This window comes from Schistocerca gregaria, chromosome 5 (assembly GCF_023897955.1).
Source record: "Schistocerca gregaria isolate iqSchGreg1 chromosome 5, iqSchGreg1.2, whole genome shotgun sequence".
NCBI lineage: Eukaryota > Metazoa > Arthropoda > Insecta > Orthoptera > Acrididae > Schistocerca > Schistocerca gregaria.
The window spans coordinates 405,328,500-405,472,678 of NC_064924.1; the positions used below are offsets into that span (position 1 = coordinate 405,328,500).

General features: G+C 41.9%; 1 protein-coding gene, 2 long non-coding RNA genes and 1 other non-coding gene across 4 annotated transcripts in view; 3 read left to right on the plus strand and 1 right to left on the minus strand.

Moving 5' to 3' along the window:
- The first annotated feature begins 31,285 nt into the window (after window positions 1–31,285).
- Window positions 31,286–84,419, plus strand: LOC126273359 (uncharacterized). Its single transcript, XM_049976907.1, has 4 exons — window positions 31,286–31,387; window positions 53,202–53,277; window positions 74,997–75,179; window positions 84,213–84,419. Exons 1-4 carry the CDS (start codon window positions 31,286–31,288, stop codon window positions 84,302–84,304), a joined length of 453 nt encoding a protein of 150 aa, XP_049832864.1. The 3' UTR covers window positions 84,305–84,419.
- On the plus strand, window positions 74,050–74,124 carry Trnaw-cca (transfer RNA tryptophan (anticodon CCA)). The gene has a single exon. It is a non-coding gene; the product is annotated as a tRNA-Trp (tRNA).
- A 31,600-nt stretch (window positions 84,420–116,019) lies between the features above and the next one.
- On the plus strand, window positions 116,020–128,142 carry LOC126273146 (uncharacterized). Its single transcript, XR_007549309.1, has 3 exons — window positions 116,020–116,121; window positions 126,863–127,027; window positions 128,003–128,142. It is a non-coding gene; the product is annotated as an uncharacterized LOC126273146 (long non-coding RNA).
- A 15,976-nt stretch (window positions 128,143–144,118) lies between these two features.
- The window catches only part of LOC126273051 (uncharacterized), a 9,144-nt gene continuing 9,083 nt past the window's right edge, over window positions 144,119–144,179 (minus strand). Inside the window, exon 3 of the long non-coding RNA XR_007549298.1 lies at window positions 144,119–144,179. This exon is cut by the window's right edge and continues 86 nt beyond it. This is a non-coding gene — a long non-coding RNA (uncharacterized LOC126273051).

Sequence of the window (144,179 nt, forward strand, 5' to 3'; positions counted from 1 at the left end):
AATTGTGACTTTCTTGGACGTCAGTGTTTAGACCTGGATGAAGAAGTGTTGGGAACAGCTGACGGAGTGAACTAATCCAATGGCTTCAGGCCTTGTCGCACGCCCAGTACCTCGCTGACAATACACTGCTACCGGAAATTTGACTAAATAGTAAAATGGACCTTAGGAACCCAACAGCTACCAATATAAGGGGCCATTAAAAAAGTTTCCGTTAGAAGGCCGTACTGTCCAGAATCGGTATCCCAATCAGACATAACAGCAGTGAGCACTGAGGCAATCGTTCCACCGGTGCAACGAGTTGAAGAAACCCGTTTGGGAAAACGTGTCCTGCAGCGCGAAGAAGTCTGTAACTGTCTGCTGCCTAATCTCGTCCGACAGGAATCATCAGCTCTCCAACGCCGTATTTGAGGAACAGACGGCATGATAATTGCATGGAGAGAAATCAAGGCTATAGGACGCGTGCTCGGAAGTCTCACATTTGAGTTGTCGTGACTTCTGCGTTACGGCATTTGCGATATAGGGACATGCGTTATCATAAAGCTGCAGCACTGAACTTTACGCGCCATTCCACAACGGTGGTTTTCGACACACATGCTGCCCATACTCATTCTTCATTCTCCGATGGATAGATAACGATGTTTGTCCTTCGGCAGCCAGGAAAAAGAGTTACAGCACTTCGGTCCGGTTTGGACGCATTTGGTAATAACGTCTCCATAGTTCACGTTTCCTCGTTTAGCATACGCTAGTCGGAAAGTCACGAATGGCACATGAATCCCATGTAGATGTTTATACACCCACATTGGAGGCACGCTATATGACGTATACGGTGCAACAATGCCCTCAAATGGAAACTTTTGGATCACGCCTTACGCGGTTTATTAAAGGTTTAAGCATACTTTCACCTTAGCCAGGACTGTGTAACCTTTGCTCTGGCGTTGGTTCTCTCTGAACTGTAGCACAGCTACTGTGGCCTGTAGGCTTCTTTGAGTGAAACGTTTGGAGTCTGTCGAGTCTGGGGCCCAAGTATGGGCGCGAAGTGTGTGGTCACGTTAAAGGCATGAAAGTGCAGATAACACAGTCATTTAAAAGGGTGAGACGAAAAGATACCACGAGTAGTTTACGCTAAATGTATCTTACGTTGATTTTTACATATTACTGGAATTGTGATTCCCACAGTGTGCGTGTAAGAGCTAGAAATTATAATGACTGATATTTTTGAATAAAGTTCAGTATCACGAAACTTGAACTGTTATTATTCAGAACGTTGCTGTCACTAATATCATACATACTGCTAATGACGAAGAACTATGGTCACATTGTTTAAGAGCATACACTCATTGTTACAAGCAAATACGACCAATGCAACGTAACTGAGCTCTGTTGCTAACTGAACAGTCAGACTGCTGAAAATTAATTAAACTGTGCTAATTTACTAGCAAAGAACGTGCAATTGGTGAATGTTTAAGCACCATACAACCAATGAATTCCTATTGTCCGCTAGCGCTGGTGCAGTTCAAAGAGAACCAGTGGTGAAAGAAAGAGTACATTAACCTATCTAAGGTGGGTGTATACCTGCAAATGTAAATAAATTGTAGAATTCTGCCATTGGTAGAGCTGAAGAGGATCAAATGTGATACAGTTGAGTTACGAAAAGTGCGACTGCGCTCTCCCTGTAAGAGTATTTGAGTGTTAACTTTTTTCACTGTTGCTACTGTACCTCCCATCCCAGTTCCTTCCGCCACTGGCTGCCCACTTTCACTCTCATATTTCATTTTGTTACTAAAAAAGTTAAAGTCATCCCATTCATATAAAAGGACTTGTTTATTCAGGTATCTTTTAAAACGGGATCCCATACACAAAATGACTTTACGCAGTGGGCATAATGAGCTCTGACCTGTGTCCTCCACGGGGGCCCATGGGATGGGAAATAATTCGAGTACTCGTCATCCGACTAGCAAGAGAAATAATGCTATCACAGTTATATTGCGTGAGAAGCATTATCATCCTAACATGCTGGTCGGTCTTTAATTGTTGTATGATGCAGAGAAGACTAACCTAATACACTGCCAGAAAAAAATGCAATATCTTCAAGGACAAGGTCAGTTTATTGTCAACTGCTCATTGTAGGAGTACGAGGTGCGACAATAAAGTAATGAGACTGATGTTTTAGTCAAGTATGTTGTCTCCTTCAAAGTAGTTCCCTTCTGATTGCACACACTTTTTCCAGCGCTTCTGCCATTGATGGTAACATTTCTGGAACTCCTATTTTTTTAATATACTGTAAGACCCTCGTCACAAATTTTTGGACATCTTGTTTGATTTGAAAATGGTGTCCTTTGACTACCATTTTAACTCTTGGAAATTGAAAAAAGTCGTACGGAGCGATATCTGGTGAGGCTGTGGTGGTACTGAAATTTGTTTTGAGGTGAAACATTGGTGTACTGGCAGAGCAATACGAGATGGCGCTTTATCGTGATGCAGAATCCAATTATCAGCAATGCTGGCACGGACACGAAGAACTCTTTTACGAAACCTTTCTAAAATTTCTTTGTAGTAATATTGGTTAACTGTTTGTCCAGGAGGCACCGACAATTCCCTTGGAATGAAAGAAGCACACAAGCATGCATTTCACTTTTGACTTTGACATGCAAACTTTCGTTGGTCTGGGTGATGCCTCTGAGCACCATTGCGAACTTTGGCGTTTTGTCTCTGAATCGTACTGAGAAAACCAACTTTTATCACTAGTAATAACACGGCTCAACAATTCTAGATTGATTACCGTTTGCTCTAACAGATCGGCTGCCACATTTTTATGTGTTTCTCGCCGTTGTGGTGCGAGATTTTTGGGTACCATTTTTGCACTAATCTTTCTCATACCAAGATCTGCAGTTATTATTAGACGAACACTTTCTCGATTGATGTTTAGTTCTGCAATCATTTTCACGTATAATCTTCGATCAGAGCGTACAAGTTCACGCAACGTGGCCCAGTTGACATCCGTCCGTTAGGTTGATTGTCGTCCACTGTGGCCTTCATCTTCAACATTCGTTCTGCCTTCACTAAACATTTTATGCCAACGAAAACCTTGAGCTCTTGACATAACCTCCTCTCCAAAACCCTTCTGAAGCTTACCGTAAGTTGTCGTCGCGTTTTCACCCAATTTAACGCAAAAAGAAATGGTACACCGTTGCGCAATATTATGCGGTTCCATTTACATGACGAGAGACACAAACACCCGTTAATTTACTACAGCAATACACACCATTGAGCAGTTGCATCAATGTGCCACTTGAGCTATAAGCAGCTTATAGACCAAGGTCAAAGGTATTGTCCCTACATAAGCCCGCAGGGTTGCCACATCTTGCGAAGAAAATCAATCTCATTACTTTATTGTCGCACCTCGTATATGATAACAAATTAACACCAAACGAAACAGATATATCACTGTAAAGTGTGTCCACACAATCGCATCATTACACAATGTGTGTCCCTCTGATGGCAACAGAGCCGTCTATTCTCGGTTGAAAACGGTCATAAAGATGTCGACTGACATACTACGATAGACTGCACAAAGTACATTGCCCCTTTTGCTGCAGTTCGGCAGTAGTTCTTTCATTCCTGGAGAATGAGTAAGTTCCCACTCCATCATGTCCCACACGCCTTCAACTGGCGAGAAATCTGATGTTCTTACCAGCCCGGACAGATCTTGTACAAAGAGAAGAGCGCGTTGCATTGCAGCAGCTGTATGTGGATGGGTACTGTCCTGCTGGAATAGCGCTTCACCTTCTTGCCACAGAAGTGACAGAAGCAAGGAGATAACAGTGTGTAGAATGAAACGGGCACTGATTATTTTACCCTGCAGGAAACCTAAATGCGACCGCGAGCTATAACTGATGGCCCTGATACCATGAAACTTTGGATGGAACCTGTGTGCCGTGGCCGAACGCACTCCATATTATACATCTCAACAGGTGTAGGCCATACACATGTACATCCATCTCTCGCATACAGGCAGAAACTACTCTCATCACTGAAGACATCAAAGTACCATTCCAATCTCCAGTCAACTGTCTCACAAGAGCAGACATGCTCGGCCGTGTGCTCGAGTCAGCGATAGCCTGGTCAGAGGCCCACGTCAGTTAATCCTGCTGCGAGGAAACGGTTCCCAATGGTCGCTGATGACGCAGCAGGTGCAACATATGCCCAGATTTCGTACCTGTAAAATGCTCGTTCAACCACTGTTGCTCGCATGACGTGCATCTGTACTACGCAAACGGTCAGCACCTGGTCAATAGGCGCAGAAATGTTCCCCAGAAAGCAGCGCCAGTACTCCGATACATTGTGCCCAACATGTGCAGCACTCCATCGATACATCAATCCAGCTTACCACAAGCTCACAATACGATGCCATTCGAATGGCTGAAGCTATTCAAGAGGAGAGTGTACTCGTTGGTGGAGCATTGCTGTACTCTATAATCAATGTTTCAAACGCACTAAACTGTATCCTCAGCACAGTTACTGCCTTCAAAATCAAAACAGACGGGGCACAGACAAGTCTACTGAGAGCCATCTGATCGCCTGTGACAGTGACAGATAAATCACTAACAATACAACCGATCATTAGGCCGGTATTACACTATCAAATTTTTTTGTCAAAGTTGATATGTCAGATATTTACGTCAAAAAGTTAGATGGTGTAATACAGCACTTTGTCAAAGTTCGTTAGTCGTCAAATAAATTTGATCAAATCTAGGGCCTCGCTGTAGATTTAATCGTAAAAGACACTTGTCTTCTGTTTACTGCAATGTGACATGTTACCACTTGGAGCGCTAGCATCGCTGCAGTGTTCTGCATCTGTAGTGTGTTTATAAACATGGCCGGTAAATGCAATTGGTGTGTACCGACAACTACAAGATTAATAGAGATGCATGAAGCTGATGAGGCGCTTTACAGCTTGAGGCACCTTGAATAAAAAAATAGATTAAGAAGATTGGAGACCTAACTTACCCTAATCTGACCTAACCTCATTCCTGTAGCAAGGAATCGGAGTGTTACAGTGAGCCCGTCTTCTGCAGATGCACACTTCACTGAGCAAATTACTGAAATGTATGCTCATCCATTCTTAAGTAATTTATGTACGACTTGACGTTCTCCACTACAAGCTCACGTAACAAGTTTTGTTGAATGCTTTTATCGTCTCGTCGTACAACACACTGCTTCACACAGGTACGTTTCCTCTCTTCCACATGTGCACACAGTACAATTGTGGTACATGCAACTGCTGCAGTTAATAACAAGTTGTTGTTGTCAGCCATCTTGAACTTCAACGCGTTCTGGCTTCCCGCGCCCGGGTTCCCGGGTTCGATTCCCGGCAGGGTCAGGGATTTTCTCTGCCTCGTGATGACTGGGTGTTATGTGATGTCCTTAGTTAGGTTTAAGCAGTTCTAAGTTCTAGGGGACTGATGACTATAGATGTTAAGTCCCATAGTGCTCAGAGCCATTTGAACAATTTTTGAACTTCAACGAAAAATATGATGACAGTGTAATACCCCTTTTTAGCTCACTAATTAGTTTCATTCTTTCGTTTCCATATTAAATAAATGCGTTAACTTGACACGTAAAATCAACCACCACCACTTGGCAATTAGATCTACATCTGTGAATTGCAGGAAGATTGGCTTCTTAAATACTTCTGTGCGTACTGTATTTAGTCATATCTCGCTCCGCAGTCGCTACGAGAGCGATAAGCAGGGAAGTGTATGCTGTTCTGTTCTGCGACGGTATAGTTGAGATGCTGGCGATTATGGCAGCTCAGCTGAAAGTTCTATACTGGAATGGCTTTATTCTGATACTATCCTTAATGGACCACTGTCTATAGGGCTCCAAAGATCTGAGTCAGTACTACTGTCTGAAATAGGCACTATAACCAAGACGTCGACCTTTTTGAGATCATTACACACAGATCTGTACGACACGATCGTCACCAGCACAACATTTTAAAAAAAATTACCTGGTATACAATTTTATATATAATTACAGGACTGTACGACATATAGTTCCGCAGATGTGCTGTCATGAGCACTAAGCCGCGTGAAAAAGTAGTTTTTACTCAAACTACACTCCGTCAGTATTCGATAATGAGGGCACTTAGCGACTTCCATCAAACTTTAAACATAAATTCAAAGCTTTGCAATTTTTTCCCTGATATTCTTAACGTCATATATTTAACACACTAACTCTTAAACGTTTGAAGTTGTTTTGTACACGGGATCTCGATTGTTTAAAGAATCGGAGAGGTGTTTACTTGATCTGATACTCCTGCATCCAACAACAGTTGACCCATATCTCTACCATGAGAATGACATAATAATAAATGTTTTATTTCTCTTTAACAACTTCCCCAAATTCTTATTTAACGTTTGTTGTACCTTGTGTACACCCACATCTACTGAAGGCTCATCCGTTTGCACCTGAAGCAACTCGTCAGATTTATTTTTCACATTAACCATAAAGTTGTCTGAATGAGTTATAAGGCATTTCCCTCTATTACCGTTGCCATTTCTCACCTCTATTCACCCTCTTCTCTTCGTTGCCTATATCTTTTCTTGTTTTGTCTAATTCAGCCTGGAGGGTACCAATCGTCTCTTCCACTATGTTTCCACCGCTTCTGTTCGTGCTATGTATCAATTAAAGGATCTCTTTTACTTCTCCCACATCCATGGCATAGAGTCACTCATAACGGAAAAAAGTTATGGTAAATATCGCAGCAACCACCACAAAAAACCCAGACTTAGTGATCCTTATGTCGAAAAACTTTTCATTCTTAGTACAAATCAATGATTTAGTGAGAATAAGTTAACACATTAACGAATAAACAAGCACACTAATTTACAAAAACTTGATTTATTGAGAATAAGTCATTAATAATTTACAAAAACAGTATCCGTGCAAACTGTATGAATTAAGACATTTAAAAGCCACGTTTCCTCACGGAAATGTGTTCTGTGTAATAACGAGCGAAAGCCTATTAAATTACGCTGGAATAAAAAAACCATGCAGTCAGTTTACTGGATCAAACCTGTAAACAAAATTACACCTAGATGCCATCTTAATGATTTTTTTTTACGAATAACACCTAAGAAATTAAGGCTTTCAATAGAACCCTTAAAACAGACATCATTAAAGTGGTTTCTGTTTACTCACTACAATTTTAGTTTTTACAAGTCGACAAAAACACGTCTCCCCTGGCGTAGGCAGGTCTCTCAACGGGATCCTACAATATGTTCCTGTTTCACAGGGCTGTAAAATTTTTGTTCTTTATAATTACAACTAGTTGAACCTCCATCGCAGAGCATTAGAAACACACATTTAGTGATCAAATAAGACAATACATCGTTAAAGGCATCGGATGGGGACATTAATATCATCTACGTCACTGTTATTTTTTCACAGATGGTTTAATTTGAAAATTATACATTCCTCTGGCGATATTCCTAGAATAATGTCGTAGAATAATGATGTCGAACCAATCATTTACAGTTAAATTCACAAACTAAATTTTTATGTTTCGAGGCACGTTGTTCATTTATAAATTAGTAGAAACAAAAGCAAAATGTAGCTTGATGATAGCGTTGAGTACGTTATCCTTTCATACAACATGTTTAACATCTTTACTAATAAAAAAACTATCGATGGGCTATGAAGAGAAACATTTACAGTTTTCTTTCAAAGCTACGTCCCAAGCATTGTACTTTACTCGGTAATGGTAAACAATCCCACTCCCCGTACTATTTATCACTTTCTACACGAAAGTAAACTTAACAAACACTAGCTGAGATTTTTTTGCTTAATATTGTGATTATGGACATTATTATTAGTTGATTTCATTGATGGAAGAAAATCCGACGCAACTTTAGACCTGGCGAAATCCAAACACAGACTCAGTTGAAAGAAAACCCAAGAGAAACAGACTACTTTAAAAATAACGACTGTCAAAAAGTATTAAAAGGTAGATTTATGATCAACGTGAGGGAGACCAGCGTAACTTTGCTTAATAGAATTGTTTATTTGTTGTGAAGTAAACGTGGATTGGACTGGTTGCCTATCTTAAACTTGGGGTGTGTGTTGTTTTCCTGAACAATGCAAGTAGAATAATTATGAAACGCTATCTGACAAAGTGTCACTAAAATATCTCAAACTATATAACTGTATTTGAACTAACAGTCACCAGAATAACAATGAAATTGTACATTAAATAAACTATACTGTGAAAATATGTACTGTGTAGTCAGTGAACATTGCTGTAATGCATGACGTCAATGCAGGTGACTTGCAGTTCCAAAGCACGAAGCTAAGGGAATACAAATGCAGCACAAAATCGTAGTTTGAAAGAATAAATAGCCAAAATGATTCATTCAAAATGCCCTGTGATTTTACGCTAGCAAACTGATTAATGATAATTCCAAACATCAAATAATACACGCACAAACATAAATTTCACAAATGTAATAACTGTCTGCATATGAAATGGAATCTGAACACACGTTACCGAATCTGAAACCGATAATCATTTTTAAATGGAACACCTAACTGTGAATGGTCTTATTATCTTTACTATAATGTAACTAGACCTAACAAGTTGTGATTCTTGAGTTTCTCCCGGCGTATTTGATAATCAAAATATCCACGGGTGTACTGCTGGTCTATAGTGTCCAACGGGCACAATATTTCGGCGATCAAACATGTCGCCATCATCAGGTGAACTGACGGACTGAGCTCCTGTGAACGCGCCGGCACGGAGATCCGTACGCTATGGCTGCTCAGGAGGAACTGGGTTCGGTCGCGGCGGCGGCCGATTTAAATACCCTCCACCCGCGGCGCGCTCCCTCCGCTGTCCGCGCCCCATGCCACGGTCGCGCGGTGGAACAGATTGCGACGGCGTCTGAGATGACGTCGGTGTGATGGCTCTGTCCGCCGTGGTCGTCACAACTATGCGTTTGCTCGATTTACTCTTGATTAACCCAATCGCTGGTTCCCAAGCCTTGCTAAGATTATAGCCACAGTCACGGTTTATGAGGTCGTAATTGGTGCGAATTTCGATGGCTCTCTAACAACGCTGTCCCAGTATCTCGACGTCTGTACCAGAATCCTCGTGCGGTCATACTCCATAGCGTGATTTTCCGACAAACAATGTTCAGCGACCGCCGACTTGCTCGGATACAGCAGTCGAGTGTGCCTCTGGTGTTCACGGCATCGATCCTCGACGGTACGCATCGTCTGACCAATATATGACTTGCCACATTGACACGGAATCTGGTACACGCCGGCCTTCCTCAAACCGAGGTCATCTTTGGCGCTCCCCACCAGTGCACGAGTTTTATTCGGAGGACAAAACACAGTTCCGACCCGGCGTTTCTTCAGAATGCGGGCGATTTTCCCCGAGAGTGCGCCTGTGTATGGAATGAATGCAGTGCCTACTTCCTCCCTCGAGACTTCATCCATCTCAACAGGTTGTGATGCAGTGGTTGGGCGGAGAGCACGTTGGATCTGCCACTCTGAGTACCCATTTTTTCGAAATACGGTTCTCAGATGTTCCAATTCCTGGGGTAGACTCTCTGTGTCAGAGATAGTGCGCGCCCTATGTACTAGAGTTTTAAGTACCCCATTCCTCTGTGAAGGGTGGTGGCAGCTGTCTGCGTGCAAATACAGATCAGTGTGTGTTGTCTTTCGATACACCCCATGACCTAGGGTGCCGTCAGCCCTTCTCCTGACCAAGACGTCAAGGAAAGGTAATTTACCCTCCATTTCAGTCTCCATAGTGAATTTGATGTTACGGTGTATGGAGTTTAGATGTGTAAGGAAGTCAAGGAGTTTATCCATACCATGTGGCCAGATGACAAACGTGTCGTCCACGTAACGGAAAAAGCAAGTAGGTTTCCATTCGGATGACGACAGGGCTTCCTCCTCGAAGTTCTCCATGTACAAATTCGCTACCACCGGTGAGAGTGGGCTACCCATGGCGACTCCTTCCGTTTGTTCGTAGTATTCTCCATTAAAAAGAAAATACGTGGAAGTCAAGACATGCCTAAAAAGTCCAGTGGTATTCTCATCAAACCTCTGACCAATCAACTCTAGCGACTCTCGCAGGGGTACCCTCGTAAACAAGGAAACGACGTCAAAACTCACCATGATATCTGACACCTCAACCACCTGTGTGTGCTCTGTGAGTTCGAGTATCGTCCATCAATACGAAGTTCGGGCCCATAGCACCTCGCAACAACCACTCACCAGATCCCAAGATCTCCTCCCGGTACCTAACAGCAGTTAAATCTTGGTAATACACCCGAACAGTTTCATGAAGTGATGTTCGTGTGCCACACCATTAGGGATCCTGCCCACCCGGTAGGCCGTGCGTTCTAACGCACGGCTTTCCGGGCGGGAAGGAGCGCCGGTCCCCGGCACAAATCCGCCCGGCGGATTTGTGTCATGGTCCGGTGAGCTGGCCAGTCAGTGGATGGTTTTTAGGCGGTTTTCCATCTGCCTCGGCAAATGCGAGCTGGTTCCCCTTATTCCACCTCAGCTACACTATGTCGGCAATTGCTGGGCAAACAACTTCTCCACGTACGCCTACACCACCATTACCCTACCACGCAAACATAGGGGTTACACTCGCTGGGGTGAGACATTCCCTGGAAGGTCCACCGGGGGCCGAACTGCACAATAACCCTGGGTTCGGTGTGGGGCGGTGGAAGGGTGAAGTGGACTGCGGTAGTCGTCGTGGGATTGTGGACCACCGCTGCTGCGGCGGTGACGGAGCCTCTCTGTCGTTTCTAGGTCCTGGGTTAACATAAAATAACATAACATTAGGGACCCTTCTCGATATCGGTCTATTTCCACAATGTTTGGGCCCCGAAGTCATGTCCCACGTGCTCTTCAGATGTGAATCCATCGAGAATCACTCTCCAGACAAAATCGGGACCCATGTGTCAAAATAACATGGTCCCACTGTCCGACCATCCAGGTGACATGTTGAAGGCTCCACTCTAGACGTTCACTTCTGAAAAGACACGCCATATCTAAACAGACAGCAGAACTCCAACAATAAAGGCTACTCTGCTGAAACATTCTGTACACCGTTTTACTCGATACAACACGTACAACTGATGCTGCGTGGTCAGATCCTGATTTCAGTGCGGGACTAAGGCAGTACCGTCGTTCCCTTATAGCCAAATAACGGCACACTCCTTCTGATGTCACACGTGGTCGGTCCTGTCCTGGTTTTCAGGGTATATTTCGGTCTCTATAAACTATCGCCTCATTCGAGAAACAATAAAACAATTCACATTATGCCACCGGACGACATCACTTTGTGACTTTTCTGCTTCCATTCTTTGTAGGTCCTTCCACAGCAGAGAGTCTGTAGGCCTCTTCTCTATGCCATACTGCAGCGTCTGTGGCTGTGTACACAGCAGTTGTGGGTGTGGGACTACCCTGCCAACACTACCCCGTTAGATAGGTGCCTTGACGTAGTTTCTGGGGTAGTTGTGCGTTGACCCAAATGCAATCTTCCGTGCAGTACACGATTGTAACTACGTCTGCTGACAGTTGGTATGATTATATCGAGAATTAGACACAAGACGAGAAAATAGCAGTTTGTTCCTTTAATTTTGGACACCAGAGCAATTGCTGACATAACAAAGAAGTGATAAATCTATACCTCCTGAGTACAAGCCATGTGAATAGTTAACATTTTCTTGAATCATGTAGAGAACACAATATTCAACAACACTATAAAACAAGGAGAGTACAAAATAATCTACTGGTAGCGATATGTGGCTGACATAATCTGTCTTGCAGCTGAAACATAAAAAAGGATAGAAGAGCTACACATTAATATCAACACATTACACCCACCAATCCACTTCACAACAGAAATAGAAGAAAAGAAATAAAACAAGAAACTAAATTTCTTGGTTCTTACAATCACAAGTAACAACCACCAACATGAATTCTCCATCTACAGAAAACCCACATTCACAAGCACTGTTATTCAAAGTTCATCTAACCATGAAACTGTCCATGAATATGCCAGTTTAACACACATGCTCCACAGGATAAACAGAACTTGTCTTAAACCAGAAAACTACACACAGGAGCTAAATACAATCAAACAAATTGCTGTTGAAAACGACTACAAAACAGACATCAAGAACAAACTCAACAACAAGATAAAAATGAAACATAAAAATAGCGTTCATCCTCTCAAGAGCACAACCACAGGATCTGAAACCCAGAGGTAGAACACACAGACAACACAATAGACCACACCCCATCAGGAAGAAGAGAGAGATGGTACACACTAACAGACAATAACAAAATATTACATGCAATTACAAACACCTAGAAAAAGCAAGGGATCCCAATAACATTCAGAACAACACAGTTCAAAAAAGGCTAAGACCAGACAAAAAAAACTCAAACTAATGCAGCAATGCTGGAATATGTATTAACTCACATGCACTCTTGTCAGGCTCAGTACAGAGGACAAACAAGCAGAAATTTCCGAACAACGTACACAGAGCACATAAGAGTTCTAAAGAGTGACAGCACACATTCAACTTTCGCAGAACACCTAATGAACTGAAACCATAACACCACTAATATTGAAAGCGATCTACATATTCTGAAACAGCGCAACAGTATATAGCGACAACTAACAATAGATGAAAATTACTACATACAAAAGGCTAAGTGGAAGAAAAAATGTAACAAACGAAAACACAACACTTTGCAACAACACACTCTTTACCGCTCTGAGAGAACTGACCAAGAACAAGGAACAGAAAGCACATACACGCAAAAAAACCACTTCCCCATCACACACAGAGACATAAATAAGGAACAGAGGTCGTAGTAACTCCCGCAACAGTTTTCGTAGCCTCCTCGCAACATACGATACATTTCTCGCGACACTCGCGAACAGCAAGATGGCGTAATGTTCTGGTTGATAAACGAAGTGCGAAAGTTTTGTTTTTTTGTGTGCAGAATCTGCTACATGCCATCCAACGGACGTGAGTACATCAATAACTAAGTAACAGTCCAGTACATTCCAAAACCGTATACCACAACATTGCCGCAACCGCAAGTGTATAACGCTGACGTACGTAAGTTCACCTTCTAGGATTTGTTTACTAACAGACGCTCACACAGTTGCGGATAACATGGTGTACGCTGAGAAAAAACCGCAACAGAAAAAGCACAGAAAATATGCCTCAAACAGAGATAATAATTCTTAAAAACATGTGACAACATACAATAAATAAGGTAGTATGAAAGTAGCCGTAGGAAACTATATTTCTAAAAACCAACAGTAAAAATGTAATAATGTGTTATTGTGTTTGTATAACTATGCTACTTTCTGCATGTTTTAGATTTAAAGAATCTACTGATGATAGTGATATTAGTCGACGAAACTAGTTTGGAGAATATATAAGTAAACAAACAACAAAGTGATTTGCATCAAGCAAACTCACAATCCCCATATTGTTGTGCTCCCTTATTGTTGTTTGTTTAACCACGTCTCAATAATGAATTACCTGACCCATACCAATTAAGAAAAGTCTTACTAAAACTTTCTGTTATCCAAACATATCATAAACTAGGTGCAAGCAAATAGTGCTGCAGTAACATACCTGGAAATCTTCACTTCTCAAATTAGTCTTTACCATATTATATTTCGCCTATATATTTATCTCCGTATTCTGAAAAATATTTCCAGACCATTCAGAAGCACGACCAACACCCGACTCGTTCACTAGTTTCTCTTTGAATATTACTGCAACGACAACGCTTCTAAGAACCTAAGAAGACATTGCTTGTACTCTTAACCTCTATGGCGTAAAATGCTGGCTATTGTAAACCTCTGTTTGAGAAATATCCAGTCTATGCATCTAAAGAAATCTTACACACCAGAATGAAAAGTAATCTCGAGGCATTATGCCTCTTTCTTTCATTTTTCCCTGTCATTTTTTTTCTGTGAATGTGAGCGACACTGACAGAAATGAAAAGTGTTACACCACGAACACCATAACCGAACTTTACTAATCTGACGCTTTTATTTTATTTATTTATCTTTATTGATGATTCGTCACCTAGCTAACTCTATAGATCAATTTATATATTAAATTTTTAAGGTTTTATATAAAAAACACATACATTTTTGCGTTATTTCTTACAATATCTAATATACAGAGTGTTTCATAACCATGCTACAGGCTTCTGATTGTTGTAGCGAGGACTTAGCACATGAACTCATGTCCGAAAACTTACCTTTTCGATGTAAAATAAGTTTCACGATCGGACCGCTTCACGGTAAGCACCCAGCGGACACACTAAGTTCTGAACGTTACGATCTACAGGAGCCCATGACATGTGTAATGTTCCGGGTAATTTTCATCGAGTTTTCTTCTACATTATGAAAGACATGCTATTTAAAGTCGCCGTGAAGAAACACAGTCAACCCTCCTAGTAGCGACCGTAGGCTACCAGTTTCTCGCAGCCAGACAGGCGAAACATGTATGGTGATGCCATAATTACAGCACGGGCAGACGATGGCGTCCGCTTCTCTGACTGTGTACCTGAAGATTTGATAGCGATCCGATCTGCAGTTGCGGAACAGTGCGTGATCTTTTGGATACGTTGCATTGCTTTCGTATCTGCCAGGTAGTGACAGTTTAGTACTGTCCATGCTTTTTCGAGTTTTAATTCGTTTCGTATGTTCTGTGATTTAAAACTTACGTTCTTACTGAACGTGAAGTGTTAAAATTTATTGTTAACTTCTGCCAGCCCGATGTAAACGTGACGTTTTCCAAATAATTATTAGGTCATTCTCACAAAATGGACTCTTCCTAAATTCTGAGTGAACACTCTGTACTCCGTTCTGCACGACAAACAGAGTCATACGAACACCTGGTGCAGCACATAACCAGCACATAACCAGCAGCACTAGAGTGAAAATTACCTTCATTATCGCTACTAAAGCTGTCAGCTGCTCAGAAAGGCGTTCAATAAGAAGCAACATATATCATTGGCCATTTGCCAAAAACAAAAGTTTCTGGGTGTAGTTGTCTAAGCAGGACTGAAAAAATAACTTGTGCGTTAATGTTAACAGTAATCAAGTATACCTCAATATAATTTGATGAAAGAGTCATTTAAATGTTGATCGGAACATGTAACTAACTAACTAACTAATTTCAGATCTATTTTATATGAAAACGCTACATTTCCAGACACGGGTTTCTTCTCAAAACCCTATCTACTAAGTCCCCTCTACAACCTGTAGCAGCGAGTAATAGGAATTTTGAATCACCTTTTAGACCTATACCGGTGACCTTCCTACATGACGTCTGCGACCGTTCTGGCAGTGTGCGTGCCTATGCACTTGTTCCTTCTAAGAACTAACTATGAGCGAGCTGTTGTTGTTTTCCGATGCAGCTATCTATTAAAATTACACTCCACCTAATATTACATAAAATACTAATAATAATAAGGGAGGACTAATAACAATGAAAGTGAGACAGCTATTGGAAAGAAGAACAGAAAGGAGAAAGGAAGAAGGAAAGAGACTTGTAATAATTTACTTGTAATAGTTAACAACAGTATGTGGAAGAGGAGACATGGACTATGACAGCTATTGAACAATATTATGCAATTTCAGTGACTACGGTAGTCCGTGTTTAGATTCCACACTAACTTGTAGAAGCCTCGAGCTCCGAAAGCTAGTAACCGGCTTATTACTTCACAGTCCAACAGAATGTTGTTAGGTACATACAAGACTCCATCGCCACAGTTCTGTTGCTCTTTTCCCTGGATTCTGTTCTATCAGGTATTGGACAAGGTAAGTAGCTGACCAAGCGTGAACAATTTGGAGCCACTCCCTGACATTCGGCAAGAAGTAATACGCCCACCCTCCAGCGGCAGAAGATTCCTATCTCTCCTGCCAAAAACGCGTTCAACATCTTCCGATGGACACGTGATTAGCAGGATTCTCAAATATCTGTCCGGATCAAGCCTTCACGACATTTCGGCAAACAGACTCGATGTCATCTTCATACGGATCTTCATGACTGTTGTTATGCTCTGGTCAGCGTCTTATATACGTTGGCCATTAGCCCTCCACCATACTTCTGTTGCTGTCGGCGCAGGTTCCTCGCTGTCGGAGAAGAGAGGAGAGGAGTGGCCATGGTGAACTGCCGATTACTGCCCCCACTGTCAGTACTATCGAAGGCCTGATCAGACCTCTCTCTACTGAAATGCATTGCTTTTTCTCTGCTCAGCGCAGGGATCCACGCCTGTCTCAGTTCTAGGCCGCTGTCTTCCTTAACTAGACCATCACGGACACTAATTTCAGTGGTCTCTTTCATCACATAGTTCCATAAAGAGGACTGTTACCTAAGAATCTGGGATTTTTTTGTAATCTGTAGCATGTGCAGTTTTTATATTATGGATAGCCACGGCTGATTTGGTGAGTTGGCGCAATTCATTTTGGCGTCTATATTCACGCCACCTCTAGACTTCGGTTCAGAAAACTTCCCCAATCTGTTCCTTCTAAAACCAGCAGTGGATTTGGTTGATCGCCAGTTTGCATATGCATACATCATCCTTTACTGAAACTCAAGGGCCGGCCGGGGTGACCGAGCAATTCTAGGCGCTACAGTCCGGAACCGCGTGACCGTTACGGTCGCAGGTTCGAATCCTGCCTCGGTCATGGATGTTTATGATGTCCTTAGGTTAGTTAGATTTAAGTAGTTCTAAGTTCTAGGGTACTGATGACCTTAGCAGTTAAGTCCCATAGTGCTTAGAGCCATTTGAACCATTTGAATCTCAAGGCAGCAGGGTTCCGAAATGGCAAGGAATTTCAGAAACCCCTAGTTTACGAAGCTATTCTTCATCCTTTACTGAACCTTGTAATGCCAATGTCTTATACACATTTGGCATTTGTCGCTGCAGGCTTGTGCTGACTTCACTCTATTGGTTTGTTATTCTGTTTTTCTTCCTGCTATTGGCTAGGTACAACCTGTCAAGACACGTGCCTAATCTGCTTGTTGCTGTTCCCATTACTTCCAGGTGATTCAGCTGAACTGAAAGGCTATCTTGGCTGCAGACGGATTGCGCCTTGTGAACAAGTTTACGTAACACGCCTTTACGGTGGGCCTTATGGTGACTACTGGAGACGTTTAGATACAGAAGAGTATGTGTGAGTTTTCCGTAAACACTGCGTTCCAGCTTGCCATCTGGTTTTCGTTTCACAAGAACTTCAAGAAACTGGAGGACACCTTCCTATTCTACCCCCATGGTAAGTGGTATATTGGGATAGAGCGAACCGATGTGACTGAGAATTCCACCTACTGTGTTCCACAGAGTTAGGTCCATCTGCGACCAAGGCAACCTGAGGTAGGTTGAGATGGGTCGAGGTCTCGAGTCGTCATGCGTCGTTTACCGCTGACAACAGGCCGCAGACATCAGAGACTTGTATGGCAGAGAGGTAGAGTCCAGTGAGACATTGGGTGGCATTCTGTAGTGTTCAGTAAAACAAGGATGGAAAATAATCCCAACACCAGGAAATAATTAACGTAGAGTAATGAAATTTCTGGAATATATTTGTATAGGTAACATATTTAACGGAAACGTTGCACGATCACAGGTTAGTGTAATCGCGAGAAAAGCCATTGTATACGTGAAATGCTGATACATTAATAACAGATGGAAGAGGCAGAATGTTGAATGCGTGCATGTATATGTGCATGCATTACGTTGTGCAGTTGCCGGATGTCACTTTGTGGGATGGAGTTGCATGCCTATAGCACATAATCGGTCACTAGTGGGATAGTTAATGTTGGTTGTGGATGAAATTAGAGTTGTCGTCCTTCATATATGTGCTCCATTGGAGACAGATCTGGTGATCTAACAGGACAAGGCAACATGTCAACACACTGTAGCGCATGTTGGGTTACAACAGCGGTATGCGGTCTGGGGTTATCTTGCTGGAAAACACCCCTGGAATGCTGTTCATTGATGGTAGCAGACTAACGTAAACATTTGCTGTGAGGGTGGTAGGATATCCACGATTGTGCTCCTGCTGTCATACAAAAACGAACCCCATACCATAGCTCCAGGTGGACGTCCAGTGTGTCTAGGCTGGTTGGTTGGTTGGCTGCAGGCACTCGTCTCGCCTCCTCCTAACCAACACACGGCCATAATTGGCACAGAAGCAGAACCAGCTTTCATCAGAAAACGCAATGACCTCTCGCTTAACGCCCCTGAAGTCGTAAATGGTGGTGGTTTGGGGTCAGTGGAATGCACCCTACATAGCGTTTGGCACGGAACCGTCTTTGAAGTAACCGATTTGTAGCATTTTGTCGTGTCACTGTGGTGTCAACTGCTGCTCGAATTGCTACTTCAGTCGCATCACGATGCGCCATACGCCAAACACAACCGTCTTCCCTCTCGGTAGAGCCACGTGGTAATACGGAGTTCGTCTTCTTGAGACCAAACATTGCAGCCAGCAGTCACATACAGCGGCTACAAAGTATTTCTGCAGTATGGTAGAAGAAACAACCAGCTTCTGTAGTCCTACTACATGACCTCACTTAAACTCAGTGAGTTGTTGATAATGGCGTCTTCGTCGTCTTAAAGGTATTCTTGACTAACATCAACTCACTACGCATAATCTCAAAGATAATTAATGCTCACTACCTTTACAGCGCGTATTTCAGGCAAACCTGATTTGTATTCTCATAGTGGCGCTATTAGCGGCTCACTCCTGCATCTACATATACGTGGATACTCTGCAAATCACATTCAAGTGCCTAGCAGAGAGTTTATCGAACCACCTTCATAATTCTCTCTTATTCCAATCTCGTATAGCGCACGGAAAGAATGAACACTTGTATCCATCCGTACGAGCTCTGATTCCCCTTATTTTATCTTGGTGATAGTTCCTCAATATGTGGGTCGGTGTCATCAAAATATTTTCGCATTCGGGGGAGGTAGTTGTGACTGGAATTTCGTGAGAAGATTCCGTCGCAACGAGAAACGCCTTTCTTTTATTGATTTCCAGCCCAAATTCTGTATCTCTCCCATATTTCGCGATAGTAAAAGACGTGCTGCCTTTCTTTGAACTTTTTCGATGTACTCCGTCAGTCCTATCTGGTAAGGATCCCACACCGCGCAGCAGTATTCTAAAAGAGAACGGACAAGCGTAGTGCAGGCAGTCTCCTTAGTAGGTCGGTTACATTTTCTAAGTGTCTTGCCAATAAAACGCAGTCTTTGGTTAGCCTTCCCCACAACATTTTCTATGTCTTCCTTCCAGTTTAAGTTGTTCGAAATTGTAATACCTAGGTATTTAGTTGAATTTACGGCTTTTAGATTAGACTGATCGTGTAACCGAAGTTCGTTTTAGCACTCATGTGGATGACCTAACACTTTTCGTTATTTGGAGTCAACTGCCACTTTTCACACCATTCGGATATCTTTTCTAAATCGTTTTGCAGTTTGTTTTGGTCTTCTGATGACTTTATTAGTCGATAAACGACAGCGTCATCTGAAAACAACCGAAGACGGCTGCTCAGATTGCCTCCAAAATCGTTTGTGTAGACAAGGAACAGCAAAGGGCCTATAACATTACCTTGCGGAACGCCAGAAATCACTTCTGTTTTACTCTATCACTTTCCGTCAGTTACTACGAACTGCGACCTCTCTGACAGGAAATCACAAATCCAGTGACATAACTGAGACGATATCCCATAAGCACGCAATTTCACTACGAGCCGCTTGTGTGGCTCAGTGTAAAAAGCCTTCCGGAAATCCAGAAATACGGAATCGGCCTGAAATCCCTTGTCAACAGCACTCAACACTTCATGTGAATAAAGAGCCAGTAGTGTTTCACAGGAACGATGTTTTCAAAACCCATGTTGACTGTGTGTCAATAGACCGTTTCCTTCTAGGTAATCCATAATGTTCTTATGTACTTGTGCGACTGGCGTAAAATTTGAATAGACGTCATGTTTAAGATGTAGAAACACCCTACCATCTTTCGCTTAGCTCACACAACTCTAACGAGGTAATGGGATTTTTTGGCGTTAATGTAAGTCTCGCTTCCGTTTGTTACGGCCACATCGACGTCAACGAGTCTGTAGATGACCTGGTCAAATGTCACAGCAAGTAGTGATTCTGTGACATACATACATCTGACTCCCGAAAGCATGGTGTGGGGAGCTATTGGATATGACTGGTTTGGTAGCTTTTTAAAGGGAGGATGAATGCTACCCAGCATGTGGCAAGAACGATAGGTCCTGTAATCTCAAATTCCATAACTACTGTATCAGATACCAAACTTCAACAGGGTAATTCAAGACACATCATTGCAGTTTACATTCTAAACCTCTTCGGGAATGCACAGATCCTTGAATGGCCTGCCAAGTCCCTTGATTTGTCCTCCATAAAATGTGTTTGGGATATGATGGAAAAATGATGCTTCCATTTCAGCCTACACCACCATCAATCTCCATGGATTGACACAGCGTGGAAAGCAATTCTTAGAGATGATATTCAGAAGGAGTTTGTTTCCAGGCTACGATGAAGACAAGAATATATTTCTCTCCATGGGGATCACACCTCATACTGACATTGATGTGGAAGTCAGTTCGGAATAGAATGAAACCTGAAACATTTAACATTTTTTAAGTGATGAGATTCGCCCCAAAATTTAATGAATATAGGCCTGGTACTTTCCATTTGCGTCAAATCTAACTTCCGTTTAACACTTAAATTTATAAGTAATGTTAATAATTTCCCCTTTTCAGAAAAATTGTACTTGTCGTATCCAGACTGGTTTTTATATCTAGATTGTTTGATTCGGGCAGTGCCACTCAAGTTGCTTCCGAAATAAGAAAATTTATGAGTTAGTTACAGCCTCACGTTTCCTAATCTGATCCTCCTTTGGTCAGCTGACTTAATTCAGGACTGCATTATCCTTTTTATACTGTTATTGGTGTTAATCTTATAACCAATTATCGAGATACACTCTATTCTTTTTAACTGATCTTTCAAGTTGTTTCGTGTCTCCGACAGTTACAGTGTCGTCAGGAAGCTTTAAAGTATTTATTTCCTCTCACTTAACCTTAATTCCTTTTATTCATAAAATATTTAATTATTTTCCTACTGTCAACAAGCGATACGTCTCTAAACTAAATGAAACATCTGATTGGAACTCTCATCAGAAAATTCGTTATTTAAACATCCTTGCTTCTAAAGATCAATCAGATTTGTTGTACAATGAAATAGGAATTTAAAAAATTGAAAACTTAAGAATATTAAAAATAAAAAGATGCTTTAAAGACTATAATATGAACGCAAAATTTAATGAAATGAAGAAAGTTTAGTATTTGCTGTACAAATACTTTCTTCCACAACTTTTAATTCTTTGGTTTCCTCGACATTCTTTTCTACCACTAATAAGTGTAACACTGTAGATAATCGCTGTCATTTATTTCCTTCTCATTTAAACAGAGTTATTCGTTGTTTTGGTGAGCGTCCAATGCTTTTTGGAGCATTTGTTACTTTATTCATTTACTTGAAAAATTTATTGATTTTATTTTAAATCAGCTCAAATAGAGTCAAGAATTATAATTAATACTCTAGTGGGTAAGTATTGTGCCTAAGACTTGTGACTAAAGATTATGTAAATTACACGCTATTTCTCATTCGCTCTAAATATACAGACTCTGAAATGTCAGGTAAAAACAAGGAACGTCTATTGAATTTCTGAAATATTACTCCAGTGAATAGGCATTTATGCCCTTATGTCTTAAAAAGAAATTAGATTAATTTTCTTACACAATATACCAGGGTTAAAATTAAAAACTATGAATACTTTGACAAAGTAATGTCTGCCTAAATGTACTCGAACTTCTACAGGAGCAGTAAAGGGCAATAACTACAGCACTGGTTAATTTCAAGTTCTGCTGCCTGGTTTTTTATATATTTTTTCTTTTTATTTCATCAGTACAATTGAGGAGGTTGCTAGTCTCTCTGTCTTTCAGAGAAGCATGGATGTTTTAGACCTTCTTCCTACTTTTCCAATCATAATTAGGGAAGTCAGACTGAATTCCTAATGAACACAGCAGTTGTTAACTGTTGGGTCTGTGAAGTGCAAATGTTTAACAATGTGATTGATTATTTATAATTCTCTTCATTTTCATCTACTATAAGATGTTGGTTTTGGGCACGACCGCTTATATATATATATATATATATATATGTGTGTGTGTGTGTGTGTGTGTGTGTGTGTCTGCGGGCGGTGTGTGTGTGTTACACCGTTAATTTTACTCAGCAGAAAGCTCCGTAACGCCATGTCATCCTTAGACACTTACCCACCAAAATTCCAGAAATTTGTTATTCATGAAATCTCTCAGACGTTTCCAAACTTAACAGAATAACGGAAACTCGAGTACTAGACCAGGAATACTGTGAAGCTTTACGGGGCTAGACATAACACAGTGATCATTCGAGATTAGGACTATAGAACTAAAGCTTACCAGGACGTGTACGCTAGAAAAGAATATATGTTTCCAGCGCTATCTTCAATATGTCCAGAAGCAGGTATGTTCGTTTCGCAACGGCGCGGATAATTTTAATTGAAGCCTCTAATACTTTAGCGGCTCCAAATGTCAAATCCGAAGCGTAAAAATCTACCGGCAGTAATTCCTGGGTTTGTTAGCGATATTTTGCGAGTACACGGAAACGACATTTCGTTTTAATTCTTGCACCATTTTTCTGTATTTTACTGAAATATCTGTGCAACAGCCCAAATATCAACCATCCCGTGTGGAAATGCGCCGCTCTTCGTTGGATCTTCTTCTGACACTCCTACCTAGTAAGGATCGCGGATACTCAAGACCCGACCGAACGAGCGCCTTATAAGCCCCTCCCTCCGTGGATGAGCTACATCTCCTTAATATTCTTCCTTGAAACTGAGTATGGCATCTGCTTTCCCCACTACTTGTTTTATGTAGTCACTCCACTGAAGGTTGTTCTGGATAGTTACTCCTAGGTATTTTACGTCTGATGCTGTTTCCAGCGGTTTGTCAACAATAGTTTAGTTACACAGCAGTGGATATCTTTTCCTTTGTATGCACAATAGGTTACATTTATTTACGTTCATGGTTAACTGCCAGATCCTGCACGATTGATCAATTTTCTGGTGGTCATTCTGCGAATGTTAACTATCATCTGGCGGTTCTATTTTGTTCATCTACGAACAGCCTTAAAGAGCATTTGCATATACACTACTGGCCATTAAAATTGCGTCACCAAGAAGAAATGCATATGAGAAACGGTTATTCATTGAACAAATATATTATACTAGAACTGACATGTGATTACATTTTCACGCAATTTGGGTGCATAGATCCTGAGAAATCAGTACCCAGAACAACCACCTCTGGCCGAAATAAAGGCCTTGATACGCCTGGGCATTGAGTCAAACAGAGCTTGCATGGAGTGTACAGGTACAGCTGCCCACGCAGCTTCAACACGATATCACAGTACATCAAGAGTTGTGACTGGCGTATGGTGACGAGCCAGTTGTTCGGCCACCATTGACCAGACGTTTTCAATTCGTGAGAGGTCTGGAGAATTTGCTGGCCAGGAGAGTAGTCGAACATTTTCTGTATCCAGAAAAGCCCGTACAGGACCAGCAAAATGCGGTCGTGCATTATCCTGCTGAAATGTAGGGTTTCGCAGGAATCGAGTGAAGAGTAGAGCCACGGGTCGTAACACATCTGAAATGTAACGTCCACTGTTCAAAGTGCCGTCAATGGGAACAACAGGTAACCGAGACGTGTAACCAACGGCACCTCATACCATCACGCCGGGTCATACGCCAGGATGTCGATGAGGAATACTAACTTCCAATGTGCGTTCACCGCGATGTCGCCAAACACGGATGCGACCATCATGATGCTGTAAACAGAACATGGATCCATCCGAAAAAATGACGTTTTGCCATTCGTGCACCCAGGTTCGTCGTTGTGTACACAATCGCAGACGCTCCTACCTGTGTGTCTGTGATGCAGCGTCAAGGATAACCGTAGCCATGGTCTCCGAGCTGATAGTCCATGCTGCTGCAAACGTCGTCGAACTGTTCGTGCAGATGGTTATTGTCTTGCAAACGTCCCCATCTGTTGACTCGGGGATCGAGACATGGCTGCACGTTCCGTTACAGCCACGCGGATAAGATGCCTGTCATCTCGACTGCTAATGATACGAGGCCGTTGGTATCAAGCACGGCGTTCCGTATTATCCTCCTGAAGCCACCGATTCCATATTCTGCTAACAGTCATTGGATCTCGACCATCACGAGCAGCAATGTCGCGATACGATAAACCGCAATTGTGATAGGCTACAATCCGACCTTTATCAATGTCGGAAACGCGATGGTACGCATTTCTATTCCTTACACGAGGCATCGCAACAACGTTTCACCAGGAAACGCCGGTCAACTGCTGATTGTGTATGAGGAATCGGTTGGAATCTTTCCTCATGTCAGCACGTTGTAGGTGACGCCACCGGCCCCAACCTTGTGTGAATGCTTTGAAAAGCTAATCATTTGCATATCACAGCATCTTCTTCCTGTCGGTTAAATTTCGCGTTGTTGTTGTTGTTGTTGTTGTCTTCAGTCCTGAGACTGGTTTGATGCAGCTCTCCATGCTACTCTATCCTGTGCAAGCTTCTTCATCTCCCAGTACCTACTGCAACCTACATCCTTCTGAATCTGCTTAGTGTACTCATCTCTCGGTCTCCCTCTACGATTTTTACCCTCCACGCTGCCCTCAAATGCTAAATTTGTGATCCCTTGATGCCTCAAAACATGTCCTACCAACCGATCCCTTCTTCTAGTCAAGTTGTGCCACAAACTTCTCTTCTCCCCAATCCTATTCAGTACCTCCTCATTAGTTACGTGATCTATCCACCTTATCTTTAGTATTCTTCTGTAGCACCAGATTTCGAAAGCTTCTATTCTCTTCTTGTCCAAACTAGTTATCGTCCATGTTTCACTTCCATACATGGCTACACTCCAAACAAATACTTTCAGAAACGACTTCCTGATACATGAATCTATATTCGATGTTAACAAATTTCTCTTCTAAATTTCGCGTTTGTAGCACGTTATCTTCGTGGTGTAGCAATTTTAATGGCCAGTAGTGTTTTAGAAACAGTGTCGGTCCTATCACATTTCCTTACCTTTACACCTGTCGATTTTGTTCCGTAAGAGCGACGTGTTGAGCTGTGTCTGCAAAGAATTCTTGAATCCACTTGCAAATCTGCTCCGATACTCGATAAGCTCAGATTTTTATCACTAAACTATAGTGAGGGGCGGCGTCAAAAGCCTTCTCGAGGTCAAGCGCCGGTATCTATGGCACTGTGGACTCAAATGAGGAACAAGGGAGCTGAGTTGTGTTTGTTTGCAGAATCCATGTTGATTTTTACAGAAGAGAGTTTCATTATTCAAAAACGTCATTTTTCTTGAGTATAAAACGTGTTCCATAATTCTCCAGCGGATTGACGTCAACGGTATAGGTCTACAACTGTGTGCATCTGTCCGACGGCCCTTCCTAAGAACGGGAGTGACCTGTGCTTCCTTCCAGTTGCTGGATACTGTAACACCTACAACACCTCTCGGTGTTAATAAACCAAAATAGCTCCCAAATTAGCTCCCATGCCCTCGAAATATAAATTCAGAAAATGTCCCAAGCTCCTCCACAAGCAGTAATTTACGACATAGAAATAAGAGACAAATAGATGGAAATCTATAGTAGAAAAATAATAGAAAAAGAAAAGTAGTTTAATTATAAATTTTGGAAGCATGGGAGGGGGGAAAACGAAAGAAATGGTTAAATTATTAGTTATTCTTATATATGAGAAAATCAATATTATAGTCACAGAACATAGGTCTTGACCACCAAAGGTAGCGTTTACTAAAGTATAAATAGACATACAGTGCAATTATGATACTCCAGTCTCTATCCTCTAGTCTGTTCGAAGTCAATTAGGACTTACAGATTTATGAAGCATCAATAGGAGCTTTATTAAACCAGGGCGAAAGAATAAATCGCGACGAGATTGCTTTTGGGGAGCATTAATTTCAGATCAGAATTAGAACTTTTGTCATATTAGAGGAATGGGGAGGTGATCAATAATCTCTCTGACTTTAATGTCACTTCGTGTGAAGATTTAAATGTTTTACGGAATTAACGATTTTTGGACAGATTCGGACTTTGTATTGTGACAGTGGAAAAGCTTTACTTCCCGCGACTAGTAATCATAGTTCGTGACAGTTTATGGATATTAAACGGGAACAATCTTTTTATCGAAAGCGACAGAACATTGTTTAGTATCTCTGATATTGACAGGATTCCAGATTAGATGCTTATTCAAAGAACCCCTTTGAATGCGATCGTGTGAATGAACTGATTATAATTATTGTTAAATAAAATAACGTGTTAATATGAAACTGACTATTCGTCTTGAACTTTACTTCGATTTAGGTTCATAAATAATTAGGTTACGTGCTTTTCAGCAAGAATAAACTGCAGACTGGTAACTGAAACAAGTGAACGAAAATCTATTGAAAACACTAGTATTAATTTACTTATGGTTTTTTCCTTCAGAACTGGGGTTAATTAAGAACTAGCCGGGATAAAACAAAAGCCCTCAATACCAGTCAATGTATAGAGAAATTAACATTAACGGAAGTCGATATAGAAAAAAGGGTCGCTACAATACCCTTCGTTGCTCAAGCTACACTCCTGGAAATTGAAATAAGAACACCGTGAATTCATTGTCCCACGAAGGGGAAACTTTATTGACACATTCCTGGGGTCAGATATATCACATGATCACACTGACAGAACCACAGGCACATAGACACAGGCAACACAGCATGCACAATGTCGGCACTAGTACAGTGTATATCCACCTTTCGCAGCAATGCAGGCTGCTATTCTCCCATGGAGACGATCGTAGAGATGATGGATGTAGTCCTGTGGAACGGCTTGCCATGCCATTTTCACCTGGCGCCTCAGCTGGACCAGCATTCGTGCTGGGCGTGCAGACCGCGTGAGACGACGCTTCATCCAGTCCCAAACATGCTCAATGGGGGGCAGATCCGGTGATCTTGCTGGCCAGGGTAGTTGACTTACACCTTCTAGAGCACGTTGGGTGGCACGCGATACATGCGGACGTGCATTGTCCTGTTGGAACAGCAAGTTTCCTTGCCGGTCTAGGAATGGTAGAACGATGGGTTCCATGACGGTTTGGATGTACCGTGCACTATTCAGTGTCCCCTCGACGATCACCAGAGGTGTACGGCCAGTGTAGGAGATCGCTCCCCACACCATGATGCCGGGTGTTGGCCCTGTGTGCCTCGGTCGTATGCAGTCCTGATTGTGGCGCTCACCTGCAAGGCGCCAAACACGCATACGACCATCATTGGCACCAAAGTAGAAGCGACTCTCATCGCTGAAGACGACACGTCTCCATTCGTCCCTCCATTCACACCTGTCGCGACACCACTGGAGGCGGGCTGCACGATGTTGGGGCGTGAGCGGAAGACGGCCTAACGGTGTGCGGGGCCGTAGCCCAGCTTCATGGAGACGGTTGCGAATGGTCCTCGCCGATACCCCAGGAGCAACAGTGTCCCTAATTTGCTAGGAAGTGGCGGTGCGGTCCCCTAAGGCACTGCGTAGGATCCTACGGTCTTGGCGTGCATCCGTGCGTCGCTGCGGTCCGGTCCCAGGTCGACGGGCACGTGCACCTTCCGCCGACCACTGGCGACAACATCGATGTACTGTGGAGACCTCACGCCCCACGTTCGGCGGTACGTCCACCCGGCCTCCCGCATGCCCACTATACGCCCTCGCTCAAAGTCCGTCAACTGCACATACGGTTCACGTCCACGCTGTTGTGGCATGCTACCAGTGTTAAAGACTGCGATGGAGCTCCGTATGCCACGGCAAACTGGCTGACACTGACGGCGGCGGTGCACAAATGCTGCGCAGCTAGCGCCATTCGACGGCCAACACCGCGGTTCCTGGTGTGTCCGCTGTGCCGTGCGTGTGATCATTGCTTGTACAGACCTCTCGCAGTGTCCGGAGCAAGTATGGTGGGTCTGACACACCGGTGTCAATGTGTTCTTTTTTCTATTTCCAGGAGTGTATATACGGTAAATTACCAGAGACACAAATTCATTCGCATAATCTTTGTAGAGTCTTATTTGTATCTCATCTGGTCCAGATACCTTTCCACTGCTAAGCGATTGTAGTCATTTCTCTAGTCCACGATCGGTTATCTCAGTATCTTCCATTTAGACGCTCGTTCGACGATGCAAAGCTTGGACCGTGTTACGATGTTCCGTGGTGAAACAATTTCGGAAGACCGAATTCAGTATTTCGGCCTTCTGTCTGTTGTCGTCCGTTTCCGTGCTATATGATCACTGGGTGAATGAATACAAAATAGTTCCTTTTTACAGAAGCTAAACCGTGCAACAGTAACATCTAACCTCGAGTGATTGCGAAGAGCAACATACTCGCTTGAACACTCGCAAACTGATTATTATGCTTCAGACATGGTTGACAGGAACAAATTAAAAATTATTCAAAGACATTGAAAATACATGCGACTGAGGTGCAACTTTTATCAGAAATAACGTCATGTACGATGACCAGGAAAACACAGCGCCTAATTCAATAGACGAGTTCAAATAGCTCTAAGCTCTATGGGACTTAACATCTGAGGTCATCAGTCCCCTAGACTTATAATTACTTAAACCTAACTAACCTAAGGACATCGCACACATTCACGTCCGAGACAGGATTCGAACCGGTGACCACAGCAGCAGCGTGGTTCCGGACTGAAGCGCCTAGAACCTCTTGACCACAGCGACCAACAGCGCGTAATTACTCAAATGAGATATCACTGCTAGGTACTTATGGCCACATGCTCCGCAAACAAGGTCAAGTGGTTACCCACGCATATCTCTCGTAAATTAATTAAACTGGATCACTGACATTGACATTGACATTGACTGACGTTCTTGAAACTGTGTGCTATGAGATTCTCCCACACAACTAACACTTGATATATATATATATATATATATATATATATATATATATATATATATATATATATATATATATATATATGTTCCATAAGGACTTTTTTTTCACAGACGCGGTTGCTGCACGGCTGCAAACGCCAGTTAGTAAAATGCGGGAAGGGTTCTGATTATTCGTTATGGAAAGAACTCGTCCTAATGTTCTACAGAAAGCTACTAGTATCAGAGATCGGGAGACGCTTTCATTCGCGAGTGAGAAAAAAACTATTAGATTCCTGTGGCAAAAGCGGGCAGAATCGATACTACAGCACAGACGACTACTCAACAAAACCTTTCCGCCCATCTCCAGTAGATTTCGGACACATAAGTTCACAGACATTAAGTAATCAGAGATTATCAGGAGAAAAGTCGAAAAGGAAGTTGGTTTATACATGAAATAGGGGAAAAAGGAAGTTGGTCGATACACGAAATAAATATCAATCCACACGCTGTGTATTCCCTTCATGAGAAATGAGGACACAGAAAAAATCTTCTGTGGTAGTTATATATGAAAATCAATTAATATGAATAAATCAGTGTTGAATATCAGCTTCTGCTGCCTCGTGAAGCGGAGTTGGGGTTTCAGTTCCTTAACGGGGTATGTATTGCATATTAAATATGCCGAAACAGTATGTGCGCTCAGTCTGCAATATTCTAAAGCATGCATGATAATCGTAAACTTTAGTGGCAAAGTATATACAAAAACCAATCACATTAAGTCTTTATGGAGGATTGTCTAGAGCATCCGAAATCCAACACAGCCTTAATGCAAGCAACTTGCGTTTTCTTAAAAGTAGGTGATGTGGTTACTCGATGAATCCTAGAAACACGTCAGCCAGTTTATTTGTGCAATCTGGGAACAGGGTGAGACTGAGTTTAGCTTAAGAATCATCTGTTAGCATTACATATACGGACTTGGCCATCTGCATAAGGTGCTTTTTGATTTAAACGTTCTATTTCTGACAAACTTATGCATAATGTGCTACATTATACCCACTAATACGACAACTCGGCATAAAGTTCCAGCTCACAATGAACGCGTTTTGTAACAAGAATTTTTGAAGACGAGAAGAATGACCGTAAAACTTTTAGAAAGCGATTGTCGAAAATAAATAAGTATTTATGTCATCATTGGCACAGAATAGTTTTTGCCGTATAATAATGAGGAAGAACAAAGTGGTCATAAAGTGAGTACCAGGTCAAAATTAAGAATAATGAGGAGGTATGTATCTATTAAGTCAGTTATGGAGGGATAGTACACAATCACCAAAATACTAACAAGAATATAAGACGAAACAACAGATTCTACCAAAACAGAAATTAGGAATATCAAAACCAGAACGGTAATTGTATTCATAGTAAACGCAGTAATCGGAAAGGTACAGAAGAGTCTGCCGAACCCCAGGGAATCAAGAATTATGCCAAGCGCCCAGAGAACTAATAGACCTTGGAGAGTACCAGTTGTTACCGAAGGTGTGAGGATTAGTGAGCATCCATCTGAGGTAGTATCCCTCTCTGTTGACAACCCCATACACAGGTCACCTTTTGTACGGTGTCAAGATGTAGTAGGATTAAGAGAATTATTAGTAGAGGGCGAGTTAAAGGAAATCATTGCTAAGCGGACGTGTCAATGATAAGGAACTGACATTAATGATTTACATTGGAAGCGATAAATATTTAATTGACAGCACATGTGGGGAGATAATTAAGAAGGGTGGCAAGGCAAATATCTTACCCGTAAAAGAAATAATTGGCATGGAGTGACTAGAGGTAGCAGTAGGTCGGTAAAGAAGATGGCTGATATAAAATTTTGTAACGAAATAATGAATTTTCAGCAGGCAATTATGTAGTAGTGGGGTTAAGAATGAAAGTTTTGCAGGGAATAGACTGGCTCAGGAAAAACCAAGTCAATGTCTTCATTGGGAATGTAAAATGAGGGTATGTTATTAGGGAGAGAGCAGAGAAGTAAAATTTTTGGGTGATCAACTAACGTTGGAAGAGCAGGCTACAGAGAAAAATTTACGACAGGTCACTGTAGCAGCTCCCGACCAAGAAACTGATGCAGTGAGTATGAAGAAAGAACAGTTTGTAAATGATGTTACTATAGAGAACGAGTTGTCAACCAAACTTAATGAACGTGAGAACTTAGAACCATTACAGAGACAGCAACTGGTAAAAGACTCAAAACCAGTATAAGAAAGTTTTTTTTTTTTTTTTTGGAAAGGCCTAGAATTATCCCAGGGAATGAATCCACACTAAAAACAAAAGAGAATGTTTTGTTTTACAGATCTCCATGCCTTATGCCAATAAGTGTTAGAGAGGAATTTCCGAAGGATGTTAGAAGTTCAGGAAGAATCTATTGGGCAAGAAAAATTCAAGTTGCATGAAGGGGTATTGCTCTATAGTCAAGAGTCTGGGATTCGTCAGTGCAAGCTATGTAACCCAGCCGAACATAAGGTTTCATTAGTCAAATATATTCATACTGAGTGCGGACGTGTTGGTGCAAGAAAATGTTTTAATCATTTGATGAACCAAGCACCTTGGATATGGTGAGAAGGAAACAAAAAAGTTAAGGTAAAGGGATTGTTCTTTTTCCAGATTGCAGGAAGAGACAAGCTAAAGACGCAGAGAATTTTCACATTGGGTAAGATAAGTATTATCTAATAATACAGTGTTTAGTTTTGTTGGTGTGTTGCTTATTATTTCGTTTAGCGCTGGATCTTTTTCTGTGCTGTACTGTGACAAAAAAGTATTCTTAATATATTTTCATAGAGTGAATTCTGTATGCCACACACTTAGCACAAGAAGCAATGGGAATAAAGATAGAGTTGCAGTATTGAAGAAGTAATTGACTAAACCAGAAAATTTTAAGGAGGCGGATTTTTAAGTGGCGTTCAGGTAATCGAAAACTAATAAATTTCATGAAAAGTAATGCCGAAACAGAAAAGATTTTTATTGACCGGTGACAACGTTAATTATACACACTGATCGGCCAGAACACTATGACCACGGATCTACTACTGATATAAACACGTCGCGACGATAGCAGCGTCGCCTGGCGAGGAACGACTGCTAGTCGGACACGCACCGGGCATGTGGTATCAGTGAGCGCGCTGTCCGTGTGTAGAAACTGGGAAGGCACGTGATCTGAGTTTGACCGAGGGAAGATTGTTATGATCTGGAGGCTCGGCACGAGCATTTTGAAACTGCCCGATTTGTCGGATGTTAGAAGACTGCTGTATTGAGTGTCTTTAATACGTGGCGAAACCACAATGAAATTACGTACAGATACCGTGGGGTTGCGCGGCCACTTCCCATTACAGATGTCCGGCGTCGTAGGCTGAGCGGACTGGTAAAACAGGATGGGCGGTGAAATGTGGCGGAACTAACATCAGACTTTAACGTTGGGCAGAGTACATGTGTCTGAGAACAGAGTGCACCGAACATTGCTAACGATGGCCTCCACAATCGACGATCCATGCATGTGTCACAATGTTAACACCACGACATTGGCAATTACGACTGAAACTGGCACGCGACCATCGTCATTGGATGTTGGCGGTGTGGCAGAGCGTTCCTTGGTTTCATGAATCCCGTTACCGTCTTCATTATGTCAATGGGAAGGCGCAAATCCGTCGTCTTCCAGGGAACAGCTCCTTGACACTTGTACTGCGGGACGGAGGCAACCCAGCGGCGGCTACATTATACGCTGGGGAACATTCTAGTGGGAATCCTTGGCTCCAGTGGAGCTCGTGCAAGGCACCAGGAAGGCCAAAGAGTATCGTATACTGGCTGCAGAGCACTTCTTCATGACTGTCAAGTGGCGAGTTCCAGTTGATGTAATGGCCCTCCAACCCCCAAATCTGAACCCGATCTAACACTGCTCGGATATGATACGTCACGGCGTCATAGCCGATCGCCCCCCTTCCCCGTAATTTACAGGAATTGGGTGCCAAATCCATCCAGCGACCTACCAAGGCCTTTTTTTATTCCATGCCTCGACGCGTCGCAGCTGTTATTTGTGCCAAACGTGGACATACCAGCCATTGAGTAGGTGGTCATAAAATTCTGGCTCATCTGTGTAGGTTACATATTGTCTTTTGCGACAGTTAGAACAAAAGACAAAAGAAGGAAGCCAATCCATTTTATGTCAGTTAGTTAGTTACATGTTTCACACGGAAGACGTCCCCGGAGGCTGATCAGAAAGCCTCCCCGGTGCGTCTGACAAACAGGTTTCACGTACTGTCTCTGGCTGAGCCAGATGCAGCTATCTGCCATGTTTCAGAGGATGATTCTCAGCCTTCAATGTCCGGGCAATCGCAGAGGGTGGGCTTATTGGTAGTTGGGAGCTCCAGTGTTAGGCGCGTAATGGGGCCCCTTAGGGATATGGCGGCTAAGGAGGGGAAGAAATCCAGTGTGCACATAGTGTGCATTCCGGGTGGAGTCATTGCTGATGTGGAAACGGTCCTTCCGGATGCTGTGAAGAGCACAGGGTGCAGCCAACTGCACGTGGTGGCACATGTCGGCACTAATGACGTGTGTCGCTTTGGATGTGAGGAAATTCTCCCTGGTTTCCAGCGGCTATCTGATTTGGTGAAGGCTGCCGGTCTTGCTTACGAGATGAAGGCAGAGCTCACCATCTGCAGCATCGTTGACAGAACCGACTGCGGACCTTTGGTGCAGAGCCGGGTGGATGGTCTGAATCAGAGGCTCAGACGGTTTTGCGACCGTTGGCTACAGATTCCTTGACTCGCGCCATAGGGTGGTAGGGTTTTTGGTTCCGCTGAATAGGTCAGGAGTTCACTACACTTAGCTGGCGGCAACACGGGTAGCGGAGGCTGTGTGGCGTGGACTGGGCGGTTTTTTAGGTTAGAAGACCTCGGGAAAGTACGGGGTGGGCTGCAATTTCAAAGGGTGCATGGCAAATACAGGACGTGCTTGGATTAAAGAACAGTCGAATTGTAGTTTTAAATTATTGTAGTTTTGCTGGGAAAGTCCCTGAGCTTCAAGCGCTAATAGAAAGCACAGAAGCTGAAATCGTTATAGGCACAGAAAGCTGAATAAAGCCTGCAATAAGTTCTGCAGAAATTTTTACGAAGTATCAGACGGTGTTCAGGAAAGATAGATTAGGCAGAATTCGTGGTGAAGTGTTTGTGTCTGTCAGTAGTGGTTTATCTTGTAGTGAAGTCGAAGTAGATACTCCGTGCTAATTGGTATGGGTGGAGGTTATACTTAACAGCCGAACTAAGTTAATAATTGCTCCTTCTACCGACCCCCAAACTCCGATGATATAGTGGCTGAACATTTCAGAGAAAATTTGAGACTCGTAACAAATAAATACCCCACTCATACGGCTATAGTTGGTGGGGGCTTCAACCTTCACTCGATATGTTGGCAAAAATACTTGTTCAAAACCGGTGGTGGGCAGAAAACATCTTCCGAGATTCCTAAATGCTTTCTCCGAAAATTAGTTCGAGCAGTTAGTCCACGAACCCACGCGAATTGTAAATGGTTGACCTCTTAGCCACAAACAATCCAGACCTAATAGAGAGCATTATGACTCATACAGAGATTAGTGATCACAAAGTCGTTGTAGCTAGGCTCAATACCGTTTCTTCCAAATCCACCAGAAACAAACGCAAAATAATTTTACTTAAAAAAGCAGATTAAGTGTCACTAGAAGCCTTCCTAAGAGACAATCTCCATTGCTTCCGAACTGACTATGCAAATGTAGACGAGATGTGGCTCAAATTCAAAGATATTCAAGCAACAGCAATTGAGAGATTCATACCTCATAAATTGGTAAGAGATCCCCCATGGTACACAAAACAGGTCCGAACGCTGTTGCAGAGGCAACGGAAAAAGCATGCGAAGTTCAGAAGAACGCGAAATCCCGAAGATGGGCTAAAATTTACAGACGCGCGAAATTTGGCACGGACCTCAATGCGAGATGCTTTTAATAGGTTCCACAACGAAACATTGTCTCAAAATTTGGTAGAAAATCCGAAGAAATTCTGGTCGTATGTAAAGTACACGAGCGGCAAGACGCAGTCAATACCTTCGCTTCGCAGTGCCGATGGTACTGTTACCGACGACTGTGCCGCTAAAGCGGAGTTATTGAACACAGTTTTCCAAAATTCCTTCACCAGGGAAGACGAATGGAATATTCCAGAATTTGAAACACGAACAGCTGCTAGCATGAGTTTCTTAGATGTAGCTACCTTAGGGGTTGCGAAGCAACTCAAATCGCTTGATACGGACAAGTGTTCAGGTCCAGATTGTATACCTATTAGGTTCCTTTCAGATTACGATGATACAATAGCTCCCTACTTAGCAATCATATACAACCGCTCGCTCACCGATAGATCTGTACCTACAGATTGGAAAATTGGGCAGGTCGCACCAGTGTTTAAGAAGGGTAGTAGGAGTAATTCATCGAACTACAGACCTATATCATTGACGTCGGTTTGCAGTAGGGTTTTGGAGCATATAAGGTATTAAAACATTATGGATCACCTCGAAGGGAACGATCTATTGATACGCAATCAGCATGGTTTCAGAAAACATCGTTCTTGTGCAACGCAGCTAGCTGTTTGTTCGCACGAAGTAATGGCCGCTATCGACAGGGGATCCCAAGTTGATTCCGTATTTCTAGATTTCCGGAAAGCTTTTGACACCGTTCCTCACAAGCGACTTCTAATTAAACTGCGGTCCTATGGGGTATCGTCTCAGTTGTGCGACTGGATTCGTGATTTCCTGTCAGGAAGGTCGCAGTTCGTAGTAACAGCCGGCAAACCATCGAGTAAAACTGAAGTGATATCAGGTGTTCCCCAGGGAAGAGTCCTGTGACCTCTGCTGTTTCTGATCTATATAAATGACTAGGGTGACAATCTGAACAGTTCTCTTAGGTTGTTCGCAGATAATGCTGTAATTTACCGTCTAGTAAGGTCATCTGAAGACCAGTATCAGTTGTAAAGCGATTTAGAAAAGATTGCTGTATTGTGTGGCAGGTGGCAGTTGACACTAAATAACGAAAAGTGTGAAGTGATCCACATGAGTTCCAAAAGAAATCCGTTGGAATTCTATTACTCGATAAATAGTACTATTCTATAGGCTGTCAATTCAACTAAGTACCTGGGTGTAAAAATTACGAACAACTTCAGTTGGAAAGACCACATAGTTAATATTGTGGGGAAGGCGAGCCAAAGGTTGCGTTTCATTGGCAGGACACTTAGAAGATGCAACAAGTCCTCTAAAGAGACAGCTTACACTACACTCGTTCGTCCTCTGTTAGAATATTGCTGCACGGTGTGGGATCCGTACCAGGTGGGATTGACGGGGGACATCGAAAGGGTGCAAAAAAGGGCAGGTCGTTTTGTATTATAACATAATAGGGGAGAGAGTGTGGCAGATATGATACGCGAGTTGGGATGGAAGTCATTAAAGCAAAGACGTTTTTCGTCGCGGCGTGATCTACACTCCTGGAAATGGAAAAAAGAACACATTGACACCGGTGTGTCAGTCCCACCATACTGGCTCCGGACACTGCGAGAGGGCTGTACAAGCAATGATCACACGCACGGCACAGCGGACACACCAGGAACCGCGGTGTTGGCCGTCGAATGGCGCTAGCTGCGCAGCATTTGTGCACCGCCGCCGTCAGTGTCAGCCAGTTTGCCGTGGCATACGGAGCTTCATCGCAGTTTTTAACACTGGTAGCATGCCGCGACAGCGTGGACGTGAACCGTATGTGCAGTTGACGGACTTTGAGCGAGGGCGTATAGTGGGCATGCGGGAGGCCGGGTGGACGTACCGCCGAATTGCTCAACACGTGGGGCGTGAGGTATCCACAGTACATCGATGTTGTCGCCAGTGGTCGGCGGAAGGTGCACGTGCCCGTCGACCTGGGACCGGACCGCAGCGACGCACGGATGCACGCCAAGACCGTAGGATCCTACGCAGTGCCGTAGGGGACCGCCCCGCCACTTCCCAGCAAATTAGGGTCACTGTTGCTCCTGGGGTATCGGCGAGGACTATTCGCAACCGTCTCCATGAAGTTGGGCTACGGTCCCGCACACCGTTAGGCCGTCTTCCGCTCACGCCCCAACATCGTGCAGCCCGCCTCCATTGGTGTCGCGACAGGCGTGAATGGAGGGACGAATGGAGACGTGTCGTCTTCAGCGATGAGAGTCGCTTCTGCCTTGGTGCCAATGATGGTCGTATGCGTGTTTGGCGCCGTGCAGGTGAGCGCCACAATCAGGACTGCATACGACCCAGGCACACAGGGCCAACACCCGGCATCATGGTGTGGGGAGCGATCTCCTACACTGGCCGTACACCTCTGGTGATCGTCGAGGGGACACTGAATAGTGCACGGTACATCCAAACCGTCATGGAACCCATCGTTCTACCATTCCTAGACCGGCAAGGAAACTTGCTGTTCCAACAGGACAATGCACGTCCGCATGTATCCCGTGCCACCCAACGTGCTCTAGAAGGTGTAAGTCAACTACCCTGGCCAACAAGATCTCCGGATCTGTCCCCCATTGAGCATGTTTGGGACTGGATAAAGCGTCGTCTCACGCGGTCTGCACGTCCAGCACGAACGCTGGTCCAACTGAGGCGCCAGGTGGAAATGGCATGGCAAGCCGTTCCACAGGACTACATCCAGCACCTCTACGGTCGTCTCCATGGGATAATAGCAGCCTGCATTGCTGCGAAAAGTGGATATACACTGTACTAGTGCCGACATTGTGCATGCTGTGTTGCCTGTGTCTATGTGCATGTGGTTCTGTCAGTGTGATCATGTGATGTATTTGGCCCCAGGAATGTGTCAAGAAAGTTTCGCCTTCCTGGGACAATGAATTCACGGTGTTCTTATTTCAATTTCCAGGAGTGTAAACAACCACCAGATAAGATAAAGCAATTAGTAGATTTCCGTGCATAGCGACGTTTAAGACACCGTGATGTGGTAAGTATAGCATTACAGAAGATAAAGAAAGATGCAGACAGAGAAAGAAGCTGCATAATCCACGAGTCAACGTCAAGAATTTCCAGGTACGGCAAAAAGTGTTGCTTAGATCACATCGACTATCTCATAAGGTGTTCTTATTTCAATTTCCAGGAGTGTATTTACGAAATTTCAGTCACCAACTTTCTCTTCCAAATGCGAAAATATTTTGTTGCTCCCAGCCTACATAGGTAGGAATGATCATCAAAATAAAATAAGGGAAATCAGAGCTCGAACAGAAAGGTTTACGTGTTCGTTGTTCCCGCGCGCTGTTCGGGAGTGGAATAGTAGAGGGATAATATGATTGTGGTTCGATGAACCCGCTGCCAAGCACTTAAATGTGAATTGCAGAGTAATCATGTAGATGTAGATGTAGTTGCCATTTGAACGATTATTTTATCGAAATCATGTGGAACTAGTCAGTTTACGGGACATGTATATATGATTAGTGCTAATATGAATGAACCCATTATCATTTTATTCCTACTGATGCAGCAACACTTAAAAACAAGTTTTTTTTTCTTACTCACTGCCAGTAGATGTAAAGATAATATTTCAATATTGTGCGTCCATGGGGGCATTTATTATAGTGAGGTCTTGTTAAGAGAATAGAAAGTAACAGTCATTTAGCAAAGAACAGAGCTAATCATTTATTTATGGTGTACGTTATGTAGAACGGATTGCTATGCTGTAAAAAGGAAAGCGATGAAATGATTTATGAGTTATTTGAGAAGCCTAGAAACGGCGATTTACGTGGTTAAATTGCGGAGGAGTAACGAAGAAGCTATTTAGTGCTCGGTTTGGTACAGAGGGAATGGAAAGCTTGAAGAATAGTGTTGAATGCTGTGTTTCTAAGAAAATTACAGTTAAATCAACACCAAATATGAGTGGTAGTAATACTGTGAATGTAATGTGCTATATCCTCCGAGTTAAATGCGACTCTCGCAGGTCAGTTGTTGCCTGTTGACGTGAATTGTATTAACTGGAAAAAATTTCACTAATTAATGATCATAATTATGTATAACATTCCATTTGCTTGTGGACTAGCACATACAGAAACATTAATGGATGATGAAAGCACCAACCAGCGTCATTAACACTGTTGTAAGAGTATGCTTTTCCTGCTTTACTGAAAAGAATAACATTCATACCTAAAAGACAGATTACTCAAAAAGCATGTGTTATGTACGAATGTTAATGTACTAAATGATCTAGCTATTGCGTGAACAATATGTAAGTGTAAAGTTTTGTTCCGAAAGGAGTTCTCGAATGTGTATGAAGGAGCGATCTTCAATTTTTCTTTAATATGGGTAACTGCTTCGCAAAGTACTGTAATAGTTAATAAGAATTTATTTAATTTCATGTGTACTGAGAAACTATTTGCACTTTGGCGTGATGATGATCTTTGGTTTGTGGGGCGCTCAACTGCGCGGTTATCAGCGCCCGTACAAATGCCCAATCTTTACTCAGTCCAGTCTCGCCACTTTCATGAATGACGATGAAATGATGTGAACAGCACAAATACCCAGTCATCTCGAGGCAGGTGAAAAATCCCAGAGCCCGCCGGGAATCGAACCCGAGACCCTATTTGAGGGAAGTGAGAGCGCGACCGCGAGCTGCAGACTGCACTTTGCAAACAAGTGTAATGTATCACTATTTCACATACATACTTCCACACGAATTTCGCTCACAGACAGCGTGTCTTTTGTACCCACTGAAATGTAGATAATTTATCGAAGCACACAACTTAAATACAATTTAAGTAAAATGATTTAAGCTATGGAGATAAGGAGGAATCGTAGTTAAATAGGTTATAAATCAATTTTAATGCCACAAACGATGGAGAGAGAGAGAGAGAGAGACGCTCTGTGATAGACGTGAGTACTGCTGTCTGTGAAGAGTAAGGAGAACTCGATAGAAGGAATGTTAACTGTCGATGAGAGCGACATCTGTGAGTGTGCAAGAAAATCTTAATAGAGCCAGCAAGTAGTTTTTTTTGCTAGTGGTATTGATATAATTATACAAATGAAGGAGTGAGAATATGTAGCCCAATTAAAAGCCACAAATTTTAAATTTGTCAGGAGAGAGTTTTAAAAGTTGGAATAAATCCATAAATCACATATAAATTTTTTTGTGCATCCAACACAATTAGTTTATTTCTCCCATGTCTTAAATACATGTGTGCATAGTTATTTTGTGAAAAAATTACACATTATTAATAAAAAGATATTTTATCGCTGGGTGACCCAACAATGGACAATGGCCTGTTGCATACTGAAGGAAGAGAAGATTTACAGAATTATGGACGTCAACATAAAACATAACTTAGAATGCTAGTGAAGTACTAGTAACGACAATATTTCAAACGATATAACCAATATCTGCCACTCTGTGTCATTTTCGTACTTTCTTTCACTTAGACTCTCGAAGCATCCCTTCAAACATCTAGTATTATGGCATAAATGACACAATATTTTTCAGTATTTTTTTAAATCGGTTTTAAATATTTTCTTGGTAGTTAGAATTAATTAACTTCCTGACGTGATCGACTTTATCTAGTGATACTTGTAGTTATGAATTCTTCAAAATCAGTGTATTGACACTTCTTTTAAATTTGGTTTCATTTCTTCATCAAAACGAAAACCTGTCGTTTCTGATAATCAGAAGTGACACCCATCATCACTCTTGTCCTTCTTTGGAATATTTATCTGCAAATGCGTCAGATTTATGAAGTCTGCTGGCTTCATTTTAACTACTGAAAGGGCTTCCTTTTGCAGGAATCTTTAATGACTGTAATCCAATTATCAGGGATGTACACTGCGGGCCTATTTTCTGAACATACTTTCAGTTCGACCGAAATCTCGGTCACAGGACAATTGTGTGTGTCCAACTTGTGGAATCCAATGTTCAACGCCCTTAAATTTTCCTGACTCCACTAGTGGTCTTTCTGGTGCCACAACTGCCCAGTTTTTAACTTGCTCTCTGCAATTATCACTAATTTTGTGAAGAATAATTTGCTTGACAGGTTAGCCTACTTTTCATCCTGTATTTTCTTCTGTTTGTATTTTAAATGTTTCCATTGATCTTTTATGTAGAAATATTCGTACATTGCTTCAGCACCTTTAGATTATGTAATTATGGCGTATTACTGATTGTCTATTCATAAAAATTGTAGTACAATAATACCATCGGGACCAATCTACCCCATCCACGGGGTACGTTGGCCCAGCAGTTGCGACAAGTTGGCCTGTATGAGTTTATCATTTAATTATTTACGACGTTGGTTATATAATTGAAAATATATCGCCTTTAATACTCAAACTTTATTTTAGTATAAATTCTTACAGTCATATGACAAAAAAACGACAGTCATAAATTGTGTTATCATTGTTGTAATAACAGTCTGACAGAGACAGAGACGTAAGACTAGAACTTTAATGCCCGATAGGAAATTCAGAATTAAAACACCGATAAAAAGGTTTTTCGTGAAATTTTTAACTCACCACTTACAAGTTGTCCATTGAACCCTTTCATGACCTGGACTGCTGTGAGATGGTGGTTTAAGACACCTAACACAGATGGCACCCTGAACCTCATTTGCTTAATCTTGAAGAACCTTCTTAGGAATGCCTACTTCCTTATTGCATTTTATATGAGGAATTATATTATTTGATTTAGCTTGACCATAGTCAGTTTTTTTCGAGAATATGTTTTTACACAAAGTCCATATTCCCTTTAAATAGTTTCCTTTTCTGTCAGTGGAGGCGTGTTGTTCGCATTATAGCGCATCTTCCACTGGAGTGTCTGCTAGTATTGCTAAACTTATTTGTCGTCAGATTTCTGTCTTTTTTCCTGGTTGTCATTTCTCAAATGGCCGGACGTCTTCAGATGTTGGGTAGTGCAGTTGGTGAGTTTAAGTGACGTTCAACGTCATAAGCGTTGTTTTCATAGAATAGGCCTATCGTTGTGTTCTTGAGCAACTGAAGAGCCAACTTCAGAAATGAAACCACAACCAACAGCACTAGGATCAGGTCTATCGGATATGTTCGAATCCATCAATGAAAAATAAAAAAAATTGATGGAAATAAAAATAAAAATCATATACATGTCACCGGTTTAAAATCAGTGCAAGACACAATTTACTTAAGTAAAAATTGCAGTGGACTTTGATTGAGAATGTACCTATTAAATAAGAGTACTTCCTTACATAAAGACTGACGTCCTGTTTGGCTATGCTGTAGGCCGACGTGTCCCTATTTAAGTGGGCCATAGTGCCTATCGCCATAATGGAATTATTTTAGTTCTTTACAAAAACGTTTTAAAAGTTTATCGCTGTAAACAGTGTCGAAATAATCCTGAATAGTTGTTCTTACTTATTTGGTAAAAGCATTAACATTGAGTACACAACAGAATATGTTAAGTAAGCAAAATTTGCTTTCACTAACAAGAATATATAAAATTTTTGCCCATCCTCCCTTGACAGTTTAAATGCAATTGATCACATGCATGAAATATGCCTGATGAAGCAGTTTAAAATCAATATTGAAAATATCTCAGAATTTTGAAACTTTTACTTGTGCATTATTTTCTTCACAATAATTCAAATCACCCAAGTATCACTTTTTTCTCTTCAATTTCAAATACCTACATCTCGTAATTATAAAATTCATCATCATTTTTTCTGAATAATGCATGTTTTCTTGTTTCTAATTGCATATTGGCCGCGAAATTCCTGTTTCCAATTCAAATGCAAATTCTTAGTTATCGGCGCTACATGCAAAGGCTGTACATAAAATTTGTTTAAATTAAGGAAACATAACCATTTAATTTTTAAGACAAAAATGAGTGCTGCAGTTCCAGTACAGCACTCGTGGCTGCCGCATCGCTGTCGCGAAGTGGGACCGAGGCAGTTCCAGACGAGTTTTATAGTCTGACGATAATTTATGGATTTGCAGTTTTAGCTTGACGATGTCCACTATGTACAAACGGTAGTTACTATTAAATTCAGAAGAAAGTTTGGTTTTCTCGACTGAAACCTAGGTAAATTCTAGGTAAACGGTGCAACTGAGGCTGTTGATTATTAAAATTGAAATAACTCATACGAGCCCTTTACTCCAAAACTGGCTCTCGGATAATGTTGACATGTTCTGGTCAAAGGAGTTCTAAACCCATAATGTCCCGGATTTGAGCCCTCTCGACCACTGTATTGGGAGCGTAGTCGAAAGATTTACCAATGAGACGAGGCAACCTAACGTCGCATCTCCACGCACCGCTGTTGAAGCAGCGCTCGCGAATATAGACAGCACTGTTTTAAAGAGTGCGTGTGATAGCATCAGGACAAGATTGGAGGTGGCTATTGCGGCTGAAGGGGCTTACATCGTTCAATTTTACTCTTGATAAATACCACTATTTATGTGTGAAAGGATTTTCATTTGCATTTTGCTTTAAAGAACTTCCTTTAAAAAAATCGTTTCATTTGTCCGGATTTAAGCGCCACACTCTCTACATAGCATTTTACCCATCATAAAACTGTAACTGATGAACTGGGCAATATCCTCCAAATAGCTTAAATATATAATACAGCACATAAATATGCGGAGCTGGTAATATTTACAAATGCAGTGCAAAAAGCAACCTCGCATCTCATAATAAGAAGAACAGTAGGTGCCGGAATCTGCTTCAAATGGTTCAAATGGCTCTAAGCACTATGGGACTTAATATCTGAGGTCATCAGTGCCGTAGACTTAGAAACTACTTAAAGCTAACCAACCTAAGGACATCACACATATCCATGCCCGAGGCAGGATTCGAACCTGCGACCGTAGCAGCAGCGAGGTTACGGAGTGAAGCGCCTAGATCCGCTCGCCCACCATGGCCGGCCCGGAATCTGCTTATGGCGGCTTTAACTTGTAGTGCACATTCCTTCGTGTGACTCTAAAATCTTGTCACTAGATTGAAAAACAACCAGCAAACTTCAGGTGCTTCTAGGTACACTATCCGTCAGATGTAACACTTTCCCCAGTACATTTGATTGTTTGACATCTGTACCAGATGCCACTGGGGATGGGCTGTAAGCCCGAACACCGGTCAGGCAATCAAACAATCTACACGTAGCTCATGGTATACAAGACGCCTTTCAACTGCATCAGCTTGACAGCATCGAGATCCATAAATATCATAAATTTGGATGTATGTACATGTGTGGAGCAATTTCAACCAAACTTGGTTCACATATCTCTTAGTGTCAGGCAATAATCAATGTGGTGGTAAGAACCACCAACCTAAGATAGTTCAGAAAATATGACGTTGTAAACACTGAGATGCGTGAAAAACTGCGGCATCAGTCTTGACGTCTGAATTTATCACTTCTTTCCTACTGATTCTATTCGCAACATATTTCGGGGATAGCATCTACATATGCCGCTGAATGTATCTGCACAAATACATCATTGTACGGCTTATAGTTCAGGAGATATGACGTCATGAAGACTGAACTGCATCGTGCATCATACATGAAGTACTAATTTACTTATTCTTTACCACTAAGACACTCTTACAGTCTAGTCAAATTAAGGAAATCCTTGACACACGGCAGCGCTTTCGACAGCTTGCAACTGCGAGGTGCAAACGTCTAAAGACGAAAACAAAGGCCATCTATAGAGCTACGAAGAAGCGTTGCCTTCGAGATCTTTACAAAATCGGTTATTAGACACACGAAGCAGATGCGCCTAGCTTACAGAAACAGCTCGAGATCATGTTTCTTAATCTGGATACTGTACTTGTGCATGAAACCTCAAGATACACGTTGGGATAGGAAAAGGATGACTTGGAAGGCTGGGTCCACAATTCTTTCATAATTTGTCCTTTGAATGAGTACATTTATTTACAGTGCGCATGATAGCACAAAATGAAATTCAATAATTACCAAATATCTCTGCATATATGAGGTTGTTAAATGAAAGTAAGCTTTCATAAATTTTAACCACAGATTGACATGACACACTTTCAATTCTTGCTACCCCAAGGAATCAATGCCAGCAACAAATAAAAAGTAAGGCTTAATAAAACCTTTCTTAAACAATAATTAAGTAAAAGACAACTCTTGCATAATCTTACCAAACAGTCACAATTTTTAAGTTAAGAACTGATAATTTGGAATAAATACACACTCATGGCAGATCTGACAAATGTTCTTACATCCATAAAACGGTTAAGACGAAAAATTAATCTCAAGCAAAGAATATTGAGTTGTCATGAAAAATAAAAATCTAAGGAGGTGGCAATCGTAGAGGAAATTACATCAAAATGTTCCTCTGCAATCCAAGTATACACGCAGATGTTTGAACAGGCTCAGAAACTACCTCAAAATTTAATTACAACGTCGCTAACATATAGGATTCCAGGAAGGATATTTAGAAGTTAAAACAAGTACATCTGAGCCATAAGAAGAGAAAGGCGAAACTTAACGCGCAGAAGCCAAGCCACCAAGGTGAACAGTCCCACTATAGCAGTAACGGACGCGCCTCGAACACAGCCGGAGTGCACACGCAGGGGCACAACAGCAACAGGCCCTCGCAACCGACAGCCGCAGAAATGTCGGACTCGCGCTTCTCGAGGCTAAGAGGTGCTGCAAATAGACACCACACACATGAGATATAGGCTACAGAAATAAAAATTACATGAACAACTATCGTCGTCTTCTTAAGAGATCACGGCTATAAGCCCAAAAAGATCCATCATAAAATAAGATAGCAAGCATTACTCCCAAAAAAACTGCCTAAAGGTAAAAATCTTAAAACACTGGTAAGAGAGAATAAAAATACAATAATTACTGTCTCCGCAAATAGTTTAGGTAAACTTTACATCAAACTCTCAAGGTCGGTGTCCGTTTGAATCATACAGATAGAACAAATAAATGATTCACCTTATCCCTTATAAAGGCACATTTGCATGCCGTGCGTGAGTTTCCTCGGAAACGCCAAATCTTAATTAAATAATTAATCTCTGACAAATAAGTAAAGCCTATGGCACAGAACTGCAGCGCTATGCCGCTGATAAAACGAAACACAATTATGACACTCTTATGTTTCATTAATAAGAAGTAGGTCTGGACAATAGCTGGTGCGGGAAGCACGTATATTTTATTAACTGGCACACCGCCATATGTGGTGTTAGATAAGAACACTGCGGGTTGCAATCTCACTAGGCACTCGACCCTGTAGAGATTCTATATTTATGAAAGTAAGTTGAATTATTTAACTGTAGGCTTATTAGTTGAATACATCTGATTTAACTAACAGTGTAAACTTTTTTTTTTTTTTTAAGTTTAGTAGACAGTCACCTCTGTACGACGTATTGACATGGCTGGCAAATTATTCTAATATTGAGATTTTGAGTCCGCACCTACCGCAGCAGTGTTTGGAAACGATTTAAATACGAAGTCCGATTATTTGAATCATATTTCACGGTCAACTACGAATAACACTGCATTTACGAAAATACCATTGTCAAGCGTCTGATACCAAATAATTAAACGTCCACGTTCCAGATGAGCAAATATTAATTACAACCACACTATCATACACATACAATAATTAATATTTTATTTTATTTACTTATTTTATACCCTCCAAGGGAATACTTGGTGACTAGCCCTTACAAACATTGTTTCCTTGAATCAGTCCTCAGGTTTGGCAACTAATTAGAACCTAGTTTCACAACACACGTTTTAACACAGGAAATACCGCTTAAAATAATTAAAAGTAAAAAAAAAAACCTTACAAAGCGTATAAAATCTCAAACTCAGGTAACAGGAATTTTGCCACACGGCTCATAAGCAAATTAACAAGACTGAATAAAAAACTTGATTAAACACAGAAGCTCGAACAACAAACTACCATACATGCGAGGAGAAAGTTAAATTTCACTAGTAAACCACAAAATATGAAAATGCTACCTTGGTAATCCACAGCAAGTAAATGTCTTAGTGTTCTTTATCGTCAAGGCACTAATTTACATCCAAAATATCCACCAATGAAAAAAAAAACACAAGGTACAACACGGCTGAGGAGTAAGGAAGGAAGATTAGGTATAACGTCCCGTTGACATCAAGGTCATTGGAGACGGAGCACATGCTCGGACTGAGTCAAGGGTGGGGAAGGAAATCGGCCGTATCCTTTCAAAGGAACCATCCCGGCATTTGCCTGCAGCGATTTAGGGTAATCACGGTAAACCTAGATCATGACAGTGGGATGTGGGTTTGAACCCTAGTCCTTCCGAATGCGAATTCAGTGTGCTAACTACTGCGTCGTCTCTCTCGGTAACACGCTTGCAGCCAATGTTAATCACAATGGATTAAAATGTTCCAGTGATGCATAAGACACCAACAGCAGAGGAACACATATCAGACCTCGAGCAATACTGACCCCAAACTTTCTCGGTTCTTGCACACATGGGAACTACGAGGGCAAAACTGTAAGCGTCAAGGTGCGCACTGCATGCATAAACAAGGAAGAGTAAATCCACTGAAGGCCGTTGGAGGACACCGTCGATACAGCAGTGTGATTGCGTCTGCCCAAAGCAATGACAAGTCGATCTCGGCACGAACAGAACTAATGGCCGAAGGAACCACTGAGAGTGAACATCCCATCCCTTCTCACTTAACAACCCCGAGTCAGATATCATCGCGCTAAATTTGCGCCGCACATCGGAGCGTCAGTGAAAGAAGGCCCCGAGAAGACAGAGAGAAAATGAACTGGAGCCGACAAGGTTCAATACATTTGTACGTTATGCATATTTCTTTATACTACCGCTTTACAAGTACAAAGGTGTTTTCACTAATACACGGAAATGAAATGTTTTCGATACTTCACTACAAAAACAGTCCATTTTTGTTTTCATTTCTAAAGGAAAACCAGGAAAAATGAATACGTGGGCAATGCTGGGTTTTTCAGTCGTGCGTTTATAATGACATGCATCCGTTCGACGATCTGTGATTTTTCCCAGTCGCTTCGAAACTTCGTTATACGAGCGATCTGCCATAGACAGGAAGCACGTTCTTCCGGAAAGACTCTGTATAGCCTCATAAGTACCTAGTCCGTTTCACCGGTCTTTCCACCATGCGGTGATTTCGACATGATTGAAGATCACTTGTCTCAATGTCTCTATCACTGAGTTCGTACAACGATTGATAGGGGGAACTGTATCTTGACCTTCCGCGGTGAAAAATCTACGAATGCAGAATTCCTTATTTGCAGCCTTTATTCTATCATCGTTAGAATAGGGAAGCTACTGTAGACTACCGTAGACTACCATAAGTAAGCGTAAACTACTGCAGTTTTTTCCGGTAGAAATGGTCCGTTAAGATCCTACCCACATGACCTGTTCGTTACGTGTGTTGCATACCAATCGGGCGTTACCTCATAACCATCGCTTTCTTTACGTATGCGATCAGTGTCTTACCAGATTCTCCTCAAAACCGGAAGTGATGAACCCTCGAGAATCTGGAAAAGGACATAGCCTATACAGGGCCAGATAACCTCCGGAACATTTTTGCCCTACACAGTTATCCTCATGTCTGTTACTTAAAAATAAACAGTGCTTTAGCAAAACTGAAATTGCCAGTGTTTCATTCATGTTTTATCCGAAAACTGTTGGTCTGTAGCGCGAAAGAGAGGAATGCTCTAGCAGAATTAAAGACATCAATGGTTCAAATGGCTCTGAGCACTGTGGGACTTAACTTCTGTGGTCATCAGTCCCCTAGAACTTAGAACTACTTAAACCTAACTAACCTAAGGACATCACACACAACCATGCCTGAGGCAGGATTCGAACCTGCGACCGTAGCGGTCGCGCGGTTCCGGACTGAGCGCCTAGAACCGCAAGACCACAGCGGCCGGCAAAGACATCAATACAGGTCTATCATATAGCGCTATAAAATGCAATTTCCTCAACAAACAGGTAAAATTTAAAAAAAACACTGAAGAACATAATATTTAACATCGCTTCAACATTTCATCGAAATTATATAAAACAGGTTTCCGTTATTCATAAACAGCTTCCGCACTTATCTATAATAACAGAAAACTCTAGCCTGTGATCATGACGAAGAACCTTCTACTGAGTATAAAATAGAAACAATAATTATATATACATATATTTTATGGTGTGCACGTAAACTGTACTTCCATCAAAAATAATTGCTTTGGTTCCAAAAAAGCGGAGAACTTACGCTATCAACTAATTTTTATTACTTATAAAATGCAATTTATATTATGAACAATATAAAATACACAATGTACTAACACTGAATGATGCGCGGCTCTAATTATGTGCGAAACAAACAATCAAAAACACAAAAAAAAAACAAAGAAAAGTCGTCGGGTCCCAGTTTTTCTCTTACATATTTATTTATGTTTCTTCACCTACCAATTCTACCAATACTATCGGTACCCTACCATTTCCTGCATAATTTATGTAATGTGCCAAAACTACCAAAACGTAGTTTTGGTAGAGCTCAAATCTAGATAGCAGTGATAAGGGCCAGAGAGTTTATTCCTTATTTCCCAACGGTTAGGAATGAGACACATTGAGCCAGGTAGAAGCATGGTCTACTTTGCGACTGGAGATGGCCCTTACCCAATGCATTTACGCACCATGAATCTTAGTGAAAGATAAGAATGTACGTGTGGAGAGAGAGGTTCCGCAGAGCGTCTCGTAATACACTGTAAACTTCTCACACAGGCCAGGCGACCGAGAGACATATTCGAGGACTTCTACAACGTGGTTGGAGACGAAAGAGCGTGGAAAGAAATCAACAGCACGCTTCACTCGATCTGACAAAATAGAATTGACATGAGACTCAGGTCACAGCAAACAACAATATGACAGACACCTCGGAGCAAGATGGCGAAACTGAGCCAAAGAATAACCCAGACGACGATGGCAACAACTACCTTGACCAAATCACTTCGTATACAGGATGATTCAAAATTTCATTAGAAACTTCCAGGACTTGTACAGGGGGCTAAGTACATAATATTTTAAACTGTAACTCCTGTATAAAATTTTAGAACACCCTGTACAAGCCGTGACAGGTTACTGCACTTAGAGTCACGGAAAACCCTGTACTGTGTAGACATTGCCTAGTAACAACGTCAGTCTGTGGCAGGTGCATAGCTCGATGCCTTCGTGAGGTATCACGCCCCCCCCCCCCCACTCAACCCCCCCCTCCCCCCTCCCCCCCCCTCCCCCACACGAGCCCCACCCCCCGACAATGCCCCGCTGGACTTCGACCGCAGTAATCTACATGTCCTCTCTAGTTACTTAATAATTTTTTTCTAATGCTCTCCGTTTCCGTTAATTAATTTTAATTTTTTCCTTGTACCTCATTAATAATGCTTTAATTTTTACTGATGAATACATTATATGCTTGGAGTAATCGAACAACTAACGTTATCGAATGAACAAACTGTAAAATGTACGACCTGTTTTAAAACAATAGGCAACAGGTATCTAAATATGCAGTACATGAAATAAATAAAAAATAAATAAAATAAAAGTAGAAACACAAGGTTACTTACACATTATGCTTCCTCATCCCCTTATCAGAGTACGTGCTTGGCAATTATAAAATCTCTGTGTTGTCAGAACTGATGTGGATCTAGAAAACATCATAGAGATTTTATAATTGAAATGCACGTAATTTTATATGGAGATACATGATTTGTAAGTAAACTTTCGATTCTATTGTTACTTGTGTGAATATTATTATGTTATTAATATCAATATGCATATCGACGTCAGCGATATAGGCCTACAATTAAGTACATCAGTTCGACAAACGTTCTTGAAATCGATGACGACCTGTGATTTTCCCCAGTCGCGTGGTACATTTCGTCTTACCAGTGACCTGCGCTAGAAAAGGAGCAATTTCTTTCGCAGCGTCTGTATAGAAACTAATTCAATCCAGGGGATAGAGTTCCTATTTCACGGTCACTATCTCAGTGTCTGCCATTTCGACCTTCGTGCGATGACAGAGAGGAGGAGGAGTATCTCACTAAGTATTTTAAGGAGGGTCGTCGCGCAGATGCGGAAAGCTATAGGCCTATATCTCTGACATCGATCTGTTGTAGAATTTTAGAATATGTTTTTTGCTTGCGTATCATGTCATTTCTGGAAACCCAGAATCTACTCTGTAGGAATCAACATGATTCCGGAAACAGCGATCGTGTGAGACCCAACTCGCTTTATTTGTTCATGAGACCCAGAAAATATTAGATACAGGCTCCTAGGTAGATGCCATTTTCCTTGACTTCCGGAAGGCGTTCGATACAGTTCCACACTGTCGTCGGTTAACAAAGTAAGAGGCTACGGAATATCAGACCAGCTGTGTGGCTGGATTGAAGAGTTTTTAGCAAGCAGAACACAGCATGTTGTTCTCAACTGAGAGACATCTACAGACGTTAAAGTAACCTCTGGCGTCGCACAGGGGAGTGTTATGGGACCATTGCTTTTCACAATATATATAAATGACCAAGTAGATAGTGTCGAAAGTTCCATGCGGCTTTTTGCGGATGATGCTGTAGTATACAGAGAAGTTGCAGCATTAGAAAATTGCAGCGAATTGCAGGAAGATCTGCATAGGACAGGCACTTGGTGCATGGAGTGGCAACTGACCCTTAACATAGACAAATGTAATGTATTGCGAATACATACAAAGAAGGATCCTTTATTGTATGATAGCGGAACAAACACGGGTAGCAGTTACTTCTGTTAAATATCTGAAAATATGCGTAAGGAACGATCTGAAGTAGAATAATCATATAAAATTAATTGTTGGTAAGGCGGGTGCCAGGTTGAGATTCATTGGGCGAGCCCTTAAGAAATGTAGTCCATCAACAAAGGAGGTGGCTTACAAACCACTCGATCGACCTATCCTTGAGTATCGCTCATCAGTGTGGGATCCGTAGCAGGTCGGGTTGACAGAGGAGATAGAGAAGATCCAAAGAAGAGCGGCGCGTTTCGTCACAGGGTTATTTGGAATGATTGATAGCGTTACGAAGATGTTTAGCAAACTCAAGTGGCAGACTCTGCAAGAGAGCTGCTCTGCATCGCCGTATAGCTTGCTGTCCAGGTTTCGAGAGGGTGCGTTTCTGGATGAGGTACCGAATAGATTGCTTCCCCCTACTTATACCTCCCGAGGAGATCACGAATGTAAAATTAGAGAGATTCGAGCGCGCACGGAGGCCTTCTGGCAGTCGTTCCTCCCGCGAACCATACGCGCCTGGAACAGGAAAGGAAGGTAATGACAGTGGCACGTGAAGTGCTCTCCGCCACACACCGTTGGGTGGCTTGCGGAGTATAAATGTAGATGTAGATGTAGATATCTCGATGTTCCACGGTGCAGCAATTTGAAAATGCTGAATTCCGTACTGCAGCCTTCTATTTTCAAAAATGGCTCTGAGCACTATGGGACTTAACATCTGAGGTCATTAGTCCCCTAGAACTTAGAACTACTTAAATCTAACTAACATAAGGACATCACACACATCCATGCTCGAGGCAGGATTCGAACCTGCGACGGTAGCGGTCGCGCGGTTCCAGACTGAAGCTCCTAGAACCGCTTGGTCGGCCTTCTATTTTCACTTCCGTTACGGAGACATTATCGTGGCCAAGCGACTGAATTGATGACTTCGATCCACTTACTGACTTTAGAGTAAGATCGAAATCTCCTCAATTTTTAGCGTAATCGCTATGCTCACTTCAGTCTTCAGACGCAATTTTCCGCTGGTTTGTGTGTTTCCCCACCTGCCGGAAGGGCCCGCGCTGGAGGCGGCGGTGTCTCCGGCGCCAAGTTTTGTAACTGGGGCGGGGTGGCCGCGGCCGGTGGCCTTGTTTACTGGCGCCGCCGCCGCCCTCGCCCTTCTGCACACGCAACTCGCCAGGAAGGGCGGCACTGCGCCTATATAAAGACAGCGCCGGCGCTCCATCCATCATTCAGCGGCAGAGCCAGGAACAGAGCAGCCAGAGGACAGCCATGAAGTTCGTGACGGTAAGCTCCGCTGCGACCTGCCGCTCTAATCACGCGCCTTCAGCCGCCAGCGCGACCCCGTTCCCAGAAGCGTCATGTAACGGTTGATGATTGTTACCTTTCATTTCTACCGCTATTTGCTGGACTGTGGATGTTTATTGTCATTGCCGCTCGCAGCCAGTGTAGTCTACAGCTCTGCGACCATCTCGGATAGATCCAGCGGTATTCTTCATACCATTATCTTTATTTTAGCAGCCACGTTCATCATTATACATATACAGCGCGAATCACCTGAAACTTGCAAACCTATTATATCGTTAATGGCTCAAGAAAATCTGAGAGAGGTTTCATGCAAACGAGAATAGGCCGAGAGACACGAAATTTTGTTCTATGCGTAATTCTCTTAACTCTTCTGTCCATACAGGTATGAAGCTAGGGTTTTTTTTTCAGTGGAAGGAAGTGCTGGCTGCTCAAAAATGAATATGCCTTTTTCACATGCTTATATTTGTTGAACAGTAAGACATGCAACTGTGCGGCTTTCAATACGTATTTACGAATCTCTCACATCTCGATCACAGATGTTCAACATGTCCTCCACCATCGACATCAACAATATCACATCGATACTCTAATTCCTCCCATACTCAGATATCAGTGTCCTTCGTCTTCTAGTATCGGTGGCAGTGTTGCTGCATAAACGTCCTCATCAATAAAATAGGGCGTCAAATCCGGTGACCGTGGAGGCCAGCTGAGAAGTGCTAAGTCGCCGACTGTTTGGCGACCAATCCAACGGTTTGGTAGAGCTTCATTGAAATAATCAAGCACCCGCTGACTCCAGTGAGGGGGTGTCCCGTCTTGTTGAAAAATGAATTTGTCTTCCTTCTGTAGAGGAAACAACCAGTTTCGTAACATAGCAAGATACTGCTTAACCAAAAACGCGTTTCCATCAAAAATGACTGGTTCGTGAACAAATGAGTAGGATATCACGGAAAAAAACATTGGCTTTGGGCGAGTGTCGAACATGATTAATGTGTGCATATGTATTTCGTAGGCCACAAATTCCAACATTGTGTTTGTTACTTTCCCACTAAGCTGGAAAGTCGCTTCGTCACTGGGCATTGTGCGAAAGTTCAAAAATGGTTTAAATGGCTCTGAGCACTATGGGACTTAACATCTGAGGTCATCAGTCCCCTATAACTTAGAACTACTTAAACCTAACTAACCCAAGGACATCACTCACATCCATGCCCGAGACAGGATTCGAACAAGCGACCGAAGCGGTCGCGCGGTACCAAACTGAAACGCCTAAAACCGCTCCGCCACAACGGCAAGCATTGTGCGAAAGTGTTATCATTGTCAGTAGCATTATGAAGTTCGCCAGAAAACGCCCCACGTTTGCGTTTGTCGTAATGACGCAAATAATTTGTACGGCTTCATATCCAACCGACATCGCAAAACAAGCCAAATTGTTGTTGCTGGCAGCTGTAACTCCAGATTGACAATACGAGTTGATATTGTAGGATAAAGTTTCAAAGCATCATAAACATGAGAGCGGCCAGGACTCTTTCCTTTACATACACATCCTGAGCCTACAAACTGTCGATACCATCTGCGAATTTTCTTGCATTCGGAAGATCTGTTTCGTACCCCAACATGAAACGTCTTTGCGCCGTAATAACGGAATTACACTTTGCAACTCGAGTACACCAGATAATTTCTGCTGCAGAGTAGCCATTTTGCAAGATGTGATGGCAACCGAGCAAACAGAAGACAACCGACCTCCAAGTCACATGAATGCGAACTAGACAATGTACTCGTTCTTCCTATAACCGACCCGTCGCGTAGCGATAGATATTTTTTACAACATAATACTTTGTAATACATATACTCTTTTTGAAACAACTTGTAGTTTTTAAGCGTTAGTGTAAAGGTCTTGAAAACACAAAGTCAACGACCCAACATTTTTTAACAACTAATGTATTAGCAAATGAGTAGATGCGTCCTTAATAATGTTCACATAATAATATTTATTATGTCCAGAACTCACAATTATCATAAACAAACACATTGCTGGTTACAGATGTGATAATCAACAGACAGTTTCTTCATGATGTATAAACTCTTTTAGCATGTGACGGCATTATGCATTTTTTAATGAGATACCCCATCAGCCTAAAATGTTTCCTGAGTTGGTTAATAAAAAAAGAGAAAATATAAGATGGTGGCTTTAATGTTTCAGAAGTTCTACATTGTCTTTGCCCCCTTGAAATCGCCCCTTACAATTTTCATACAACGTGCCAAACTACCAGAAAAGTCCTCCTTTGGGATGTTCTTCAACTTGCGCGACACATTGACCTGAATAACGCTTAAGCCGTGAAAGCGTTGATCCTTATGAGAATTTCTGTACTTTTCGCTTCGCTGTATGTTCGTACTTATAACAAGTCTGATCACCCGCAATATAGAGAAGAGCTGTTTTGCATTTTAGTCAAATCACGCGATCGTACATGCATCGATTCTGTTTGAGAGTCAAGGTGTGCGGTACAAACTTAGAACACACATTTTTCTTCTGCAAAATATTGTAGAGAATGACTTGAACGCTTGATTTAGACGTGTTCAATTCGTCGCTCCATTGTGATTTGTGATACCAAAACGATGACACACTGCGGCGACACGTCCACTACATAACACAGCCTGCTCACAACCGATTCTTTGAATTCGCATCTGTTGTTTACAATTCTTGGTTGAAGCTTCCAATATAGTTACTGCGCTGACGTCGCTTATGCATCGGGAATAAAACCAGTCACGGGGCTTTTTGGACGGACGGTGAATTTTATATTATTTTCATGATGTTCAATGTGCATATAACTAGTGATTATGACGAAAATGTTTGTGGATTAATTATCACATGTGAAGGCGGAAATACTATGCTGAAACCAGTAATGTGATTATTTGTGGTAATTAATTATAAATTATTTAAGTGATATAACACTTCTTATTGTTTCCACTGAAGGCCGTAGTCCACACACTATGTTCACGTGCCAGTGCTCTTCTCAGACACTTCACACAACTGATGGCTAAGGAACCTGCTCACGGAAAGCCAGGTTCGAGTCCTTGTCGCAAATTTTCATTAGTCATGGCCTACTCATTACATCACACCGGTTTTCGTTTACAACATTTCAAGTCTTTCCAGCTTCACTCGTGTTATCGCCACCACCAATTCATTTCATTTCACTGAATCAAAATCAGTATATTAATTATTTTTAGATTATGTCTGTGCGTGTGTAACTGAGTATATGCTATTTTCGTTTTTCTCATCACGTTTCACATTACTTTATTGAAGTACCTTCATTGGGCTGAAAGACGTACTCATTTTTCCTTGTAATAATAGAAAACTTCGAAACACCTCTTGGGAAATGATAGTTCCGTATATTAAGTAGCATATTAGTAGCAACTCAGGATAGACTGGTCACCAGCATTAAAAAAAGTTCACCGTCCAAAATATTATACACTGTCTTGAAAGAGCACATTGGCCGCTCTGGTGTGCTATGGATGGTATAGAACTGGTACCAGACGCTCATGTCACTCTCCGCAGCTGATGTACTAAGTCATATCACGTGTTTCAATCGGTAGTACGGTTTCTTTTTATGTGCCCATGGGCAAACCGTGAATGAATTTAACCAATTTTTTGGTTTATCAGCACGGACTGCTCAACATCTCGAAAAGGAATGGTTCACCATTCTCAGAAACATAATACAAAAATGTGCCAGCCTGGGTGGCCGAGCAGTGCTAGGCACTTCAGTCTGGAACCGCGCTACCGCTACGGTCGCAGGTTCGAATCCTGCCTCTGGCATGGATGTGTGTGATGTCCTTAGGTTAGTTAGGTTTAAGTAGTTCTAAGTTCTAGGGCACTGATGACCTCAGAAGTTAAGTCCCATAGTGCTCAGAGCCATTTGAACCATTTGAACAAAAATGTGGGGCGGCAATGTATGGACGTGAAATACATATACAGACAAACAAATGATTACAATTGCAGAAAAACTTGATGATTCATTCGAACAAAAGAACCTCACAAATTGAGCAAGTCAGTAAGACGTTGGTACACATTATTCGGCTTGGCATTGACTGACAGACTTGTTCCATATGTTGCATATTCTCCTGAGGGATATTCCATTAAATTCTGTCCAACTGGTGCCTGAGATAATGAAAATCCCAAAGTGGCTCGAGGGCTCTATCCACAACGCTACAAACGTTCTCATTTGGCAGAGATCCGGTGATCTTTCTGCTTCAAAATGGTTCAGATGGCTCTGAGGTCATCAGTCGCATAGAACTAAGAACTACTTAAACCTAACTAACCTAAAGACATCACACACATCCATGCTGGAGGCAGAATTCGAACCTGCAATCGTAGCGGTCGTTTGGTTCCAGGCTGAAGTGCCTAGAACCTCTTGGCCACACCGGCTGGCTCCTTTCTGGCCGAGATAGGGTTTAGCAAGGACGAAGACAACCAGTAGGAACTCTTGCCGTGTGAGGGTGGGCGTTTTTTTCTTTTTTTTTTTTTGTTTAAAATGTAAGTCTCGGATCGCTTTCCATGAAGAGCAAAAGAAACAGGGCGTAGAACATAGTAGCGTACCTCTGTGCCGTAAGGGTGCAGTGTATGACAACCTAAGCGGTCCTGCTATGAAAGGAAATGGCACCCCAGACAGTAACTACTCTGGCCCATTGTCGGGCTGCATGACGAGCGACATTCAAGGTAGTAACCCACCGCCGTCTGGGACGTCTCCAGTTAGTTCTTCGCTCAGTTCGAAGCGGAACTTATCACTGAAGAGAATTATACACCAGTCAATGAGATTCCAGGCTGAGGGCTTGTCTAAAGACCGTCGCCCGCCATATGGTCCGACAATCAGACGATCTGGGGTGCCATTTCATTCCATACCAGAAATCTTTTTGGTTGCCATCCGCGGCACCCTTAAAGTACAGCGGTACGTCAGAGATATGCTCCGCCCCACTGTGTTGCCTTTTATGACAAGCCATCCTGCGCTTACATTTCAGCAAGATAATTCAAGCCAGCACACGGCGAGAATTTCTACCCTACATTGACCAGCGAGGTTGCCTGATCGCTGCCCAGTTGAGAAAGTTTGGAGCATAATGGTCAAGGACCTCGAAACAGCCTAATGCGCCAGTTGGAGAAAATTTCGCACGATATCCTTCAGGAGAACACCAACAGCTCTATCAGTCAATGTCAAGCCGAATAACTGCTTACGTAAGAGCCAGGTAAACGAAAGCTTCATTGACTTGCTCAGTTTGTGAAGCTCTTTCTCTTGAATAAATCGTCCAGTTTTTCTGAAACTATAATCATTTGTTTGTATATACATCACATCTTCATATTTTCGCTCCATTCAGCTAATTTCTTCGGGGTGTATCGGTTTTTTTTCCTTAGAATATATTTGCACCAGAAACGTTAAGAGATTTTGTGTTATCAGTCAACAGGTCCTTACGTATTTTTGGAAGTTAATACGATATTTGTTTTACGTCTACTAATGAACTGTGCGTGTAACTCAGCGAGAAAACGATTGGTTAGTACTTTGGACTGCTATTGCCAAGAATAGTCTTAGTGTGTAAGAACAGTGATCTTAGTGAGATCCCAACCGACAGGGACCTGAAAAGAGTATGACGCCTTGTGAATCAAACATGACAGCAGCATTTGCTGTTAGCGAATATTGGTCCATTTCGACCAATTTCCGAGCGAATATTGCAAAGGTAATAGCATGCAGTGTACCTTTCAAAAGATCTTTGCTCTCAGAGCCGCATAAAGCTTCACCTCTGAAAAGCACCAAACGACATAGAAAAACTGGCCACTAGCTGATTCAATGTGTTATTGTGGTCCGGTGAGTCTCGATGTTTCCTCTTTTCGAATAGTACAAGGCGTCGAGTCCATCAATGGCCCAATGAGATATTTGCCACCAGCGTGTGCATGATCCAGTTCATGCCAGATGTAGCTCTTGCGATGCTTCGAGACGTTTATTTGTACCATGGAAATGAAATGAGCGTTTGGCGTCATTGGCCAGGAAGTCCTTGCAGGGCAGGTCCGAGCGCCTTGGTGCAGGCCTGATTACATTCGACGCCACATTTGGCGACCTGAGCGCCGGATGGGGATGAAATGATGAAAACAACACCAGTCTCTGAGTGGAGAATAGTCCGACCCATCCGGCAAACGAACCCGGGCCCGTAGAACGGCAATCCGTCAAGCTGACCACTCAGCTACCGTGGCAGACTTCTGTACCGTGACTCGGGCGGACTGATTCACGTTACCTTGAACGTGAATCTGGATGTTTATTTCAACTCTCAGTGCTCGTATTTCCCTTCTTCCTAGATCTCCTTGATGAGTATGTTGTAGACACTCCTCACTTCCAAGGCGGCAATGGGCATGTTCGCAGGGCTGCACGCATACGTTCCAGGTTTTACAAATACGCAGGTACCATATCGAAATTCGAATGGTCCGCTACGGAACGTTTCCGCAATTGGGTAGCTCTATGCGATCAGTAAGTGGTGTCATCTGGAACCGAGCGAGGTGGCGCAGTGGTTAACCACACCGGACTCATATTCGGGAGGCCGACAGCTCAAATTCGCGTCCGGCTATCCTGATTTAGGTTTTCTGTGATTTCCCTAAATCACTTCAGGCAAATGCAGGAATGGTACCTGTGAAAGGGCACTGCCGCTCTCCTCCCCCATCCTTCCCTAAGCCGATGGGAGCGATGACCTCGCTGTGTGGTTCCCTTCCCAAAATCAATCAACCAACCAACCAAACTGGATGTACCATCACTGAACAGACGTAAGCACTCTTCTTGGACGAACTGAGACCTTTATCAAGGAGACGGTATTAGATGACGTTAGGTTCCTAGGGGTGAATGGTTTTTTCGACAGAAGTGCTTATCTAATTCAACACAGAAAAAAATTATTTGAGAAACAGCGTAGAAATAGTTTTTAGTAAAATTAGCAGTTCAGGCCCGTTTTGGTCTTGCTTAACAGATTCGCTGCTCAACAGATTGGAATTTCCATGCCATTTACTATTACAGTCCAAACGCAACCTAAAAGTTATTGTAACTACATGACAAGGTCAAAGTTCTGTTGGAGCCTTTGTTACATTTTATTGTAATAAATATCTGTATTGTTTTGGGTAATTTTAATAAGCAAATTCTCGATCTATCCATACGGACTGATTGGGGCTGGACACTGCATAATGCCAAGTAGTGGGCGGGACACATTGCTAGACCGCCCACCAGCGAGAGAAGCTACACCAGGGGCAACAATACAAGCTGACTTCTGTCCTCGAGCCGGTCGTGGGCTTCCTACTTAGCAGAAAAGACCTTATGTGCTAGTCACCATAGCAACATCACACAAGTTAATAGCTTGGTCAAGTCAATGACAGAGGGTGTTTATGTTCTTTTTTAATATTCTGGCTGTTGTTTCAAAATGTGTTTGCGTATAGCAAACAATATTCTATTACGTTTTCATGCATAATATGAGTATTTTATTTGAATTCACACTCCATTTCTGGATTTTGATCGTTTTGTTACAATCACGTGAGGAAAGGTGGGTGAACATCCCTTTTATAAACCCTAGTCTATGTACATAGTTAGCGATTAGTGACAGGTACCAGCACGTAGTACACAGAAGCTCTGTGCTCTGGGTCCTTGTGACATCTGGACAGTGCATCATTTTGTATTGCAGCCAATGTCGCTTTTATGTTAGATTTCGAAGTTGCTAAGTGCGTGTCGTACTTGACCCCTTGCAAATGTTATACGTTTCATAGCCTTGGTCTGAGGATGGTCTGAAAGACCGAAACCAGTATTGTACTCTAGACTGTTGCTTTTATTACAGTAGTACGTGATATCGCCATGTTCCGTAATGATGTACAAACACAAAATACGCTTATTTTATGTATTTTGATGACTGTTTCTTCTTTCAAAATGTCATATCTCATAGTTACATAGTAACCTGTCCTAATGGAACTATCAGTTCACAGTGACAACAGTTCCATTAGGAGAGTTACGTTTGTAACTATGAGGTATGATTTGACGATGGGTGACAGTGCCGGTCATTTTGGAATAAGAAACAGCAATCAACAGAAAGAGGGTAAGTGTATTTTGTACACACTGACGGAAAAAAATCTCATCAATAAATAATTAATATAGAGTAATGAAATTTTTTGAATACATTTGCTTACGCAACATTTTTAAGTGATTGACGTTGAACGTTTAATGTAAGTGTGAGAAAAGCTGCCAATGTGAAATGCTGGTACCTTACTAACTGGTGCAAGCACTGAAAGGTGTTCTACAGAATGCCGGATGTCAGTTTGTGAGATGGAGTTGGGTGCCTGTTGCACTTGGTCGGTCAATACTGGAAAGATTAGTGGTGGTTGTATCTGACGCTGGAGTTGTCATCCGATGACGTCACATAGGCGCTCGATTGGATATATATATAGTGATCTAAAAGGCCAAGGAAACATGTCAGCACTCTGTATAGCAAGTTGGGTTATAACAGTGGTACGTAGGCGAGTCCTCTGCTTTTCGAAAACATCCATCTGGAGTGCTGTTCATGAGTGGCAGCAGTCAGGGTGCGCAGTGTTACAGGAGAACTCCTGCTGTCCCACGAAATCCCACACCAGACCACAACTATAGGTATAGGTCAAGTGTACCTAATACGCAGACAGATAGGTTGCAGGCCCTCCATTGGCCTTCTGCTAACCAAGACATGGCCATCACTGGCACCGAGGCAGAGCCAGATTTCATCAGTAAACACAACAAAGTTCCACTCCGATCTTCAGTAAGGCCCTCGCTTGACATCACTGAAGTCGCAAACGGAGGTGGTTTGGCGTCAGTAGAATGCACGGTACATGGTACGGAGCTGTCCCTGCAGTAAGCAATTTGTAACAGTTCGTTGGATCACTACGGTGCTCGAACTTCTGTTGCAGATTCAGTACGATGGGACAGAGCCATACGCCGAACACTATTGTCTTCCCACCCGTGACTGTCCATAGACCGGTCTTCTTGCGACAGTACATCCTCGTGACCACTGCTGCCAGCAGTCACGTACAGTGGCTAAATTCCTGACAAGTCTTGCTGCAGAATCTCAGAAGGGATATTTAGTTTCTGTTACAAGACCTCATTCAAACTCAGGGATCTGTTGATCATGGCGATCTTCGTCATCTTTAAGGCATTCTTGACTAACGCCAACTTACTATTCCTATCTCAGTGGTAACTAACGCTCACGATCGCTACAGCGGGTATTTAAAACAAGCCTGACAGGTACCCCCATAATGGAGCTTCTAGTGCCACATGCGACAGGAGCGAAATCTGAACAGACGTCATCTTTCACAAGTTGAAACAGCTCTAGCAACTTTCGTTTATGTCGCACAACTACTTCTTGGTGTTGGGATATTTTTCGTCATTGTAAATACGGATCGTGGATAGCTCTGTATCGCAAATACAACTAGTTTGGACAAAAAATTATTAGCACCGAAACAGCTGATTTGTGTCAATAGCCTTATCGATAGCTGTCCAGTGATATCGACTGTCGAGTGCTTGCGGCCAGACGGGGCGGCGTGGACCGCCAGCACATGTAGCGGAGTCCGGGCAGCAGCAGGAAGCGGGACGGGATGTGTACGCCGCGGTGCAGATTAACTGCGCTTGCGTTCAAATATTTGGCCGGCGCGATAATAAGCTGCGGCCGGCGGCGAAGGGCGCGTCCGGCTCGGCCCTGTCCGGTCTCCCGTGACCTAGGCGGAGCGACGTGTGACTCCGCGGGGGGCCCACTGGCTGCGGGGACACAGCTGGGAGATGAGCCGTGGTGGCTCACAAATACCGGGTGATCAAAAAGTCAGTATAAGTTTGAAAAATGAATAAATCACGGAATAATGTAGATAGAGAGGTACAAATTGACACAAATGCTTGGAATGACATGGGGTTTTATCAGAACCAAAAAAGTACAAAAGTTCAAAAAATGTCCGACAGATGGCGCTTCTTCTGATCAGAATAGCAATAATTAGCATAACAAAGTAAGACAAATCAAAGATGATGTTCTTTACAGGAAATGCTCAATATGTCCACCATCATTCCTCAACAATAGCTGTAGTCGAGGAATAATGTTGTGAACAGCACTGTAAAGCATGTCCGGAGTTATGGTGAGGCAATGGCGTCGGATGTTGTCTTTCAGCATCCCTAGAGATGTCGGTCGATCACGATACACTTGCGACTTCAGGTAACCCCAAAGCAAATAATCGCACGAACTGAGGTCTGGGAACCTGAGAGGCCAAGCATCACGAAAGTGATTTTTTTTGTGTTTTTTTTTTGTTCTAATGAAGCCCCAATTCATTCCAAGCATGTGTGTCAATTTGTACCTCTCTATGTACATTATTTCGTGATTTATTAAGTTTTCAAATTTATACTGACTTTTTGATCACCCAGTAAATATACAGCCAACGCGTCACCGATGGGGTTCATCTATAGCTCGATTATAATACCTACTTTTTTCTGTGAGTCACCAGTCTTCTCACTGGTTTGATGCGTTACACCATCACTTCCTCTCCTGAGGTAGCATTTACAGGCAATGGACTCAGTCATTTGTTAGTTATGTCATTTGTTGGATATATTCCAGTCTTGGTCTCTTCAGTTTTTATCCTCTGAACCTTCTTGTACTACTAAGCGAGTTATTCTTTCATACCTTATTAGCTGCCCTAATTCTCAACATCTCAGACTCTCATTTTTCTGTTTTTCTCACAGACCAGTGACTCACTTCCACAGAGTGCAGTATTCCAAACGCAAGTTCTGACAGGGGTAACTTCCCATAGCAACCTCCCCGTCCCCCTCACAGATTCATTTCGTAAGATGGCCGAGTGGATATTACGTCAAAAATTGAACTCATATCAATCATGAACACAGGAAGAAGGTATACTGAACGGTGAAAAATGAAGCGAAACAGAAACAGTGAACGGTCCAAGTTCAAGATGTGCCACATCGTCGTGGCGGGATTGGACTGCGAATGTGGAGATTCGTGTTTAAATCTCCGTTGTGACGCACTTTTTTTCCACAAAATTATGATCTGTCCGTCCGATCATTGACGTGGCTGTTCGGTGTATTCAGATTTGTGTCTGTGCCGTGATGTAACGCCCGTTTGCAACAGCGAGGTGCAATGAATCGGCCTCCAGACGTGCGTATCTCGTATTTGTTCTACATGAGTACCACTTGTTGTCTCTACCGCTCCGTTTTGGAAGTTTTGATTCCTGAATTCCTCTGTTATAACTTAATTCACAACCGTTTATTAGTTACTTTCAGTTCTGTGAGATGTCCATGCCGCATCTCACGTGCTCTTACTATTCATCACATTTACTTGCGGCAGAAATATATTCTTACCACATGACTCATATTGTATAACCAATGTATAAATGACAGTTTCCAAGACTCTAGAAGGAGAACAGACAAGTCAATTACCGAACGGTAATTTCCTACTTGCTTTTTCCATTACGTGGACGACACGTTCGTCATCTGGCCACATGGTATGGATAACTCCTTGACTTCCTTACACATCTAAACTCCATACACCCCAACATAAAATTCACTATGGAGACTGAAACGGAGGGTAAATTAACTTTCCTTGACGTCTTGGTCAAGAGAAGGGCTGACGGCACCCTAGGTCATGGGGTGTATCGGAAGACAACGCACGCTGATCTGTATTTGCACGCAGACAGCTGCCACCACCCTTCACAGAGGAATGGGGTACTTAAAACTCTAGTACATAGGGTGCGCACTATCTCTGACGCAGAGAGTCTATCCCAGGAATTGGAACATCTGACAACTGTATTTCGAAAAAATGGGTACTCAGAGTGGCAGATTCAACGTGCTATCTTCCCAACCACTACAGCACAACCTGTGGAGATGGATGAAATCACGAGGGAGGAGGTAGGCACTGCGTTTATTCCATATACAGGCGCACTCTCGGGGAAAATCGGTAGCATTTTGAAGAAACACCGGGCCGGAACTGTGTTTTGTCCTCCGAATAAGACTCGTGCACTGGTGGGAAACGCCAAAGATGACCTCGGTTTGAGGAAGGCCGGCGTGTACCAGATTCCGTGTCAATGTGGCATGTCGTATATTGGTCAGACGATGCGTACCGTCGAGGATCGATGCCGTGAACAGCAGAGGCACACTGGACTGATATATCCGAGCAAGTCGGCGGTCGCTGAACATTGTTTGTCGGAACATCACGCTATGGAGTATGAACGCACGAGGACTCTGGTACAGACGTCGAGATACTGGGACAGCCTTGTTAGAGAGGCCATCGAAATTCGCACTAATGACGACCTCATAAACCGTGATTGTGGCTATAATATTATCAAGGCTTGGGAACCAGCGATTTGGTTAATCAAGAGTAAATCGAGCAAACGTGTAGTTGTGACGCCCACGGTGAACAGAGCCATCACACCGACGTCATCTCAGACGCCGTCGCAATCTGTACCACCGCGCGACCGTAGCGCGGGGCGCGGACAGCAGAGGGAGCGCGCCGCGGGCGGAGGGTATTTAAATCGGTCGCAGCCGCGACCGAACCTAGTTCCCCCTGAGCAGCCATTGCGTACGGATCTCCGTCCAGGCACGTTCACAGGAGCTCAGTCCGTCAGTTCACCTGATGATGACGACATGTATGGTCGCCGAAATATTGTGCCCGTTGGACACTGTAGACCGGCAGTACACCCGTGGATATTTTGATTACTTTTTTTCTAAGACGACACATGCCATGAAGGTATACATATTTTCGGTAACTCTTACTTCCCTTATCAAGCCCAACGCTAGAGTTGCCTCTGTTGTCTTTACCTTTGCTAAAGTAAAAATAATCATCATCTAACAAATTGTCAATTTTCTTTTAGATACGTACTTACGTGCTACAAATGAAGCTTTGGTATGTTGCACATTTCAACCGTTTCCGAGAAACTGAGGTTCAAACTTTTACGAGCCGGTTAAGCTTTCGAATCTCTTCTTTTTTTTTACTAAGCTTCCACCAAACACTCGTATCGCAACTGGCGTCATTGTAAAGATACAGAAGACGTATCTTTGCAGTGTACAGTAACAAATGAGCGCCCTGAGCGGTTATAAACTCATTAATATCAAATGGTTCAAATGGCTCTGAGCGCTATGGCACTTAACATCTGAGGTCATTAGTCGCCTAGAACTTAGAACTACTTAAACCTAATCAACCTAAGTACATCACACACAACTCTGCCTGATGCAGGATTCGAACCTGTGATCGTAGCAGTCGCGCGGTTCCAAACTGAAGCGCCTAGAACCGCTTGTCCTCAGCTGTCGGCCTCATGACTACCAACTCAGTCACTAATGATATCGAAATGAAGCAGTCTGTAGCACAAAAGGTGGGAAAGCGGGACATCCAGGCCCATTCCACCAACAGAAGACACTGTTGCTGTTTACTGATGCAATTCACGCACAGAGTATTTTATTCGGAGCGGGTATGGCGCAGAATGACTTCACTGCGATACACGAATAAAAGTATCGATAAATAAGTCATTTTCTAACGATTCCTTACTATATCTTGTGGTGTCACCGCCAGACACCACACTTGCTAGGTGGTAGCCTTTAAATCGGCCGCGGTCCGGTAGTATACGTCGGACCCGCGTGTCGCCACTATCAGTGATTGCAGACCGAGCGCCGCCACATGGCAGGTCTAGAGAGACTTCCTAGCACTCGCCCAGTTGTACAGCCTACTTCGCTAGCGATGGTTCTCTGACTTCTACGCTCTCATTTGCCGAGACGATAGTTAGCATAGCCTTCAGCTACGTTATTTGCTACGACCTAGCAAGGCGCCATACTCAGTTACCATTGATATTGAGCATCATGTACCGTCCAGAGCGACATTCGTCATTAATGGATTAAGTATTCCACCAGCTACGTCCGTTTTTCTCAATTCTAATTCCCTTGTCATGTTCCAGACCTCACGCCAGCCTGCGTGAGCTAAAACGCGTTCATTTCGGCCTCCTGTAGTAACGGTGTTGGCTCTCCTGCCAACCACAACATATCTCACCTCGGATGTCTATAATTTGCCTTTTTAACGATCCTGTCCGAAGGAAGATGTATCGTTAACTGGTAAGTAACATGATTCATTAACCATTTTGTGAAATCACAGTAGCTGCATTTCGATCGATACGAGAGCGAATTCAACCACTGTGACTTAACCATCGGTTAAGTATCTCATGGCTCAACAAGGTGGTTTACGGCGGAATGTTTTTGAAAGCGCGACAACGCGGCACTCAGTGAGGAGTCTTCAGGTGCTGTCGATCGGGAATTCCCGGTGGAAGAAGGCTAAGTACGGAATTGTATTTACCGTCACTTACCGAAAGATACATAATACTAGTTCACACGTAGGAAATGACGTCATATACCGAAGTATTAATGAAGGTTGTTTTATTTGAATTCCGTGGCATTATTTTGTCATTATGATTCAATTATAACTTTCAATAAATGTAATTAATTTCTAGTAACGTATCAATCCATTGTGTGCAGTGAACTCCACCAAACCGATCGTTAGATTTCACTAACAATGAACTAATCTATCAGCGACAAGGGCAAGGTTCTTTATGAGCGAATTGAGGCAATTCAGCAGAACCACTAGATTCGAACGATTTTTTATCGAACTCGTACGGAACAAGTCATTTTACAGTATGTATCTTCGTAGCTGAGTGTGGCGGCACGGTAGCTCAGCGTGTTCGGTCAGAGGGATAGCCTCCCTTTGTAATATAAAAACCGAGTCAATGGAACGACGATGGACACCCGCCTCACGTGGAAACCCCACATTGATGGTGCCTGTCAAAAAGCATACGTAATGCTACACAAACTCTACCCATTGTTGAAGGGCCCAGGCCTTTCGATCCACTCCAAGCTGCTCATCTGGACGTCCTGCGTCCTGTCACTCCTGCTATACGGGTGCGAGCTGTGGGGCCTAGCAGCTGACACCCATGTTCTCCAGGCCCAGGTGGTGCAAAGTAAATCACTCAGGATCATATTAAACGCTCCCCGTTACGTCTCCAACAATGACATCCGCCGTATTCTCCGTATTCCGCCGCTGGTGCAACAAATCCGACTTCGCGCCTCGAACACACTTACCTTCCTCCAAAACTCACCTCATGATCACCTTACAGCTCTTTGTCATGCTGTTGGAGACGTACCTTACCCTCATCCAACGCTGATACTTCAGCGCCGGTATCGCCCCAACTGACGGTCTCACCGCAGCTGGGTTTCTGCTAATGTTTTGATCGCTCAACTTTACTATTATACCGTCCTTGTCGCATAAAAACGCCATTTCGAACCAAATATTCACTCTGAAGGCAGGCCCAAAGCGATCCTTCAATAAGTCAGGGGACGTAAGTCCCGTCAAGTTTGCGGGGGTGACGATGAACTTAAAGAAGCGTTATGGGACGTTCGCCCCGAACAAATAGAACGAACAATCACGAGCAAAATGAGATCAACACAAAAAAAAGTGTTCAACGTTGCTGACTGCCATACGGAGGATCCGTGTTCGATTCCCGGTACTACCAAGGATTTTTCCTTGGTGGAAGGAGTGGTAGGCGGCGCACTCAGCCGACTTACGCGACTGGTTAGTAGCCGTGCCAGGGTCAAACCCGACGACAACTGGGATGGCAGTGTGCTGATCACATTCCCCATCACACGCGTTCGTTGACGCCACCGGCAGAATACGACGCTGTGGTCGGTCAGGCTCTAAGAGACGGCAGGGTCAGAAAGCTGAACTGTACATTTTCACCTTATGCCATTGTTTTCGACGGATATGTCCATGCCTGCCATTTAGAGGTTCCAAAATGACACATTGGTCTTCATTTAACATCAATTAACAAATTATTTTTCAATTCACCTCATGCATCTACATTTACAACTAGCTTAGCGCCCACTGCTTCGCTCGCGTAGAATGTATTGTTTGCACAGATATATTTTTTTAATCGAATTCTTAATTTGTTCTCAAATCCCAACACTTTCTGAATGTTTCACGCTAATGAAGGTCACAGGATCATGTTTTTCTCCGAATCTACGTCTGACCAAAAAGCGATTCTGGTAGCTGGAGTCGGCCATTATTTTAATCCTGCCTTTTGAGTTCTTGTCGTGATATTTCCAATCGAGAAGTAAAATACCAAATTTAATACATTTAACCTTTAAAATGTTTTAATATACTACATGTTTTCTTAAAAATTTTCATTCTCTGTTACATGCCATTTAGGTTCGAACTCCCAAATACATTCAAACAGGTATTTTTTATTTTTAACACAGAAGCCAAATAAAAATCTTCGTAGACTTAGCTTCAAGAATGCTTTCATAAGGAAATATTTCCGTAGCACCTTTCATCCGCTATTTCAGTGCCTTGGGGGTTGAATTTCCAAAAACAATAGAACACATTTTTTTTTAATTTCTGGCTGACAAACCAAATATCACATTTCCTAGTTATAGCTTCAACATTTCGTCAATAGCGACATACTTTCTAGAAGTATTACATCCCCCATTTGAACCGCTTTGGAGTAGTATTTCGAGCAATCCCTTCTTAAATGATGTCTACAACATGAGATCAACACACACTTCAAATTTCAAGTTTCTATCTTTAGCGGTTTGGGCTGGGCAGTTATGGGTCAATCAGTCTGTCTTGACATTTCCATTTATATAGACGTTAGACTTCTTTATTCGTTGTAGCAAAATAGCGTTTTGTGGAAGATTACCTGTCCAACTGCACACGCCCATTCCATTACAGAGCTTCCACCAGCTTGGACAGTCCCCTGCTGACAAGCAGGGTCCGTGGTTTCATGAGATTGTTTCCATACCCGTACACGTCTATCCCCTCTATACAATTTCAAACGATACTCATCCGAAAAGGCAACGTGTTTACAGACATCAATAGTCCAATGTCGGTGTTGACGTGCCCAGGCCAGGCGTAAAGTTTTGAATTTTGCAGTCATCAAGGGTACACGAGTGGACCTTCGGCACCGAAAGCCCATATCGACGATGTTTCGTTGAATGATTGGCATGCTGACACATGTTGACGGCCCAGCACTGAAATCTGCAGCAATTTGCGGAAGGGTTGCACTTCTGTCACGCTGAACGATTCTCATCAGTCGACGTTGGTCCCTCGCTTGCAGGTTCCTTTTACTGCGCAAGGATGTCGGAGATTTGATGTTTTACCGGATTCCAAATTTCACGGTACACTCGTGAAACAGTCGTAAGGCGCCGGAGATGACGTATCGCATCGCTCGTGCGCTGACTGTAAGACCACGTTCAAACTGTCTTAAGTCTTGATAACCTCCCATTGTAGCAGCAGTAACCCATCTAACAACTTCGCCAAACACTTGTTGTTTATATAGGTGTTGCCGACCGTAGCGCCGTATTCCCTCTGTTTACATATCTCTACATTTGAATACACATGCCCATACCAGTTTCATTGGCGCTTCAGTGCAATAGGAACCTAATTAAACTTCGATTTCTCAAGAACCATTGAAAAGGACATCGTAGAGCAGGATTTATTACACGTATTCATGTATTGCTATCGAGCGAAAGGTGATCAAAATCCATGACCCGATGAGTGCCTTTTCCTTTTTTCACCGCGCCCCAAAATACTTAACAACGATGTTCACCTAACACAAGAAGGCAATTATAAATTCAAAGCTCTCCTCTTAATCAGCTGATGGTTTTGATCATGTAACCTAGACGCCACTCCAGTTGACTAACAGTAACATTGCGTTGTCGGGTTAGCAGAAGGAATATGTATGTGGCGCACTCAGTTGAGAATATCTACTCTCAAGTGGTCTGTTTGCTGCTTGTTTAGTTGCAGAGGTAATCCTTGCCCCCAGAGTGGCTCAAGTTCTATAATTACTTCTGCTGTCTGTTATATCTCTAAAGTAAGCTTACGAAAAGGGAATTGCTTCATGTTGACACTATCAAAGGTTAATTAAATTAGTTTAAATATCCAGTAATGCTATCTCCCTTTTGAACGTGCGCACGTGGTTTATATTTAGTTTCATATGTAGCTACTTCCAGCTCCTTGCAGCAGATGAAGCTAGTTTCCTTCCAGGATACAATACGCATCCTTATGTTCCTTATATCTCACCGAGACCACCCTTCCTGTCTGACTGATACATATTGCGTTACACTGTGTTGGCAACCGACATTTCACTCTCGAAACGAGTTCCTGTGTTACGTCAACATTGGAATACTTACATTGCGTTTGATGCTGCTAAGCTGTACTGGCTATATTAAATGGTTACAGGTTAGTATCATGTAAGGCATCATATATAAATGTTGGCATAACACAGCAACTGGTTTCGCGATTGAGAAATCGGGTATCCGCCCAATGTACATCGTATGATGCAAACCAAAAATTTCTGTCTCAACATAATAAATGAAACTGTCCGCTATCCTCATAATCTGCGCTGAGTTCCATGAACTTGGTCTGTCAATGACGATTCATCGAAGGAAATAATTTTATTGCTACTCTCCAAAACAATTATTTTCAGTTAAAATTATCTCAGTTATTATGTCACCAGTGTAACAGCTATGATGTAACGTTTAATAAATAACAATTTAACTGAGTCGACAGTCGCAGCACCAACATGGTCAACCATTATACCCAATCTTCGCTGCTGGTGGACCTCTGCATTCCCTTTCATCCATTTCCACGCATTGCTTAGCTCCGGCCACATACCACAGGTTCAAGAGACAACTGAATGTTGTATCTATTTTCTGTTCGAACGAACCATTACGAGAATGACGATCACCGATTGCCACGTCATGTTTTAACAATATTCCCCGCTACATCGTAGGAAATTATCGGACTGTTTAGCCTATTGTAAAGGTTGTTCAGCCAGTTTTATGTTCTATGTAGTGGAATTTTTAGTTGCATAAGTCTGAAAAGGCCGTAGAATGTTTGAGCCAGGCGCACTAGTCTGTTTCGAAACTGGTGAATAATTTTTACTTGTTACCCAGACCCAGTTACGTGCTTGAGTAATCAGGGCACGTTAGCGAATCAATAATAATACACAAGTGCAGTGGGGATGATGTGAGGTTGCGAGGACGTGGGCTTCTGAAGGGACTTTTTCCAAGGAAAGAGTTAGAAGCTAAAAACCCATTAGACTCAGTAGATGGGATACATATAGGCGCACCCCGTTCTGCTTGTGAGGCCATCACCCGGACATGGCCATCTTCAGAAGACGTTAATTTCGGTGCCGAACCATGTCTGAGGTAAATGGTGTAAGAGATACTTCACTCGTTCCTAACTGGAAGCCAGTGTCGGAGGAATAGTGTCAGTGTTGGCAGGCTGGAACCGACGCTCCAGGTGGCGGCCAGCAGTTGTCACGTGATTCTCTCCCACACTCACTAGAGTCTGCCAACAGCGGACACATAGTAGTCATGACGTCAGCACATTCCATGCTGATGAGGTGATACTACTAGGCACGTGGGCCACGGTGACCTGTATTTGAACATAGCAGGTAAAGATTAAAACCGAAAAGTGAAAAATAAAAATAAAAAATTCAAATATCTATCAGGTTGGGCTAGGCGACGTGCACAATGCCACTGTTGCTCACATGTTGATGTTTGCAGCCAGGCGAGGCGACAGTTAATAGTGGTGCTCCACCGAGCGAGGTGGCGCAGTGGTTAGCACACTGGACTCACATTCGGAAGGACGACGGTTCAATCCCGTCTCCGGCCTTCCTGATTTAGGATTTCCGTAATTTCCCTAAATCTTTTCAGGCAAATGCCGGGATGGTTCCTTTGAAAGGGCACGGCCGATTTCCTTCCCAATCCTTCCCTAACCCGAGCTTGCGCTCCGTCTCTAATGACCTCGTTATCGACGGGACGTTAAACACTAACAACAACCACCATCACTGGTGCTCCGGAAGAGCAGGTGCTCCTGTGAACCGAGGCTTTACCTTGCTGAAGCACTACCTCATGAACTCCTTGTTTCCAGCCATCCCCTTTGGTTGTGCCTTCTGTACACCATTCTGGTGTAAATGACAGAAACCAAGTTTCGCAACACGCTGTAAAGGAATCCATTCCATTCCATTTCAAGTCTCCTTCTATATCCACATTTTTCAACGATTCCTGATAGGTAACATCAGTTATGAATCGGTACTCTATGATGCCCTGAAATAGCATACCTCATTGCGAGTCCTCACGTTTTTGAAATCGAAAAATTTCATTCGTGTTTTCAAAGAACATATAGTCATCGTGGTAACCCTAAACAATTTATTATTCTCCATCCATTTCCTGTTTTGATAAGATACGGGGACCAAATTTCGTCACCTTAAAAAAATGGTTCAAATGGCTCTGAGCACTATGGGACTTAACATCTGTGGTTATCAGTCCCCTAGAACTTAGAACTACTTGTACCTAAGTAACCTAAGGACATCACACATATACATGCGCGAGGCAGGATTCGAACCTGCGACCGTAGCAGGAGCATGATTCCGGACTGAAGCGCCTAGAGCCGCTCGGCCACAGCAATCATTCTCAAAAGTAACTTCCTGGAATATTGAAACTGTGTGCCCGACCGAGACTCGAACTCGGGACCTTTGCCTTTCATTCTGGAAACATCCCCCAGGCTGTGGCTAAGCCATGACTCCGCAATATCCTTTCTTTCAGGAGTGCTAGTTCTGCATGTCTCGCAGGAGAGCTTCTGTAAAGTCTGGAAGGTAGGAGACCACGAGGTACTGGCAGAAGTAAAGCTGTGAGTACCGGCCGTGAGTCGTGCTTCGGTAGCTCAGTTGGTAGAGCACTTGCTCTCCAAAGGCAAAGGTCCCGAGTTCGAGTCTCGGTCGGGCACACAGTTTTAATCTGCCAGGAAGTTTCATATCAGCACACACTCCGCTGCAGAGTGAATATCTCATTCTGGATTCTCAAAAGTAGATTTAATTTAAATGTATTTTCCATTCTAACGTTGCCAGACACTAACACTATCATAAATCATTTGAAGGTCCATGAATGAACTATGCCTTCACGTTACTGAAGATGTGTCACATGTGAATTTGTATATCTGTGTATACGAAGAACATGTTTCGCGATATCAAACCAAGCATGTCATGCAAAGAACCCATTTCCCTCCGCTTGCGGTTTCTCGTACGAAAAAAGTAAAGGAATGTTTATAAATAGCAAATAAAATGAATTTGTAATGACAGTTCCAAACAACGACCTCGAAACGAAAAAAAGAACTGCACCGGGACGAAATTGCAAGCATCGCCAGATTTATTATGATGGCCGCTACAGCAACATAAGTCAAACCTTTAACTATGGCGATTACATACCAAAACCTAAAAGCTAAGACAGAAATGCTGCCCAATATTTGAACATAGATCACTCGTCATACTATGAACTGCAGCACTACCTCAACCTCAGCATAAAAAATTGAATTCCCTCATACACGGAAGCTAAAAGTACTGCATACGACCGACTTTCTCAAGAAAACAATGGACTGACCTGACGCATTCACGCGCAGCTAGACTTCTGCGGAAACCTGAAATTCCTATGGGGACGAGAGTAGGAGCAAGGACGATATGAAGCTCCCTTACCTTGTTGGAGATTTCTGCGTAGAATTTGTGGTATGGTTGAAAACGCTATTGTTAGAAGTGCCAATTATTCCGTTTCTGCCCATAACGTATCCCGCACGGTATTGCTAAGGATACTTTTGTGGTTCGGCAGATATTTGCGCTGGTGCTCATGCTGGTGGCTGTAGTTCTTTGCGCCCCCGTGGGAAGCGACTCCGACCCGACCGATGCCGACGAGGACACAAGGTCCAACCTGTTCCTGCTCAAGAAGAAGCTGTTGCTCAAGAAGAAGCTGCTGCTGCTCGGCTGATGTCCCGACATACGCCAGGTCGTCCTGGTAAGAGTTGCAACTGCTTCTGCTGCCGCTCCAGCTTCTGCTATCGCTGCTGATACATCCCGCAAATAGTCGTTCAGGGTTTTCTTGCTTTCTGGTTTGCTAAGTATTTGTTATATAGTGCATTAGGGGTATTAGTGCAGATATTGTGGCCACTGGGACCTTAATATGTACTCATATCAGTGTGTTAATTCTTTTCCTCTGTGACTAACAGACTTCCCACAAACACGTCACATAATTTACTATCTGATGTTTTCTGCACTGTCGTAACTGCACCACTATGTGGACTACGACTGTCAGTACAGACTACCTATTTTCAGTCCACGCTCCAACACCTGACCTGCTGCCCAGGGGAAAATAAGCATTAGTGGCTTACGCTTGCCACGCATACTTGGTATCTAAAAACATACTACTCTTAATAGCTATTACTGTTAGTCTGAAAAAGAAGTAAATAATGATGTAACGTTATTGAAATTGAAAGTTGTCATTCTGTTTATGCTGTACCAAAAACACAGGCCAACGATGGCAAAACTTTTTTGCTTTCATTTTCATGTCTTTTGGGGTGGGAAATCCAAATATGATACTTAAAAACCAGTATAACCCACCATTTCTTCACATTTTACAGAAAAATTTATTAAATTAAGCGTTTTTTTAATGAATTTAACAGTTTTATATAGTTAAAATAATTTTAAAAGGCGATGTAAAGAATGTAGATGACTTTGGTAGCACTGCTGAACACATTTGCTGGCAAAAAAGGTAGATTCTATCTTGTGTAAACAGATGGTGTTCTGTTTACTGTCAGCCTAACCTCATTTTCCCGTTTCCTGTACATGTTGTGTACACTGTTGAGAGTTTTTGTTATATTTGTGCTGAATTTGTCATTACAAAACACCAAAGAAACATTACAGACTTTGTGAGAAAAGGGTTATCTGTCATACTTTGGATCTGAACTTGGGCGCCGCATAAGGTATGTTATGTGTGTGTTGAAGATCTGAGAAAACGGTTCAAAAAGGAGGAAAACGTCTTTAGATTTGCTGTTTCTATGATTTGGAGGGAGTCAAGAAATCATTCCAATGATTACTACTTTTGCAGTGTTGATATTAGTGGTCATAATTTGAAAATCAAGAAGGTAACAAGCTGCCCTAGCCTTCCGTCCGCCATTTGACCAGTAGGGCATGGTGTAGATTTGCCGGCTCCTGAAACACCAGATGATTTGAATTCTGTTACAACAGAAGTATTTAGATGAACCAGATAATGCTTGATTTTGTAATATAGAAAGTCTAGAGCTCAAATTGTTTACTCAGACCGAGCTTAACGATTTGGTTAAGGATCTGGGCTTACCGAAAGAAAAATCTGAATTGCTTGGCTCTAGATTAAAAGAAAAGAACTCATCTGGCAACTGGGACCAACATATACATGTATAGAAAGAGAGAGTAGCAATTTCCCAAGATTTTACAACAAGAAGGTAATAGACGATTTAGTGTACTGCTCAGACATTCCTGGTCTGATGAATGACTTTCGTATTGAATACAAATAGGAAGACTGCAGGCTATTTATTGATTCATCCAAAACTAGTTAAAGGTTGTTTTATTACACAATGGTAACATGTATGCATCTATACCTGTTGGAAATTCTGTACATATGAAAGAGAGCTATGAAAATCTAGAAATAGTGCTAAATAAAATATGGTATTCTGCTCATGGTTCGATGATATATGGCGATGTAAAAGTAACATTCATGCTCCTTGGTCAGCAAGGTGGCTTTACCAAATTTTGATGTTTCTTGTGTGAATGGGACAGTAGGGCTAGGGATCAAGACTGGTTCAGAAAGAACTGGCTTGTGAGGGAGTCTTTAAAACCTGGTGAGAAGAGCATTCTACCCATAAACTTTGTAGATCCAAAATACGTACTCCTATCACCTCTACATATAAAGTTAGGTCTAATGAAACAGTTTGTAAAGGATTTGCCTGAAGATGGACGACGTTTTAAGAATCTCTGCCAAAAATTTACACACCTTTCAGAAGCTAAACTAAAAGAAAGCGTCTTTGTCGGACATGACGTTAGAAAATTGATGTTAACTTTGAATCCACAATGATCTTAAATGAGAAAAAGAAGCATGGGTATCATTCAAGAAAGTCGTTACAAAGTTCTTAGGACGAATATGTTTCTAGTGTAGCTACAATGTTAAAGAAGCTTAAAACTTTAGGATGTTTAATGAGCCTGAAAATTCAATTTTTGAACAGTCACCTTGATTACTTCCCGGACAATATGGGAGATGATAGTGAGGAGCAAGGAGAACGTTTTCAGCAGGACATAAAGTGATAGAAAAACGCTACCAAGGCAGCTGGAACACCAACATGATGGGGGACTACTGTTGGTCACTTCACCCAGAAGTTCAGCAAGCGACTCCTCGTAGAGAAAGCTACACAAGAAGCTTCGAAGAAAAATGAGAAAGAAAATACAAACCAATACCAGCTGACAAGTGAAACCTCTATTAACACATATCATTGTTTTAAGTAGCTTACTGTAAATACAAACCATGCTTAAATGTGACAAAGCGTTTTATTAATTTCCCCGTTTACCGTATAGCATAGGATTCTTACGTTGTATAATAAAAAGCATATTGCTAAAAAACTAGGGGTGATACAAAAAAACGTAATGCTAGATTTGGATTCAGCTCATAAAAATTTGTAAAGATCAGGAATAAAAGTAAAAAAAGGTTTATAAAAATTTTTCGTTGCTCTGTGAAATCTTAATTGCTTATATATCACGACTGAAATTTAGACATTTTGTCATTATAGCTGGTCTTGAAACAATCAGCCCCCAAAAAATTACACAAAGCTTACAAATTATACCACAAAGAAAAAAAAGTGAATGATGAATTACTTATGTGGAACAGTGACACCCACTTAACAATATGAAGTTCTCATGTACTGAACATTATAAAATTAACAACATATGGTGCTGTAAATCCGTCCATACTTCCGAAAAACATACGAGAACACATATTACCACAGGTTAAAAGGTGATAAATACCTGACTTAATGATAAAAACAATGTTCACAATAGACACTTAAGACAAGTCCCAGGTAACTAGCGTGGTGGAAGAACCACCAACTGCGGAAGAGTGACAAATATCTCACATACCGCGAGCATAACCTGAAAGCTAAATACACCAGCTAATCAGAGTCGATGTCATACGTTTGTAAACTGAACAGATATGACGAAAAAATGTATTAAATAAAAGTGACAGAAAACACTATCACGCAAACGATAATAAGTAAAACGTAAGCACAGGAGTACATATACACGTACCGTGACTGTTATATCCAACAATAAAATTAAAGTCGCCTTCCAGACCAAATAAACGACTTTCTGAAATATAAAATAGGGAGCAAATCTGCCATAATAAAAGCATGCAAAGTATGCGCGTCTGAAACATGCTAAAACAATCAGAGCACACTTCAAATGTGAACGTACTCTTTAACAGCAAATAATGACAGGTACTGTAAGATCAACGCATCTGGCAATAGCAGGTGCATCATATATGAAAATATTAAAGTGATTACCTAGTTGCAACAAAATAACGCTCATAAACATAGTCAAAAACAAAGTAAAAACTGGAGTAAAAGCAAATAAAACCAAATATCCCTACACATAAAAGGGAACAACTGCACAGACTAAAATGTGATGCTATGCTAGTTAAAGAAAAGTGCAGCATGGCCAAGAATACGTGTCACACAAGCTAAAATGAGTAGCTATCAAAATTTCTTATGTAATGTGGTTGAGTACACCGTCCTCAGTCATCAATAGGAATATGTGCACGTATACCCCTAACAATCGGTATATCATATACCTCTATAAGAAATTAACACGCACAATTTGAGGAATGTAACTCACCTCTAAGTCCTACACTAGAAACTCGTCAGTGACAACGCGTAGATATAAAATTTTCATCCAATTTATTGTAGCAGTTATAACAAATAATATGTGATAATATTGTGTTACTTAACCGAACGAAATCAACAGATATAAAGGTTATTTCAGGAGTATCTTAAAGTGTGTTGTTGTTGTGTTGTGGTCTTCAGTCTTAAGACTGTTTTGATGCAGCTCTCCATGCTACTATTTCTTGTGCAATATCTTTCATCTCCGAATAACTTCTGCAACCTACATCCTTCTGAACCTGCTTTCTGTATTCATCTCTTGGTCTCGCTCTACTATTTTTGCCCCCCCCCCCCTCGCTTACATTCAGTACTAAATTGGTGATCCCTTGATGTCTCAGAATGTGTCCTATCAACGGATACCTTCTTCTAGTCAGGTTGTGGCACATATCTCTTCTCCTCAGTTCTGTTGAGTACCTCCTCATTAGTAACGTGATCTACCCATCAAATCTTCAGCTTTCTGCTGTTGTCTTCTTGTTTAAACTGTTTATCGTCCATGTTTCACTTACAAACATGGCTAAAATCCGTACAAATGATTTCAGAAAAGACTTCCTAAGACTTAAATCTATATTAGACGTTAACAAACTTTTCTTCTCCGTAAACACTTTTTCTGGCAATCACCAATCTACATTTTATATCCTCTCTACTTCGCCCATAATCAGTTATTTGCTGTCCAAATATCGAATCTCACCTACTACTTTAAGTGCGTCGTATCCTAATCTAATTTCCGCAGCGTCACCTGATTTGATTAGACTGAATTTCATTATCATTGTTTTGATGTTCATCTTATATCCTCCTTTCAAGACTCTGTCCATTCTGTTCAACTGCTCTTCCAAGTACTTTGTTGTCTCTGAGAGAATAACAATGTCAAACCTCGAAGTTTTTATGTCTTCTCCCTGGACTTTAATTCCTATTCCAAATTTTTCTTTGGTTTCTTTTACCGGTTGTTCAGTGTCCAGATTCAATAACATCGGCGATAGGCTATAACGCTGTCTCACTCCCTTCTCAACCACATCTTCCCTCTCGTAACTACCATGCGGTTTCCATAAAAGTTGTAAATATCCTTTCTCTCCCTATATTTTACCTCTGCTCTCAAAGAGAGCATTCCAGTCAAAATTGTCAAAATCTGTCTCTAAGACTACAAATGCTATAAACGTAGGTTTGCCTTTCCTTAACCTACCTTCCAAGATATGTCGTAGGATCAGTGTTACGTTGCGCGTTCCTACAGTTCTCTGGAATCCAAAATGATCTTCCTCGAGTTTGGCTGTAAAGAAATCATGTTAGTATTTTACAACCACGACTTATTAAAGTGATAGTTCCGAGATATTCATAACAGTCAGCACCTGCTTCTTTACAATCGGAATTATTATATTCTTCTTGGATTTCGAGGGCATTTCGCCTGTCCCATACATCTAGCACACCAGTTGGAAGAGTTTTACCATGGCTATCTCTCCCATGGTTGTCAGCAGTTCTGACGTGGTGTCGTCTATCCACGGGGCACTGTTTCGACTAGAGTGATCATGGCCGTTTACAAGTCATGCTAATGACCTAGTGGATACGTAGGCTGGATGAGGCTATTCGCAGACGGTGCTGCCGTTTATATGAAGGATACAACTCCAGACCACTGGAGCGAAGTGCAGGGAGGCATGTGAACGATTGAAGACTGGTGGGAGAACTAGCAACTGACAGGTTTCACATAAAATACAGGAAAAGAAAATAATAGGCCGAGCTTCACTGAGAGAACTCGCGCAAGAAAGAAGTGGCTTACACAACACTTGTTCGACCAATTATGAGTATTGTCAGCCATGGACTCGAGTCAAGTAATAGGAGAGATGGGGAAGAGAGGTGTGTTTTTCACGGGTCACTTAGCGTTACAGAGATGATAAACTCCAGTGGAAGACGCTACAAGAGAGGAATCACGGAGCACTTTGTTATTGAAATTCCGACAGCGTACATTCCAGGAAGACATGGACAACATATTACTTCCTCCCACCTTGTACTCGTGAAACGGCCACAATGAGAATATCGGAGAAATTATAGATCACACAGACGTCTGCCGACAATCATTTCCATGCGCCATTCGCCAATGGAACAGAGTAGGTGGCCAAAGATAGTGGTGCGAGAAAAACACTCCGCCACACAAGGTAGTCTGCAGAGTATAGACGTAGGTGTGGATGTAGATACAGTGCGATTTTGTTCGAGCCTTATATTTGCTGCTTCCGGTATTTGTGCGTAACAGTTTGAGGAAGGCAACTTCAGTGAGTGTGCGTAGGATGCAGTGTAGAGATCGAGTAGATAATTAAGATGGAAGGATTAGGAGAGCGTGAAACATAATGCTGCTAAGCAGTTTGCTTTCTCTGAATATTACCAAAAGCACTCTAAGGTTAACGTTCCCATCTGGTGGAACGATTACAGTTAACAGTATGGTATGCTCCCAAATTTTGGAGAGGTCTGGAACTTACACTATGACATTGGTTTACATCCCGGTAATCATAAACTAGTTATCGCCAACTTTTCACTCCTTGTGGGCAACTTAATAGGGACAAAATTTCATTTACTGCTAGACTCGATCCCGACAGGAAGGGGTGATGTTGACAGTTCAACGTGACGTACGCAACACTCCCATTAGAGACGGCGTACTGACACACTCGACGAGAAACGAAAATAGAAGATTTCCTATTGTTATTGGAGCAAAGTTCCTTATTCACTGAAGTTATTTAGCACTGACACGGAAAATATAGGCATACCATACTGTTAACTAGACTTTGAACCGCGCTACAAGTAACTAACACGACATTTGAAAACGATCACATCAGCTCCAACAACAATATAACTGAAGTTATTCTTCTTTTTTATGTTCAGGTTCGAAATGACGAAATGATGTATTTCAAAAAGATAGAGTGTAGTTTATGTCTCTCTCTAACAACAACAACGGTCTGCAGACCTCTGCGTTGCGCATTTCAGAGGGAGTCTTTCACTTTCTCATACATTAAGCTTCCATTCACAATGGAATATTTAAACAACAACATCTACGAACCTGGGAACTGATAGTGGGCCAGTCTTTTCTTCATGGTCTCAGCGGAACTTATACGCAAGAACTTTGATTTTTTTAGTTTCTTTAGATGAAAACCATAATCTGAATTTCCAGAGTAAAGTTTAAAGTGCTATCATCCTTCTTCGTTCAAACAAAGAAAAAAAATAAAAGGAGAAATATACGAGTCATCTTTCGAGACGGCAGTCGTTCAGATTTTACAGCATTTCTGTGACATTCGTGTTCCCCATCAAACTATGGTTGCTCGTTGCGGTCGTCTTTGCGTAGACTCTGTGTGATCTAAAGCCATTGAACTCTAGAACAGTATTCCAACAAAAGTCATACAAGAAACGCTTCTTCGAAAAGTCTGTATTTTTGTAATACCGGTTATTATTTTTAGATTTTCCACATATTCTTAAAATTCTTAAAAGAACTACTCACATGGCATACTTATTTCTTTTGCTGTTCAACCTAACGATAGAAAATGAGAGAAATTACTAAGCTTCATAACATTATCACTGTTCTTAAGTGCTACGACGTGAGGCGATATATTAGAAATTCTGCATTTTTCAAACACATTTTATCTACTATGGTTACAAGCCAGTTTACTTCAGCCGCAATTTTTTGTATTAGCGCGGAATTTCACTTCAGCTTTACGGACATTTTTCAAAAAGGGAACTCCGTTCACGCAATCGACGAGCACTGCAGTATAGTACACTGGATTCAAGTATGAGCTTAACTTCAAGTGTGGAGACGTCTTGGAAAATTTAAAATTGGAACAACGTCGCGTCCTACATTTAAATTCAAAGGACTGCAAGTAATATTCATATGTTTGTTATTGTTCCATTGAGTTGAGCCTTGGAGGATATATTCATTCGTTGTTATCTCATTCAGTTCATGCAGCTTAGTTATTAATGTACACTGGACATCAGATATTTTACAAATATGTGGGTCATGGAAGTTAAAGTCTCAGTTTCTTCTTCGCGTTTCTTTTGCTAATTTTGCTGACGTTGTAAAGCAGTCTTATCTCCATTTCCCAGGATTAAAATAACTGTATTATCAAAAATGAAGCCCGATGTTGGCTAGAATATTTTTTTTATGAAAGGAACTGATAGTAGTTTCTTGAAGCTAAACGTGCTAGTAAGAGATTTTCCGCTTTATATTTTACATATACTTGGAATTGAAATAAATACGTTCTTAATCAACATTAACAAAATATTCCGTCAGTGCTTGGCAGAACATGATATTAATAGTAAATTAGAAAATACTTCTTAATGTAAATTATATTTGTTCGGTCTTGAACCGGCTTTTTGTTTCTTAAGCCATCTTCAGGTGACAATAAGATGTGCCATATACACATATATTTTCTGTGCAGAAGGTACAGACTGACAGAGCGTTTACACTGGAAAACATTACATTTTTGTCCGATAGAAATAATTACATCAACTAAAAAAGAGGGGAAACAAAGTTTTATGTGGAGATACTTTTAACAGCTGATGAGAAATAAGATGAATTTACAGTCTGAAGTTAGTATTTGGAACGAAGACTTAATTTAACAAAGAGGAAAAAGGAAACTGAGTAAGATCTTCTAATACTAAGCTGTCATTCTGTGTCACATGTTTCTTGATTTCTATTATTTCCTGTAAGGTCATCTCCCTGCTATTCTTAACAGAATTTAAAACCTCTCATTCTATATCATGTGAGTGGTATTCCGTCAAAAGATAAGAAAGGTTGAATCCTTCTTCCTTCAGTTCCAGCATCTCTCATATTTTGATAACCTAATGGCCACAGCTCTGCCTGATACTGATGCTTGTCGTATTTAATAACATTATTAATTAGTCATATACGACTTAGGGACTTTTGAAACTGTTCTGATCCTTTGTATTTGTAACAAACAGCACCAACCGCAGAAAACAGCTGACAGAAAGTAACCTGTTGTTGGTCCTGTGATGGCAAACAAATGATTTGGATTACTTGGATTTGTTTCAGGTCTTCTGCGAAATATAGATTAATGCCGATATGTTCTTTTAGTATATCAACTTCGACATTCTTTTTACTGTTACAGGTTATAAGTCATCACAGAGAAGCCTCACAAACACAGTGCCCGCCATTTACCTTCACCTGTTGCTCAATGGCGACGTATTGACTATACAGTAATTTACTGTGCCGCTTCGCATCATTTGTTTTATATTCGTTAGATACATTATTTTTGTACAAAATTGTATATTATGTTCTCCTAGGTAATAAATACTTAGTAGTTATTATTCATTAATTATTTTTTATAAGTTGCCTATTACACAACAAAACCGTATCCAAATCCTTAACTCTCCCCCTCATATGGTTACAATAATAATATCTGAGGGGTGGTGTTGCAAAGCCACCAAATGGGCGAGATCAAACAGAAAAGCTATTAACAACAGAGTTTTCGCCATTTATTAGACATTCCATGCCTGCTTCATTGCGTTGTAAAAAAATATGGCGGCGAAAAAAGTGGTTTCGAATTCGTAATTATTCTCGAGAAACAATTGGCCGAATCCTCTCCAGAGCAACAACCACCGGATGTCCATCTCGAACACCAAAACGACTTATTCATTAGCCAGCATTTTTGTCAAGCACAACGAAGAATATGCCAAGCACGAAGTGTGGAATACGCACGAGAAGAGGCCTTTCAAAGATCTTATTGCTGTGAAGAATGTGAAATTCCTCTGTGGACAACAAAAACAAACAAACAAATATCATCCGAACAGATCTTGAAGGCCCAAAGGTACCGACCGGCCGCCGTGTCATCCTCAACCCTTAGGCGTCACCGGACGCGGATACGCAGGGAAATGTGGTGAACACACCGCTCTCCATTCTGTTGTCAGTTTTCGTGACCGGTGCCTCTAATTCTCTATCAAGTAGCTCTTCCACTGGAAACGACATGTAATTATGTAAATTTAATAGATTTTATACACCCTAATCGACTTTACTTTCTAATCATAAACTAATAGCAATTACGAAATGTTTTAATGAGTGAGCCAGCGCTAGGGAATATTACGCAATGAGGCAGATCAGCGCGCACGAGAAGTATTCACTTGAGGGGTTAAAATTGTTGATACCGATATAACATCCTTAGCGTCCTTGACGCTTATGTTTCAGTAATTTCAAAAAGGTCTGTTGAAACATATTCTTCTCCTCATTCGTAAGACCACGATCAGAAACAGCAGATTTCTCTAGATTTCTATTCTTGATATGCGACGCAGAACAGTGAAACTGTTCGAATATACTTTCCCATGTAGCTTCTAACATTTTCACATACGTTTTACATCCGCACATATACTGCGAAAATCACTGTGACGTGTACGGCTGAGGTCATTTCCCAACACACCTGAATGTTGGGCTTCCACCTTCTCAATACGTGTATGGAACTTGGGAAGGATGACTGCTTAAACGCCACAGCGCGCGATATGATCAGTTTAATCTTCTCTTCACGATTCCTACTGGTGCGATACGCAGGGTAGTATTGTATTCCTTGATTCCACCAAGCGGGTTCTTGGAACTTTGTAAGAAATACTGTACGTGACGTGTTCTGTAGAATTACATGGAACACGGCTGTCCACCGTACCTCGCTAATGCTCTATTTCCAGCAACAATTATGTATGACTGTGCCGGGATTGGCCAAAGATATGGAAACACCGTGAGGAATGCAAGCATGCACACAAATACATTTGCTAGCCAAGCCCGCATGTCGCGCTGTTGTATGTGACCGCTCAGTGCACCTGTGCGTTGCACGTCTCTGTTGTAATCAGAACAGTGCTGTGTGTTGTTGTGAATGCATCATGTCGGAGTTCTTTCCATTCGAACGTGGTGCTCGTATCGTTGGTGCTTCCGTAACCAAGGCAGCCGAAGTTACTGATGTTTCAAGAGACACTGTATCGAGAATTTATACCGCATAGAGGGAAAGCGGAAAAATATCATCCGCTAAGCTACAATGAGAACGAAAGTGAATGTTGAACGGTCTGAAAACGTACTGCATTGCTTTAACAAACTGCATTTCGATTATGCACACTCGGCTGTGGGGTGAAATCGCGGACCAAAGAGGGTAAAAACAACAGCATCATTCATAGTTAAAACGAAAACTTACAAACTTACTCTAGCATAGTAGAATTTAAAATAGGCACAGCCTTTGTCCTATACTGGTAGAATTGCTTGCGTCACATTACACAATAACTGCACACAATTTAACGACAGCAAGAGTCACATAAGGTCAAAGTTTTAATTCACTGAGGCCAAGTTCAAACATTATATCCACAACAGGGCACCAACCATCGATAATGTAGAACAGGGTCAAAATTGTTCATCACGTCTTTTTTTATCAGGACCCGGCTGCGCACATTTTGTTTGCAGGGGATGGCAGCAGATCCACGTTTCATGTTGTCCCTCATAAGGTTACTCCCCGAGACATAGCTCGGCAGGCACTGGCAAAGGATGCTGCTCAGTCACCGTCGCGTTCCTTGCATACAACTCCGCTGGCCGTCCGAAATACACCCACCTGACTAAACAGGCTCATGGCTTCATCAATTAACAGCATAGCGTTCCGCGGCCACGTCCTTCACGCCGCTGTCCTTCCTCCGATTCCTAACCGCTTGGGCCCCACCTTCCAACTGCCGAGGCTGCGCTGTCGTTTAGCAGAGACGCGCTCGGGCACAAGGCACAATCGACTATTGAGAAATCGAAGCGATCCACACGACTCATTGTCACTGAAGAGAACTGTGACTAAAAATAGGAGTAGACAGCAGTAGAACAGCCTTTCATACACTTCACACGGTAATGGCCTTATGTGGGAAGGGAAATTTTAATTTTCGCTCTTAGCAATGCCAGCGCTAATGTTACTAACCGTTTTCTCTACGGGAATATCGCTGCAGTTGCGCGCCGGGAGACGTCTAGCACAACGGTTCCGGCGCTTTTCTAAATTTCTCTCTGCCGGGATCAATTCGAGCACAAGCGCGAATGTACTCACAAGGGAACTCCCCATATCCAAAACCGTAACCAAACGTTCGTGCTATTCGCTCAGTGTTGCACATCTTGAGCTTGGACCGCTCACTATTTCTACTTTGCTTCTTTTTTCCCACAAGTGCACCTTCTTCCTGTTTTCTTGTGTGATCTGTGCTCAGTTTTCGTCGAGCAATGTACTTTGCCATTTTACCACAAAATCTAAGGGGGGAGCGATGTGGAGTTTCCCTTGTCAATAACACAGTGCCCGAGACAACACGTACACTCAGCGCTCTGCGTTGCTCTACCCGTCCGCTCTCGACTGAGTTCGGACGTGCTTTGCCGACTGAGGCGCCCAAGCACGACTCACAGCTTTACCTCAGCCACGAAACTTGGCTTCCCCAAGGCGTACAATTGTGCCTATGACTAATTTAAGAACTTTCAGAGTGGACGATCGTGGAATTCTGTAGAGCTTCAGAAATTTTATTTCTCGTACTGACTTTCCCATCGAGAGAAAGAACATGATTATGAACTGTACTTCAAATTGTTTTGTTCCATAGACTTGTGAATTAAATTAAGAACTAGTTTTTCTTCTTGGAAGTGTGGGAGATAATCGTGTTAAAATAGTGGGCGAGCGACTTCTATAGCCAAAAGTTTCCACTCAAGTTACTAGTTATTATAGATGTTGAAGTCCCATACTCCTTGACAGTGCGTAGGGAACAATGCGGGAGACCCGCATAGCCGTACTAGCCAAAATCGTGTGGAGGGGCTTTGACATTGCCTTCCTCCGACCGTAATGGGAATGAATGAAGGCGGGCCGGGGTGACCGAGCGGTTCTAGGAGCTTCAGTCTGGAACCGCGCCTCAGCTACGGTCGCAGGTTCGAATCCTGCCTCGGGCATGGATGTGTGTGATGTCCTTAAGTTAGTTAGGTTTAAGTAGTTCTAAGTTCTAGGGGACTGATAACCACAGATGTTAAGTCCCATAGTGCTCAGAGCCATTTGAACCATTTTTTTAAGGTGACGAAATTTGGTCCCCCTATCTTATCAAAACAGGAAATGGATGGAGAATAATAAATTGTTTAGGGTTACCCGGATGACTATATGTTCTTTGAAAACACGAATGAAATTTTTCGATTTCAAAAACGTGAGGACTCGCAATGAGTTATGCTATTTCAGGGCATCATAGAGTACCGATTCATAACTGATGTTACCTGTCAGGAATCGTTGAAAAATGTGGGTATAGAAGGTGCCTTGAAATTGGAAGATGGAAGGGATTCCTTTACAGCGTGTTGCGAAACTTGGTTTCCGTCATTTACACCAGAATGGTGTACAGAAGGCACAACCAAAGGGGATGGCTGGAAACAAGGGGTTCATGAGGTAGTGCTTCAGCAAGGTAAAGCTGGAAATATTAAAGCCTCGGTTCACAGGAGCACCTGCTCTTCCGGAGCACCAGTGATGGTGGTTGTTGTTAGTGCTTAACGTCCCGCCGATAACGAGGTCATTAGAGACGGAGCGCAAGCTCGGGTTAGGGAAGGATTGGGAAGGAAATCGGCCGTGCCCTTTCAAAGGAACCATCCCGGCATATGCCTGAAACGATTTAGGGAAATCACGGAAAACCGAAATCAGGAAGGCCGGAGACGGAGAAGTTAAGTCCCATAGTGCCCAGAATCATTTGAACCATTTGATGAATGATGATGAAGACACCCAGTCATCTCGAGGCAGGTGAAAATCCCTGACCCCGCCGGGTATCGAACCCGGGACCCCGTGCTCGGGAAGGGAGAACGCTACCGCGAGACCACGAGCTGCGTACAGTTATTATTCAATCGCAATAATTTAACCACAGTTTCATGGGGAGAGAAGTTAAAATGTGTATTTGTGGAGGGTATTGGTTGCGCGTATAGTGCATTATTATGTTGTGTTGCATGATGACGATGATGACAGAAGGAGGTGCTGGCGCAGAGTTTACTCCTGTGGAATAGCACTGAGCTGAACGTGCCCATCCTACGGACGGTTCGCCATCAGCACTGCCACAGACCCACATACTGCGGAGAGCTTTGGAGGCTACCCCACAACACACTCGAAAAGACCAGTGATCAGAAAGTTAAGCCACCACTTCTACCACCATTGCTGGACAAACGCTTGCGGTGAAATTTTCATCCACCATGAGGATTCAAACCGCTTTATCTCCGATTCAAATGCCACCGCACTGTTGTGCTTTAGTGACCTCGGCTGCAGAGGTTGGTATATTATTGAATGACACTATTAAAGCTCTTGAAATGAAGAAGTATTTTATTTTCCATCTGATGTTTCACATTTTTCTATCAAATTTAAATTTATGGTGAATACTCTCACATTCAAGCGAATACCACGCAAAAAATAAAAAGATGCTAATTTTATTGAAAAATTGCGACTAGTAACATGTTAAATAACATTTTCATTTGCATAAGGAATTTAAATAAAATGAAAAAATATTGCTACTAGCGAAATTTGAGCTACCATCTTTTGAAATACTATCCTATGACGCTACTCATTCACCTATCGGCAAATTCAGTAATAAGCTAAAACTGTTTTACAATTGAGAGCGCCGGGAATCTTCTAATAATTTCGAGTATTTTGAGAACTGCATTTAATGCGTTAGGGAACTGATCCCATAAATACGAAGAATATCGAAAATGATCTTTTTGTAAAGCCCCCTTATTAGCCTAGTACGAAGTGTCTGTTTTCCTAGAGTCTGTATTTGCATCCCAGTACGCGAAAATCACGTCTGCTAATTTCATATGAGTCACAACTCCACTTCACTAATGGCGATCGACTGTACACTTCAACTTGTAGACATAGAAGCCTGATTTACGGACTACTGTATCACACTGGCCGTTTCAGTGTGTACTTTAGGCCATATGCAGAGTATTATTGAAAGTTTATTTCACCAAACCTTATGTTGTACACCTACATGTTGACCAGGGTGACCTGCCCTAAAAATATTAGCAAAAACATACGTCATAAAACAATCAGAAAAATTTAATACGGTATTAGTTAGCTGCAGGAATATCCAGGGAGAGATGCCAGATGCAGTCTCGCTTCTACGGTACTATCCACAGAGTACGCTGCTGCTACGGTCGTAGGTTCTAACCCTGCCTCGGGAATGGATGTGTGTGATATTCTTAGGAGAGTAGGTTTGATTAGTTCTAAGTCTAGCGGACTGATGACCTCAGATGTTAAGTCCCACAGTGCTTAGAGCCATTTGAACCACATAGTACTAGATACAGAAACACGATTGAAACTAGAAGTCAATAACAGCAAAATTTTAAATTATAATTGAAATATATATCGCAAAGATATGTGGAACCGGTCGTAGAGCTTTGTGCATAGATAACAGACGATGCTATAACATCAAACAAGGCTAGAATATTTTCCGAAACTTGGGTTAAGACGAGTTAAAGACGGATCAAACATAGTAATCTAGTACTTTTATAGGCCACCTGGCTTAGAGTCCATAGCGGTCAAACATTTCTGGGAATCCTTGGTGAAAGCAAAGCGTGCGTTTCCTACCCACGTTATAGTATCAGGGGGATATTTCAACTTATTAGCTATATATCCTGAGTGACTCAAATGATTATGGGAAGTGGTATGGCTAGGTATTCGTGTGGTATTGTTCTACATGTATTATCTAAAAACTAAAATTAGCAGTTAATGGGAGACGTAAGTCGTGAGGGTAACATCCTAGCTCCAAATAGGCTCAACCTTTTCAGTTCACTTAACTTACAGCAGGGAAATAGTGGCCATAATGGTCATTGTAGCATCACTTACCAGGTGTGTCAGGAACGATGTTACAAAAGGTACGAAGATATTTTTGCTTAGTAAGTACGACAAGAAAAGAAAAGTTCAATTGTGTGTGAAATCTTATGGGACTTAACTGCTAAGGTCATCAGTCCCTAAGCTTACACACTACGTACGCTAAATTATCCTAAGGACAAACACACAACCATACCCGATGGAGGACTCGAACCTCCGCCGGGAGCAGCCGCACAGTCCATGACTGCAGAGTACGACAAGAAACAGAGTTCGTATTACCTGTGTGCTCAATATTAGACATTCGTCTCTGAGATTATAAATGGATTAAATCCAAAATTATTATGTGACAGGCCTTAGGTTTATGCCGAGCAAGACTCTGATTGATGAGAAAAGCCCGCCACGATTCAACACCCGGGTTATAATGTAATTCCGAAAGTGGAGAAAACTTTAGTACAAATTCAACCATAGTCAAAGCCCTGCTGAAAAACTAAATGCGAAGTCAAAATTAGCCCAATGAGACAACCATTCAACGAGTGAAGTTGTATCAATCGATCCGACGTAGAATAGTGAGAAATTTTGGTCTTACTGTAAGTCAATAAACTAACCAAAGCAATCTGGCCATTCGCTCGATGTTCAAACCGGCAAAAGAGCGGAGTGTGGTGCATAATATACTAACTGCCTTTTTCCGAAATAGTTTTACTCAGGAAGATCGTACCACGATTCTTTCTGTCATCGAAGAAGCATCGAAATGACAGATATCGAGATAAGTGACCGATGTATAGAAATTAAACCAAAATCATTCAACAGAGTAAAGGCATCTGGAGCTGACGGGATGCCTATGCAAGTCTACATACAGTATTCGAAAGATCTAGTTCCTCTTCGAGCAGCACTCTGTCGCAGTTCGCTGGAGGAATAAAGGCCTTCACATTGGTTGTAGAAATACACAGGTTATTCACATTTTCAAAAAAGGATTTGAACAGATGCATACGACTATAGACCCATATGCTGATGCCATTACGCTGCGGATTTTTTTTAAAGGAAAAGTCTTATTCTCACGTATTGTACCTTTCTAGATAGAATACATTTCTTCTCTAGGAATCGAGTTGAACTCCTCAAACAACATTGTGAAACCTAGCTCGGTTTGTTCACCTTCTAGACTCAGAAGACAGCAGATGCCGATGCCCACGTTGCTACCCCGTTCCTTGAATTTCGGTAGACGTTCGACACAGTTTCACACTGTCGTCTAATGAATAAAACACGAGCGTAGTGCGCATAAGACCAGAGAAGTACACTGATGTAAAATTATCTTAGGGCGCACGCAAAGTTAGCGTCATAGGATAATGGCTGCTTAAATATAAATGACCGCCTGTATAACGCCGGAAGCTCCAGAGAGCCGTTCGCGGATGCTGTATGTAGAGAAATCGCAACGCTACAAAACTGTAGCGAACTGCCGAAGGATCTTCTGATGATCAAGCATGATTTAGTCAATGGAAGTTGACTCCAATATTAAACAAATGTAACGTATTGCTTATCAACAGGCTGCAAGACATGTTATTTTATAACCACATTATTTTCCAACAATCATTGGGAATAGTCACGTCCTTTAATTGCCTGGGAGAGAGTGTACCGAGCAATTTAGGGTATAATAATCTCACAAAACTAATAGTAAGAAAGGTAGAGATTCCTTGGAAAAGCCCTCAGGAAGTGTAATACATTCACAGAAGATACAGCACATAAAGCCCTCATTCTACGGATATGGCAGTATTCCTCCTTAGTTTGAGACTTTTGCCAGTTAGGACTGACAGAGCAATAGCGAAAATTTCACGGAAATGCTGATCCAGATGCAGTGGAACACAGTGCAAGGTATGCATTGTGCAGCAAGATCCGGTAAATGTTCTGGGAACGTGTGCTGCTGAGCGAAAAGATGACGACAACTGCCCACCGCATGACTTAATTTCGTCTAATAGCATTACAAGATCGTCACACGGAAAGGAAAATATACAAGCGAATTAGAAATGATTGGGGAGTCATTCTAGCGACGACAGGGGTGGCAAATGGGGAAATTCAATTGGGCAAACTACTGACAAAGGACAGGTTGCTGTGACCTGACGCCGAGCACAAGTATCTCGGAAACGGCGAAGCCGTTTGGCTGTTCTCCAGCTTCTAGTCGTGAGCATCTACGAGAAAGTGGTTAAAGGACAGTGAAACCATGACTAGGCGACAACGTGTTGGACGTCCAGGCGTCGTAACAGAAAATGGAAGTCGGAGGCTTACCCCGCTCGGAAGTCGGAGGCTTCCCCCGCTCTGAAAAGCAAGATGACGACGATCTGTGTCAGATCTGATGCCAGAGAACAACGCTGGAGTAGGCACAAGTGTTTTGGGGCACACCGTCCAGTGCACAATGAACGAGGGTCACTTCAAAAGTCCTGCACACTGCGCATGCGCCACTGTTACGGTGACGTGATCAACTTGAAATTCTTGTCAGTTGTGAGAGAGACTTTAGACATGACAGTTGTACATTATATGTTTGCTGGTTCGCGATGCTGTGTCATGAGTAACTCAGTTTTAAAATGGAAGCTGAAACCAAGTCAAGTTGGATTACTCTTAGTGACCAGCGTACCTACATCAGAATGAATCCCTCTGTGGAAAGAACTCAACTGAAATTTAGAACACGTTGAGAGAGGTGTGTATGGGAATAGTGTAGTGGATGGTAGCACCGCATCGCAGTGATCTGCTCGTTTCCGTGAAGGTCGAGTAAGCACTGACGACAACCAAAGAAATGAAAGGCTGAGCTGCAACAGACTAAATCTCTCAGGTTATTGTTAATGACCTTTTGAGAGACGATCGACGAAAAACATGTAAGGAAATTGCATATGAAGACGGAATTTCTTGTCAATTCAGTTTACAAAATCATAACTGAAAAGTTGAAGTTGAGAAAAGATGCAGCTGGATGGATCCCGCATGATCTGAGTAAAGAGCAGAAAGCAGGTCGCGGAAGAATAGCAGGAGAATTGCTTCAGAAGGAGAACAGTATCTGAAAACAACTGTTGCTCTTGATTAGTCCTAGATAGGAGATTTTGAGCCAGAACTGATGTCTCAGTCGTCTTAATGAAAAGGTTCGGGCTCTCCACGACCGAAAAACTTCCGCCGCCAACAATCAAAGGTGAAACTGTTGATCATCTTTGTGTATGACATGAATCGAGTGCCACAGGGACGTCTGTACAACAAGGTATTTCTGCAAAATGTTTTGCCCCCGAAATTTCGTCAAATGAGGTCTGACATGCTTGCAGTTGGTGTTCTCGTTCTGCTCGATAATACAAGACCGCATGTTGCCCTACCAGTTAGAGAAACGCTCAACAAATACGGATGGGAATACATCCTCACCGACCATAGAACCCCGCGGAAAACGTTTTTATACAATTCATAAAGAATGCTTCCCGAGAGATGACCCGAGAAATCAGACAGCTCAACAACCCAGGTGCCCTATCAGGAATACAGAAGTTACCAATAATTTGGGTAACTATCATAGGCAAAAATGGAGTTTATACTGAAGGGCTGTAAAGGAATTTTGTAAAATAAATTATTTTCTTCAGTGCTGTCTTACACTGTGCAGAATGTTTGATATAACCCTCGTAGTACTTGAGTCCCCGCGGCCGACGACCCCTGCGTGTTCCCCTGTTGACACAACAACATTGTCAATTACGAGTGCGGTGGGTACTGTACCGTGGATCAAGGGAAACGTGTCGTCTAGTCGGATGAATTACGTGTCTTGTTACACCAGATCGATCGTCGTGTCGGGATACAGTATCGACCAGGCGATCAGGTGGTCGAAAAATGAACCGCGCCGCGGATACAGGCCAGTGGGTAGAGTATTATGCTATGGGGGATATACAGCCGAGCTTTTGTGAATAATAACCGAAGGCACGATGGCAGATGTGGTGTATGTGACCATTACTGTGGACGACCTACATCCCTTCATCGTTGATGTCTTTCCAAACGGACAAGGCATCTATGGAACAGGATAACCGTCCTTGCCACAAGATCAGAACTGTGCTACAGTAGGTTGATGAGCATAATAGTGAACTTCCGTTGAATTCTTGTGTTTGAAATTCGCCTGATTTGAAATGAATGAAAACAATCTAGGACACTACTGGTTGCCAGCTCCGCGCCCAGGTACCATCGGTGCATACTTTACGGGCATTGCACCCCTGATCATAGACATCTGGTGCCACATACGTCCGGAGGCATTTGTGGAATTCATGCCAAGCATTTCGCTTCTGTATTGCATTCCAAATGTGGACCATATTGCTACTAAGTAGGTGGTCACAGTGTTTTGACTCATCAGTGTGTTTCTAGAGGAGCCAACCAACGTACTGCTTCCTCCTAGCTGCACTTCACAAAAAGACCGTAAAGCCTAAATCATATACGTTCGAGATCGTTCGGAGCTTCCCGCACAGAATTTGCGACTATAACCGGAAAAAGTGTGGAAGACAGACACCGTAAGGTGACACGCGGAGTGTAGATTCTATCGCTTGAGCCTTGTCCCACAGGTACGCATGGTCAGCAATCGTTAATCGGATTTGTCATGTTAATGTTGAAGGGGTGGCCGGATGCCCTTCCTGCGCCACCCCTTACCCCCAGGGCCGGAATTAGTGTACCCCAACTGTCTGCGCCATGGAATAGTGCGAAAGTGTTCAAATGTCTGAGAGCCGTGTAACTGAGGCGGAACATTGGGACCAGTCCGGTATTCACCTAGTGGGATGAGGAAAACCGCCTAAAAACCACATCCAGGCTGGCCGGCATATCGGCCCTCGTCGTTAATCCGCTGGGATGATTCGATCCGGGGCCGGCGTGCCTACTCGAGTCCAGGAAGCAGCGCGTTGGTGTTCTCGGCTACCCTGGCGGGTCATGCGTAGTGTAGATATAGATGTACAATTCATAATATCTTACAAACATCGATTGCTGGGTTTTGGTATTCACTGGAAGCCTCATCAAACTACACGTCTGGTTTCGTAACTGTCGGCTCAATCGGTTCGGGACCAGGATCCTACATCAAAAATGATTCATTTGCCCTTCAACAGCCGGCCGCTGTGGCCGAGCGGCTCTAGGCGCTTCAGTCCGGAACTGCGCTGTTGCTGCAGTCGCAGGTTCGAATCCTGCCTCGGGCATGGATGTGTGTGATGTCCTTAGGTTAGTTAGGTTTAAGTAGTTCTAAGTCTAGGGGACTGGTGACAGATGTTAAGTCCCATAGTGTTTAGAGCCATATGAACCATTTTTGTCCTTCTCCATTATATCTGAATTATTTCATTATTATCACAAAAACCTCCAGTACACTAGAGTCACGAGCGGTTCACACAAACCAGATAGGAAATGACACTAAATCCAAGACAATGGGGTAATATTTCAGTAAGAGTAACGCGCTGCAACAGCTAAATAAATCTGTTCCTACTGTTTTCCATTTTCTAGACATTTCACGCTAAAACCGTCGTATACATCTACAATACTATCCACAGCGTGCATTATAATTAACGGCCAGTGATTTACTATGCGCAAGAGTATCCAAACTACCCGAAACATAACCGTTCCGATTTCTATGCACCCCTGTAACTTAGTTTCCATGCGTTAATTCTCACCACGTGGACTATGCTAATTTTATAATACAACATATCACTCGGTACTACTACTCCATATAAGAATCAGTACAGATGTAGATTAATACTAGGAAATTGCAAATATCAGGAAATACATAACTGTGTATGAGAAGGTGTTTAATGCGTGTAAACTCAATCTGATTACACTTAGTGTCATCTCTGACATGTTTCGATTCCGATTAAGATCCAATGAAGTATGTCAGACAGATAATATCTAAAACACATAATGTATTCAGTTTGTTTCATTAAAACTAGTTTTGAAGGTAAAATCTTCTGGTTTCTTAGGCCAGGTCATATTTCTGCCATATGATAGAGGTTTCGCCACCCCGGCTGTGTTTGCTTCAGAATCTTGTCGTTTCTACGTGTATTTGACAGTCAGGTAACTGAATTATGAGTTAACCGTGGACACCAGAAGATCCCGAAGAAAATCCCAGCCTAGGGATTCAAACGTCTACAACGGCGAGGTTAGTATCGTTCGTCCTACAGATAATTCCCACTCACCTTTCGTCGATATCTTCTGTTGCAATTCGGTCCACACGTCTGACCTGTTAGAAAATGAATAACGTTCTTTGGCAAGAGAAAGCGGTAGCCTAAACAAGCCGCACTACACTCCTCTAAAGAATGTGGCAAAGATTTTCTGGGATCAGGTTAACAGAGCTATTGAACAATGGAAGTGTGAGAGTGAGAACTTCAATATATTGTTGACTCATTACTGCAAAAACACGCCAATCTTAAGTTACATTTTCGACACTCTCACGCAATCACAGTCACTCATAATATCCAGCGTATGGTATCTAATCGAAACAGTTACCAAAAAAGTTACAAAATGGATTGTTTGTGAAGAATGCTCGCTCAAGTACTATACAGTTCGATCCCTTTAAACGTTTAGTTATCGGTCCCGAATTACACAATGTGCCAAGCGGAATGTTATTAATCCAAACGTCGCAAATCAAGCATAAAATTCGGAATTTCGCCAGTTCGTTTTTCTCATTCATTCGCGTTCACGGTTAAATTTAAGTCATTATTCCACATTACTATCACATCTTTTCAGGTAACTTTCACTTCATATAATAGAATTATCGTAAAATGTTTATAGTTCGCCAGGTCTCATAAACTGGGTGGTTGCACTTTAAATGCACTTTAAAAATTTCTTCTAAGTACGATTCATTCTCTCTGTACAGCCACGGTTTTCGTGTTAACATATACTAAGTCAACAGGCACAACAATATTCATTTATTAAATACTTCTGATTTGAACCATCGTTCCCGTTAATAATTAATCTTCCAAAATCAACAATAACGCTGGCCAAAGAAGGAAAAATTGTTTTGCTGAAAATATCTTATTCATACGTTTTTAGGGTGGGAAATCCAAATATGATACTAAAGAATTGTATCACCCATCATTTCTAACTTTTACATTCAAATTTATTGAATTAAGCCGTTTTTAAATAATTTAACAGCTTTTATATAGTTAAAGTAATTTAAAGGTGGTGTAGTGAATGTAGATGACTTTGGTAGCACTGCTGAAAAACATTTTCTAGCAAAAAAAAAGTCCATTTTATTTTTGTGTTAACAGATGGTGTTTTGTTTACTGTTAAGCTAACATCACTTTCCCGTTTCCTGTACATGTGCTCAGTACAATGTCTAATCGTGGTTTTAAAAACTCTGCTGACAGTTTTCGTTATATTTGTGCTGAATTTGTCATTTAAAAACAACAAAGCAACATTACAGACTTCGTGAAAAAGATTTATCCATCATACTTTGTATATAAATTTGGTGATCAAGAAAAATCTTGGGCGCCGCATAAGGTATGTTATGTGTGTGTTGAACATCTGAGAAAATTCTCCAAAAGGGATAAAAAAGGCTTCAGATTTTCTGTTCCTATGATATGGAGGGAGCAAAGAAATCATTCTGGTGATTGATACTTTTCCAGTGTTGATATTACTGATCATAATTCGAAAAACAAGTAGTTAATAAGCTACGCTAAACTTCCGTCCGCCATCCGACCAGTACGGCATGGTGTGGATATGTCGGTTCCTGAACCACCAGATGATTTAAATTCTATTCCAACAGAAGTATTTAGATGAACCAGATGATGCAGAATTCAGTTGTAGTACAGAAAGTCTAGAGCCCAAACTGTTTACTCTGTCCGAGCTTAACGATTTGGTTAGGGATCTGGGCTAAGCGAAAGAAAAAGCTGAACTGCTGGGCTCTAGATTAAAAGAACTTATTGGCAGCTGGAACCAGCATATACATGTATAGAAAGAGAGAGCAGCAATTTTCCAGGTTTTTCAACAAGGTGATTTTGTGTATTGCTCAGACATTCCCAGTCTGATCAATGACATTGGTACTGAATACAAAAATGAAGACTGGACGCTGTTTACTGATTCATCCAAAACTAGTTTAAAGGCTGTTTTATTACACAATGGTAACATGTATGCATCTATACCTGTCGGACATTCTGTACATACGAAAGAAACCTATGAAAACCTAGAAATAGGGCTAAATAAAATAGACTATTCTGCTGATGGTTGGATGATATGTGGCGATCTAAAAGTAACATGCATGCTCTCTGGTCAGCAAGTTGGTTTTACCAAATATCCATGTTTCTTGTGTGGATGAGGCAGTAGGGCAAGGGATCAACAGTAGTGCAGAATGAACTGGTCTGTCAGGTAGTTTTTAAAACCTGGTGAGAAGAACATTTTACCCAAAAACCTCGTAGATCCTACCACCTCTACATATATAATGTTGGGTCTAATGAAACAGTTTGTAAGGGCTTTGCCTAAAGATGGATCATGTTTTAAGAATCTCTGCCAAAAGTTTACACACCCGAAGATAACCTAAAAGAAGGCGTTTATGTTGGACCTGACATTGGAAAACTGATGTTAACTATGAATCGAAAATTACGTTAAATAAGGAAGAAGCATACGTATCACTCAAGCAAGTCGTTACAAAGTTCTTAGGACATGAAAAAGACCCGGAATATGTTTCTATTATAGCTACAGTGTTAAAGAAGTTTAAAACTTTAGGGTGCTTAATGAGCCTGAAAGTTCACTTTCTGAACAGTCACCTTGATTACTTCCCGGACAACATGAGAGATGTTAGTGAGGAGCAATGCGAGCGTTTTCACCAGGACATTAAAGTGATGGAAAAACGCTACTAAGGCCGCTGGCGCACCAACATGATGGGGAACTACTGTTGGGCCTTCACCGAGAAGTTCAGCAAGCGACTCATCCTAGAAATAGCTGCACAATGAGCTTCAAAGAAAAAAGGGAAAGAAAATATCAACCAATTCCCGCTGACGAGTGAAACCTCTATTAACACATATCAATGTATTAAGTAGCTTACTGTAAATACAAACCATGTTTTTGTTGTAACAAAGCGTTTCAATTATTTCCGCATTTACCGTATAGCACAGGAATTTTATACTATATAATAAAAAGTATATTGCTCGAAAGCTATGGGTGATACAAAAAAGTCTAAGGCTAGATTTGGATTCAGCTCATAAAAATCTATAGATATCAGCTATCGAAGTAAACTAAAGTTTTTCAAAAAAAAATTTTCGGTGGCCTGTGTAATTAATTCAAGTCCTTGTCGTCACAAAAGATAAAGTTTCGTTCTGAAAATATATTTATTGTTTAACTACGTATGATTTAAGTCCATAATATGCTACCCGTGGTCTAGGGGTAGCGTCTTTGATTCATAATCAAAACTGAAAGGTTAGATCGCCGCCTCTGCCTAAATTTTGATAAATAATCAGCATTGGCGGCCGAAGACTTCCGGCATAAGAAGTCAGCCTCATTGTGCCAACGGCCTTGTCAAAGAGGGCGGAGGAGCGGATAGAGGTTCAGGGCACTCTCTTGTCCTAGGGGTGGGAAATTGCCCCTAAAGGCGGAAGAATCAGCAGTGATCAACGCCATGAGGATGCAGAAGGCAATGGAAACCACTGCATTAAAGACACGTAACGTGTATCCACAGGACATGTGGCCTGTAATTGAAGAAGTGTCATGATGATCTCTCCATTGGCAAAAGATTCCGGAATAGTCCCCCATTCGGATCTCCGGCAGGGGACTGCCAAGGGGGAAGTTACCATGAGAAAAAGATGGAATAATCAACGAAAGGATAATGTTCTACGAGTCGGGGCGTGGAGTGTCAGAAGCTTGAACGTGGTAGGCAAACTAGAAAATCTGAAAAGGGAAATGCAAAGGCTCAATCTGGATATAGTAGGGGTCAGTGAAGTGAAGTGGAAGGAAGACAAGGATTTCTGGTCAGATGAGTATCGGGTACTATCAACAGCAGCAGAAAATGGTATAACAGGTGTAGGCTTCGTTATGAATAGGAAGGTAGGGCAGAGGGTGTGTTACTGTGAACAGTTCAGTGACCGGGTTGTTCTAATCAGAATCGACAGCAGACCAACACCGACAACGACAGTTCAGGTATACATGCCGACGTCGCAAGCTGAACAGATAGGGAAAGTGTATGAGGATACTGAAAGGGTAATACAGTATATAAAGGGGGACGAAAATCTAATAGTCATGGGCGACTGGAATGCAGTTGTAGGGGAAGGAGTAGAAGAAACGGTTGCAGGAGAATATGGGCTTGGGACAAGGAATGAAAGAGGAGAAAGACTAATTGAGTTCTGTAACAAGTTTCAGCTAGTAAAAGCGAATACCCTGTTCAAGAATCACAAGAGGAGGAGGTATACTTGGAAAAGGCCGGGATTTACTGGTAGATTTCAATTAGATTACATCATGGTCAGACATAGATTCCGAAATCAGATACTGGATTGTAAGGCGTACCCAGGAGCAGATATAGACTCAGATCACAATATAGTAGTGATGAAGAGTAGGCTGAAGTACAAGACATTAGTCAGGAAGAATCAATACGCTAAGAAGTGGGATACGGAAGTTCTAAGGAATGACGAGATACGTTTGAAGTTCTCTAACGCTATAGATACAGCAATAAGGAATAGTGCAGTTGGCAACACAGTTGAAGAGGAATGGACGTCTCTAAAAAGGGCCATCACAGAAGTTGGGAAGGAAAACATAGGTACAAAGAAGGTAGCTACGGAGAAACCATGGGTAACAGAATAAATACTTCAGTTGATTGATGAAAGGAGGAAGTACAAACATGTTCCGGGAAAATCAGGAATACAGAAATACAAGTCGCTGAGGAATGAAATAAATAGGAAGTGCAGGGAAGCTAAGACGAAATGGCTGCAGGGAAAATGTGAAGACATCGAAAAAGATATGATTGTCGGAAGGACAGACTCAGCATATAGGAGAGTCAAAACAACCTTTGGTGACATTAAAAGCAACGGTGGTAACATTAAGAGTGCAACGGGAATTCCACTGTTAAGTGCAGAGGAGAGAGCAGATAGGTGGAAAGAATACATTGAAAGCCTCTATGAGGGTGAAGATTTGTCTGATGTGATAGAAGAAGAAACAGGAGTCGATTTAGAAGAGATAGGGGATCCAGTATTAGAATCGGAATTTAAAAGAGCTTTGGAGGACTAACGGTCAAATAAGGCAGAAGGGATAGATAACATTCCATCAGAATTTCTAAAATCATTAGGGGAACTGGCAACAAAACGACTATTCACGTTGGTGTGTAGAATATATGAGTTTGGCGACATACCATCTGACTTTCGGAAAAGCATCATCCACACAATTCCGAAGACGGCAAGAGTTGACAAGTGTGAGAATTATCGCACAGTCAGCTTAACAGCTCATGCATCGAAGCTGCGTACAAGAATAATATACAGAAGAATGGAAAAGAAAATTGAGAATGCGCTAGGTGACGATTAGTTTGGCTTTAGGAAAAGTAAAGGCGCGAGAGAGGCAATTCTGACGTTACGGCTAACAATGGAAGCAAGGCTAAAGAAAAATCAAGACACGTTCATAGGATTTGTCGACCTGGAAAAAGCATTCGACAATATAAAATAGTGCAAGCTCTTCAAGATTCTGAAAAAAGTAGGGGTAAGCTATAGGGAGAGACGGGTCATGTACAATATGTACAACAACCAAGAGGGAATAATAAGAGTGAATGATCAAGAACGAAGTGCTCGTATTAAGAAGGGAGTAAGACAAGGCTGTAGCCTTTCGCCCCTACTCTTCAATCTGTACATCGAGGAAGCAATGATGGAAATAAAAGAAAGGTTCAGGACTGGAATTAAAATACAAGGTGAAAGGATATCAATGATACGATTCGCTGATGACATTGCTATCCTGAGTGAAAGTCAAGAAGAATTAAATGATCTGCTGCACAGAATGAACAGTCTAATGAGTACACAGTATGGTTAGAGAGTAAATCGAGAAAGACGAAGGTAATGAGAAGTAGTAGAAATGAGAACAGCGAGAAACTTAACATCAGGATTGATGGTCACGAAGTCAATGAAGTTAAGGAATTCTGCTACCTAGGCAGTAAAATAACCAATGACGGACGGAGCACGGAGGACATCAAAAGCAGACTCGCTATGGCAAAAAAGGCATTTCTGGCCAAGAGAAGTCTACTAATATCAAATACCGGCCTTAATTTGAGGAAGAAATTTCTGAGGATGTACGTCTGGGGTAGAGCATTGTATGGTAGTGAAACATGGACTGTGGGAAAACCGGAACAGAAGAGAATCGAAGCATTTGAGATGTGGTGCTATAGACGAATGTTGAAAATTAGGTGGACTTATAAGGTAAGGAATGAGGAGGTTCTACGCAGAATCGGAGAGGAAAGCAATATGTGGAAAACACTGATAAGGAGAAGGGACAGGATGATAGGACATCTGCTAAGACATGAGGGAATGACTTCCATGGTACTAGAGGGAGCTGTAGAGGGCAAAAACTGTAGAGGAAGACAAAGATTGGAATACATCCAGCAAATAATAGAGGACGTATGTTGCAAGTGCTACTCTGAGATGAAGAGGTTAACACAGGAAAGGAATTCGTGGCGGGCAGCATCAAACCAGTCAGTAGACTGACGACCAAGAAAAAAAAAAAAAAAAAAGATGTTACCACCTTTTGGTAACAGCCATAACTACTAGAACTACTCAAAACTATTTCTGCCATGTTAGAACAATGGCTCGTTGTTTGTATCTATCTGCTCGCTACCGTCCTACTTACCAATTTAAAATAAACATACTGACTTAAATACCTCTGTTGACGCAAGAGTTATGAGTATCATCAATACGACAAAATTAAATGTTCACGAATAAAAAGGGCTGTAAGTTTAATTTGACTCACCTTGTATATTGTATATTACAAAAAATTACTTTAAACAAAATGTTCCGCTATGTAAGCTTGGTTGTTTTATTATTCACTGAGCCACTTGTCTAAAACTACATTTCTATTTGTCTGTTACTGGACTCTTGCTGTCCCTGGAATACTTCGTAAAGTCAACACCGCGAACTGAATTTGAACAGCAGCAGCAGCAGTATTGCACCAATTATATGTACGTTTTTGTTTTTCATTGAAACAATTACTAATTATATTTATTTTGTTGTACATCATTTCATATAATGCAGTGACTAGTATTTATGATGTGTACTGTGCGTATTTGGTAGTTCTTTATGCTTCCTATTGTGTTCTTTTATGTCACAGTTGTGTTTAACGTTCTGCATCTTGTCTATCAGGAAGATACATATACAGACAGCAAGTAAGCAAATTTAGTCTATCAGATGACCGAAAAGACAGAATCCTGAAAAACCAAAAAGCAGCCACAGTAATGATTGCTGTATCTTGCACACCTATAGATGTAAATATGTATAACGCGATGGAGGTTCTTCTGAAAGTAGCGAGTGTATAAACATAAACGCCGTATTTCTCACATGGTGTCGTACATGTCGCAAGCGTGCAACCGTGCAAACACACGTCTTAGCAAAACAATCATTAAGTCTTCAGTAGGGTACGGCGAAATTGAAGAATAGTTTATGTCAACCAAAAACATGAATTGGTACACGACATTCTTCACTGTTGCAGAATTTTCTATTATAAATGAAAAGGAAGAATAAAATTTAGACATTTCTCCGACAACACAAGCAAAAATAGACAGCTGTGAAGCTGCAATAGACATGAATAGAAAATAATTACAGGTAGTTCTACAGACTCATTCTCTTGTTTTCGACAATGTTCGCGGAACTATGTACGATTTGTTTACGAATTTCAAGTGAAATCCCACAATACTTTCGTTTCTAGACATTACTACTTCCTTTCATTAAAAAGTAAAACAGAAAATTGGATCTGTGCTCCAACAAGACTTAACTGAAACAGCAGCTAGCACTTAAACAGTCCGTTACACGTTTTTCCAAAAAAAGAGTGGTTCTCTGAGACTTGTTTTAGAATCGAGACTAATTAATGATATCTTAGTAATAGAAACAGAAACATTAGATGAGTTGCTTCAGAAATTTCATAGGGTCACTATATTTTCCACACTCGATTTAAAATCAGGATTCTGACAGATCAAATTACACCTCAACTGTTGCAAATACACAGCATTTATATGTTTCGGAATCTGTTATCAGTTTTGCAAACTACCTTTCAATCTTAACATTTGATTTGCTGCTTTCATCAGAGGTTTGAACTCCATTCTCCCAACACATTTAAAGGGCAGAATCAATGCTAATGTCGACGACACACTTGTTGCTGAGGAGGCTTGGTAACAACATAATAGAGTCCTTAACTCATTGTTGGAAACATTTTGTAATTATCGAATTACAGTCAGTTTAAGAAAACCTTGATTTGAAAAATCGTCTGATAAAATTTTTAGGTCATATCATTCCGGCTTCTGCTATTGAACTCGATCCAGAAAAGCTACAGGCCATTCGTGAAATTGCAGTTCCTAATGCTGAACGCCAAGCTAGAATAGTTTTTTTTTACTCCGTTTCATTCACTGCAAAGCTGTGGACACTCCAAGACTATGTTAGTTATCTGGTAAAAGTTCAAACTGCTTTAGGGACTAACAAGCACAAATGGAATATGATATATAGAAACAAGCTTTACTAGATGCACTTTCGCTTTCTCACCCAGACCTTTCACATGCTTTTCGCACCATGACCTACAGCTCCAAAACTGCCCTTGGTGTTCAAATGTTTCACGAAGTAGAGGAAAATGGTGATACTGTTACTAAGAGCACTGTATTCGCCAGCTGTGTTCTTCCCGCTTCTGAACGAAATTATTCAGTCAGAACTTGAGGCATTAACTGTAGTTTGCTCTTTTACAAAATTTCGATATTTTGTATTTGGCAAACATACAAAAAATACACATACAACTGTGCATTACAATTTGTAATGACTTCAAACTTTCTCACGATCGCTTGGGATGATGGGCATTATATTTACAGTAATTTCGTTTCACTGTTATACACATTCCTAGAAATGAGAATATTGTTGCTGATGCCTTTTCACGATCTCTTCGTGGCTCACAAACTGACCCATCTACAGCATTCCCAGACAAATTTCAGTCTTCTACACATACAACAAGTTGTTTTCGAAAATTATGTTTCTTCTGTCTTAAAGGATACTGTGAAAGAACAAGATAAAGATCCAGTATGGAAGTACATCAAGCAGCTATGAGGAGGAACAAACAACTCGACAGTTAGACATTGTTATTTGGTTAGGAACAAGATTCTCTTCAAATGTTTGATGCCTGATATCAAATTGTGGCTTGTTTGAATTGCACATGATTTGGTCAAGGATTTAGTTTGGTACATTCGTCATAGTGATGCACACTATGGAGCGAGAAAATGTTTTTACATACTACGTCAGACCTTTTACTTTCACAATATGGAAAAAAGCTTCCGGCGTGTTCTGACCAAATGTAAAATGTGTCAAAAAGGTAAAACATGCACCACTTCACATTTTGCTAGGCTATTTCCCGTCATTCAACTTAAATTACGTCATTTAGCAGTGGTGTACCTGTATGGATTCGTTCCAATGAGTGGTCAAGGTTTTTTGTAAATTTTTCAGGCAGTAGAACTTCCATTAAGATTTGTCTCTCTTACACCACTTTGCAACATTTACCAAAGATTTTTTAAGAGACGTTCGACGTGTTTACAAAGTTACCTCTGCAGAGGACCCCATTTTCGTCTGGCTCTTTGAATACGTACATTTTCATTTCCTAGTACCATTGCTTCTTTCAACATGTCTGAAGGAATCATGAAAGAAATACGATAATTATGCACACTGTACTATCACAAAAGTCACACAGAATGGTATAGGTATATGAACCCTGTCAGGACATTTCACTCTCTCCGCATTTGATACTGAAAAAGGAATGTCTGCCTGACAAAATTAGAGAAATAGTAACTCTCCCAAAGTCACAATGCCTTAATACATCATGAAGTCACTGGAATAGCTTTTAAAAACATGAAACGGACAGCCGAGAAGAGAAAATTGCTACAGAGGAAGATATGCAACAATAAATTCAAAGCAGTTCGAACGATTTTAGTTCACCATTTATTGAAGAAATCAAAGAATAAGTATCAAAAGTTTTTCTCAGTCTACAATGGACCATTCCGTGTCCGCCGATTAGCTCAATAGCTCACCTGAATGCGACGGAAGTCGAAACATTGTGCACAAAATAATCCCGTGGTTTACACCACATTCCAACGTAAAACATTTTGTAGAGAAATCCTTTGATTTTTTTTAGTGTTACACATTTCTTAACGATTTACACCACATTCCAATGTAAAACATTTTGTAGAGAAATCCTTTGAATTTTTTTTTTTTTTAGTGTTACACATTTCTTAGCATAGCCATGTTGTAATACACGAGATTTTTTTCACTGAAGAGAGGATTGTTGTAAGTACGTATAAGTTAAGTACCCAGCTATTTCATCCTGTGTATGCGTAGATCGCCAAACAGTGAAGAAAATAGATTTTTTTCTTCAATTATATTTCACAGGAGCCAACTTAAGTTTCAAAGTAATCAGTTTTTCATGAAAGTTCCTAGTCAGATTTTGTGATAATATCTCAGACACGGCATGATTTTCACAGAATTCACGCAGTCAAATTTCTCTATGCATTCTCGCAGTTGAATTTTACTTATACTTACAGTTAACCAAGCTATTAGCAATAACGTCAATCGCACAATCAATCAGTAAAACATATTTTAAATAATTAGCTTTTACTGTTGACTGCAACTTCCACATACGTAAACAGGAAGACGCAACTCTCAACCTTTTCGAGAAAATAGAGTTTGAAAATTTAGCACGTGCTCATATATATTTAGTTTGGTCGCTAGTACTCAAGAAGTCCACAGGCGACCATGTTAAGCTGTTAGTTTCATAAGCACGAGGTTCGTGAATCATATGTCCTTAATTATTATGACTGTGCGAACTGTATTATTGAATAATTCATTTATTATTTTCATAATGTTTATCCTGAAAAAAGGGAAAATTTCTTCATTATAAGATAGGGAAAAAAGATGGGTACACAATAACTTTTGATCATTTCAAGACATTCATTTTATTTATCTTATTTTATCTACTTGTATGTCAAGTATAATGTGTAACCTACGGAGCACTGCCAGAATCAGGTTGATACTGAGACTAGAAGCATGGGAGACAATAATTATTGCGACATACAGCACTTGTAATAAACGCCCAATCTTTTCATGTGCATGATTTACCAATGTGCCTATTGGAAAACAAACTTCGGTTACATTCGTAAGTGGCACTCCGTCATCAAACAATTTCCCGTCGACACGGGTATCTCTTGTTAGAATTTTATGGGAATGTAACAATAAAAGGACTATCGTAAGTGAGATTCGATCCAAAGACGTGCATACGAAGCTAAGTGCTTACTCCCTTGGCTACGAAATCCTTGATTACTAGCGACCATACGAAGTATGTAAGAACGCATAAAATGTACAAACTCGATTTTCTCGAAAATCATCCTGCTATGTACACAGGGTGGTCCATTGATAGTGACCGGGCCAAATACTTCAAGAAATAAGCATCAAACGAAAAAACTACAAAGAACGAAACTTGTCTGGATTGAAGGGGGAAACCAGATGGTTGGCCAGCTAGATGGCGCTGTCATAGGTCAAACGGATATCAACTGCGTTTTTTTAAACAGGAACCTCCATTTTTATTACATGTTCGTGAAGTACGTAAGGAAATATGAATGATTTAGTTGGACCACTTTTTTTGCTTTATGATAGATGGCGCTGTAATAGACACAAATGTATAAGTATGCGGTATCAAGTAACATTCTGCCAGTGCGGACGGTATTTGCTTCGTGATATATTACCCGTATTAAAATGGACCAATTGCGGAAAAGGCCCATATCGTGTTGATGTATAGCTATTGTGATCAAAATGCCGAAGGGGTGTGTGCTATGTATGCTGCTCGGTATCCTGGACGATATCATCCAAGTGTCCGCACCGTTCGCCGGATAGTTACGTTATTTAAGGAAACAGGAAGTGTTCAGCCAAATGTGAAACGTCAGCTACGACCTGCAACAAATAATGATACCCAAGTAGGTGTTTTAGCTGCTGTCGCGGCTAATCCGCACATCAGTAGCAGACAAATTGCGCGAGAATCGGGAATCTCAAAAACGTCAGTGTTGAGAATGCTACATCAACATCGATTGCACCGGTACAATATTTCTGTGCACCAGGAATTGCATGCCGACGACTTTGAACGGTGTGTTATAACGATATGTTTACGTAATGTGTACACATAAACATACGTTATAAACGTCCCCGTTCGTAGTCGCTAATTATAACAATATGTTTCTTTTATGCTGCAACATATAGCTATAATCAGCGGTGGAAATATATTTGCGAACGCCCACCGTGTGCGGGTGTCTCTTGTTGGATCGTCTGATCAGTCGGAAGTTGCATTGCAGAGGAGAGTAAATGCCTATTCAAAATATAATTATTTTTGGATAGCTCAACATGAATTTCCTAAGGGACCGTAGTTTATCATGCATTTACCAGTAGAATGTGGCGTGGAGAAAATATTTCACCGCATACAACTTCCGTCCGATTTCGACGAAAGAATTCGTGACTTTGAATTATATTTGGCAGAAACATACAGAAAATTAAATAACTTCATGAAGAAGTGAGACATAGATTCTACACTAAATAAATAGTCCATACACCGAATCCATTTAAATCTGAATTTATGGCAATTAATAGAAGAACTTACACTGCAATGAAAAATTTAACATGGATGCCGTTTTGACTGGCACTTCTGTTGTGGTAATGACAATAATTCTTTTGACGTTTTCACATACACGTCGCACAATAAATTTACTGCTATGCAGTATTCCACTTTTAGTATTGCACTTTACACTAAAATAATATTATTTTTAACGATAATAATACGGCGGCAAGACATGCGCGTCCGACACAAGTTACAAGAGACAAGAGAAGAATGAGTAACTGTTCATCGAGAATATCTCGTAAATAAAAAAAAGAAAATGTGTAAAAGTGTTCTTTTTATGTCCGTTTTTCGCGCCGCGGTTTTCAAAGTCAATAACTCACTGCATCTCTGACGGCGCTTCGACAATAAACAAGTTACGTCACAGGTCGTTCACCTTTTACATTCTCGCAACATGATTTGCTAACTGTTGCCGAGCGACTGCTCGATTAGTGAATGATTTAAAATGATAAGGCAATCACGTAATGTTACAGTGTACAGTTCTGCCACTTGGCACAAGAGAAATTACGGGACGATGACAGATTTTTTGCACGCCTTCTATTTAGCGACGCAGTGTCATTCACCAACAGCGGTAACGTAAACCGGCATAATATGCACTATTGGGCAACGGAAAATCCACCATGGCTGCGACAAGTCGAACATCAGAGACCTTGGCGGGTTAATGTATGGTGCGGCATTATGGGAGGAAGTATAATTGGCCCTCATTTTATCGATGGCAGCCTACATGGTGCAATGCAATGTATGCTGATTTCCTACATAATGTTCTACCAATGCTACTACAATATGTTTCACTGCAACACAGAATGGCGATGTACTTCCAACATGATGGATGGCCAGCACATAGCTCGCGTGCGGTTGAAGCGGTACTGAATAGCTTAATACATGACACGTGGATTGGTCGTCGAAGCACCATGACATGGCCCGCACTCTCACCGGATCTGACGTCCCCGGATTTCTTTCTGTGGGGAAAGTTGAAGGATATTTGCTATCGTGATTCACCGACAACGCCTGATAACATGCGTCAGCGCATTGTCAAAGCATGTGCTAACATTACGGAAGGCGAACTACTCGCTGTTGCGAGGAATGTCGTTACACTTACTGCCATATGCATTGAGGTTGACGGACATCATTTTGAGCATTTATTGCATTAATGTGGTATTTACAGGTAATCACGCTGTAACAGCATGCGTTCACAGAAATGATAAGTTCACAAAGGTACATGTATCAGATTGGAACAAACGAAATAAAATGTTCAAACGAACCTACGTTCTGTATTTTAATTTAAAAAACCTACCTGTTACCAACTGTTCGTTTAAAATTGTTAGCCATATGTTTGTGACTACCACAAAGTGAGAAAAGTGGTCCAACTCAGACATTCATATTTCTTTACGTACTACACGAATATGTAACAAAAAATGGAGTTCCTATTTAAAAATACGCAGTCGATATCCGTTAGACCTATGGCAGAGCCATATACCGGGCCAACCATAGCGCCATCTGCTTTCCCCCTTCAAGCTAGACGAGTTTCGTTCTTTGTAGTTATTTCGTTTGACGCTTATTTCGTGAGATATTTGGCCCGGTCACGGTCAGTGGGCCACCCTGTGTATGTTGAAGTCCTGGACGTGCCCTACACAGCCTGTCAACACAAATCAAATTGGTGAAGAGAAGTTCGTACGGTCGCCTTGTAAGACTAGAACATAACAGTGGCGGTCAGAAGAGAGTACGTGTTCCGGGTTTATGCATAGACAGTTTTGCTGAGCCGTCGGTAACAGGTGCTTCACAGTGTGCGATTGGAATGGCGCGGCAACTGGAAACGTGCAAAGTATAACTGTCGCCGCGCGGTTAGATGCGCCGTGCGAGGCCCCTTCCGCCGGAGGTTCGAGTCCTCCCTCGGGCATGGGTGTGTATGTGTAGTTCTTAGGATAAGTTAGTGTAAGTAGTGTGTAAGTCTAGGGACCGATGGCCGAAGCAGTTTGCTCACTTAGGAATTCACACACACACACAAACACACACACACACACACACACACACACACACAAGTAGGACTGTCGATTCTTTTAAAAATATTGGGAATCATGTACATCGACGTTTAATAGAATATCGTAATCGGGCCTCGATAAATCGAAAATGTGTATGGACATAGATATATTGGCGAAAAACTATCGACTTACCTGCCTATAAAAATATCGATTGCACACTGTAAAATAATTCCAGTATTAAGGTATTCTGTACGTCAACAAACTAGTAGCCTGTCCATCGTCCTCTGAAGCACTAATTGAATGGACAACGATGTACTTGCACGCTTTGCGATAACCACTTTGCTAACAATGGTAAGCACATATAAGTGGCACAGTAAACGGTGTCCGATGGGTCCGTCGTTCGGTTCCATCCCATGTCGGATTTGTCTGGAACACGTCATGTCGACTTCCTGTTTTTTTCATTTCTCCCAAAACCAGCGACCTAGTACTTGCAGTGTCAAAACTGCGTGGTAAAGCTAAACGTTGCAGTTTCTGTTGGTAGTGCCCAGCGCCGATTACGTCAGCATTTCACCTCACACGTCTCCGCCCACCGTAAAGACCGATCTTGTCATTTAGATTTATGTCCATCATTTTCGGCAACTCTTTTGAAGAACGAAAAAACAGCACACTAGTTGCGTTAAAATTGTTTTTTTATCGCAGCTTGTGTGCTATTCCTTTGCATCAGAAATCTGGTTATTCCACTCACATTGCCAACCTCAAGTGTTGTCGGAATTCTTCTTTTGTGCCATATATACTTCCTTCACACAATCAAAGGGAAATATTGGACGTGATGAAAGCTCAAAAACTAGTAAGACTCCTGCAGACAATAAAAGTAAAATTATGTCTACTACAATATCCAAAGAACAACTTCAAATATTTAACGAAAATTGTGAAAAAATACAATATAAAATAAAAATATCGTCACAGAATCTGCTATTTTGATATCGCTATGTCGGTGGAAAAAACATCGACGATGCATCTTTATCGATATACAGGGTGATCAAAAAGTCAGTATAAATTTGAAAACTGAATAAATCACGGTATAATATAGATAAAGCGGTACAAATTGACACACATGCTTGGAATGACATGGGGTTTTATTAGAACCAAAAAAATATTAAAGTTCAAAAAATGTCCGACAGATGGCGCTTCATCTGATAAGAATAGGAATAATTGGCATAACAAAGTTAGACAAAGCAAAGATGTTGTTCTTTACAGGCAATTCTCAATATGTCCACCATCATTCCTCAATAATAGTTGTAGTCGAGGAATAATGTTGTGAACAGCACTGTAAAGCATGTCCGGAGTTATGGTGAGGCATTGGCGTCGGATGTTGTCTTTCAGCATCCCTAGAGATGTCGGTCGATCAGGATACACTTGCGACTTCAGATAACCCCAAAGCCAATAATCGCACGGACTGAGGTCTGGGGACCTGGAAGGCCAAGCATGACGTTAGTGGTGGATGAGCACACGATCATCACCAAACGCCGCGTGGAAGAGATCTTTTACGCGTCTAGCAATATGGAGTGGTTCTAATAAAACTCCATGACATTCCAAGCATGTGTGTCAATTTTTACCTCTCTATCTACATTATTCCGTAGTTTATCAAGATTTCAAGCTTATACTGACTTTTTGATCACCAGGTATTATAGGATAAAAGTCGATATATCGATATTTGTCAACAGCCCTACTCTAAAGTAAAAGTACGAGGGGCAATACGTTTCTTGCGGCCAAAACGTCTAAATTGCACACAGATTCACCCTGAAATTCTGCTGGCATATGGACCATATGCATTGTCGCGTCCGTCTGTAGTGAAATGGTGCCAACACTTTGATCAAGGCCTTACAGATATAGGTGTCGCTGATCGGGATGTGCAGATCTTGCACCATAGGATTTCAATCCTTTGGGCAAATTGACAGGACATATGGGAGAAAGAGATTTTCCAACGACGAAGACGTTTCCCAAAATGCTCAGTGACAAATGAGTGGATTCCTATCGTCGAGGAACTGAAAGATTGGTAGAGCTCCAATTGTCGATTACGGAGACAATGAAGAATAGAGCAGTATTCAATAAAAGTTATTTCGAATGTCACAATGAAGTGTAACTTACTTGTTGAAATCCTCTCGTAATTTTAAATTCGAAATATTTTTATACATCATTTGTTTCAAAAATTTGCAAATGCTTAGTTTTAATGATTCTTTCAAAATGGTTCAAATGGCTCTGAGCACTATGGGACTTAACGTCTATGGTCATAAGTCCCCTAGAACTTAGAACTACTTAAACCTAACCAACCTAAGGACATCACACTACACGCAGTCATCACGAGGCAGAGAAAATCCGTGACCCCGTCGGGAATCGAGCCCGCGAACCCGGGCGCAGGAACACTACCACACGACCAAGAGCTGAGGACAATGATTCTTTCATTTAGACCCTACTTTATACAGGGTGTTACAAAAAGGTACGGCCAAACTTTCAGGAAACATTCCTCAGCAACAAATAAAGAAAAGATTTTAGGTGGACATGTGTCCGGAAACGCTTACTTTCCATGTTACAGCTCATTTTATTACTTCTCTTCAAATCACATTAATCATGGAATTGAAACACACAGCAACAGAACGTACCAGCGTGACTTCAAACACTTTGTTACAGGAAATGTTTAAAATGTCCTCCGTTAGCGAGGATACATGCATCCACCCTCCGTCGCGTGAAATCCCTGATGCGCTGATGCAGCCCTGGAGAATGGCGTTTTGTATCACAGCCGTCCAAAATACGAGCACGAAGAGTCTCTACATTTGGAACCGGGGTTGCGTAGACAAGAGCTTTCAAATGCTCCCATAAATGAAAGTCAAGAGGGTTGAGGTCAGGAGAGCGTGGAGGCCATGGAATTGGTCCGCCTCTGCCAATCTATCGGTCACCGAATCTGTAGTTGAGAAGCGCACGAACACTCCGTCTGAAATGTGCAGGAGCTCCAACGCGCATGAACCACATGTTGTGTCGTACTTGTAAAGGCACATGTTCTAGCAGCACAGGTAGAGTATCCCGTATGAAATCATGATTACGTACTCCATTGAGCGTAGGTGGAAGAACATGGGGCCAAATCAAGACATCACCAACAATGCCTGCCCAAACGTTCACAGAAAATTTGTGTTGATGACGTGATTGCACAATTGCGTGCGGATTCTCGTCGGCCCACACATGTTGACTGTGAAAATTTACAATTTGATCACGTTGGAATGAAGCCTCATCCGTAAAGAGAACATTTGCACTGAAATGAGGATTGACACATTGTTGGATGAACCATTCGCAGAAGTGTGCCCGTGGAGGCCAATCAGCTGCTGACAGTGCCTGCACACGCTGTACATGGTACGGAAACAACTGGTTCTCCCGTAGCACTCTCCATACAGTGACGTGGTCGACGTTATCTTGCACAGCAGCAACTTCTCTGACGCGGACGTTAGGGTTATCGTCAACTGCACGACGAATTGCCTCGTCCATTGCAGGTGTCCTCGTCGTTCTAGATCTTCCCCAGTCGCGAGTCATAGGCTGGAATGTTCCGAGCTCCCTAAGACGCCGATCAATTGCTTCGAACGTCGTCCTGTCGGGACACCTTCGTTCTGTAAATCTGTCTCGATACAAACGTACCCCGCGACAGCTACTGCCTCGTCCTAATCCATACATCAAATGGGCATCTGCCAACTCCGCATTTGTAAACATTGCACTGACTGCAAAACCACGTTCGTGATGAACACTAATCTGTTGATGCTACGTACTGATGTGCTTGATGCCAATACTGAACAATGAGTCGCACGTCAACACAAGCACCGAAGGCAACATTACCTTCCTTCAATTGGGCCAACTGGTGGTGAATCGAGGAAGTACAGCACATACTGACGAAACTAAAATGAGCTCTAACATGGAAATTAAGCGTCTCCGGAGACATGTCCACATAACATCTTCTCGTTATTTGTGTGTGAGGAATGTTTCCTGAAAGTTTGGCCGTACCTTTTTGTAACACCCTGTATATCTTTACATCAATTTTTTGATTATTCTATATAGTCGTACACATATACGGAATTTAAAAAAAGGGGAACTCAATTAAGAAAAAGTCAGGAAGAGAGACGAAATTGTTTTCAGTAAAGACTCCACTTTTCAATGTGCTACAGTGCTATTGGTTGAGAGCATCGCTGCTACGCAGAAAAGCGAAGATGTGTGCGGCGCCAAGGACGCTGACACGCACGATCCTACGAAGCCTCCACACCGGGTCGCGCAACCAGCTGACAGCAGGCAAACAGTAGAAAGCTTCGCGAGTATATAAGCAAGCAGGCGGCCGGCTGCCGACCGCACCAGTAGCGAGCAGCATATCCACTTACAACATGAGGATCATAACGGTGAGTCACCGGCTCGCTTCACATCGCATAGACCTGCACGAATATTCTGTGCGCTGCTGCCATTCACATTTAAAACACAGCATTATCCATCCGTAATTTTAAATTTCATTGACAGCTCTCTATGTTTCCAGCATGAGATTTTCACTCTGCAGCGGAGTGTGCGCGGATATGAAACTTCCTGGCAGATTAAAACTATGTGCCGGACCGAGACTCGAACTAGGGACCTTTGCCTTTCGCGGGCAAGTGCTCTATCGACTGAGCTACCCAAGCACGACTCACGGCCCATCCTCACAGCTTTACTTCTGCCAGTACCTCGTCTCCTACCTTCTCCGCAATATGCTTTCTTTCAGGAGTGCTAGTTCTGCATGGTTCGCAGGAGAGCTTCTGTTAAGTTTGGAACGTAAGAGACGAGGTACTGGCAGAAGTAAAGCTGTGAGGACCGGGCGTGAGTCGTGCTTGGGTAGCCCAGTCGATAGAGCACTTACCCGCGAAAGGCGAAGGTCCCGAGTTCGAGTCTCGGTCCGGCACACAGTTTTAATGTGCCTATAAGGTTCAGCTCTCTATGTATCTAATTTGATACTTTATCGTTATCTGGGACATTTTCGTATTCAATGAGCATTAAAGTCAGCAGATATTCTGCACTGCTATAGTTTGCAATGTATTGGCAGACACAGTACGCACTTGTCTTCCTCTGACCTAATACAAAGTTACAAGTATCTTTTTGTGATAGGCTACCAACTGCGGTGTGTGATTATCAGTACAGTGATACGTTGGTTGGGCGTAGGATGAAATGAGGGAAAAGGGTGAAACAAAATGGTGAAATAAAATGAAGATGGGCTCCATGCCTATCACATCCGTGTTGCGGAAGAAAAATCGAAGGTATATTAGATTTTAAAAGTCCCATCGACTACGTCAACAAAGAGAGAGCCCATGAATACCGTACTCACGCGAGCAGTTTATCTAAGAAAATTCGTCTGTTATTACAACACATGCTCAAAATCAATGGCGAACTGGCTAGAACGGTTTGTAAAACATGTAGGTCAAAAAGATATTTTTCAGTTTCCTGCATACTCATCATTATTCTCGCTAAACCTCAGAATAAACTTTCTTTACATTCGGATTAGATTTCCACCCCATTTTGTTTCAATCAATCTAACAGTGACGCATTCAACACTTCACTATTTTCAAACCGTTGATAAGTAATAATTTATTAGTTGTAGAAGAAAGTGACAAACTTTAGTTTTGTACCCATTCTAGTTTTTACCCTGTGTTCTCTGCATTCTGTCCCATATCATTTGCAATTTCTTTAATTTATTAGTGACGTTGTTTTCAGATTCGCAGCATAACACCTCAAAATGTCACATTTCTAGTGATTACTCATGCAGTACTATTTTGGAGCGTACTGTAAATTTCCCTTTGTAGGTAAATTAGCTTTAAATACCGACAGTTTTAGATGGTAGCTGTTACACATCTGATTCAGGTCATATGTCGCAAATCTGAGGTAATTTTCCGCCTTCCATATAATTATTTGCTCTTCAAAATAAAGCAGAGTAATTGTAGACACCTTGTTTAATTTTATACTTTCATTATCTAACAATCTCGTCTCAGTATATACCGAATATAGTATCGTACAAAAAGTATGCGCCTATTTAATTTTCTGCTAAGTCACGAACACCGGTATTTCCGTAAAAATATTATTGTTTAGAGCACCATGAAGCCATTTAAAAACCCAAATAAAACGAATGATACGTGTTAATTCATAATGCAGCTACACTTTACTCTGTATAATAACATTTATCGTTGTCCGCATATTATACTGCTGGAGATAGAAATCACGAAAGGTAATATTTTTCCACATCGCACATACAGTCATTGTTGTTAAAGAAATTGCGCCCTTCATCGACCCGCCGAGCGAGGTGGCGCCGTGGCTAGAACGCTAGACTCGCACTCGTGAAGACAACGGTTCAAACCCGCCTGGTACCGGCGGAGGTTCGAGTGCTCCCTCGGGCATGGGTGTGTGTGTTTGTCCTTAGAATAATTTAGGTTAAGTAGTGTGTAAGCTTAGGGACTGATGACCTTAGCAGTTAAGTCCCATAAGATTTCACACACATTTCAACATTTTTTTTTTTTTTTCAAATCCGCGTCCGGGCACACTGATTTAGATTTTCTGTGATTTCACTAAATCGCTTCAGGCAAACCACCCAACTGACTGTTATTTTCGGCTACTTGGAGACTATTAGCAGCCATTCATGGACCTCATGTTCTCAAACATGTCATCGGGTCACAACTGCTTGCGATTGGTTTGAAGAACGTTTAGGACAATTCAAGCGAATGATTTGCCCCCCGACCGCCTGTGATTAATCCTGCTGAACATTTGTGGGAAAGAATCTAATCGAGAGGTCAGTTCTCGCACAAAATCCTGCACCGGCTACGCTTTGGCAATTACGGACAGCCATAGAGCCAGCATGGCTCAGTATTTCTGCAGGGGATTTCCAACGAGTTTTTGCTTCCATGCCACGTCCCGTTGCTGCACTAGGCAGGACAAAGGAACAGGACTTATAAAATTAACTATCGATCTTTTCCCAGTGGCAGAATAAAGTGTCACTGACCTTGTGGCGTTCGCGAATATAAAGATAGTGTATAAAAAAAAACTCCGATTTACCAATAATATTGTTGGTTACAATTGCACTAAAATAGAATGTTGAGATATTATTAAACTTGGCTTTGAACGAGTCCACAAAAGATTAACATATTGTTGTTGTTGTGTTGGCCTTTAGTCCTGAGACTGGATTGGTGCAGCTCTCCATGCTCCTCTATCCCGTGCAACCTTCTACATCTCCCAGTAGCCACTGCAACCCACATCCTTCTGAATCGGCTTAGTGTAGTCATCTCTTGGTCTCCCTCTACGATTTTTACCCTCTACGCTGCCCTCCAATACTAAATTGGTGATCCCTTGATACCTCAGAACGTCCTACCAACCGATCCCTTCTTCTGGTCAAGTTGTGCCACAAACTTCTCTTCTCCCCAATCCTATTCAATACTTCCTCATTAGTTATGTGATCTATCCATCTAATCTTCAGCATTCTTCTGTAATACCACATTTCAAAAGCTTCTATTCTCTTCTTATCCAAACTATTTATCGTCCATGTTTCACTTCCATACATGGCTACACTCCATGCAAATACTTTCATAAACGACTTCCTAACACTTAAATCTATACTCGATGTTAACAAATTTCTCTTCTTCAGAAACGCTTTCCTTTCCACTGCCAGTCTACATTTTATATCCTCTTTACTTCGACCATCATCATTTTGCTCCCCAAATAGCAAAACTCCTTTACTACTTTAAGTGTCTCATTTCGTAATCTAATTCCCTCGGCATCACCTGACTTAATTCGACTACATTCCATTATCCTCGTTTTGCTTTTGTTGATGTTCATCTTATACCCTCCTTTCAAGACACTGTCCATTCCGTTCAACTGCTCTTCCAAGTCCTTTGCTGTCTCTGACAGAATTACGATGTCATCAGGAACCTTAAAGTTTTTATTTCTTCTCCATGGATTTTAATACCTACTCCAAATTTTTCTTTTGTGTCCTTTACTGCTTGCTCAATATCGGGGAGAGACTACAACCCTGTCTCACTCCCTTCCCAACCACTGCTTCCCTTTCATGTCCCTCGACTCTTATAACTGCCATCTGGTTTCTGTACAAATTGTAAATAGCCTTTCGCTCCCTGTATTTTACCCCTACCACCTTCAGAATTTGAAAGAGAGTATTCCAGTCAACATTGTCAAAAGCTTTCTCTAAGCCTACAAATGCTAGAAACGTATGTTTGCCCTTCCTTAATCTAGCTTCTAAGATAAGTCGTAGGGTCAGTATTTTCCCCGAGGTCGGCTTCTACTAGTTTTTCCATTCGTCTGTAAAGAATTCGCTTTATTATTTTGCAACTGTGATTTATTAAACTGATAGTTCGGTAATTTTCACATCTGTCAACACCTGCTTTCTTTGGGATTGGAGTTATTATATTCTTCTTGAAGTGTGAGGGTATTTCGCCTGTGTCATACATCTTGTTTTGTCAGGACTGGCTCTCCCAAGGCCGTCAGTAGTTCCAATGGAATGTTGTCTACTCCGGGGGCCTTGTTTCGACTCTGGTCTTTCAGTGCTAAGATTAACATATAATGAAGATTAACATATAATGAAGATTAACATATAATGATCACTATCCTCAAAGAAGTTGGTTGGTTGAATGATTTGGGGGAGGGGACCAAACAGAGAGATCAGCGTTCCCATCGGATTAGGGAAGGATAGGAAAGGAAGTCGGCCATGTCTTTTCAAAGGAACCATCCCACATTTATCAAAGGAACCATTCCGCGATTTAGGGAATGCACGGAAAACCTAAATCAGAACGGCCGGACGCGGGTTTGAAACAGCGTCCTCCCGAATGCGAGTCCAGTGTACTAACGACTGCGTTTCCAGTCAGTGATCTGTTCAGTTGGACCGGGGGACCCAGTCCATTCGATGTAAACACAACCCATTCCGTTATGAAGCGACCACAAGCTTGCATAGTGCATTCTTGACAGCTTAGGTCCATGGCTTTGTTGGGTCCGGGCAACACAGCTCTTATCAACTGAAATCGGGACTCATCTGACAAGGCCATGGTTTTCAGTCCAGAAGATGCACTGCAGGTGATGTCGTTCTGGTACCAGCGGCATTCGCGTCGGTCGTCTGCAGTCATAGTCCATTAACCCCAGATGCGATATACTGTCCTAACGGATGCGTTCGCCGTACGTCCCAAAAAGATTTCTGTGGTTTTTTCACCCAGTGTTGCTTGTGTATTTCGCACTAACAACTCTACGCAAACGCCGCTGCTCTCACTCGTTTAGTGAAGGACGTCGGCCACTCCATTATCCGTGGTGAGAGATAAAGCCCGAAATCTGGTATTCTCGGCACAGTCTTAAAACTATAGATTTCTGAATATTGAATTACCTAATGATTCGCCAAATGGAATACACACACCTCTAACACCAACTACCGTTCTGTCGAGCGGTCATAATCAACTCAGAAACCTTTTTACACTTTTTACACGAATCACATGAGTACTAAGGACAGCTTCGCCAATGCACTGCCCTTTGATGGCTCACGCACGCGATACTATCGCTATCTGTATACATGCATGTCTCTGTCCAGTAGCTTTTATCACCACAGTGTACATTTCAATTGCAACTGAATCACGCTTTATAGTAGAGCACCTATAACGTCCTAGTTAGCCCTCTCCAGCAGTAACTTCCAGTTTATTTAGACGTTTTTGCCTCTAGGGAACCAAGTAATGGTATCAATAATGATAGTAATACATGTTTTGGTATTTATTGGACCTGAAGCAATATGCTAGTTTTATTCGTTTGTGTTTTTACCGTTCATAAAGATACCAATATCTCCATTGTCACCGAGTTTTTGGGAACTCTGCCTTTATTGTTGAATCTTTAGAAGAATTGCGCCAAATCGTACCATCTTTTGCGTAGGCAGATTTTACTATGAAATCACGTGCCAACATATACTGGTCTGACAACTGGTTGACCAATACTGAACATTACCGTAAACTAATAAAGCTCATATAATTTAGGACGTAGTAAAAATTATTTTAGAGCGGAATTTGTATGTAGTGCTCGTAAGTGCTGTTTTATTACCAGGTAGGATTGTAGAGGAGATCTAAAGCAAAATAATGCGTTTACTCATGGGTTGTTTAATAAGCATGATGGCCAATGCAAGACATCACAAGACAAGTTTTGTACGTATAGGACATGTACATCGTTGAAAATTGGAGAAAACGTAATTCAAGAATAATCACTTAACATTCAACTTCTTTCCATACATAAGCTATCTGTTCAAAAATATCCAGACACATGTTAGTCCACATTAATAGGGGATATGTCCACCCGTGGCCTTTAGGACAACGTGAACTCTGCTGGGGACACTTTCACTCTGGTCTCTGATTATCTTTGAAGTAACAGCAGGTCATTCTTCCTACAGGGCTGAAACCAGAGAATGTAATGATGTTGGACGCTGGGGTATAGAGCGAAGGTATGTTGTTAGTATAGATTACGAATTACATTTTATGGAAACTCTGTTAAACTTCTTTACAACAAAATTTATATTGTGTGTAATAGAACTGGTACATAGACATTTCTGAATCCTATTTTTTTGTGTTTCTCATTTTGCTATTTGTTTACAGTTTTTCTTAATAACTTCACCGTCACTATGAATGCAAACATCAATCCCAACGTAGCACGCGTATGACATAGCACGTCACATTTCAGATTAAAGGCCATGCAAATACACGGCAAGCAAAAAAAAAAAGTAAAATACCCTGAAGTCACCGGACTAAGTGGCCGCGCGGTTCTAGGCGCTGCAGTCTGGAACCGCGAGACCGCCACGGTCGCAGGTTCCAATTCTGCCTCGGGCATGGATGTGTGTGATATCCTTAGGTTAGTTAGGTTTAACTAGTTCTAAGTTCTAGGGGACTGATGGCCTCAGAAGTTGAGTCCCATAATGCTCAGAGCCGTTTTTGAACCCTGAAGTAGAGGAAAAAAAGCAGTGCAACTTCATGTTCAAAATGTTAAAATCTGTGTGAAATCTTATGGGACTTAACTGCTAAGGTCATCAGTCCCTAAGGTTACACAATACTTAACCTAAATTATCCTAAGGACAAACACACACACCCCTGCCCGAGGGAGGACTCGTACCTCCGCCGGGACCAGCCACACAGTTCATGGCTGCAGCGCCCTAGACCGCTCGGCTAATCCCGCGCGGCAAACTTCATGGGTTGGTAGGGTACGTCATATTATTTCAGTGATCACAAAAATAAATAATATTTTCAAAGAATTTTGCAGAATGAGCTAACTTATCCAAAGGTATTGCAGACCCTTTGGCCTGGATGTATGCACTAATTCCGTTGGGAAAGGCATCACAAAGCCGTTATATCGTTTCCTAAGGCAAGATGGCCCACAACTGTCGTAACTGGCCCTTTGTATTCTGGATGCGGGCATCCGGACTGAGTGGATGTGAGAGCTGGTCTCACACATTTGTTATATCGTGTGTAGATCTGGGTATCTTCCTGGATACTGAAGCACTTTAAAATCACGCATGTAGTTCACAGAGACACATGATATGAGGTCGAACATTGTTCTCTTCAAAACTGGCACAACGATACTGTAGCATGAGAGGTAACACACGAGACCGCGGAACGTCTGTGACGTCAGAGTTCCCTCAGCCGCTGACAACAACGAACTGAAGCCATAACCATTGTCTTCCCACACTATGACGCAGGGATTAATACCGCTGTGGCTCTTCAAAACATTGAAAGACGGGAGCTCTCCCAGATCGGTGACGTGCTCGCTGACAATCGTTACACGGTGCAGTGCAGAGCCGCAATTTATCGCTCAACACATTACAAAGCCTTGGAGCAGCAGTCCATGATTCCCAGCCACGGCAACACTGCAAACGCAACCATTTGTTGCTACGTTAACGATCAGGATGGAATGATAATTTACTAGCGCGGCTGCTGTTTTTCTCCAACCAGTAGTGTGGAATGTCACAGAATGTTGCAGGGAGTCAGTTACCTGTTCCCGGACGCCAGGCTCAGATGTCAAGGGGATTCGACGTTCTTGGTGCACAGTGTGACTGTCATCGCTTGTCGTGGCCAGACGTGGTCGACCAACCTTTACGACGAGCATTTCTGCCCTCACGTTCCATGTAGTCCAACATCGGGCCACTGTCACATTTGAATGGTCCACAGCCGGTCACAATGAGGGCCCTTTGAAACACTGCCAGATGCTGATAACGCTGTCTCAAACGAGTACGCAGCATCTTCATGTCCTTCACAGTCATCTGATGCTGTTCACGCCACTTATATACACTACCAGGCATGGTAACAACACCAAACACGAATAACACTAATGCACTCTGGCTGCCATTCAACCTGATAGCAATTCCAGTTGTTGCAGGCACTGTATATAAACATGGAGGTACTTGTCAATATATTTATTGTGTATATACTTTGATACGGGTATCTGTGCGCTGAGCTACGCATCTTCAATTGTATTGTGTTAGTACTGATCGCTGCACGTCCACTAATAACTGAAAACCTAATTTTTTCCTCTTTCGCGAAGGGGTATTATCAGTATTATTTGTCGTAACTGATGTTTGTTTCTTAATCTTTTAACCCATTTGCATGTTTCCATGAGTCAAGATTTACATTTATTATTCACATTTTTCTAATCTGTAAGCCTTTTTCCCTTTGTTTATCAATACTGAGAAGAATCTCTCTTAACCTGTAAACCTCCAGTTTGACGGTTTTACACATTACTGCAGTGAAGATCTATTGGTATGACTGGGCTGCAGCTACCAAGAAAAAGTCATGTTAGAGATTCAATTCGGAACTATTTAAAATTCATGAACTTTCTGAAAACGTTTAATCTGTTATTCACGATCATGTTCGTATTACGTCTGTGGCTTCAGATAACCAACCATAAATCCAACAATGATATACTTTTAATTCTTCACGCGATAACAGTCTCTGATATTAAAGGCTTACAGATTCTTGCAGTAGACTGTGGCGTAATTGGAGTGTTGTGCATTGTACACTTACTCAATTCACTCCTAACATGGTTTCGTTTGTCATATATGCGCATTGCGAATGCTGTTGTTAACTTCCGGGAAGTTACTTTCCTTATATCCTTGAGTAAATCTATCGAAGCTGCCTAAGAAACCTAGACTACCGATGTACTGTCTAGCACAGACCTTGATAAACACTGTTTGCAACTTTCAGGTGCTTGGCAGTCGTTATAAAAATTGTTTCTAAGCGAACGTATCCAAGGACGGAGCAATATTTGATAGCCAACTTTATTGGCAATAAAAAGTGATTTCTTGTGAATACGAACAGATACACACACACCAACAAAAGTTTTGCACAGACCCTTTATATCGTATTTCAAGGCACAGAAAACAAAAATGGGCTCTGAGGCATATTTATTTGCAATGTGTCCAGATCACCAACTAAAAAAGAAATTTAAAACATTTGTGAAATCTGCTTCCTATGGGAGGTTTTTCACAGCATTTCTCAGCAACATCAATACAATGTGGAACGTCCTTCTGCTCAGATGCAAATTCGGATACATCGTGGCATATGAAATCATCAGGCCCTGGTCCAAATTACCCATTCTTCTATAGCGAGTCTGTGAAGTCGCGCTGTGTACATGTTTGTTGTCGACGTCCAAAAATAGCTTGTTGCAATCACACACTTTAGACACACGTTATGCCTGTAAAACAGACTGGCTACTCCATTCTGGTAATCCCAGCATGCTAAGGAAGGTGTTCACTAGAACATGATGAGCATGGGAGTTATCGGCCTTAAAGATTAAATTGTCAGCAAAACTGTGACGATATGGTTCGACTATTGGTTGCAGAATCTCGTCCCTGTATCGTAGAGCACCGAGATTTCCCTCAACAATCACAAGAGGTGTACGGTGGCCCCATGTAAGGCCATCCTAGAGTGGCACTCCATCACCACCTTGTTGCACATGTGGGACACAGCATTGGAGACTTTCAATATCTCCAGACACGTTGTCAGCGATTATCAGGGTACAAACAGATCCGAGTTTCTTCGATAAGCAACACCCTACGCCAATCCTGAGGCGTCCATTCTGCATGATTTCTTCCTCACGTGTAACGAAGTCCATGGTGTTTTGGTGTACGGCGTGGTGTACACCTAGGTCGTCGTGAATGGACATTAGCATCACACAATTGTCTCCTAACTGATGCGATACGTTACGTCCTGTAGCCTCTACAAACTCCAAATTGAGTTTTGGAGCAATTATTTGACGGTTCCTTTTACTCAAAAGTCGTAGTTATCGACAATCAAGCGCACCTGTCAAACGTAGACGGCCTGTGGGGTGCAAGGCATCAATACTACCTGTGAATTGGAGCCAGCTGTATGTTCGCAACACACCACTTTGACTCTGGTGTACGGGTGAAGCAACTTCCCAAGTTGACAAGCTTCCTACGCGTAACGTGATGATGCGGACCCGATCATTGCTTGCGATTGTCTTTCGTGACGTAGTGGATGTTGACTCCATTTATCCACGGACCTCTTTAATGATGATGATGATGTTTGGTTTGTGGGGCCCTCAACTGTGGGGTTATCAGCGCCCATACAAAGACCCAATTTTTACACAGCCCAATTTTTGTACACAGTCCACTCTAACCACTGTCACGGATGATGATGATGATGTTGAAATTATTTGAACAGCACAAACACCTAGTCCCCGGGCAGAGAAAATCCCAAACCCGACCGGGATTCGAACCCGGGACCCCATGATCCAGAGGCAGCAATGCTAGCCACTAGACCACCACCTGCGGATGACGTCTCTAATGCGTCCGTACTGCTACTTTATTTTCAGCTCAAATCTTGCAATCCACTCCAGTGTAGCATTCTACCCGAAGGTAGTGCTCGTGGTAACTGCGTGTATGTTTAAAAATAACGTCAGGGGTGACCTTCCAATTGCTACAGGAGCAGTCATTATAACAACACACCCGCACGACTTCTCTGGGTGATGCAACACACCTTTGTTGAAGTGTGTGTATGTAGCTGATTTAATGCTGCAACTGTCAACTGTGAGCTTACATTTACTAGGATAATTAAAGTTGAATCTGAGTTGTGCTGAGGTGTAGCGACTGTTTGCTTGCAGGTAATTTTCCTCATCGTCCTGGTGTTGTCTCTCGTCATGGCGACGCCGGCGGGATCAGACTCAGACCCGACGGACGGCGACGAGGACACCATGTCTAACCTGTTCCTGCTCAAGAAGAAACTGCTGTTAAAGAAGAAGCTGCTGCTGCTCGGCTGATATCCACAGGTACCACACGGCACAACTACTTTGTTCTCATACGGTGTGTCCAGATACGGTACAACGACAGCATTCTCATTCTGCACACCAACCACTCTCTGCACGACGTGGCTTGTTATATATGAAGTTATAATATATTCGCTGGGAAGCTCCTCTTGCAACAGCTTCAACTCAGGTTTTCTTTTTCCCTAGAAAGAGTACAAGTCTGAGCTGAATTGTCTTATCCACGCATTCAGACCATCATCCTCCTCCTCAGCAACAACTCGGAATAACAACACTTTTCGTAGACAGAAAGAGCAAAGCTAAATTGTGAAGTCAGTCAGATTGCTCTTCAGTGGTGACTACAATGACGAGAAACAAGAACAGACGTATTTTATGTCCAATTGTATACGGACATGAGCTTTTGCACAAATTGGTTGGTGTTTTTAAATATTTTACGGTGACAAATGTTCATAACGTGCCGAGTTTTGTCCACTTGACATCTTGTGCATGAGGTTCAGCGAACATGAACATGCTTTACCAAAAAAAAAAAAAAAAAAAAAAAAAAAAAAAAAAAAAAAAAAAAAAAAAAAAAAAAGTGTTTAAGACCTGAAGGTGACAGCTGAGAATGATATTGGCTTTTGAATGGTTTTTAACAATTAAAACAGATAGCCCTTCAATACTTTCATAATGAGAAAATTCAATTTATGTCCAAGAACGGTTATACGCTTTATGCACATTTGAAGCAAACTGGAAAAAAGTACGCCTATGCTGATAGCTAAGAGTTTTCATATATTGCATTTTTCCCTATTTAACGCATAGAAATCTCGTGACAACTTCTCTTTAAAGACGAATAGAGTACAGTAATTTGACATCGTAAGAATCTGTTCCTCTTATTATGTAAAATAATTTTCTATGTACTGCCCCCTTTCCAGGAAAGTATTGCAAGATTTACACGTATGACTTCGTTGAGAGAAAATTAATGCTATCCTTTTTTTGTTCCAGATCCGCCATCAGCCTGGTTCCAACACATTCGTAGACTTCATTCGCCATCGCCTCTCCTGTATATTCCATTTTCATTACTTTCCTCTGTGTATATACTGTGCTCCAAATTGTTAATAAATGTGTGATATATTAAATGAAAACGTATTCATATTGGCTACCTGTCGAGTGCGTTGCCGCTTTGCCTTTCCTATCAGAAATTCTCGTGAAAGTTTGGGCCTGGCTGTGGTAGCCAACAGGTAAGGTGACCGCTCTAGATACACCGGAAATCTGGATTCGAGTATCAGTTCGGCACAAATTTTCACTGTCGTCATACTATTATACAACTGATGGTTGTTCATGTTAGCAATTGCGAACACATTTCGTGTATTTCATAGCAGCTGTAGTTGCCGCAATGCCTGCTCCTTCGGACATGAGTGCATGTCCTAAGAAAGTTTGCATCGTAATTCGGAATAACACAGGCACTGCAAATCGTAAAAAAAAAAATGTTATGGCTGTGTACGATGATAGTTATTTCCTTTAAATTTCGGAAAAAAAACAAAATCTTATCAAAAATTATAATTTCTGAAAGTGCTAAGTCAATACGTAAACTCGGTCGTATTTTTATACAAGCATTCGTGGTGTGTGGAGTAATGAATAACGTAGATAAAAGGAGGAAATGGTCAGAATTAGACTCATCAGTTAGTAAGCTGAAATATCTATCAACAACATTTCAAAGTATACAAATATGTACCATTTTGTCAGATTTCAATACGTTTGTTTCTTTGTGAATAATACTATGTAGGCTAAATTTACGAGGGCTTTTCGGAGAGTAAGGAACGATAGGTCGCGAAATGGAAGCCACAGTGAAAATCGAAACTGTTTTATTTGCAACGGTTAGCTACACCTCCCGGCTACTTCTCTACACAGTCGCCGCTCAGACTTGACATTTGTCGTAGCGTTGTGCCAACTTTTCAATTCCCTCGTTATACAAGACAGCCACCAGCGCTTTTCGACAATTTTCTACTCTGGACTGCAGCTCATTGTCTGGGTGAAAATATTGTCTTCATAGCAAGCGTTTAGCCAATTACAGGCTGCATTGTGGATGATCAAACACTTCCCATCAAAAACGCGGCAGGAGCATCTTCATTGCCCCTGCAGAGTGCGGCCGACAATTGTCGTGTAGAACCAACCGCATGACAGTTATGTTATTTGGATTGCATAGCTTCATGTGAAGTCTTTCGCGAGGCTCTCATACAGGGTGTTTCAAAAATGACCGGTATATTTGAAACGACAATACAAACTAAACGAGCAGCGATAGAAATACACCGTTTGTTGCAATATGCTTGGGACAACAGTACATTTTCAGGCTGACAAACTTTCGAAATTACAGTAGTTACAACTGTCAACAACAGATGGCGCTGCGGTCTGGGAAACTCTATAGTACGATATTTTCCACATATCCACCATGCGTAGCAATAATATGGAGTAGTCTCTGAATGAAATTGCCCGAAACCTTTGACAACGTGTCTGGCGGAATGGCTTCACATGCAGATGAGATGTACTGCTTCAGCTGTTCAATTCTTTCTGGATTCTGGCTGTACACCTGCTCTTTCAAGTGTCCCCACAGAAAGAAGTTACAGGGGTTCATGTCTGGCGAATAGGGAGGCCAATCCACGCCGCCTCCTGTATGTTTCGGATAGCCGAAAGCAATCACACGATCATCGAAATATTCATTCAGGAAATTAAAGACGTCGGCCGTGCGATGTGGCCGGGCACCATCTTGCATAAACCACGAGGTGTTCACAGTGTCGTCTAAGGCAGTTTGTACTGTCACAAATTTATGAAGAATGTCCAGATAGCGTGATGCAGTAATCGTTTCGGATCTGAAAAATGGGCCAATGATTCCTTTGGAAGAAATGGCGACCCAGACCAGTACTTTTTGAGGATGCAGGGACGATGGGACTGCAACATGGGGCTTTTCGGTTCCCCATATGCGCCAGTTCTGTTTATTGACGAAGCCGTCCAGGTAAAAATAAGCTTCGTCAGTAAACCAAATGCTGCCCACATGCATATCGCCGTCATCAATCCTGTGCACTATATCATTAGCGAATGTCTCCCATGCAGCAATGGTAGCGGTGCTGAGGGGTTGCCGCGTTTGAATTTTGTATGGATAGAGGTGTAAACCCTGTGGCATGAGACGATACGTGGACGTTGGCGTCATTTGGACCGCAGCTACAACACGGCGAACGGAAACCCGAGGCCGCTGTTGGATCACCTGCTGCACTAGCTGCACGTTGCCCTCTGTGGTTGCCGTACGCGGTCGCCCTACCTTTCCAGCACGTTCATCCGTCACGTTTCCAGTCCGCTGAAATTTTTCGAACAGATCCTTTATTGTATCGCTTTTCGGTCCTTTGGTTACATTAAACCTCCGTTGACAACATCGTCTTGCTGCAACAACACTGTGTTCTAGGCAGTGGAATTCCAACACCAGAAAAATCCTCTGTTCTAAGGAATAAACCATGTTGTCCACAGCACACTTGCACGTTGTGAACAGCACACGCTTACAGTAGAAAGATGACGTACAGAATGGCGCACCCACAGACTGCTTTGTCTTCTATATCTTTCACATCACTTGCAGCGCCATCTGTTGTTGAAAATTGTAACTACTGTAATTTCGAAAGTTTGTCCACCTGAAAATGTACTGTTGTCCCAAGCATATTGCAACAAACGGTGTATTTCTATCGCTGCTCGTTTAGTTTTTATTGCCGTTTCAAATATACCGGTCATTTTTTAAACACCCTGTACTTGGCGGTAGACGCTAATTTCTAACCATCGTTACATTCTCACCGTGAGCTCAGAACTGAAAAGAGCGACAGGGTGCGATCGACGGGCGTCTGGACACATTGCCCAACGCACCTGTGGAAAGTTTCATCAGATTTTTACTGTATTTTCCATTTCACGACCGATCGTTCCTTACTTTCCGAATATCCCTCGTAAAATCCATTCCTTCACTGATATCAAGAGTTTTTCAAAAGTTGCAATTCCTTAGAAACAAAAAGTAATAATATGGTTTAGTATGGTTAGAGGAGCTATCTTGCACTTTCCTATTTCGCCATCGAGGTTTTTTGAGTTTTGCCTTTAGACCGACGCTGATAGTGCAGTATAAAGAGAATAATTGTGGATACATTGCATGGTGGTTCAAAACCTTGGAAACTACGATGATCGGTATGTAGCAGCTATTGCGTTGTTCCTGCAGTTGGTTTATAGAAATGGTTGTATCCAGCGCTCGCCGGCCGCGGTGGTCTCGCGGTTCAAGGCGCGCAGTCCGGAACCGTGCGACTGCTACGGTCGCAGGTTCGAATCCTGTCTCGGGCATGGATGTGTGTGATGTCCTTAGGTTAGTAAGGTTAAGTTGTTCTAAGTTCTAGGGGACTAATGACCACAGCAGTTGAGTCCCATAGTGCTCAGAGCCATTTGAACCATTTCAACCATCCAACGCTCCGCCATCACTAGGAAAGCCCGTGAACGAGGGCTGTGGCGTCACGTCAGCACTCATCAAATTAGGCAAAATACGCCAAAGAAAAGTTAACGATCCGCATCAGAGTGATACCTCTAACACCGCCCAATATCCTGCCTTTGGATTCAACGAAGATGTATAGCGGATTTTCAAAGTTCTGGCTCCCCTCTTTTCAGAAACTGACTCGGCTAAAGGAACTTTTCCGGACCAGTTACCGCTTCTCTCTTACAACAAAAAGTACAATGCTAACTCGTAATTTAATGAGAACGCTTGCTCTCAATACCCCTAAATTCTCTTCCACAGCGACTCACTTTTGCCACTTCCATATGCTCCCCAAAAGTAAAACGTCAAATATTAAAAACATACTTTGAATAAAATCATATTAGGTGTCAGGTCACGTCATATTGTAACACTAAAGCCAACCATAAAACACTGTTTCTAGTGTTAATAAATGCGCAGCTTACTACCCGAAAGAAATTGATTGAAACATACAACCGTGGAAGCTATGTGCACTTACATCAACAACACATTCTGCGCAACTGCGCTGGCCAATGCTATAAAAGTATTTACTCATGCTGAAGTACTTTCTTTTACTTTATCTGCTGATAACTGACTGGTCAGATTCAAGGTGCATGTGTGCAGTTAATCACGAACTATTTTCCACCAAGACCACTCTGCTACGAGTAAAATCGATTAAAGAAGTGCACATCGCCCGCGCGGTTGGCCGTGAAGTCTAACGCACGGCTTTCCGGGCGGAAAGGAGCGCCTGGTCCCCTGCACGAATCCGCCAGGCGGATTTGTGTCGAGGTCCGGTGAACCGGCCAGTCTGTGGATGGTTTTAAGGCAGTTTTCCATCTGCCTCGGCGAATGCGGGCTGGTTCCCCTTATTCCGCCTCAGTTACACTATGTCGGCGATTGCTGCGCAAACGTGTTCTCCACGTACGCATACACTACCACCACTCCATCACGTAAACATAGGGGTTACACACGTCTGGTGTGGGGCAGCGGAGGGGTGAAGTGGACTGTGGTAGTCGTCGTGCGGTTGTGGAACACTGCGGCTGCGGCGGGGACGGAGCCTCTCCGTCGTTTCTAGGTCCCCGATTAACATACGATACAATACAATACAAGTGCACATTGATGAGTTAAGGATGAAGCCCATTATAATTCGAGTTACTTAAATCTAATAATTTTGCAACGGGTAATGGATAATGAAAGTTAGACAATAGGAATCTGGAAAGACAGTGGTCTGTAGCAAAAGCTCTACCATTCTGCGTGGTGTCTGTTTGATCTATATCATGTCTCCCTACCACTTTCGCGCAACGACGCTCTGAGCGTGTTTTTCAGGGAATTGACTAGTTTGAACCTGGAACCTGTTGCTGGTAAGGAGACGCCAGACCACACATGACATGTAGAATTCAGAAGAGTTCAGCGAGACTAGCGATGATATAACCAAATACTTAAGGATTTCAGCGTCAGCCCCACTGCACCCCCCGTAAAAGAATCTTAATTCTAACTAAATTTAGTGGAAGGGGTTCAAGGTTTTCCTATTTTTAGTTAGCTGGTAAAATAACGTCGAAAAAGCAGTTAAGTTTACCATTGGAAATTTTATTCTAACCACAAAACATTGTTTATAAATTGCACTATTGATAAAAGGAAATGTTTTAATACAGGATGGTAAAAACCAACTGCGTTCAACGAAAATGTGAACGAATATTCCCTGAATGGGTTTCCAAGTTCTACAATGGATCAAAGGATGACCTATGCCATATCACATCTATAATCTAGGTTTAAATTAAGTTTCACAAAAGTGAAAATTATCAAAATGGTCTACAGTGACCCTCAATTATCATTAATTACTTATCTAACTTGTCGTAAATTACAGTGGCTGATGTGGCTTCTCAATAACTATATAACAGAAAAATCATCACGTTTCAGATTTTTACTTCAAGTGGCAAATGTGAACACCATGAGCTTTAATTGACGATCGACACTAGTATTACGCAAAAAGTGGGTGTAACAGATGAGACTTCTACAGCTCTGAGTGAAGCTTTATGCGCTGTTACGAGGCATTGCGTGCGTTCATTACGTTGTCGGTGTTCGTCAGGGGGCGGCGGGCAGCACAGCTCCGCTCACCTCGCCGTCTCGCAAGCAACTGTCTCCTAACTTCTCCTTACTACAATTTACCGAACTTGGTTTAAAAAAAAAACTATCTGGCTGTGTTTTCATCTGACCAATCAGGGTCTCAATGTAAACCTTAAGCTCCACCTACAAAAATTCTGTCTATCCAATGAGAAACGTTATACTTTTCGTGGTGGGGCAATGTTTTTAAAGTTTGCAACGTAACAGAGACGCAAAAAAGTCTCACGCTAAAACTTGCAGCTAGTGTGGTCCTTTTTGTGTTATCGTAAGATCTATACTGTTCTTCTGGAGGGCTCTAGCTTTTAACATGGGCTGGGGGGGGGTGGTCCTAATGTAACAGAGATGCGAAAAAATCCCACGCTAAAACTTGAGGCTAGGTTTGTCCTAGTAGTTAGCTGGCGACGTGGGTGAGAAGTCCGTCCCTTATCGTAGTGCCTTCAGCTTAACACGGTTCTGCTCTCGGCTTCTGTTCTCGTTTCTCCCCTCAGAACTGCGTCTGTCTCACGGTGGGAAGGTATGGCATGCACTTAGGCACTCTTGTGTTAGTCTGTAGTATTCCATTTGCTCACTCGTTACTCGTATTACTTTGGTTAATTTAATGTCACGATTTATTCGGAGCTATGTGACGTACTACTGGATTTGCTTATCATGTCAGGGTTTTCATGGAACGTGTTGGATTTGCTGGACCCCTTACAAAGCTATACCAAAACTATCGTTCCCTTCTCATAAGATTACAATCAAATAAATGGATGGGTATGCTTTCACGAACCCATCTAACTCCATACGACGATTACTAACATTGATAAGAGAAGGAAAATAGAAGCGTGTGTGATCAGCAGCTGAAGGCTCCGTGGGCGCACACATCTGGGGCAAGATGAGGGTGGGGTGCCCCTCTCCCTAGCTCTCAGAGTAAGGAAAAGATATGGTGTAGTCAGGTGTTTTTTCTTTCAAGAAAAAAGTTCGAAAATCGGTATTACGCAGGTTTTTAGCATGGTCAGAACTGGAACTTTTTTATGGCCACTGGCATGCTGCCCCCCCCCCTTTTCAAAGTACCATACGGGCGCCCTTAAAAGTCTCACATTCACCGAACACACGAGTGCCCACAGACAACTACGTGAATTAAAGTTCCATTCATAGAATCCCACATAGACATAAAACAAACGTAACACGGGTAAAAATGCGAATTAAATTGTTACCAAAGCACACCAGAACGCTTGGGTTTACACGCAAGATGGTTGTGGACCAAACACCGTGGGATCTCATCAAATTTGCGCAGTTCGCGACAACATAAACAGAAGTTGTTGCTATTAACTAGCAACAATTAAAAACGTCGGCGTCTTAAAAAACATTTAGAACAACGCAGTAGTCCTACGAAAAATTATCACGTACAAGTATATCACAGTCTAGCAGACGCGGGAAGAACATGCTTTACTATTGCTAAGGTCAAAGCAGACAAAGGCGAAGCACTATACGAGGTGCATTCAAGTTCTAAGGCCTCCGATTTTTTTTTTCTAATTAACTACTCACCCGAAATCGATTAAACTGGCGTTACTTCTAGACGTAATCGCCCTGCTGACGTACACATTTTTCACAATGCTGACGCCATGATTCCATGGCAGCGGCGATGGCTTCTTTAGGAGCCTGTTTTGACCACTGGAAAATCGCTGAGGCAATAGCAGCACGGCTGGTGAATGTGTGGCCACGGAGAGTGGCTTTCATTGTTGGAAAACGCCAAAAGTCACTAGGAGCCAGGTCAGGTGAGTAGGGAGCATGAGGAATCACTTCAAAGTTGTTATCACGAAGAAACTGTTGCGTAACGTTAGCTCGATGTGCGGGTGCGTTGTCTTGGTGAAACAGCACATGAGCAGCCCTTCCCGGACGTTTTTGTTGCAGTGCAGGAAGGAATTTGTTCTTCGAAACATTTTCGTAGGATGCACCTGTTACCCTTGCCCTTTGGAACGCAATGGGTAAGGATTACGTCCTTGCTGTCCCAGAACATGGACACCATCATTTTTTCAGCATTGGCGGTTACTCGAAATTTTTTTGGTGGCGGTTAATCTGTGTGCTTCCATTGAGCTGACTGGCGCTTTGTTTCTTGATTGAAAAATGGCATCCACGTCTCATCCATTGTCACAACCGACGAAAAGAAAGTCCATTCATGCTGTCATTGCACGTCAACATTGCTTGGCAACATGGCACATGGGCAGCCATGTGTCGTCCATCAGCATTCGTGGCACCCACCTGGATGACACTTTTCGCATTTTCAGGTCGTCATGCAGGATTGTGTGCACAGAACCAACAGAAATGCCTACTCTGGAGGCGATCTGTTCAACAGTCATTCGGCGATCCCCCAAAACTATTCTCTCCACTTTCTCGATCATATCGTCAGACCGGCTTGTGCGAGCTCGAGGTGGTTTCCTTTTGTTGTCACACGATGTTCTGCCTTCATTAAACTGTCGCACCCACCAACGCACTTTCGACATATCCATAACTCCATCACTACATGTCTCCTTCAACTGTCGATGAATTTCAGTTGGTTTCATACCACGCAAATTCAGAAAACGAATGATTGCACGCTGTTCAGATAAGGAAAACGTCGCCATTTTAAGTATTTAAAACAGTTCTCATTCTCGTCGCTGGCGGTAAAATTCCATCTGCCGTACGGTGCTGCCATCTCTGGGACGTATTGACAATGAACGCGGCCTCATTTTAAAACAATGCGCATGTTTCTATCTCTTTCCAGTCCGGAGGAAAAAAATCGGAGGCCTTAGAACTTGAATGCACCTCGTATGTTGCAAGCGAATATGGGCAACGAATTTGAATCAAATTTTACTTCTATAAAGCAGTGCATCGAACGAAGTAGAGCATTACAGAGACCAACACAATAAAACTGTACACGCAATGAAGATTGAAAAACACAAATTAGATGAATTGTACGAAATACTCGTAAAATAACAACAAATCAAATCACAACTTAAGTACAACTCAGTTCACATGACTGCATAACTGCATAACTGAATCTGACTGTCGAAGTGCAGGACTAAAGCAGTGCGAGGTCCATAACATATGCTAAGAAAGGGCCCCTTGTTTTACTTTAGGTCTCAAAGTTTACGATACAAAATAAAACAACACTTTGGTCCGAAAACGATATGTACATTTTCTTGGATGGTTATCGTCATACATTCAAAACATAAGTTCTTTTCCCACCATGATATAAACGCTACTTTAGCTCAGTCACATTTTTTATACAAATTCACTTCATTAAATTTGTGCAAAAAAATGAAGTTAATATAATGATTGAAATGGTGCATTCGATGATCAGGAATTAAATTAAAGAAAAGAACTATATTTAAAACCATTAAAACCAAATTAAACGATAAATATAAACACCACAATCATTTTGATAAAGATTTAAAAAAATTAATGTTCTGTAAATTGTAAACACGCAGCCATTAGGCAACGAGCCTTGAGCCTTAGCCATTATTCTGTGGAGCTACTGGATAACCTCATCTTATTTTTGATTGGTTAATGTCACACGAGAAAAGTTTTCGTATCATTTTCACAAATGAGACCCACCACGGTAGGTGGCTGCACTGTGTGAAATCTGGACGCTACACCACTGTATGGGTTGTTTCAAAACGCCAATCCCACCCATAGTGTCTCACTGGCAAATAAATCTTTACTGTGTTAGTTGATACCTTTTTTCTTATGTGCGTTACACACAGAACCTAGTTTCTTTTTTTACCGCATACAAATAAAACAAATAAGCTCACCTTATTCTTCAGTGCTTCTCCTTTCCCGTCAGCAAATTCCACACGAGATAAAATTATATTTCAGTCTTGTTGTTAAAGAGTAGTGTCGTACCAAAACATGTTGTACAACAACAGTCCAGTAAGAAGAAAGTAAGCTTCACTGTAGACGGCTCGCATCAAAAGAACTGTAAGAAAAGTAAATACAATAAAGAAGGAGTGAAAGACTGTAATTGTAGACTTACAAAAATAAATACTGTATCCATTAAATACTTTATTATTGGTAAACGACAGAACCCTTTTCGAACTGATCGGTGTATTAGGACTAACTTGGACAGCGTTAAGAAGTACGCCTTTAGCGGTGCTGTGAAGTTACGACACATAGTGTACGGTATGGCTTTACGCAGTCCAGTCTCGCCACTTTCTCCAATGATGATGAAATGATGAGGACAACACGTGACACCCATTATCCGGGCGGGAATCGAACCCGGAATCTCCTGATCCAAAGGCAGCAACGACAGACACTAGATCACGAGCTGCGGGCCAAATAAGATATATATATATATATATATATATATATATATATATATATATATATATATATATATATATTCAGCCCCCCCCCACCCCCACCCCCGATATCATGACACATTAGTCTAAAAAATCTAGCTTTCAGATTACGCCTTTTAAGACAGTTCACTACATTAATTTCAGTACTTTATTCAGTGCAACACTCAAATATTTCGAAATCAAATGCTTCTCTGTCGATAATGCAAGGTTCTGCACAATGTCAGGAGCTATGCCGCAGGTAAGTGCTTGTACACCGTTGTAACGCCCCGCCATGGATCTTGCACCAGCTGCGCTCACACCAACGTACTGAGCCTTGTTAATCTGATTTTCTATGGTGGAGTTGCCCACGATTTCGAACAAACTTTTGCCTGTATTTCGAATGAACTTTTGCCCGTCGTACCTGTATTTACTTCCTTACAAAAAAAGTAGCTGTCCCACCATTTCGTTAATTTTTTCATCAACAAACCGCACATGGTACGTCAAATAAGCATCTCTATTGCCATCAATGGCCTAATCAAGCAGGAAACCAAAATCTTCCATTCAGTTTTTTTCTGTAATATTTTCATGAAGATCCTCTCCTAAATCTTGCATTTGACGACTAATTGTATGTCAGACTAAGGAATGGGTAAAAGCAGTTTTGCCACGGGCACTCCATGCATAATAGATGCTGTGTCAACAGCACGTGGTAGAATTACTTCAGCAGCAGTATGGGCTTTGTTACACTTTGCTACTCGGTAAACTACATTGTAGAACCATAGAAGGGCTTTATTCGAGATCTTCTCCTACTTAGAAAATGATGTTTGTTCCTTCATTTGACTAATTTTCCTAGAAAAATATTCTCTTGGTTTGACCATATAATTTTTATAAACACTTTCTCAATTACATTTACTTTGATAGTAGTATACATTCAACAGAAAGTACCCTCAAACCCAAAACACACTGTGTACGCTGCTCATTGATCACAATTTCCGCCTCCGTAGCGTAGCGGTAGCGTTTCTGCCTCTACGCAAGGGGCCTGGGTTCGATTCCCGGCCGGGGACTGGGTTTTGTGTGTCCATCATCATTTTCATCATCAGTGACACGCAAGTCGCCGAAGTGGCGTCAACTAAAAGGACATGCAATACGGCGGGCGAATCCCGAAGGGGATATCCCGGCCAATAAATGCCATCCGATCATTTCATCTCATTTCATTTCGTTGTTCACAACAGAGCACTTGAAACAAAAATCTAAGTAGTTACCGTCGTATTTTCTGTACTTGCGTTTCTATCTTCATTAGCACTTTCTTTGTAGTCCTTGGCAAGTTCTCGGTTTTTACTTCCACTTGACAAATTTAAAAACTTTATAACAAAGTCACAGTAGAATAAAAACTGGTTTCAAATACAACATTGACAGCCGGTGCTAAGTGTAACGCGCGCTAGTTCAGCTTCGGGGTAATGACTGCTTACGACACCAGACATTTTATTTCCACCATCGTTGTCTTTGCCGCTAGCTATGAAACAAATCCAAGGCTCCACGGGCCGTCATTCATAGCGCACCAGAACACCGCCGTGCACAGGTTGAATGTCACTGCCCAATTGCGTCAATTGCGCTTGAAAAATATGTGGTATAGATCCACAGTTCACATATTTGCTGACACATTTGTTGACGAGGTGTGGTTCACACGAGCAGTGTTGCAAATCTTATCAATCAGCTTACGTATTATTTATTAATTTATTATTTTTTTAAATATACAGATATGAGTTAGTAATTCATACCCACCACTTTTAGACATTAAGGTAATATAATTTCTTCTAAGCAATAGAAGAAAAAGTTTTTCATTTTCTTTTCCAACTTTATTCTATTGTCTGTCAGACATTTTGTATCACTGATCAAAAGTTTTTTTTACAACGTTGTGCACCCCTTTTTGTTCTAAAGACAACCTTAACGTGGAATAATGAATGTCATTTTTTCCATCTGATATTGTAATTATATACATCATTGTTGCTTTTGAACTATATTTACTAACAATACAGGAAGGAAAACATTCATTTTTCCACATTAGGGTTGTCTTTAGCGTATAGGATGTATAGTATTTGTATTTTTATGACAATGACAAAAAGGAAGAGAAATGTGGTATAGGCATATGGCCTAATGATCTCGAATAGCACTAACAGAGTAACATCTCCATACGACGGAAGAATCGCTGTAAACAGTGTCATACTCTCTCTCTCTCTCACCAACAAACACTATCGATAGGCTGAGCATCTAAAACTGAACAACGGTACCGTAGTGGACAGTAACCGCATACCACTTCTTTTGCCCTTGACGACGCAGTACAGTTGCAGGTTCCTTCCAGCCCCAAGACTCACGTCAGCTACGTGTGGGTATCCTGCGCTACTGGCATCGTCCATGGAGGAGGATTGCATTCTACAACGCAAGCTTACTTTTTCAGTAATATTAAACAACTGCAAACGTTCCATAAAGATTTAGACGCTTTAGAAGCGGTTGCCTGAAGAAAATTAGGGCTCACGTGTGGAGAGATGTGTCTGCTACTTCTTACGTCTTGGTTAGCTCATTTCGAACGCTGCTTTCGTCATTTGCAATACGTACACGCTTACGGCCTCCCGAAATAAAGACACGTTGGTGAAGGCTTCCGCAAACTAAAATTCCGTATGCAAGTCGGCAAAAGGCAAGAGAGCATCTGCACGCAGCGCACGGGCGTTTCACTCGCTCTCATGTATTCATCATTGGTCGCCAACGTTACACGCTCCGTTGGCACTTTGCGTAGCTGGATAGCTGGGCCTCCTCTCAGGGCCACAGACGATGGCAGAAAAAACGTGCCTCTTCACCTTCCCGTGCCTTCAACTTTGCAGTTGGCCACAGTAATTCGTTAATTCGTTATACAAACGATTTTTTTTCACTTGATATCATACTGCCACAACTGTTATTCTACAACTGTTGAGTTCTAAGCAGAAATTCCATTCGACGTTTATAGTAGTTTCCATGTTAGTGCCCTTATTGTCACGAAGTTTTATATGTTTATTCTTTAATTTATTAACTGCCCTACATGTCTGTTTTTCTGTGAATGTGAGAAATGGATTTAATAATATAAAATAGGAGAATGAATTTAAAATATTGTACTCCCATTCATAATACATCTCTTTATTCAGCATGTGAAGGCAGAAGTAGGAAAGCTTCATCTTTTCTTCTGTAGTGCTGTCAACAAAAGGAATGGAACTCGTGTTTTCCTTTATTTCTTCCTATAACACACCGAGGAAATACTCGCAGCCAGAAGCAGCGTAAACATAAGCTTCCAAGGAGAAATAACAGCTTAGTGTCTGTGATACCTGCTTCTGAACTTATTTTTGCATAATACTTGAGAACATTTGACCCTCGACATAAGAAACAATGCAGCAGTCAACACGAATAATCTGGGAGCTACACTAAGCGCAAACAAAATTTTAGTTATCAAACAGCTCGAATAAAATTACTAAGATCTTGAGTGTAAATTCACAAGAAACGGGATTTCTTGAAAACTCATGTATTGCTGCTCGATGTACATCATTAATATGCTTTTTATTGAATCCTCAATTGTCTCACAATAGGGGCATCGAAGATATGTTCTGTCGTAACGGGCTACATTCAACGAATAGAATAATATTGGCAGGCGACTCTCACCGAATAGAATAATACTGACGTTGCATTAGATGGGTAACGAATAAGGAAAACCCTAAACGATAATATGAATCCTGTAACTAATTTAATAGCGTTTATTTGATATACCGTAAAATATTTAAAGCCCTGTCTAATGTTCAGTATTCTTCTATAGCGCCTCATTTCAAACGCTATTTTCTTGTCTGAACTGCATACCGTCCATGTTTCACTTCCATACAGATCTGCACTCCAGCCAAATTCCTTCAGAAAAGACTTCCCGACACTTTCATCTACAGTAGATGTTAATAAGTTCATCTTCTCCAGAAATACTCTTTTAACTATAAACACTCTGATTGTTGTGTCCTCTCTACTTCGGCCATCGTCATTTTGCTGCTCAAATAACATACCCTTCCGTTATTTTTACTGTCTCACCTCGTAATCTAATTCCCTCAGCAGCGCATGATTTAATTTTACTACTCTCCGTTACTCTTATTTTCCTTTTGTTGGTGTTCATCTTACAATCCCTCTTTAAGACCCTATCCATTCCATTCAACTACTCTTCCAAGACTCTTACCGTCTGTGACAGTATTACAGCTTCTGCCCCAGATCTCAAGGTCTTCATTTCCTCTCTCTGAACTTCAATCGACTTCCTAAATTCCTGCTTGGTTTCCTTCAATAGTTGTTCATTCTGCAGGCTGAATAACACCAGGGCCGGCCTTAGTGACCGAGCAGTTCTAGGCGCTTCAGACTGGCACCGTGCGACTGCTAAGGTCTCAGGTTCGAATTCTGCATCGAGCATGGATGTGTGTGATGTCCTTAGGTTGGTTAGGTTTAAGTAGTTCTAAGTTCTAGGGGACTGATGACCTCAGATGTTAAGTCCCATAGTGATCAGAGTCATTTGAACCATTTTTTTTTTAACACCAGGGATTGGCTATAACTCTGCCTCACTCCGCTTTCAATCACTACTCCTCTTTCATGTCCTACAACTCTTGTAACTGTAGTTGTCTTTATGTTTGTTTCCTGCATTTTATCCACAATATCTTCATATTTTCAAAGGTTGTATTCCAACCGACACTGTCAAAAGTTATATCTAAATCTGCAAATACTGTAAATGTAAGTTTGCTTTTCTTTAACCTATTTTGTAAGATAAGTCATAGGATCAGTATTGTCTCATGTGTTTCGGCATTTCTCCAAAACCCAGACTGATATCCCCTGAGGTCGGCTTCTACCAGTCTTTCCATTCTTCTGTATGTAATTCATGTCAGTATTCTGCAGCTATGGCTTATTAAACTGATGGCTCGGTAATATTTATACCTGTCAGCATCTGCCTTCTTTGTAACATTCATCTTGTAGTCTGAGAGTAATCCACCTGCCTCACATACCGACAGACCAATTGTAATATTAGTCCTGTTTCTCTCCATCTTATACCCTTTATGATATATACTTTTTATGTTATGATATGTTCTAACAAACTTAAAAGTCTCGTTTAGTCATGCACGTGCATATTCTCACTAACTTTGCTGATGCTCTGTCTTTACATACGTACTACTTGGCTCCGTATGTAGCTTCCTGGAAGAGTACCCATATTAATATACCACGTGGAAGTAAATAAGTCTCTAAAGACAATAAAAGACTCAAATAAAACTTTTAAGTTTTTTTAATGAATAAATTACTGCTTGAGAACTGACAGCCGTCATCTGTATTTTTGTTGATATAACCAACATATGTGTTATTTACGTGTCTTCGTTGATGCTGTTTTCAGAAAACACAAGAACACCTACTGCTGTTGCCGACATGCAAAGCAACTGTGATTCTTAAGGTTAGTCAAACATGAATTTTGAATGTTTCTGAATCTTTCATTGTCACGAACGTTTTTGTGTGAAGTAGTCGAGTAGATTATTCAGAATATCTGTGAACAACCCAACTTAAATTTAAGAAGCTTCTTATCTGTTCACCAAGACAAATCTTTTAGCAAACCAATAAAATAATATATATTTCTACCTCTATTTCGTATATCATGGTGCTGTTACTAATTTTTACCACATCATCGTGTTACTTGCTTTTTTTCTATCTCCACACATTAAGAATGCCTGTAGAATGCCTATATTCATGTATTTAATAACTTAGTGCTTGTTCTCTAGAATTAAAAACATTTTGACCTTTACCTTACATTTCATAAATTTAAAGGAGAAATCTATGATGATACATAGGGAAAAATACTGTTTTCTTACCGTGTTGTAAATGTAAATACACTAAATGAGCTTCTATATACATATGTCATGTAATTACAGTTCATGAGATAAATCTACATTTCGCACATGTATCGAATAGGGAAATGTATCTGCTCACAGCAGATTTAGTCAGCTATTGATGTTTGTAAGTGAAACTTTTAAAGTTTACCTGTGTGAAACGGCTTGTCTTATTATTTCAGAGAGAAAGTAGAATAAAGTCCACTGTCACGAAAACTTCTGTTTGCTATGGAAGTAAGTGTGGAGAGCAAGTATTCGACAGGAAACCAGCGTAAAGATCTAATTTAGTACAACAAACATTTATTTACAATCTGAAACATAGTATATACACAAAGAAAAAT

Coding starts and splice junctions, on each gene's coding strand:
- LOC126273359 (XM_049976907.1), top strand. CDS start 31,286: ATGAAGAAAGAACAGTTTGTAAATGATGTTACTATAGAGAACGAGTTG. Junction 31,388..53,201: donor CATTACAGAGACAGCAACTG/GTAAAAGACTCA, acceptor ATATAAAGACAG/CGCCGGCGCTCCATCCATCA. Junction 75,180..84,212: donor ACATACGCCAGGTCGTCCTG/GTAAGAGTTGCA, acceptor TTACTGTTACAG/GTTATAAGTCATCACAGAGA.